This window comes from Amphiura filiformis, chromosome 1 (genome assembly GCF_039555335.1).
Source record: "Amphiura filiformis chromosome 1, Afil_fr2py, whole genome shotgun sequence".
NCBI lineage: Eukaryota > Metazoa > Echinodermata > Ophiuroidea > Amphilepidida > Amphiuridae > Amphiura > Amphiura filiformis.
In genome coordinates this window covers 28,763,538-28,907,716 of record NC_092628.1, presented here as the reverse complement: position 1 = coordinate 28,907,716, position 144,179 = coordinate 28,763,538, and the positions used below count along the sequence as shown (strand labels likewise).

The window sequence follows — 144,179 nt, the reverse complement described above, 5'->3', positions numbered from 1 at the left end:
CGGATTTCATTAAAATTTCAGATACGCATTGCTGACAAGGTAAAAAGTTTCCACGACCAAACTACAGTAATGTTGAAAAATTGCATTTTTCGTCACCTTTACCACCAGCTTAGGTAGTTTTTCATAACTTCACTCTTGTGATTTTGGTACCTATTTAAGATATGTTATTTAAATATAAGAACGTATGTATCCAGTGAAAGACAAACTTGACAAAATATCAAAATTGATCCCTCATTATGATTTCACATATTGTTCAAATTGATGCCTAAATTTGACCTCAATCAGGTGACTTAAAACCTGTGACCGTACACGACGAATGAGCCGTAAATTCCTCTCCGGTCAATTTTGTTTTATTTCGTGTTTATAAAATATATATCATAAGCTTTAAAATGGTATATCATTTGACTTCAAACGATATCCAGAAGCGGGGTTATGGTTTGTTGAACTTTGTTCCTTCAATAAAATAGTACCTTTTTTCGTTTCTACATGTGTCTCTTTTTTTTACATTGCTGGTAATAAATATCAAACAGTCATTTCAAATCATCCCCAAGTCAATGAGGTTCAGGAATGTCCTCTCATTGTTAATTGTTGGTTATACAGGTACATACCTAGACCAAATACAATGCTTTGTAACCCACCACTTGAACAGGAATTAGCCAAAGCAAACAAAGACCAGAGCTTTTAAGAATTCTATAGACATCTAAGATAGAAGTTTATTATCCTCTTCAACAATAGGATTATTGATTGCTTTAAAAGGTGTTTGACTATCAAAATGAGATATATATCGCACCAACTTGAGGTACCGATGAATACGATCTTCATGCACATTTTACACTGTAACTCAGAATACAATTTAGGACATTTACGGCTCATTATGATGACCTATTATAGCCTTAGAAGTCTCTTTTCCAAACAACACATAATAGAAATTACATAGCAGTAAATTTGCTAACATCCATTGTGAAAGAGTTATTTTAGCGTGCCTGACTAAGCACAGTTTGTAACTCTGGTATAACAAAAGATAATTTATTCTATTCAACTTGAATATAATACATTATCTATTGAATTACTATAATTTGCCGTAGAAGTAGTGATGTAACACGATTAAATACCATAGGTCAAATATTTTTTGAATGTATCGCCCCCTCACCATAAAGCAGGCTGCACTCATCACCCGCCATGCTTGTGTATATGTGCAATACCGCTCCTATAGTGCTCAGCACTATGTCGAGTCGTGTGATTTCGGTGTTAAAAGCAAACTTTCATTTGATTTTGTCTCTTGTGGGGGTAAATAATGGGAAAAAAGATGTTTCCATTTTTTTATTTCGTGGGAAGTGGTAAAATCCAAGATGGCCGCCAAAATCCTATAAAACTGACTGACATATGCAAAAAAAACTATTATATCACTCTCAAAATATGCTAAAAATGTAAATTTCAAACACTGGAACTATGTAGGCTTGTGTCAGACACTCAAAGAAAGATTTAATATTTCGGGGTAAGTGGTAAAATCCAAGATGGCCGCCAAAATCCTATAAAACTGACTGACACATGCAAAAAAAAGCTATATATCGCTCTCAAAATATGCTAAAAATGTACATTTCAAACACTGGAACTATGTAGCCTTGTGTCAGACACTCAAAGAAAGATTCGGGGTAAGTGGTAAAATCCAAGATGGCCGCCAAAATCTTATGAAACTGACTGACACATGCAAAAAAAAGCTATATATCGCTCTCAAAGTATGCTCAAAATCTAAATTTCAAACACTGGAACTAGCATTGTGTCATGCACTCAAAGATAATTTTAATATTCTAGAATTATGATTATTATTCAATATGGCGACCAATATGGCTGCTTATATACTGCTTAAATGTATATAAATGCATGAGTTTGTTTTTATGATCACGTTTCCAAGTGATTATGTCTTTAAACCAAAAGCACAATGTTTTACATAACCAGACCCCTTGCCAGGTCCAAGATGGACGACATATCAGATACAGTACCTACTCATGGCACTAGTGCATGGTTATACACCGCTAATAGGCCTGGGCGATGCATGGAAATGATGAACTATTTGTTTGCGTGGCATCTGAAAAGACCGTTTAAAATCACTGTAACTGACCAAGTTATATTGCCAAAAAAGTACATTTTGGGTTTTGATGCTTCGAAATGGTATATTTTTCTCATTATATGACACCTTTTAGCATATATTCGCCCTATCTAATTAATTGCATCTTTCAGCTTCGAGGGCGCAATGCCATTTTGTTTGCGGTTCAGTGCATTTAAACAAGAAAAGTCTAATTTCAACCTATGTTGAGTTTTTGATCATTTTTGATCATTAAATCATCTAGTTTCACCTGATATTGGTGGCGTTTAACTGTATTAAAGCAGGTGAGAGTTCTAAATTTGAGAAAATTTCACCCGAAATCAGCCATTTTGCAATTGACAACAGTGTAATGGGTTTAGGGGCTTAGACTGCGTTATCCCAGATTCACGTCCCTTATCGGGGAGTTAGGGCAACTTATCTGGGGTTTAGACTGCATTATCCTAGATCCACGTTCCTGATCTGGGGTTAGGGCACATTATCTGGGGTTTAGACTGCATTATCCTAGATTCAGGTCCCTTATCTGGGGTTAGGGCACCTTATCTTGGTTTAGATGCCTTATCTGGGATTTAGACTGCCTTATATGGGGTTTGTGTTTCTTATCTAGGGTTTAAGGTGCCGTATTTGGGTTTTTTTAAACTGCCTTATCTGGAGCTTACGTCCCTTATCTGGGGTTTAGATGCCTTATCTGGGGTCTAGACTGTGTTATCCCCAGTTAACATCCCTTATCAGTGGTTAAGGCAGCTTATTTGGGGTTTAGACTGCATTATCCTATATTTACATCTCTTATCTGGGGTTAAGGTGCCTTATCTGGAGTTTAGACTGCCTTATCTGGGGTTTACGTCCCTTATCAGGGGTTAAGGCGCCTTATCTGGATTTAGATGCCTAAAGAATGGATCTGGGATTTAGACTGCCTTATGTATGGTTTACATCCCTTTTTGGGGGTTTTACATCCCTTATTTGGAGCCTTATGGGGTTTAAATGCCTTATCTGGGGTTTAGACTATGTTATCCTAGATTTACGTCCCTCATCTGAAGTTAAGGCGCCTTATCTGGGATTTAGATGCCTTATGTGGGATTTAGATGCCTTATCTGGGGTTTAAATTGCCTTATCTGGGGTTTACGTCTCTTATCTGGGGTTTACGTCTCTTATCTGGGGTTAAGGCGCCCTATCTGGGGTTTAGGTGCCTTATCTGGGGTTTACGACCCTTATCGGGGTTAACGATCCTTATCTAGAGTTAAGGCACCTTACGTGGGGTTTAGATGCCTTATCTGTGGTTTATGTTCCTTATTTAGGGTTAAGGCACCTTATTTGGGGTTTGGACTGCTTTATCTGGAATCTATGTCCCTTAATCTGGGGTTACGGCACCTTATCTGGGGTTTAGATACCTTATCTGGGGTTTAGACTGCGTTATGCTAAGGTTAAGGTATCTTAGCCCCAGGTAAGATCGTAAACCCCGGATAGAAACCGTATAAACCACTGATAAGATAAGATATAGGCTAAATTCTACATTTTAGTGGTGGTTATTTTTAAATTTTGGCGGCCATCTTGGGATTTAAGGTCCTGTGCTGTTTTAGATTATACCAATGGATTTCTAGACCCTGTAAACATGGGTATAGACACCAGCATCATACTTCTAGGACTTTCTGCACCCGAGATATATCCAAATTAATTTTCACTGGCGGCCATTTTGAAATTTTGGCAGCCATCTTGGAATGATAGGTCAAAGACAGTTGTAAATGACTCTATTGGATTCCTTGACCCTGAAAACATGGGTATAGACATCAGAATCGTGCTGCTGGGTGCTTCTCTGACCACCTTATGGCATAGGGCCTGCACTTTGGCTCGACATTTGAAAGGGGCGTGAATTCATTTTTGGATACGCCCCTATTATAATTAGGTAATACTCGACTCACACACATTCCCTATATTAATATGTATACATGTACCACATGTAGTCAATCTGTCTGCTTTATCTGTATTGTGCCGTTCTTAAGCAAATACGGTAGTTAAACACGATTTCATCAAACATTATAACAATAGCTCTTTTACAGTGTGCAATCATCCCGGGCAATAATTGGGCAATAATAGAGGATGTGCGTGAAATTATTGATTGGCTCCATACAAAGGAATTGAACCGGTGTCCTTCACCGTAATCATGGCACAATGCAGTGCATTCAATCAAACGTTGCAACCTATTTGATCGTATTTGTGCATTTGTTATGTGTGTGAGACGAGCTGTTGCGGTAGATTGCAATAGCTTGTAATCATGCTTTTGTTGAATGAATTTGAGTACTCCGCCATATTTACGGTATGATACGTCATAATCTAGGTGATTATTTGCATTGGATGTCTTCAATACGCTGGCGAGGTTGTGTAATAATCGGATTAATGCTATAACAGTAGGTGAATACAAGTTTTGAATATATCGCGTTGCAAAGCCCCATTCAGTGATCCCAGCGAAAGTGAAAAAAAAAATCAAATTGTTACTTTTATAAAAAAATTTAATGAAAAAAATTGGCACAAAACCCAAGAAAACGGCAGTATTGACGAAGTTGAAGCCCCATTCAAATACATGTAGCTAATTTATATATACTGTCAGTATATAAATTACAGATTCACGTAAATGCATTATTTTTGTCTTACATAGGCCTACACGGCTTAGGGCTGAACCACTAGCAGAAGACACCAAGTTGATGTTTTATGACCTTTGACATTCTTTTGTGGCGAGTGACATGGTCAGTTCAATTCACGCCGAGTGTCCTTGACAGGTTTAACTCTGCTTCGGTGGTCATGAAAGAATTCAAAAGATAACCTCTGCCCCAACAATCCCAAGCAATTGTCTGAAACTGCTCTTCGGATGATGTATCATAAGAACTCAGTCATCAAATGATGATAGTCATATAATGACCAAAAGATTATTACTGACTATATCATTGACAGTCCAAGAGAGCGCCAAATATGGATCAGGAGTATTACATAATAATACCCTGCTATGACAATAGCTGCACTAGGTTAATCGTATAATCTCCTTATGTGGTTAGCATGGCTGGGCCAGGAAATCCACAAGGTGAGCCAATGTATGTACATGTATTCGGTACATGTGCCATATCTTTTACAATGGGTGATAAATTTCTGGTTTGTTTTATTTCAAAACGCAACATTCGATATTCTAAAGCTTGGTCCAAATCCAAGAGAAGAACCAACTCTAGTAATTTATGTGGTTTCAAATTATATCGGCCGTTGTTTTTTTGATAGAAATGGTGTTTGTTGATGTGCACAGTTTCCCATTAGATCATAACATGCTGTTGTACATCCAAGGTCAAAGGTCTTTTAATCCATATTTGGCGTTGTTCTGGGACTGATTGAAGACTGAGTTCCGCAGTCTTGTACACAATCTGAATTTTGATGATTTCTACGATCGTCCGGATGAAAAAAAATCACTGAATGGGCCGTTAGTTCCCTCCTCTCCTTACACTGGCAATATGGATCAAAGAAAAATAATTTAAAAAATAAAGAAAACAAGAAAAAAAGACAAAGAAAAGAAACAATAAAAGAAAAACAAATATGAAAAGTTCGAACAATATTTGGTTTATAAAATTAATGTGACCGTGATGAGGCTCGAACTCACCACCTTCCGATTTAAAGTTCGAAGCGCTAGTGTACCAAATTCTGATGCCTTACCAAGTGAGCTGTGCTCCTGAGATACGAAATAAAAATAAAATAATACACTGTATACCTGCTTGTGTCGGTAATTGATTTGCTCAAATTCCATAATGGTACAGTGCAACAGAGCAAAAATGCCCAAAATTTAAAAGCTATATAATTTATGACCACTATACACTACACATAAAAATACTAACACAAGGGAATTTCAACGTAAGAATCCAAACAATTAAGTACCAACATGCACAGCTTTGTCCTTATATCACATTTGGGTTTTTAACAAAATGTTATCAAACCTCTACTGTGATTGGCAGCTGCACAAGGCATCTCTTTGATAACTGATCATGGCCATCCATTCAGCAAGTGGCTACTAACTGACCTTGACAGGCTTGAATGCGCACTGTCATCTGCTACAAAACCATCACACTCTAGGACCTGGTCACTCCATAATGCTACAGCTACAGGGAGCACAGTACTTTGACAATGGAGTGAAAGACTATTATTATTGATTAGGCGCGGATTTTAAAAGTACAGCTCCTATGCGTGTATAGCAAAAAATTGGAATAGAATGTTTGGAATCATGTAACTAAAGTACTAAATGCATTCTGCAAAATGCGCTCTGACCAATTTATAAAGCATTTCATTAGCTTTAATTTGACATATTGTTTGACATATTTGGAATTATGGTAAATCATTAAATAAAATATTTATTAATTAATCAATTATGTCAATTAATTAAAAATTTAATGCAAATATGCATATTTTCTCTGACAGAATTGTAGGATTTGACAAGAGCCATCTTTCTTGTAAGTTTGATTCTTATAACATACCGGTATCGTATTGCGTCCCGTTATAGTTGCAGAAAAAAATACGCGTCAGGACACACATACGCACACACACACCCAGAGGATCGTACCGTTTTAAAATCGTATAACATTCATTCGCGCTAGTAGTATTCAATTTCAATTTTCTTTGCTTTACCTCACTTGTTCTGCTCAAAATTAAAAGGGGACATATCTAGCTGACAGTAAAAGCTTACATTTTATGGAAATTATGTTTAACTAAAACACAAAACAGATAAAGCAGACAAATTTACTATACATAGGCCTATACATGTATGGTATCATGCCAGGGACTGTTTAAGAATATAACATTAGATTTAAGATATTTACTTCGAGGACTGTTATTTATCAAAAATGTGAAAAATATCAAATTTTAATAATTTGTCATAACATTTGTATTATATCGTGAGTTTCAAACAATGAAATTTATTTGATATCAGAAAGACATTCTTCGTATTCAGAATGCAATTCGATATGTCTGATGTGCTCTCATGTCCCACAAAAAATACTATCGAAACGCTCAAAACGCTCATTCCAGATCCCTTAATTTGGTTAATTTTCTTTTCTTGTTTTCTTTCTTTATTTTTCTTTGATTTATATTGCCAGGGTAAGGAGAGGGAACTAAAGGCCCATTCAGTGATTTTTTGATTTTTTTTTTCATCCCGACGATCGTAAAAATCATCAAAATTTTGGACATTATTATGACTATCATTTGAGGACTGAGTTCTTATGATCCGAGGAGCAGTTTCAGACAATTGCTTGGGATTATTGGGGCAGAGGTTATCTTTTGAATTCTTTCATGACCACTGAAGCATATAGTCAAACCTGTCAAGGACACTCGGCGTGAATTGAAAGTCCATGTCACTCGCCACAAAAGAATGTCAAAGGTCATAAAACACCACTTTTGTGTCTTCTGCTATCTAAAGGCCTATGGCTGATTTTGTACCTTTCGTCATTGTCATAGATGTGCTAACATAGCTTGCTAGTGCAGTGGTTCAGCCGAAAACCGTGTGTCTAAGACAAAAAATAATGCATTTACGTGAGTCTGTAATTTATATACCGGTACTGACACCCGGGGGGGCACTCAACACAAATGACCATACGGGTATGCTCCCCGGAAAGACCCCCCCTTTTGGGTTTCGCAGCTCCGAAAGACCCCTATATTTGACCAAAACAAAGCTCCGAAAGACCCTTGATTTTGATAATTTCAGCTCTAAAAGACCCAAAAATTGCTCATTCCTCATATTTCTTGTTTTTTCAGGCGATTTTCAACCAAAAAGCCAAGAAAGACCCATGATTTTGACTTTTCGCAGCTCCAAAAGACCCCATTTTACTTGTTCACAGCCCGGTTCGCAGCTCCGAAAGACCCCTTTTACCGGTACGCCGTCAGCTCCCAAAGACCCACCACCTCAAAATTCCGGGGGAGCATACCCACCAAAATTTTGATGTGCCCCCCCAGGTACTGACAGTATATAAATTAGCTACATGTATTTGAATGGGGCTTCAACAAATAGGCCTACTGTCGTTTTCCTGTTTTGTTTTTTTGCCATTTGTTTTTCATCAAAAAAATTGATAAACGTAACAATTTGATTTTTTTTTCACTTTCGCTGGGATTACTGAATGGGACTTTATAGCGCGGATTATTCAAAACTTGTTTTTACCTACTGCTATATAGTATTAATCCGATTATTACATAACTTTGCCAGCGTATTCAAGACATAGGTTATGTAGGGATAAACTGTACATGGGTATAGAAGCCCTGCATGCTTTTATCGATTGGCTCCAAACAAAGGATTTGAACCGGTGTCCTTCACCGTAATCACGGCGCAGTAGCCTACAGTCCATTCAATCAAATGTTGTCAGTGTGTGAGACGAACGATGTGTAAATCTGGAGGTCACATCATCACTTATCATGCTTATTGTAAAAAGTTTGTCCAATGCATATACTGTGTGTATTGTTCCCGGGTATTGTCAATACAGTCAAGCAAACAAGTATTATATTTTGAAAAGGCCGCTATAGTATATTCACAGGGGTGTCTTGAATGGCCAATCATATGGGACATAATCAAATTGCAGTGACTGCTTCCTTTGTTACCACATGTCAGTCATCTTGTGATTATTGGACCATGTAAACCTGCAAAAACGAGCCAAAGTGCAGGCCCTATGTGATTTTAAGGGATTTTGGCGGCCATTTTGAAAAACGCCCTCTACCAAGAGTTCCCCACACTTTTCGATGGTGCAGACCCCTCTCATTTTATTCAGCGTCCTCAAATCTATAAAGAAACATCTTCAAAACTTCTTTTACTCAACCCTAGAATGGGACTTCCATTCTGTATCCTACTAAAGCGCAATTTATGAGTAAAATATGGCAAATTTTCAATCACGGCGGCCATCTTGGATTTTAGGCACTAAACGGTCTTTAAAAAATGGAAACATGTTTTATTTCAATCTTTACCTTTCAATGTAATGAAATCAATTGAGAAATTGCTTTTAACAAACAAATCGCACGACTTCCCCTTTGTTCAACATAGCGCTGTGCACTACTAAGACACTAATCGTACAGGTGCGAGTGAAACATACATGTACATGGACTCAGCATAATGTGAAATTTCTATAAAATTGTGATTTAGGTCTTTATGCGTATTCTTTGATAATCGATGGTGCGATGCTACTGTGAGGTCAAAACAGATAAATCGGCAGTAATTGGAATTGAAAAATCGGCAAAAATAAAGTATCCCCAAACTATTTCTTATTATTCATAAATCAAAGGCAGTCCTTCTAAGTTTCATTCTGGAAAATATGACGATCAAATCTTGTGAACTTTTACTTTTACATCAATTTCTATAATGCCCATGGGTTTTCTACGGGTAACTTATGTTACTGAGATTTATTAAATATGCTAAATAGTAAACCAGTTAATATTTTCATTGACTTAACTTTTCATTGAGATTATTTTCTGTAATACCCCTTTCCTAATGCATGGTGACACTATAAGAAAACAATCCAGGGGTAATCGGGCGCGGTTTTAGTTATTTTAATAGGGTGTTAAAACTAATGGTAACGTATGTTTCTGTCTCGTAGGTTACATTTTAACTTCAAAGTGCCCGACAAGTATGTTGGCAATGTTAAAAGTACACATGCTGCTATAATTTGCTCAACAGTTTAAAGTCATTTGTTCGTTTTAACCCTTCACTGTATGGTAACGTATGTTACATTTCTTAACCATACGGTCAGAACCTTCGTATTTCCTAGGATTCTTTTCTCAAATATATAAATTAGGTGGACCTAAAAACATAACTATTGTATCACTTGCATGATAAACTGTATATTTAAGGACAATTTGGTTCAATGTAAGTGTTTACATCAACTAAGGTTTCACGAAACATTGCGACATATTTCGATGGTATTTTTAAAAACTCAAAGTAGGCCATGACATAGATCATTACTACAAATACGAGCCAGTTTCGAACTGAATGTACGTTTGGTTAAGAACGAGCAACATTAAATATCAAGAATATTTCATTTGCAACAGAGTGTTTTGGCCATATATCCATCAAAAACATCTTGTGGTTTAAAAAAGGAACTAATCCAAGATTTAAAAACATTACCATTTTGTGCGTGTAATTTGGTTGTTTTATTTTTCAAAAGAAATTCACAATGCGAGCTAAATGTGTGCAACACCATTTTTTCAAGTACTGCCGATTTATCGGTTTTGACCCTTATCAATGGTACGATGCAGAGGTATAGCGTGCGTTTAGTGTAGGGCAATACATTCCAAAATACATATAGTTTTGACACATCGCTATGGTAATTAATCCTCTAACATCACTACTTCTGCAGCTAATTCATTGGTAACCGTAAACAAAAAAATATATAGGGCATTCTTGTGGGACATGAGAGCACATCAGACATATCGAATTGCATTCTGAATACGAGCAATATCCTTCTGATATCAAATATATAATTTTTTTTTTTTTTAATTTTTTTTTGGACATTCGCAATATAATGCAAAGTGTATGGCAATTATTATTAAAAAATGATATTTTTGATAGTTAACAGTCCTCGAAGAAAACTATATAAATCTAATGACATTCAGCAATTTTATCTGATGATCGCCGTTGGGGCATGAAACTCCGAGTAATAAAATGCTGTAATACCATAATTACGCTGTTTGTGTATTTTAAATCTAATGATTATGTTCTTAACGTGTATGCAGCGAAAATTTGGATATTTCGTACTGAAGAAATACATAAAGTTGCTATCCGACCTCTTAAAAGCACTTTGAAGGTAGAGTCCATGAGGTGATGAACATATTTATGTACTTCGTAAATTTGCAAGAAAAAAAAAGAGACGAAAATCATAATATTCCGTAAGCTTAATTATTATATCTATGTCTACATTTATTTTGATACAACTCACCGCGGACAAATTCCTTGTTAGAAGACCATTGATAATGCCGATGCAATCTATCGTATTTTAGTGATCATAAACTGTTGCTAATTATACGGCGATAACTATACCGCTGATGTGCAATCCCGAAACATACCATCTAAAACAATTCATCTTATCTCGAAAAATTCATCTCGATCCACTCTGAGCAACTGCAGACAAAAAAGTAACGATTCCAATAAACCAGGCAAACAAACGTCAGAGTCTACTAACTAAAAGGAGAACGCCCATTGGTTGAACGGAAGAGACCGATTTGGTATTGAAAACAAGGCCATAATAACGTGGTCGAACATTCTCTGCCGAGGTAAATTGGTTCTATTTAAACAAGCTAAATAAACAGTATTAGAGGTAGATTGTCCGCTTTCATAATACATCATGTTGGAGAAATTTTATCAACTTGTATAAATTAATTCGTTATGCTAAAAAATACTCACTTTGTAGAAATAATAACTATATAAATTTCACAAATTCTTTAATTGTGTGTCAAAAATATTCATGTTGGACAAATGGGTGGTCATACATGTAGTACACCAGGCTACTATGATATCATGGTGGGTGTGCTTAAGGGCTCTGAGCATTAAGTAGGCATTCTCCGAAAAGTTTTTCGATAAATTCATTAATTTCTCAAAAAGTAAAAGTAAAATGAAAGCCACTATTTGGGGCCTAATTATCGTATCATTACAAAAGGCCTGACACCAATATAAACATTTGTTTCGGCGTCCCAAGTTCATAGTCATTAATGCTCACGCACTTTTTTACAGATGGCCAGGAATTGCATATTTCAGTTTCAGCGATTGCCCGAAAAAAGTTGGTATGTTTTTGAAAAGCGTTTCCGCTTGGAATGTAGATAGTTATTATTGATATTACTGTTCGCGATTTTAATTTATGTACTCTTTAGCCGACAATTTTCAATGCATTTTACACACTCAAAATGCCACTCCACTCGCGTAAATACTGATATTTTTAACAGTATCCGTTTTTTAACAAAACAACTGTCCACATTAGTTCCCAAGACTTTGATGAAAACTTTGATAGATACCATATCAGACTGCATGTGACGAACAGATTTTAAACTAGAATTGAAAGAACCAGCGTAGGACCTCTGAAAATTCTGTTTTGTTGTGATAAAAAGTTGGAATTTTGGACATCCTTTTCGCTGTTTTTTATAACAAGGAAATGCTTGACCTACCCCAAACTTCTCACGTAGCCTTGACTCAATGTCCGTGGCTGTTTGGTATTATTGTATTTAAACGATTTTAACTATTTATTTACATTTGACCCGATGTTTGCCCAGAGTTATGTTAATTTCTGACATGAAACCTTGAGATGAGAGGTTTGGTGCTAATCTAGACAAAAGAAGAGTCTAAATTTTACGGTCCTAAATTCGCGGTAAATTGTACGGCTTTAATTGACTTGTGTTTGGTGTATATGCACTTACGCCTAGGCGTGAGTGGCTCGTATAAATAGTCTTGCATTGAAATATGTAATAACAATGTTGCCAAGTTATAAGCAACAGTCTTTCATATTGGCGATGAAACGAGCGTCTGAAATAGCCAACTATCTCCCAAATGAGACGCGTACAAGTCGCGATTTGGTAATCATGTTTTATATTGAAATGCAAAATACAAAAGAATTGCATTGGAGCAAAGATAATTTATTCATTCGTCGTAACAATGGCAAGCTATTTTTGCAGAGCTTATTTTCAGTCATATATAGATCATACTAATAAATTTTGCTACCTCTATTGAAATAAGCTGATTGGTATTTCAAAGCTAACAATGAAGTCAGATTACAGTAAACTTACTTAATCCCTTGCGTTTTCGTATCTGAACAATATACTTACGGAAACTGAAAAGATAAAACGACCCTTACTGTCTACTAGCTGTTATGGGAGAGTGGAGGTGGTCACGTGCGTATTTATAAAAGCGCATTTATAAATATAACCGAAGTACACTGATTTACGTGATCTTCGCCATTCATATGAGACGATGACATAAGAATGTCTTGGATTCCTCGTAATGAATGATAACATTGATATTCTGCTTATGGTTGCTTTCTTAGTTGCAATCCCCGGCTTTCTAGGGTGACCACTGACCAAATAAATGATAGTGCCACCAGATATCCAGACAGGTCATTTTGCATGCACGCACACCCACCGGCTCAGGAAGGACACGTGTCACAACAACAAAGAGCAGGTTTCGATCACAAACGTTTTATTATAATTTATAGCGTGTTATATGAGTACAAGTTCAACTTTTAGAAAGTTTCCATTGAGCCTTATCAAATGTTCCCTTCCAAATCATGGCAATTCAGCATACATAACGCCTATTCGCTATCGTAGTCATGACGTCATATTGGTGACTTCGGGGCGTTACCATAGCGACTGGATCACGCTTTCGTGAGAACCGCAATAGCGATATCAATGTATGAAATTTATATATCAAATTTTTTAATTACCAGTCGTATTTAAGACCTGAAACCTCATGACTTCATAAGGAAAACATTTTGCAAAAGCTTACTAGGCAGTGAAACCCATAAGAAATGTCTAAAACTTGTTTTTCAAACAGCAGAACATCGACGTGTACAGTGTAGATCCATCACTACGGAAGTAGTTGTGACCTCGGCAGGAAGTGACGTAGGACTACGACAGCGAATGGTCACTTGTGCCAGTATTTAAGGAAAGGCAGAATGGCCGATATAAAAGTAGATTTCTTTTTCATCATGGTAAACTTTATGTTCGCTGCCTGCAGGATTGGTACACTGGAATCAATGTCTTGAAGAAATCGGTACATGTAGCTGTGGAACCTGAAAATGCTAGAACTTTCAAGTGATCACGGAAAAGGTTTAGCTTTTTTTAAAGTTGCATAGCCCTTACAACACAAATACATACTCTGACCTTTTACGCGGTTCCGAAATGATTACATCAAAATTGGAATTTCTTGCAATCTCAGAGAATCACATAGGGCTACAGTCATAAATGTTTAATCCTGCATGCAGAAATATTTTCCCCACAACTAACACTAGACACAAAATAAGGCCGTAGTGGCGTCAACATAAAATGTACACAATTTTTGACTTCTTAAAATTACTTATGCATACTGTGAGCATGCTTTTTTAAACAAGTACATGATCTTTTTCTAACATACGCGCCTACTTTATACAATAATTACTATGCAAATATACTTGAGTTGCCAATTATCCCATGCTGATCACCTATTATAGAGCTATCAACATGGTGTGAAAAGTGTGCCAGCAGGTTCCATAATAACATATAATAACGTGAGAAGACCGGCTTTTGTTTGGACACAACCAAAATCATCACTACCCCATATGCCGACGATTTCAATCTCATCACCAATAACAAAATTCAACACCAAAAAATAATGAACGAACTTCATACGAAGGCTACCAGCATGGGTCTCACATTAAAACCATCCAAATGTCGTTCACTCTCTTTATGTGGCGGCAAACCAACTCTGATTGATTTCCATATCGGTGAAAATGTCGTGAAAACCGTTAATGAGGACCCACAAAAATTCCTCGGGTCGCTGATAACGTTTCATGGAAAGGAACAAGAAATTTATGATTATGTCTATGCACAGCTCTATAGTAAATTAAATAATATTGACTCCACTTTAATTCGCAATGAGTACAAACTGGCAATATATACCCGTTACTGCCTCCCTCCATGAGATTCTGTCTTACGGTGCATGACCTGACCCATTCTAATCTTGTGCTTTTAGACCGTATGTCCGAGCAGTATGTTAAGAAATGGCTTGGGATTCCAAAACATGGTGCAAATACTGCCCTGGTCCATATGTCCCGAGGGCTTAACATCCAGCGCATTTCTGATGTTTATCGCCAAGCACATTCCGCATCATATAGTAGATCTAGGTGCAAAGCTGATGAAGTTACTAACCTGGCTCTTGACCTCAAGCTCAACAGAGAATCTACGTAGTCTCGTAAAATTTCCATAACCAACCAGTGTGAAAACGTTCATGCACTTGCTATTGGAGACCGGGTCAACCCCCCTTGGAATAAGGTCCAACCTGATGTTAAAAAGATCCTGAAGGAAGAGACGGATAACCACTGGAAATCTGTAGTTGAGCCCCTCTTGAGCCAGGGGGAGTTTCCGAAACTGCTTGAAACATGTAATTCCGATCTGTCTTGGAAATCCATTATGTTTTCATTACCAAAGGGTGTGCTTAAATTTGCAATCAATGCCTCCATAGATTCCTTGCCATCATTCACCAATTTGAAAAGATGGGGAAAAAGGCTTACGGACAGCTGTCCCCTTTGTCAGGGGAAAGGTACTCTCCTGCACATTTTAAATAATTGCCAAAATATGCTGGACAGGTATCTATGGAGACACAACAACCTCATCCGTATTTTTCTTTCCACATTTCAACAGTCGGAGGCATTTCGTAATTCTCATATTAAAATCTATGCCGATCTGGAAAATTATACCATAGGAGGGGGGACCATACCACCCAATATCATTTCCACGTCCCAAAAACCGGACATTGTGTTATACTGGCCTTCTGACAAGCGAGTCATTCTCTTTGAGTTGTCGGTACCATTTGAACCAAACATCAGTAAAGCTCATTACACCAAACTTGATCGCTATTCTTCCCTGGTTGCCGACATCACTAACGCCGGGTACTGTTGCTCACTTGTTGCTGTTGAAGTAGGCTCAAGAGGCTTCATTGACGCCGACAACAAGAATAGTCTGACTCGTCTGTCAAAAGATCTCAATCTTCCCACAAAGTATTCTGATCTCAAGACCCAGTTGATTAAATCGGCGCTAATGTCATCTTATTCCATTTTCATCGCCAGATATGAAACATCTTGGAATGTAAATGAAATTATTTAACTTTTTCTTCCCGCCATGAGTATTTCCAACTTTGTTTATTTATTTAATTGTTTGTATTTTTGTCCTGCCTTGCCTGCAACCGGAACGGGTTGCAGTAGATCTGGGCTTTATATGTGTTTTTCTTTATGTTGAATAAAGATGATTTATATATATGGAATAGTTTGCAATTGGGAATAATTTACAATGATACTGGTGCCTGTCTCTGGTATTAACAATTTATACAGATTAGTCTGGAAGAGGTCTGCATAAACCGCACGGTCTAAATATTAATTGGGGCGTGTCCGGACTCCGGAGATGGTGTAAAATAATTGTTTGATAGAAAATGTGCTTTTCATGAGTTTACATCATGGTGTTCACAATGTAGTGAATTTGAGCTTTGTGAGGGGCACACCCGGGGGACACAATTTGGGACTTTATGCAACATTGTTCTGTTATTATCAAATTTATTGGGGTTTTCAGGTGATATTTCCTAAACTTCGTTAGCAATTGGCATTCGTTACAGCTGAAATACACTTTCAATATACCAAGTTTTAGAAAATGGGAGGAGTTTAAAAATATGGCTCTTAAACGTGATACGTACTCAGAAAGTTTGAAGGCCCCCCTGGGGTCAAATGTTATAAACTTACGGTACAAAAACAACTGCGCGGATTCCTGGTTGTCCGATGAACTCACGATGTTTCTCTGTGTACAGTGATTTTATAACATTTGGCCCGGGGGGGCATTCAAACTTTCTGAGTGCGTACCACCTTTAAGAGACATATTTTTAAAGCTCCTCCCGCTTTCAAAACTGGTAGATTACATGTGCATTTCAGTTCGGACGAACACTTATTAGTATTAAGATTCAGTAAATATAACGTCAAACCTCAATAAATTTGATAATATCACAATAATCTTTGTAAAAATTCTGAAATTTTACCCCCACAAAACTCAAATTTAGTCTCCTTAAATCCGCCATTTTAAGCTAATTCACTACATTATCAATGTAAACTCATGGAAAACGCATTTACTATCAAACAATTATTTAACATCATCTCCCGACACACTCCAACTAATACTTAGCCCGTGCGGTTTATGCAGACTTCTTCCAGACCAGTCTTGGAATTTTGCGAACAAATGTTCCATACTAAATGTCAAGTCTGTATTTTGACAGGATTGGCTTTCAGAGACCACATTGCCCATCGTCGCTTGTTATCAGGTGTTGCTTGAATTTGTTAAATCCCGCCTAAATTCTCTGATGTCCATTTGCGTAACACCCCTGATGATACATTCTATATATGAGGCATTCTTGAGTTCTTGTATGCAGGCCCGTATGCAGAGGGGCGTTTAATATATACAATTTGCAAAAGTATTTTTGAAAAATCCCAATCTTAAAGTAAATAATTACTGATTGGTACATTTATATAGAATAAATAGCGTTTCAAATTACAATCAGTAAGACAAAACAAACATGTAATAGAAATTGTATAAAGCAATAAAGATAATATTAAAAGATAATTTACTACTTTAACACTACGAACTACTAGTATTTCTCGATACACATTAAAATGTGTAGGCACTTTAATACAAACCTTTAAAGTTTATAATAGCGAAACATACGCGAAATTTTAAAAGCCAATATTTTTCCCCAATATTGTACGACGAAATAATATGATCCCCATCCCATGGCCCAGCAAACACATAACGTTTTGGACATCATTCGCAAAAGGTTATAAAAGGTTGTCAGAAAACGTTTAAATGTCGGGTTATATAAAGGGTACATTAATGGTATAAAACGTTTTCATAACATTAAATAACATTTGTTGGTGATTTACTGCACAGCAAACATAAATGTTTTACAGAAAACATTTAAATGTCGGGTTATATAAAGGGTATAAAAACGTTTTATTAACATTACAAAAATATTTTTGAAAACTTGGTACAAATCATTCTAAACAGAATGTTATTTTGGGTTTGAAAGAATATTTTGCAAAAAATGTTTGCCCAAAATATTTACAATAACGTTTTTAAAATGTTTTCACGACCTTTATATAACCCGACATTAAAACGTTTTGTAAAAAACATTTTAAGAACATTTCTGTGTTTGCTGGGTTCAAATATTTTAACATAATGTTATTTAAGTGTTGACAAAATATTTGGCCAAAAATGTTTGCAAAAATAGTTTACAATGCCATTTCGAAAACATTTTAAAAGTATTGTTGTAGTGTGATTTCATACAAAACGTTTCTTTATATAACCCGACATTTTAATGTTATTAAAACGTTTTTACCTAAACGAAAACCCAAAATATAACTTATTTAAAACGTTTTAAAAACGTTTTTGTGTTTGCTGGGTCATCAGTGCCATCAGATTGGGGTACGGTACATGTTATTTAAATCAGAATTAGGGTTAGATTGAAAATACCTAAATATGATGAAGTGTGCTACTTTAAATGCCGGGTGAACTTGTGTCAAATATCTCAGATCTCTGCTACATACCAGGGTTCAAATGAAATAACGCTCCCCTTAAAATTACAAAACATTTCTTTGCATAACTTGACTTGACATATGTTTTGTTGATTTGAAAAATTCAAAAAGCTGTGAATAGAGGAATCGTTTTTCAACCCTCCCAAAGTTATTTCATTTGCAAAAACAATATTTTTGGTCAAAAATAATCACATTTTTCAAATATGATGCTTTCAGAAAAAGTTGCACTTACCACATTATGTACAAAAACGTTCTCAATATTAATGTTAAGGTTGATTTAATTCTTGTTTTTTTCCTTCACCTTTCTGTCTCTGATCCTTCAGGCACCCATGCAACCACCATTCAGTGCAAAACAAAGATTTGTTGGAGTTAATTTTGGCGTAAAATAAGATTTTCTTATTGAAATAATGATGTGGCCACAAGAGATTGGCTGCATGCAGTTTGGCTGGATGCTGACTTCCAACCTCCAATCTTTGTTGGCCATTTCTTCTTTGTTATGTACGCCTTTATTCAAGAGAGCCGTTGCTGTAGATCTTTGCAACTGTTTCAGTCTACCATTTGCAAGTAAATTTTTCATCTCTTCTATATAGCCAACAAAAGAAATAAGCATCACACTACAAACCTTATTTCTACTCCTATAGTGATTTTACCATTTTTTTAAACACCGACTGAAAACCCCATTCATGTCAAAATTCATGTCATTGTTTTATGCTGAAAGATCATTGCATGGGTGACCGAGTAATCGGATACATAAAATTTAAGAAAATTAACTAACAATTAAATCAATCAAACCATTGATCACATTAATATCGAGAACGTTTTTGTACATTACATGTATAGGATGTTGAAAAGGGCAAACTTTTTCTGAAAGCATCATTTTTGGAAAATGTGATATTTTTTACCAACAAAAAATGATTTTCAAAAAGAAGAAAATTGGGAGGGTAGCAAAAAGATTCCTCTATTTTCAAATCAACCTAATGTATGTCAAGTTATGCAAAGAAATGTTTTGTAATTTTAAGGGGGAGTTATTTCTTTTGAACCCTGTATTTAAATAGCGCAATTATATAAGATCATTATGCTTTACAGGTCGCAGCTATTCACTATGACCCACAAATTGCCTTAAGCATCACTCAGACAGTGACATAGCTAGAACTTTTTCGGAGGGGGAGGGGGCCAACAAACATTGACGAAAATGGACAAATATGGGTTTAAAAAGTACTGAAAAGGTCTAAAATCTTAAATATTATGGCGTCAATCATCCAAAATGGGGACAAGACTTCTCACAGGGGAAGCTGTCCCTGGCAACGCCATCGCTCTCAGGATGAAGCTCTTTACACGCAAAGTACTCTAATAGAATAACCATTGCAGCCAGGATTAGCTCACTGAGGGGAGAACATAATTATGACACTGTGGGCTCGAACTTTAACAGTCACGCACCGGAATCTGAACACTTCATGCGACATCATTTGAGCCGACTGTTGAAACAGGATTTTGTAATTTCTGATTACTTGAGATTGTTAACAACTGATGATACATTCTATATATGAGGCATTCTTGAGTTCTTGTATGCAGGCCCGTATGCAGAGGGGCGTTTAATATATACAATTTGCAAAAGTATTTTTGAAAAATCCCAATCTTAAAGTAAATAATTACTGATTGGTACATTTATATAGAATAAATAGCGTTTCAAATTACAATCAGTAAGACAAAACAAACATGTAATAGAAATTGTATAAAGCAATAAAGATAATATTAAAAGATAATTTACTACTTTAACACTACGAACTACTAGTATTTCTCGATACACATTAAAATGTGTAGGCACTTTAATACAAACCTTTAAAGTTTACAATAGCGAAACATACGCGAAATTTTAAAAGCCAATATTTTTCCCCAATATTGTACGACGAAATAATATGATCCCCAGCAAACACATAACGTTTTGGACATCATTCGCAAAAGGTTATAAAAGGTTGTCAGAAAACGTTTAAATGTCGGGTTATATAAAGGGTACATTAATGGTATAAAACGTTTTCATAACATTAAATAACATTTGTTGGTGATTTACTGCACAGCAAACATAAATGTTTTACAGAAAACATTTAAATGTCGGGTTATATAAAGGGTATAAAAACGTTTTAATAACATCACAAAAATATTTTTGAAAACTTGGTACAAATCATTCTAAACAGAATGTTATTTTGGGTTTGAAAGAATATTTTGCAAAAAATGTTTGCCCAAAATATTTACAATAACGTTTTTAAAATGTTTTCACGACCTTTATATAACCCGACATTAAAACGTTTTGTAAAAAACATTTTAAGAACATTTCTGTGTTTGCTGGGTTCAAATATTTTAACATAATGTTATTTAAGTGTTGACAAAATATTTGGCCAAAAATGTTTGCAAAAATAGTTTACAATGCCATTTCGAAAACATTTTAAAAGTATTGTTGTAGTGTGATTTCATACAAAACGTTTCTTTATATAACCCGACATTTTAATGTTATTAAAACGTTTTTACCTAAACGAAAACCCAAAATACAACTTATTTAAAACGTTTTAAAAACGTTTTTGTGTTTGCTGGGTCATCAGTGCCATCAGATTGGGGTACGGTACATGTTATTTAAATCAGAATTAGGGTTAGATTGAAAATACCTAAATATGATGAAGTGTGCTACTTTAAATGCCGGGTGAACTTGTGTCAAATATCTCAGATCTCTGCTACATACCAGGGTTCAAATGAAATAACGCTCACCTTATGATTACAAAACATTTCTTTGCATAACTTGACTTGACATATGTTTTGTTGATTTGAAAAATTCAAAAAGCTGTGAATAGAGGAATCGTTTTTCAACCCTCCCAAAGTTATTTCATTTGCAAAAACAATATTTTTGGTCAAAAATAATCACATTTTTCAAATATGATGCTTTCAGAAAAAGTTGCACTTACCACATTATGTACAAAACGTTCTCAATATTAATGTTAAGGTTGATTTAATTCTTGTTTTTTTCCTTCACCTTTCTGTCTCTGATCCTTCAGGCACCCATGCAACCACCATTCAGTGCAAAACAAAGATTTGTTGGAGTTAATTTTGGCGTAAAATAAGATTTTCTTATTGAAATAATGATGTGTCCACAAGAGATTGGCTGCATGCAGTTTGGCTGGATGCTGACTTCCAACCTCCAATCTTTGTTGGCCATTTCTTCTTTGTTATGTACGCCTTTATTCAAGAGAGCCGTTGCTGTAGATCTTTGCAACTGTTTCAGTCTACCATTTGCAAGTAAATTTTCCATCTCTTCTATATAGCCAACAAAAGAAATAAGCATCACACTACAAACCTTATTTCTACTCCTATAGTGATTTTACCATTTTTTTAAACACCGACTGAAAACCCCATTCATGTCAAAATTCATGTCATTGTTTTATGCTGAAAGATCATTGCATGGGTGACCGAGTAATCGGATACATAAAATTTAAGAAAATTAACTAACAATTAAATCAATCAAACCATTGATCACATTAATATCGAGAACGTTTTTGTACATTACATGTATAGGATGTTGAAAAGGGCAAACTTTTTCTGAAAGCATCATTTTTGGAAAATGTGATATTTTTTACCAACAAAAAATGATTTTCAAAAAGAAGAAAATTGGGAGGGTAGCAAAAAGATTCCTCTATTTTCAAATCAACCTAATGTATGTCAAGTTATGCAAAGAAATGTTTTGTAATTTTAAGGGGGAGTTATTTCTTTTGAACCCTGTATTTAAATAGCGCAATTATATAAGATCATTATGCTTTACAGGTCGCAGCTATTCACTATGACCCACAAATTGCCTTAAGCATCACTCAGACAGTGACATAGCTAGAACTTTTTCGGAGGGGGAGGGGGCCAACAAACATTGACGAAAATGGACAAATATGGGTTTAAAAAGTACTGAAAAGGTCTAAAAATCTTAAATATTATGGCGTCAATCATCCAAAATGGGGACAAGACTTCTCACAGGGGGAAGCTGTCCCTTGGCAACGCCATCGCTCTCAGGATGAAGCTCTTTACACGCAAAGTACTCTAATAGAATAACCATTGCAGCCAGGATTAGCTCACTGAGGGGGAGAACATAATTATGACACTGTGGGCTCGAACTTTAACAGTCACGCACCGGAATCTGAACACTTCATGCGACATCATTTGAGCCGACTGTTGAAACAGGATTTTGTAATTTCTGATTACTTGAGATTGTTAACAACTCCTTGTCCTTTGTGGGTGATTTTGCCTTCGATCGAATGAATGAAGTAGTTGTTTGTCGACTGAGATTTGAGAAAGACCTAGCTTGCTGCTTACGACGATTGCTGATAACGGCGGCAATAGTGTACAAATATGGGTTGATTGCTGAATTAATGGGTAAAATAACTGTGACAGACCATGCGAAAACTGAAGGCGGCAAAGTCAGCACCCCAACTTGCACTAAAATCCCTAGCACGATAACTGGAGCCCAACACAGGAAATCTGTGAGAACTATGGCAGCAACTTTTACGGTCAGTTTCATCTGTTCTTTCATATCCTGATTTAACCCAACACTTTTTGATGACCTGAAAACGCTTCGCACAATCTCGAGTATAACAATATAGCAGATTCCGTTTAGACCTAGGAATAATGCTATTGCGTAATATAAGCCGGGAACTTGGCCCAGAGATTGACTGACATAATATTCAGTCTCAAAACAGTATCTACCGCCGGTGCAAATGAGTCCAGATGATACATTCTTTGAGTACATTTCAATTTTAGCAAGAGGAAGGCCAATACACACGTGAGAGTTATCATAAAATTTATAGTTTGTACCGGCTAAAATAGAGGGAAAAACTGCTAATATAAGCGAGATCACCCAAAGTAATGTAACAATCCTAATAGATGACTTTTTTCTTAACTTGCGACTAGAGTATGGGAATCGAATGTTAATGAATCTGTCAATGCTTATCAATGTTACAAAGAAGACAGATGCTTCACTTGATAGTATTGACATTGCTCCAGCAATTCTACATGTAATACCAGTTCTCCAGGTTTCAGCTTGCATTGGAAAGTAGTCTCCAAAGTAGACATCAGCAGATGCAATAAATATCATGTAGATGCCCATGATTAAATCAGACATTGCTAGATTGCCAAGTAGAATTGTCTGAACTGTGTTCTTTTCATTTTTTGTTTTCTTTCGACATAAGACAAACAAATTTCCACCAATAGCATTCAAACCAATGATCCACATCATAACCACCAACACTTTATCTGACAACAACCTATCGCAAGTCAAATACGGGGATCGCACGTCTGCAGCGACACACTTAACATCACTTGGTACATAACATTCACAAACTTCTGTTTGATTTACAATTAATTCAGTCTGATTTGGTAAACCAAGAAACGTGAATTCATCTATCATAGTTAATCTGTTTTCCTGTAAACCGATGAAGGCGAGATGGGGTAAGTTGTTGATATTAGGAATATTTGTAAACTGGTTACCAGATAATTCAAGTAAACGGAGATTCGTATTATCCTGAAATATGTGAGTATCTAAAGCATAAAGCTTATTAAAATTCAAATACAAAATTTGCAATTTTCCCAGTCCATGGAATACCCTACGATCTAAACTTGTCAAATAATTATAACCCAATTCAAGACTTATCAAATTTTTCATTTTCCAAAAAGATCATACTTTATTTTAGCAAATCCATTTCTTTCCATAAACAGATCCTGCAAATGTGACAATCCTTGAAACCATGACGGTTGAAGTGATTCTAGTTTATTTCCAGAGAGCTCTAGTGAAGTTAGATTATGTAGTTTATGAAACAGTTGTTCTGGTAGATCATGCAACTTATTATCAGTCAGATCCAATATTCTCAGCTGAATGTTCTCACTAAACGAATCTACATGTAACGAATTTAGTAAATTGCTCATGAGCCACACAATTTCAAGGTTTGCCAACCCTTGAAACAATCGTCTGGGCAAAGACCTCAGGTTGTTTCCACCAAAAGATAAAATAGTCAGCTGACTAGTTTCATTGAACAAATCTTCATCGAGAAAAGTAATGTGATTTCCACCAAGATACAAGTTGTTTAGGTTTGCCAATCCTTTAAACAATAATCTTGGTAAAGCTGTTAGGTTGTTACCACCCAGATCAAGGGTAATAAGATTAATGGTCTCGTTGAACAAATCCTCGTCGATCGAAATGATGTGATTATCTTCAAATGACAATACCGCAAGGTTTATCAACCGTTTGAACAACGCTCTTGACAAAATTGTCAGGTTGTTGTTATCCAAGTCTAGCCAAAACAGCTTACTTGTCTCGTCAAACAAATCCTCATCTAAAGAAATTATTTGGTTTTCCTGAAGCTCCAATAGTTTAAGATTCGTCAAACCTTTGAACAACCTCCTTGGCAAAACTGTTAGCTTGTTGTTTGACAGAGACAGATTAACAAGTTTACCATTTTCACTGAACAAGTCCGCATCTAGGGAAGTGATAAGATTGCCATTGAGAAACAACTCTTCAAGATTTGTTAAATTTTTGAACAATGCATTTGGCAAAATGTTCAAGTTATTGTTCGTGAGCCATACTGACCTCAGAGCATCCAGATCATCGAACACACGCGCATCTAATGTATTCAGTTGATTACCAGCCAGAGACAATCTTTTAAGGGTTGCCAGATTTTGGAAAACTTGAGGATGAAGTCCAGATAATCTGTTATAACTTAAATCAAGCTTCTCTAAACGTTTTAAATTGATAAAGGCATTTTCAGATATATTTTCTATATTCTGCCCTGATAGGTCTAGTGAGAGGATCTCATTTGGATAAATTAATAGCGCTGCATGGCTTGAGTGAAAATTAACACACATGAATTCAACATATCTGTTACCAAGAGTAGCATAACAATTTGGTGGAAATTCAAAAGAACAAATATGACCAGAGAGAGGAATACAGAAAATAGTATGATTGAATTCTTTTGTGAGGCAAGCTTTTGCCGCATATGCGCCAGAAAGAGGTTGCTGTAGTTCTATGTTCATAGATAGAGACTCGTTAATTGGTATAACACTGATTAAGACACTGGTATTACCGTGCAGGAAAAGCTGGAGCTTTGTGTGGGAAAATTCAATGAAACATGGAGCGTCTCCTGTAATAACCACGTATCTATTTTGCCAATTCTCAAAATCATCTTCTTTTTCTACATACAGAAATGTGTCAAGAGGCGTTTGATTAGGGATTTCTAACGACAGTATTGAATTCACTGGATTTTCCAATTGCACACTGCAGCTTGTAACTGGATTCCCAGTAAGAATAGCCGTATTTTGTCCATTTGTGGTATTCGTCGTCAGAAGGCATGAGTCAGAGCTGTTCTGGACATTCCAGAGAGGAATGATGTTGACATCTACATAAGCATGGTATTGTCTATTGCAAAGGACAAGTGAAAATATTATAGCGATAATGATGGATGCCAGATGGATACGGAAACCAGTCTGTAGTTCCATACTTTTTCTTTCGACGTGTAGATAATTGAGAAATAAAAGATATTCCACGTTTGTTACAAAGTTACAATATTTCAGTTGACATACCTTTTCATAGTTTCACCAAAGCTATAGGCATGTATCAAAATCAGAATGAAAAAGCACATTTTGTGATATCTCAAAGGTGCAGATATAATATTATTGCTAGAAAGCGCCAAGCGTATGTTTTAAACACTTAGACCTTTTTTTTATCTATGATGGCAAACAGGTATATAGGTTATCTGAGTAACAAATGTCTATGTCCTTACAAAGTCTGCCTCCTTGCAAAGGATATTGATGCTAACCAAAGGCTTCTGAATATTCGTCCTCGGTTAATTTGCCATCAACGCATCCCGAACGAGCAATACCACTAAAAGCTGATTAAGACAAAACTGCTCTCGGAAACCACAGCTCACATCCTGTGTTGAAAACAAAATGGAAACAGGAAAATAAGATCATAGAAAATACGATACCTACACAGAGTGTATCCACTCCGTGCATCCTCTTTTTGCTCAAAAAGCGCAGCGTTTGGCGGCCAAAATATGGTGAAATTGCACAATTTCGTCGTTTGGATTGGCCCATCAAATACCAAAATTCACCTTTATTTGGGACAAAAATAATCCGAAATTGTAAATATCCCACAAAACTGGCACAAAACAGTTCGCCGCCACTGGCCGAGTACAAAACGTTTATTGCTACCATTTTCAAAGAAGAGTGGCTTGCATCTAGCCACAAAATACATGGAAAACTGCCCAGCGCTATAAACATTGTAATCATGTGGTTATACGATGTACCCAGTTCAACCTTATTTCAAGGTCGCTAATTTGTCATGCAATAAATCAAATTTGCTATCAGTTAGCAGCCTGCACAACCGATTCTTTTGTTTGGCAAGGCTCACTCAGTCATTTAATGAGGCAATACAAACGATCGAATTTGGTGTTGAAATGAGCTAAATTTTTAGTTACACCTTTTCGATGTAAAATTAATTTTCTCGGTCAAATGAAAAGCAATCATTTTCATTTTTCAGTAAATGTCAGGAAAAATTGTAGTGCTTGATACTGTATTTTTTTTCAAATTCTAGTGTTAAACTTAGGCGTGAAATTTAGTCATTTAGTGTAAGATTTTCGATTTTGATAGGCTTAAACTCTGTCCGCGAGCATTTTTTTGGATCAACCTTTTAGCTTTTCAAAGTAAGATAGTTCGCTAATGAAGGATTTTTCCCAACTTTCTAACGCACATCACCGTGAGCGATATATCATAGTTTTGTCAGAATTTGCGTTTTCATTTCACTATTTTAACTGCCGGCTGACCATTTTTCAAAATCAACGAGTGAAATCTAAGGCTAATACTAGCATTGTGGATCGATATCCCTGGGTTTAATAGGGATACCGGCATGGCTACAGTGTTGCTAGAACTTCAATATAGCAAAGAAATTCCCAGGCCTATAGCGCTCCTACTGATCATGTTTAACCAGAACACTCAATTGGGGATTTGGGCTACCAAATCGCTGGTCGGGCAATTTGCTTTCAATGGAAAATTGACCTGGATAAACAACAAAGGAAATATCGACTATTTCTGTTGGTTGCTCTCGAGATAAAAGTACTGAGTTAGACATTTTCGGAGTATGAAGGGAAAAGGGTAAAATAAAAACGGAAATTCTAACAAAACTATAATATATAGACCCACACGATGTGCTTTACAGAGGTGGGAAATATCTTTCTTTAGCAAACTATATTAGTTTGAGACGCTAAAAATGAATTCCGTAAAAAGCTCGCGTGCGAACTGAAGGCCTATAAAAATCAAAATATCACACTAAAAGACACAATTTGATGCTTAATTTTAACACCAGGATTTGTAAAAAATGTATATCCAAGCACCAAGTTTTTAACTGACATTACTGAAGAAAAAAAATATTGCTTTATATTTGACCGAGAAAATTAATTTCATAGCAAAAAGGTGTATCTCGGAAGTGTGCGGATATTAACATGTATCGATCGACTTTCAGCGCGACTAAGCAGTTCTAAAGAATCGGTTGTCCAGGCTGCTAACTGCTATGCCTTTAAGTGATACCGGTTTCTGAGATGTAGTCCATTAATTAGATTAGTTCATCGCCTTTCAGACGCCTGATAACCATAATAACAGACAGGGGTGTTTATCAACATCAGTATTCTATTACGACTATCATTTTACACGTAATCATGTCCATTACGCTGATTTGATATAAGCCTATTTAAGGTTGTGGAAAGCATGATATCTCCCTTCTTTTTGCAAATTTATGAAGTACATACATACATGTTTATCCCCTCATGGGCTCAAATTACAAAATTCTACCTACAAAGACCTTTAAGATGTACTATCAATTTTCTTCCTACGATATTTATTTTCCGAAAAAAATATTTTGAATGACGCTTGCTGCATCAAATTGGAGAAGAGATTTTGTCAAAATATAGCGTAACATTTAAAGTATCAATTGATTTATTACAGTAATTTAATACATTAACCTGGTAGGATTTCTTTGAACTTGCAGGATTTTCATTTTAGATGGCTAATTCATTGCAAATCCTTCATGTCAATAAAAAAAATTCCTTTAAAAAGAGAAGTACCGGCAAATAATAAACACTTGATCAAGAATAGTTATTTTTGAAACGTGTAAACACCCATGGATGAATGAATTTGCAAGCCACAATATCGATTCGTTCTGTTGGTTATATTAGAAATGAAGTACTGAGTTGGACACTTTGGTAGTCGCAAGTAAAAAAGGTGACACCAAAACGGATATTCTGACGAAACTATGATATATAGACCCACACGATGTGCCTTACAGAGGTGGGAAATATCTTTCTTTAGCAAACTATATTAGTTTGAAACGCTAAAATATGAATTCCGAAAAAAGCTCGCAGGCAAAGTTAAGGCCTATAAAAATCAAAAATCTTACACTAAAAGGCACAATTTCATGCCTAATTTTAACACCAGGATTTTTTAAACGTTTATCCAAGCACTGTATTTTTAACTGACATTTCTGAAGAAAATAATATTGCTTTATATTTGACCGAGAAAATTAATTTCATAGCAAAAAGGTGTATCTCTGATATTGTGCTGATTTCAACATGTATCGATCGACTTTTAGCGAGACTATGCATAACAAAAGAAGCTGGTGACTGCCTGGAAAGAAAATGTAAAAATGATACACCAAATGGCCTCATTTTGACCTTCATTTTGCAAAATGATGTATGGATAAACAAATCCCCCTTTTCTCTTCTGCTTTGGGCACTCAAACACTATCTGTTTAAACAACAATTTAAACAATAATAGTGAAAACTTTTCCACGAATGGCTTCAACTTGGGCCTTCATTTACCCCATTTTCGGATTTTTCAAAGTAAAATTTTACAAAATAATGGTGACAAAATAGTCCACCATCTGGCTTCACTTGGGCCTTCAGTTACAACGGTTTCTCACTTCTGAGGGGGAACATCCTTTTAATAGATACCGTACCCCCCCCTTCGCTTCTATATAGTGAAATATATGTTCGCACCCATGCACCAGTTGCAATATCATAGGCCTATGTTTTATTTCTCACTGACTCAAATTCCACGTTCACCTCAAATATACCCCGATTAGAAGATTGCTTGTTTGCAGACACTTTGCGAGCCACTGGAGGGTATAGTATAAATAGTTGCGCATCTTATTTAGCAAGGATCACCGCGAACCCCTGACCTACACACACAACAGAATCCCCCGGGCTGAATCCCTCAGAAGTCTATATACATGGAGATTTTGAGGTCTAATACACATAGTTTGTATACTATTGAATGTATACTGCCAGCTTGTATTTATGATGTAATAGAAAAACTCACCTTATATCTTCTTCCAGATAGGCCAACACTGAATTTGTATGTCACTGCTCTGTTTAGTTCCTCAGGGCAAAAATATAATAATTTCATGATTAGCTTATATCGCTTCTATTTGTTTCGTTTGTGATGCCCGTTGTGGTGTCAGTTTCTCCTACCATATGTCTACTTGTTTCCTTTCACTGTTCCGGCTTGAACTTCCCATGATATTCACTGTAATTGTAGCTCCAATTCGTTGCACACCACTCAACAATAATCAGAAGACATGATACATTACTATGAATACGTGATAGTTAGGCATACTGCCACTGATTAACTCTTGGATTTACTGCTACATGATAATCCAGTGGCTGTGACAAAGTAGTGGTTCTTCTCGATTTGGCCGTGACAGATTCGTGGTAATCGTTTCGCTACGTAGTACGTAGCCTACGGTGTACTATGACCGACAATTTCTCCAATGTTTTATACACTGTAAATAAAAATTACTCAATGTTGAGTAAAAAGGGAACAGAGAAACAAAATGAGTCACATTGACCTCAATATTGATTAAGTACCATTTGACTCATTTTTGTTGCTCTGTTCCCATTTTACTCAACATTGAGTGATTTTTACTATTTTCGGTGTCAGTTTCTCCTACCATATGTCTACTTGTTTCCTTTCACTGTTCCGGCTTGAACTTCCCATGATATTCACTGTAATTGTAGCTCCAATTCGTTGCACACCACTCAACAATAATCAGAAGACATGATACATTACTATGAATACGTGATAGTTAGGCATACTGCCACTGATTAACTCTTGGATTTACTGCTACATGATAATCCAGTGGCTGTGACAAAGTAGTGGTTCTTCTCGATTTGGCCGTGACAGATTCGTGGTAATCGTTTCGCTACGTAGTACGTAGCCTACGGTGTACTATGACCGACAATTTCTCCAATGTTTTATACACTGTAAATAAAAATTACTCAATGTTGAGTAAAAAGGGAACAGAGAAACAAAATGAGTCACATTGACCTCAATATTGATTAAGTACCATTTGACTCATTTGTTGCTCTGTTCCCATTTTACTCAACATTGAGTGATTTTTACTATTTTCGGCACTATATTAACTCCTAGACAGAAAATCACCAAACTTGAGACTAAAATGTAATTATCTGTTTGCCCTCAGAGATGATCAATTTACACATTATACCAATAATAGTTTCTACATAAATACAATAGTTTGAATTACTGATCGTTTATGTCATGCCTCAGTGGCATTTGAGATTGTATTTCCTTTCTGTTGACCCAGAGACTGGGTAGAAATAAAGTTGATATGTAAAATTGGAAAAGTAGTTTCTGATTTCATTTATGACTTCATGAGCTTGGTGATTTTCAGTGCTTTTATACCTATTTCTATAGAATAGTTCTTGTCTTTGTTTGCTTTGGCTAAATCCTGTTCAAGTGGTAGATAACAAAGCATTGTATTTTGTCTAGGTATGTATAATCAACAATGAACAATGAGAGGATATTTCTGAACCTCGTTGACTTGGGGATGATTTGAAATGACCGCCAATTATGACTGTTGGATATTTATTACCAGAAATGTAGAAAAGAGACACATGTAGAACCGATAAAAATACAATTTTGTCGAAGGAACAGAGTTCAACAAATCATAACCCCGCTTTTGGATATCGTTTGAAGTCAAATGATATACCATTTTAAAGCTTATGGTATATATTTTCTAAACACGAAATAAAACAAAATTGACTGGGCCGACTTTACGGCTGATTCGCCGCGTCCAGTCACATTTTGTGACTAGGGGCTATTTCCAGTTTTTTTAAATAAACATTGCCCTGTATCTCTCTATCTATCTATTTTAAATTAGTTTACACTTATTTATGTATTATTTATTTATTTATCATTAAAAGCTGCCAACATCATGTATCGCTATGAGGTACATAACGACCGTAAACTATATTGTAGCAGAGACTATCGGTAATAAATCATAGTGCAGTTATGTCCTAGGCAAATTCACCGTGACCTTTCCAGCCATAAACCCGCTTAGTGAAGATAAACCAGAGATATGCAGTACTAAACCATTATAGTAATCGATTGTCCAATGTAAATTTATTACCACGTGATAATATTAATCCAATGAGCGATCGAATTGTCCGCTACGGTCGACTAATCCAGTCGATAATGACGCTATTGACATGTGTATTACCAACTTTACTCTAACTCTGATCGCTCAAGGAAGATTAACAACAAAAATCCACTAACCGCCCGTCCCAAAAAAAGAAAACAAATTCGGACGGCGCGGTCACTGGACTTTCGCGATTCGTCTTTCTTGCGCCATGTGAGATAGTGATTATAGTGTGAAATGAGTAACTTAGAAAAAAGGTCCTACTCGTCGGACTAGGCAAAAATGATATATTAAAATAGTTTAAAAGTTATTTGTAGGTTGAGATATTTTATAATTTGAGTCCATGAGGTGATGAACATATTTATGTTATTAATGATATATAATATTTATGATATTAATTCTATAACCTTAATTATTATGTTTATATCTACATTTATGTTTATACCTACATGATGAAAATCATGATTCTGATATCTACATTTATTTTGAAACGAGTAACCGCGGAAAAATTGGAAGACCATTGATAAAGTCGTTGCAATCAATCGTATTTTAGTGATCATAAACTTTTGCTAATTACACTGGATAACAAATGAAAACGTTGTATTCATGCCTATTGCCTAAATCAGGACTGCTGATTTCAAATATGAAGTCAAAAACCTAGTTGCCCGAGTAGTTTCCATCACTGAAATGTCTTGATGGAACCTGTCACCATGCATGCTCATCACTTGCATCACCTGATTAGATATGAAGTTGAGACTACAAGAAGTCCATTTTAGACTCACTTTTAAGCCAATTTGCTGATAGGCCTTACATATTTATCTTACAATGCTGACGTGATGGGCAGATTCTGACTTCAGATTCGAAATCAGCATGCTTGAGTTAGTCTAGAACACATACTTTTTACCCCAGTAGCAAAATCTTTTTTTTGTTCATGCGCGTATTTGGGGGGCCTTTGGGGGCGCGAGCCCCCCGGGGTAAAAGCAGGGGCAACTCGTTACAGGCGACCAAAACGAAGGGCGGCAAAAAGAATTAGTAAGGAAACAAGGGTGGAAAAAATTTGAAAAAGTATAACAAATAGTGAAAAAAATGGTAATATACATCAAAATGTGTTGCTTTTAGGGCGCTAGCGCCTATAATTTTTTTTTTTTTGGCTCTTCACTTTTTCAAACCACCGAAAAAAAAATTAGGTCAACCTTTTCGGGCTGTTGAGGAAGGGGCGGCATTGCATTTTCTTCAGCCCCCCGGGGCAGGAGCGGCCACGGTGCGCCACTGTTGTTGTCTAGTGTTATACGACGATAACTACCGTTGATATAATGCGAAATCCGTAAACAATTCATCTAAAAAGTTCAACCCTAAAAATTCATCTCGATCCACTCTGAGCAACTGCAGGCAAAAAGTAATGAACCAGGCAAGCAAACGTTACAGTGACCAAATAAAAGGAGAACACCCATTGGTTGAACGGAAGAGACCGATTTGGTATTGAATAAAACACCATAACAACGGGGTCGACCATTCTCTGCTGAGGTAATCGTTCTATTTATAGACAAGATAAATAAAACCTGAAGTGACGGAGAAATCAATAGATTACGTTAAAGATATATATTTAGCGCCATGGATAAATTAATCGTGTTGGAGAAATTTTATGAAATTGGATAAAAAAATTCATCGTGCCAAAAAATACTCAATTTGTAGAAATTACTTTATATAGATATATAAATTACAGAAATTATTTAATCATGTATCACAAATATTCAGGTTAGACAAATAGGCGGTCACAGTACACCATGATACTATGATATCACGGTGGCGTGCTCACCACTACTCCATCATGCGAAGCCGGTCTACCATGAGCCCCTTGCCTCCCTCTCTCGGCCTGCCAAAATATCTCCACCCCCCCTTGCACACATTTTGAGGGACCCAATTTGTCAATATTATGGTCAAGATATACACGTAGTCGTGTAAAGACTTATAGAGTGTTTTATTTAAAAGGTACCCTATGAATGTGTGCCAAAAATCTCTTGCTCCTTTTAAACAACATTGAGTTCCGTTTGATCCGTTTGACCCCTTTTCACTGAGTATTAAATGTAATTGCTTTATAAACATCTCAAAAAAAGTAACTAACCCCCTTAAATAATGACCATTATTCAAAAACGGATGATTGTATTACAAATCTGTAAAATGCGTTGGAAGCAGAATTTATTTCTGCACATTTTGACATCTTATTTGCAGCAATTGACTAAATATTGACGTCACAGCGTACATTTAAATCAATGTAACCCAAGATTTGAAAGTTGCAGTAAATTGTATTGATTTTGCATTCAGTGTAATGGAAGGAAATCTGTGTAATGATATCTGAGTGTTTTTGTATTGTAACAATTTGTATGTAAGTGCAACTTTCAAATCTGGACCTCGCTACATTAAATTGACCGGTGTTTTATTGTTTTCTAGGCTATTGTATCAAATGAGGTATCAAAATGCGCAGAAATAAATTCTGCTTCCAACGCATTTTACGGATTTGTAATACAATAGCCCCTTTCTGAATAATGGCCATTATTTAAGGGGGGTTAGTTACTTTTTTTGAGATGTTTATTTAGAGTGTCACACATTGAGTATGTATTAGGCAATGGAGCCAAATTCTTTCAATCTTTCGATCAACCATCGATGCTAGGTTGACCCTTATTATTTATGACATGTTAATTATTTGACTGTTGTTAATTGTCTTAGTATATAATGTATTTAGAGAATAAAGGTATTGTTTTTAGCCGCTGGATTGCATCTATCGTCTCATATAACACGGGCGACATCATTATTTTAAGTAAAACAACAAGGCGAAGTCGAGTTGTTTTACGCCAAAAATAATGATGTTGCGAGTTATATGAGACGATATTCTCATTCTTTTAAGAATGAAAACACTTCAAAAACACTTAAATTCCAAAACACTTCAATTTGTATAAAAACACTTCAATTCAAATAAATACGAATATATTAATCATAAGTGTAATAGTCTTAATAAATTTTATTCAAATTAAATCCTACATTTTACAAGGAATTACCTAGGGCTTAGAATCGATCAGTCCCGTTGTTGCTATGCACCTCCGATTGGTTCAAATAGCTGGTACGAGTATCGCGTTGACCCGCACTCGCTAAAGTGTGTGATATCGTGTCATATCGCACGGGTAAGAACCAATAAGATTGCAAAAACATTCTCAAGTGTTTAAGAATGACCAACAACACACAATTGATCCTGATTGATAAGTTTATAATTCATTTTTCGTTTTTGAAAAATCGCACAATTTTTATCTAAAATTCATTATTATATACACTAACTGTACAAGTCATGCTTCTATAGGCAACATACTACATTTAAATGTTAATTTTGATGTAGGGGTAGTCCTAAAAATAGATTATGTAGATTAAAGGCCCTTGAACTGATAGAACAACCTTCAGATATGCGACCCTTACCTTTTTTGTTCCTTTTGATTAGAGGAAGAATTAGAGGTATACGCCGTAGAAGTGACGTCATAATCGGATTAACTACCATAACAATAGATGAATACAATTTTTGAATAGATCGCTCTGCACTACAAGCAGATTGCACTAATCACCTGTGTATGTCAGCAAACATAGATTGAATACAATAACGCTCTTTTCAAAGATAATTATCTTACAGGTGCGAGTGATCATGCTTTCTTTGACATCTATGGTTCAATGCATCTGTAATGCGTGATCGTTGTAGTGCAGGTCGGTATAGTCAAAATTGTATTCATCTATTGCTATGGTAATTAATCCGATTAACTACGTCACTTCTACGGCGTATTGCACAGCTTGATCGGACAATTTTAATTATTTAATTAGACCGCCATCTTGGATTTGACCCTATTAACCCCATCAGAATAATGGGCAGCATGCCGGTTCATTTGATTCAATGGTTCGTGTAGGTTTGATTTCAGTTAAAAAACCGAAATGAATCAGCAAGTCCCGCGGCATGCGTTTTTGTGACGTAAGGCCGTGGACTATTCACTAGATAGACATAAAAGGTAGTGAGACAATTGACAGGATTAGTTTTTCGTACGGGGATGTGGTACGTAAACGCGTGACATCAACCTGCTCATTCAAGAGATCCGATTGGGTAATGGTACAACGTTGAAGTGACATCACGCGTACGACGTACCCGCGTGCACGGACGAAAACTCAATCCTCCTGCAACGTCAAAATTACAAAGTGGTTTTCCGTTATTTACTCACCTATAATGACTTTACGCGCAAACAATTATTGCAACAATTATCGTAAAATAATTGAAATTATTATCTAAAACATGGCTAGGCTATTATTATGGAAGATGCAAATTGCACATTTTGTCCCGGTATTTCGATCTAGGAGGAACTTCCCCCTGCCCTTTGTTGGAACGCTTTTGCTCTATACCCCTTCCCTTTGTGCACACCTATGTGTATAGACGAATCCAACGAGCCAAGTCACGGCCATTGACTGGGTCCGTGCCCAATTGGGTGGATTAAAATTCGATGTTAGATTCTTTTTTGGTTGTAAACTGTCATCATTCTTTTGTCTACGTGTAACACGGGTGATAGAATGCAGTTTAAAATACCCTCCAAGGCCGCATCATTTCACATTTTAGGTGAGATGGAGCCGACGGGACCCAAATATGGCTGCCATTGTGGTGTAGGAATGCGTCTATAGTCAATTGTTCACTCTTTCAAACTTAACAGATGCGACATTATCATTAAACATGGCAAATATAACCAACACATAGTAAAGAAGATCATAAATATAATAATAATATTCGCGTAACAAAACTAGTTGCTGAGTGTTTACATCCTTTGATCACATAATTGTTTGTAATACTCTGCTCCATTATACTCCCCAATCAGTTTCCTTAGAAGAGCTTCTTTCTGTAATATGCAATAAAAAGGAAGATTGTAAGTATTTCACACAAAAAAACCTGGATACTTGTGTCAACATAACAGAAACTGAAGCTTGTGAGAAAAACTGACTAGTCATTTTAAGTAAAAAATGGGTACACCTGGAAAACATAGGAACACCAATGTTTTTGCTTGCTAGTCCCTACACCCTCCTGAAAAACATATCCAAAAAAGGACAAAAAAGGAAGTAGGGGGAAATGCTAATTTGCATTTACTGCAAGCGAGCTAATGACGGATTCATTTAAAATTAAAAGGGGACATAATGAGATCAGTGAAGACTAACATTTTGTGTAAAATAAATAAGAATCGATTCTTTTAATATGGAAAGCTTTAACATATCCATTCAAATTGTAATAATTAGATACAATTTCGGGAACAAGTTACTTAAATTGAATTATGTAATAAGCTTAGAGATGAAATCAAAACTCGACCGGCCGTTACCGATGGTTGAATCGCGTTCCATTGTTTAGAACAATAGAAACCGGCTCCAACCGGACGAAACCGCCAGGAACCGGCGGTCAACCGCCGGTCGAGTTTTGATTTCATCCCTAATAATAGTAAATTATGTAGATAACTAGAAAAACTAAGTAGCGCTGACAAAACTGATACAAGTAATGACAATTAGTAATACAGGTTTGAGTACACTGGATTCAATACTAGGAAACACATTTTTAGTCTCCTTGTTTTAGCATACCTGGTGCAATTCCAGTCTGAGTTTACTGATTCTATCCTGCGGTGAAACACGTGCTCCTCGGGTTGTCTTCGGCATCAAAGAAATGTGGAATTCGGATTCTTTGGTCATACACAACTGGAATATCTAATTGGATGCGATATAAATGAAAATAGATAGACATTGAATTATTTGGGGGAGGGGTTGGGCATTACATCCCAAGCGTTAAATGGAACATTCTACTTCAATTATTTGAGGTTACCTATGTCAAAGATCGGTTCAACATTTGCGATGCGAGGAGTGGTACTCATTACAAATAGGCCCCCTCGGCTGGTAATGTAGACAATACCATTACTAATCAACCATGAAACTTTTGTACGTCAAATTTTAGCATCTAAAGTGCCAAGCTCGGGTGAAATTTATCTAAATCTAGTTGTGTAAAATGCTGCTGGCTGGCCCATGTGCTTTTCAACCTCAGACACGTCACTGCAACCTCAGCGTGACCTCAGTCAGACTTTTGTTGGTTCATTTCAACATTTGTGCTTTACTCTATCACCTGGTCACTATTGTCTGCTTTTCTGTACCTACTTTTAAAATCAATAATTCTTCCCGGGATGAGTCAAATACCATTATATCTGATTAATGACTTTTTTTCACAGGACAATGAGGATGACACGATTACGAACAAATAGACAAAATAATACGGCACCACGATGCAAGGTCACGTGAAGTATCCTATGTTTTGTGACTTCAAATACTCGCTTGCATTCATATTTTATATACCTAATACCTGTCATGCATTTCCTTCGTATGTTTGACAGCAAGTCCTAATTTCGACATTACTATAGAAAAAAAGATATTCGCTTATCAAATTAGCAGACTTTATTGGAAAAATAAATCATGCTGCCTGATGGGATTATAGTAATTGACTCGCTTCCGCCCGGTCTGACCGTGCTAAAGAGCGTTTTTACTCTCTGCAGCAGGTTCGATTCACTAAACTTACGACATCTTTATGGTAACCTCAATCACATGGACCGAGTAAGAGTCGATGTGAATTATTCATGACCGATCGATACCTTGCCTTAATTTGTTAAGGGATGGGGTATGAACGTTTGGACAGTATTTATTTTGGGACATTAGAGCACATCAGACATATCGAATTGCATTCTGAATACGAAGAATGTCATTCTGATATCAAATATTTTGATTTTTTGAAATTCGCAATTTAATACATATTTTATGGCAAATCATTAAAAATTGATATTTTTGATATTTAACAGTACTTGTAGTAAACTTTATAAATCTGATGAGTTATACTAAAAGTGTACGTAGGTGGGATGAAAAGCCGACGATCAATTGAAAATTTTGACTTTTCGTATTGAAGATATGGATTTTTTTCCCAAAACACCAACAAAATTATGTCTTTTGGGGAAAAAATCCATATCTTCAATATGAAAGGTCAAAATTTTCAATTGACCGTCGGCTTTTCCTCCCTGCTACATACACTTTAAGAATATATCATTAAATTTATATAATTTGCTTCGAGGACTGTTATATATCAAAAAATTGAAAAATATCAAATTTTTATAATTTGTCATAAAATTTGTATTATATTGTGATTTTCAACAAATGAAAATTATTTGATATAAAAAGACATGCTTCGTATTCAGAATGCAATTCGATAGGTCTGAGGTGCTCTCATGTCCCACAAAAAATACTGTCGAAACGCAATAAACGCTCATTTTAGATCCCTTAAGAGCGAGCCAACAAAATTCGTCATAGGTTTGCGTTGCTAATATAAAACCCGCGAATATAGTGTCACTCTCTGTCCGTGCTCTCACTGCCTTGCCGTTTGTGTATGACGCGACCTATAGCAGAGAGTTGATATTCTTGAGAGGGCACTCTATTCACGTGGTTTCTTTTCCAACGCTAAAAGATCACGAATTTTGGTGGTTTGCAAATGAAAAGTGTCCGCACTATCGATTGATTACGTAACTGTTATGAATAATTTATTAGGTTTTTCAATGCAATCGCCTCGACCCATTAATACATATTATCTGTATTATCAAAGTACTTGGAATAGCAATCCGGTGAGTTCACTGAACTACGCCCTAATACTGATGGCGTTTTAATGGCGTTTAATGGCGCTAATCCTCTCCATACACAGATGAACAAATACAATAGATGAAGGTCAACACGTATGACCTCCTATGTGACATGTTATATGTGATGTACAAAACCTGAATATCATAAAGATCAGTATTCGTTTGTGCATATGAACTGCACATTTACGTTGCTAGATATTACTCATTATATAGGCCTATAATGACAAATATTGGTATTATGACAATGCGGTATATACATTGTATATAAAACGACTAATAGATCCTACTATCATGGCGTCAGGTCAATGTTCATCATACCCCGTATGTTTCTTAAAATTCATTCATATTTGAGACAAATTGCTGTGCCAATTTTATTGGTGCACAAGTAGATCCGTGTTTTTTTAATTTTCATTTCCTTTTAATGAAAGAATTAAGGTTTTCCACTGCACGGGGCCACAAGGGTGATACTAATTTTAATGCTATATTTTCAAAACGAATACGTGCTCCCGGTTGGCTCTATAGCGATTTCACAGAAAAGGTATTTCTAGTGCAATGCAGCGTCGGACTCTAGCTGAGAGCGTAGCCTAAGTCATTCCGGACTCCAAAAGGGCTCTCCATACACAAATGAACAAACACAAAGGAGGGTAGTCTCCTCCGTGACCAGCTTGATTTCGATGGAGCGGAACCAAATTGGCTGCGGAGGAGACGGGTCATTTTTCCATGCAAATTTTTCAGTGTCAGCCGCCTGCCTATAGCCTCAACGCCCTGCAGGGTTTATTGTTCTATTGTGACTGATTAGAGCGCTGACATATTGGAAAATGTTGCCAATCATGAGAGTGTACATTCAACGTCCAGTTTTCAAAATTGGGTGACGTGTGTTTGGCAGGTGTGAAATACATCTTACTGGGTGTTTTAATTATGTAACACATAAAGGTTTTGGCATCATTGAATGGCTGCCTAGTGCTGTTATGTGTTAAGTTTTCATTATTTTCTTTATTTATACTTTTCTTTTCCTTTCTCTGCACATATTCTTTTTTATACCTACACTTTAGGGGCTTATCACTCACTCGCTCTCCTTCTCCCCCTCTCTCCTTGCAATGGGTTGTGATGCTATAAGTATAGTAATTTCAGTTGGATGCACCATTACAAAGCTATCAGTAGATGGATGCATAGTAACAATACTGTGTGAGGCCTTTGTTTTCCGAATGATAACAATAGTCTGCATTGTTAAACAGCATTGTTGTGGTAAATAATGGCTTGTTGATGGTACATCTCATTGTTGCTAATGTCAAACTTGTCAAAGTGATAATTGTGATTGTATCACACGTCCAAGTAAATGAGAAACATATTGCTGTGGACTTAACATGGTTTGGAAACAAGTTCTTCATATACAGATATTGGCCAAATATACGTAATACCATTTAACTATAGTGTGTCTCTTCTCAAGTTTACAGTAACTCCTTGTTGACTTTAGTTGTAACAGGTTCAAATCAGTGCGATTATGCGGTTGCGTCGCCAGCGTACGGACATATCGCCCTTCTACTCGCGTGTATATGCCCCGCGGGATTAGGTTATCGCGCGCGATTCGAATCTGTCACTGCAAAATCCAACAACATGGCGTTACTCTCAACTTGAGATGAGACAGACTGTAGAATGTGAATGGTATGTAGCCAATATACAAACCTTGGGTAAGAATACAAGGCAAAGCACTGTCGTATTAGCCGCAATGGTACAGAATCCAATAACAGCCACCTTCAATTCCAGGTTTGTCCCATTCAGGTTGGATATAGGTACTACAAATACGCAAGTTAACGCTACGACATATACACACATGGCGATGTTTCTGCCTGGAAATTGAAAATAATGAATACTTGTGTAGTTTTTAGGTTATAATATTTTGCTATGCTGGTATCATAAATGACGAGGACTCTTCATAAAAAGCAAATTACGATTGTTTACAGTCAACAATTTTTGCACAACGATAATGCAAGAATTGGAACATTATTCACATGGTCTTGGTACAAGCTGAGCATTGTTGCTTCGTGTACACACCGCCATCTGGAGTTCGTACTTTTTATTTTTAATGCACTCGGTTTTGTTACCTCCTCCACAGCGCGGCGTGAAAAGATACTAAATGTTTTTGTATACAACTAAACTCGTTGGACACAGATTGAAAAAAATCTGTGTTGTGCTCCGTCCCCGACCGTATGACTTGGCGGGCCACCGTTTCAATTCCTCAATATTTGCACAAACCTCTGTTGTGCACAGAGCGATTTTATAAAATGCACTTAGTTAGGTAAATCTGCAATCCTGTACGGAGCAGCATTAGCGCAAATCCGGCTTGAAATGTGTGAGTGTGGGGGACAATCGGCATGAATTGTCAAAAAATGGCTGAAAAAAAAAACAAAACATGGGTCATCATCACCGAAAAGTGGCAATCACAGCATGTATAAACGTTTATGGAATACTCAATGTCTAGTAATTCTAGTAAAACAGCGTTCACGAAATATGTTAGATCTCAGTAATGGAACACTTTCTTTCCTAAAGGCGCAATGTCAATAATGCCTAGAAAAGGTGCTTTTTGCCCGAGTAAAAGTACTCATTTTCTGCTATTCGTTTTCTCCGATGAATCAACCTTCCCTTTACGCGTTACTAACCAATCAAGGGTCGTGGGGGTTGATTGACACTCATGTCAGACGCAGATTAGTCTTTTTTACGGTGTACCATGAGGGACATGCAAACTTAAAATAATATTTCTCGGTATTTCGAAATAAATTGCGCCATCTATCGACTAAGCGATATCGGTCTGAAAGGACCACTTCTGTCGACATCTTCTGTTGGTCCCCGTGCGATCGCTGTAGTAACCTACATGTGATAGCAGTGGTACATCTTGGTTGCACCAGCTTCCCCCAGTGATTCCAAGTAAAATACTTGCAATGTTTATCACCCTCGTCATTGACTACAACATAATATACATTTAAAATAGATTCGAGTGTGGCAATCTTGCGTGGGGAAGTAGTCAAAATACCGTAATCGGACGCTGTCGTTATTAACCAATAAGATTTCTGGATTACCTAATAAATATTTATGAGGTAGTATTTGTATATAAGACGTCGCTTTTCTCATAAATATTACTCTGTATTAGTAAACTTACTATCATTTAATTCAGCAATAGAAATGCTCCTTGTCTCCCAAGCAAGGAACACACCAGCAGCCAATAACAGTCCTTTCATGAGATATAAACAAGTCACGTAAACCTTCTCGGAGTCCGCTGAACAGTATCGAATGATGGGAACTACTAACACCTCACGACCGTCGACTACCAGAATCGTAGAATTTTCAGGCTGAAAGAAAAGCCGATTGTAATGAAGGCGTATATAGGTTGGGTGGTTTCCATGGAAGTTCAAACAATTCTAACTTGAGAACTAGATTACACAAATATGTTTTCTATTGTTTATAATAATATTCGAAAGCCACAAAGGCTGGTTCAAAGCCTGAAATTTAAAAGAAATCATCATTAATTTTATTACTATTGATTACCAAAACTAAACTAATATACCAACATAACATTGGCTATAATTAACCCTGTTTTTTTTCTAAAAATAAAATGTTTCATAACCAATGATATTTATTGCAGAAACATTGTATTCATTCTGCTCTTATTTAATTGTACTATTTATTTCTATATTTTAACATCGTTGCCTAATTAAGGTTATTAATGTTTATACGTTGATAAGGCCATAAGATTTTAATGAGCGCAAAAACATTACGATTTACGTATGTTTACCTATAGCTAACGAGGCTAGCTGTTATTGTTTTAATATACGAGTAAAGGTTGCATAAAAAGAAACAATCTGTAAAGTTTAAAGTAACTGTGAAGGTAAATTACTAATTTCATTCTTTCAAATTGTGAATCTAATAAAACGTTTATAACTCGATCATATTATAGATAAATGACGTCAGACGCAAACTAGTCTCCGATTATACTGTCTTGGACAAAAGTTTGGAATATTTTATATTTTTGTGCGCAGTTCTGTTTTTTAGTGCAGATTTCTTACCATCAATGACCCGTTAGCCATGCAAAATGGATCACGGGTATCTGGTAAGGTCTTAGGTACCATTCCATATCACATGCACACAATACGTAATGTAGGACAATGGCTTCTTATGCCTGACCAATGAACCATCGGGCATCCTTTTCACAGTTATTTTTGCGATATGAGACGTCGAGAGACCGGAACTACTGAAACTAGACTTTGCCGCAATGGCCGCACGAAGCCTGGATCTCGGCTACAAGCAGAATGGCTGAGGTCCATAAACGCGTCTGTTACCAGGAAACTTGCGATTGCGAAAAATAGACTTGTTAGTGCAGGTTTTCGCACAAGACGACCAATAAGAAAGCCAATACTTCTGAAAAGTGCAGATTTCTTACCATCAATGACCCGTTAGCCATGCAAAATGGATCACGGGTATCTGGTAAGGTCTTAGGTACCATTCCATATCACACAATACGTAATGTAGGACAATGGCTTCTTATGCCTAACCAATGAAACATCGGGCATCCTTTTCACAGTTATTTTAGCGATATGATTCATAAAGTTACATTGGCTTTTGCATTACCGTGTGAAAAAAACAGCTTTACTTTGTTGCATCTGTCTGTTGTATACGATATTTCTGATCATGGGGTGCGAGTTGAGTGCAGACTTATTCGCCCGCGTCATTGACTTACGTAATCACGGCTACAAACAGAAGGATATTGGTGTCGCTTTAGGAATTACATAAGGTGCAGTTTCTAAAATTTTGAAGAGACGTCGAGAGACCGGAACTACTGAAACTAGACCAAGGTCAGGTCGGTCCCGAAAGACAACCGCCAGGGATGACCGATCTCTCCTTAGACTTTGCCACAATGGCCGCAAGAAGCCTGGATCTCGGCTACAAGCAGAATGGCTGAGGTCCATAAACGCGTCTGTTACCAGGAAACTTGCGAAAAATAGACTGGTTAGTGCAGGTTTTCGCACAAGACGACCAATAAGAAAGCCAATACTTCTGAAAAGACATCGGCATGCGCGCCTACTTTGATCACAGAGACATAGGGTGATGGTGGTGGAATCAAGAGCTGTAGGCATTCTTGTATTGTTTGTAAAATGTTTTGTCAAATAAAATACATCTTTAAAATATTATGTGTTCATTTATCTTATTTTTGTCTCTTTCTGTTTGTTACAAGTAATCAGAAAATATCATAAAAAAAATATTCAATAAAGATCGAATCATCGTATCGTGTCCCTGCTGGTTTGATTAATTATTAATATAGCGCCACCACTTTTCCCGATCGAACCTTTCATAAATCACTATATACTTGACATGATCAAGATGAAAGATGGCCGAACTTCATTAAGTATGCATGATATCTACTTAATATTCATATTGACATTTCGCGATAAATATTCATATTCACATTGCGGACCAATCAGAATACTTCGGTGTAAATCAGTCTTGCCGGTTCTGAATGCATAATTAAAATGCGGAAATAAATACTATCTATGAATAATTCATCATTCATCGGTCATGAATATGCATGTTATCGTCACGTTAAAATCATCCGATCGAATCGTATCATGTTTATGGCGCTTACTACGTGTATATAATGTAGACTTGATCCACCAGTCCTTCAACTGCTTACGCACGGTTATCGGGTTGTGCTTTTCTCAGGGGGAGAGGGGCAAGTAAATGAATACCATTTAAAATGATCATTTACTGTGTGGAATGAACAATATTTTGTGATATCTTCTAATTATAAATTTATTAAAACATCAGAAAGGGTAAAAAATCAGACAGATTCACACTATATATTTGTTAAAAACGTATTTTATTTCACACATTGTACAAATATCACAAACAATACAAGAATGCCTACAGCTCTTGGTGGAATCACAGTATGGAGAGCATTTCACAGTAGTTCGAAATCACATGCTAGAAGGACACATGAACCAGGACCAATACCTGCATGTTCTTGGTACAGTTATGCTTCCGTTTGCGTGAGGAGACTTCGGGAACAATTTCGTGATCCAAGATAACAGCACTACGGCGGACATAGCCCTACCTGCGAAGGAATTCCTTGAAAATGAGAATATAGGACACCTGGACTGGTCACCTTTGAGCCCGGATATGAACCCTATGGGCAGAAGTATCCCGCAGGTTAGGTAACATGGACAACCAACCAATCACCCTGCAGGAACTTAGATACGCCCTCAATGCTTGCTGGCGAGATATTCCACAAGGAACCTTGGAAAACCTGATCGAAGGAATGTCACGTCGCGTACATGACCTTGAGCTGGCAAGGGGTAGACACACCAAATATTGAGTTGTGTTTTCTCAAGCAAGAGACTTATCTGAACAAGTCATAGTGAGAGTTTAAATTTTTGTCTAAACAATAAAGTTTGCTAGTGTCTTTAATCTCATTTTGTGATACAAAGAGACCGCCAAAAAGTGTTGCGATTGTGTTATCCTTCCATTGTAATGCGCTTCCTCAGGTAATTCTTTGTTTAATTGACAAACTGTGTGATGTAAACATCAAAGGACATCTGTACCTTTCAATTAAATTCAACTGAGCACTACTCCAGAACAATAAACCTGTTCCTAATATGATTAAAAACGGCATTTGATACAAAAATAAAAATATTCCAAACTTTTGTCCATGACTGTATAACTCGATCATATTATAGATAAATGACACCAGACGCAAACTAGTCTCTGATCATAGAAATAATTCACTAATCTTTACAGCAATTTAATCAGCATTGCTATAAAAAAAAATCTATATAATTATACTGCGCACAAAAATCATCTGAATACTTAAAAGGCCATTTCTTAAAGACACTAAAACTAGTAGTTGATAGATAGAGTTTTGTTCTGTGTATTTTGACACCTCGTTCGGTACGATACGACTTTATTTTACTAACTTAGCAATTTGAATTTTTTTAAATGAGTCAATTCAAATTTTAAAAATTAACACACAAATTTGAATTGACTTTTCCCTCGAAGTGCGAAGATATTGAACACAGCGGAGGGAGTGTTCATCCGTCAAGCTTTATTGAACACGTAACAAAAGGTAGCAGAAATCGCCTTAAAGGAGGAAGTATCTAAATTTGTCACATTTGAAACTCGAACATTTGTCATTCAAATGAGTATAGCTTGGTGGAATAAAATTACAAAAGTACGCAGAACAAAAGTCTATGTAATTTAGATTTAGATCTTTAAGAAATGACCTTTGTTTTAAGTGTTCGGATACTTGTGTGCGCAGTATATTTTTAGTACCTGTAATTCCTTAATAACTGAGTTTGGATCACCAAGAATATACCATGTCCATACTACAAGGGTATCTAACACAACCAGTGCAAGGACGTACGTAATTAAACGTGAATCGGACATTTTCTGTGGAGAAAATAGAAGCAAACTATTAATTTTATGTATAGCGCTGGGTCGTGGGCGGGGTGCGTTTGTGTGGTGGGTTAGTGGCTAGGCAGAGGATGATTTAAGGAAGCCCCATCATGCACTGCAAACGTGTTATCACCAGAGTTTCAACTGCCACTTTACTTTTCAAATCCCATTGAATTCTGTGCAAAAGATGTTGTTTAAGAATTGTGCGTGTGTCATTATTACTTAGTCGATTTCAGATCTGAAGTGATGTATACATGAAGGATAATTCACACCTTCTGTAGGTAACATAAAATGTGAAATCGACCAGCATTGTGAATGCGTTTTTATTGTAAATATATCAGTCCAAATTCAAATTTTAACCATGCCCGTCAGTGCAATGTGCGTGCAGTGGTGTCATGTTCACTCACACAGCTAGCTGTGCTAACCGCAAGTCAACACAGTGGCGTGGTGGGAAGTGCTTAAATCATCCTCTGGTGGCTAGGTATGTCGGTGTATTGTGGGTGTGAGAGGAGGGGTAGACGAAGATAAGAAATGGAGAGGAATACATGTATTATGTGTTTATATTTCGTTTCACGGTATAGGTATTTTGAGTTTTGCGTTTTTTATGACCCCATCTAATCCACTCAGGTCAAAGTCGGACATTTTGAAAATTGAGTTACTACCATTACTAACTTGCTCAATACCTACAATTACTGATGTTGAATCTCCTGGTCTCTTGAATACTTGTAAAATTGTAAAATGTCCATTTTCTTATGTTAATATTGGGGTGTTGTTTTTTTGTGTGTGTTAATATTGCTTGATTTCTGGGCCGCAACACCCCTAAATCCTTAGGGATAGAGTAAGGGTTAGAGGATAAGGTTTAGCGAATTGCGGCCCACTATGTTTGCAAAAATAATACGCTTCCGAGATACAATTACAGTCGCACGTGTCCGTGTCAGATTAGGATAAAATATAGACTGGAAAGTTTTTCTGGATTTTCAGAAATAAGGGTCCGTTTGTACAGGAAAAACTTTTTTCCCATTTTTCGAAATTAGGGTCGTTCGATTGAGATCAAACTTTTTTTGGCTTTATCTACATGCTTGCAACGACCAAATCATAAACTGCTCACACATTTCACAAATCATATGAACCATTAATTACTAAAATGAAACCAACCCAAACCAAAGCCTATGAAATAAATAAATAACGTTTACTATTTTACGAAGTTTCGTCACAGCATCCACAAAGATCGCCCGTATGCGATAGGTCTTCATGAAAAGTGACCCAAAGGCTAATGAGATTCCTACACATATGAACCACATTCGACCCTGAAAAAAAAAAAAAAAAGAAAAAACCGAAGCGATTAAAGAATGTATTAAAATCTAAAGATACATGGACCTAATTACTGTTAATGATTAAAAATGATATTAAAAAATGGAATCATTAACTTGTACAACTATAATACTGCTTGCAATGAGTGCATGATTAAAAGCTCAAACTTAAAAAATGCTCTTTCAAGTTCAACAATGAGAAATCTATTATGCAAATGTTAATTTAGCCCCATATTACAAGTTCTAGGTTGTTTTAATTAAGGCATAAATGAAACGAATCAATAATAGTATTACAATCATATGATTTAAAGAGCCGTCAGGATGTCATTTATGCATATTAAGTTATTTGCAGTTCTTCTCACATCCTCAGCCCACAGCTTCTATTTAACAGAGTGCCGTGGAAAATATAAATTATTTGATCATTTCATTAATTTCAATTACTTTTTGGTAATAAATATGTCAAATTACGAGTGAATTAGTAGTAATATTATGTGTCAAAGAAGGCAAACAATAACAACTACAGCAGCAAAACACTTACGCCACACATTGTAACAAACAATTTTTCCCGTAGTTCTGACGTATCTACTGCAATGAGGAATACACCCATATACAAACAAACACATCCGCCAATAATCAGGTTGTTCAGATGCGGGCTGGTTACTTTGATCACCCTATATAGAACAAAGAATAAAATAACAAAACAATTAATTGCAAAATGTTGAATGATAATTTAAAAATACCTTGAAGGTTTAGCTTATCAGAATATTTATCAAGACAAAATATCATTATCCATGATGGCCTCTAGCGAAAGTGATATTGGAAGACGCAGAGCTCTTGCATGGGTTTGTTTAGTGACGAAGGAGCACAAATCGGCTGGGACCGAGACTAGCATTTAGCATGAGAAGATGAAATAAACATATAATATGCAATAAAGAGATGAAAGGTTTTTACTTATTCCAATGTTCATACACTATTGATTGCAATTCCATAAATGGTTGTAATTATTAATAGGTCGCGATAAAACAGTTGTCCACTTACCATATGCATTAAGAGAATTCTGGTAAAGGTGAACATGCAAGGCTGTTAACCTTAATTTTTATATAATGCTTTTATCAGGAAAGAATTAATTCAATGTTATTGATACGGGGAAGTAAAAAGAACTAATGCAAAAGGAAAGTCTCGTATTTGTGGCACAATTAATGAATTGTCAATTAATGAATGGTTAAATCATTGTTAAACCACAAGGGAAATAATGATTTCTTATTGCATACATTTTATACAATTTTCTTTTTGTACCCAATCATTTGTATTAGAAATAGTTATAGAATAAAAGAGAGAAGGAAAACGTTTGTTGTTTTGAGATGGTGACCAGATCGTCAGCCTCATCTTATTTCATTATCCCAGTGAAATTTAAGCCTGAAGAAATGTTTCGTTTAGATGTTATAGATGAAAAAGTGATAGTCCCATCCCTCGTTGTGGTTACTCCTCCTACTACTATTGGTGAAACACAGTGTTTGCTTTTGATATCAAAACCACCAGTGCGATTTAACTCAAAACTTGGGAATAAGATTATTTTGGTACATGCTTGCGAGGTACAAAACATAATATGAAGATGAAACGAGAAGAATAGATGTTCTAACATTACTTTTTGTGTCTGAATTTGATGTTGACGAATAAGAAGCCGACAGCCAATACAAGTCCTAGCACAGCCAATGTGAACAGTGATATGCGAAGTTTGGAACTAACGACCTTGTGTTGTAGTTCTCTTGTAACGCCATCCACCGGTGTATATGGACCTGGAATTTGAAGACAAGCATAGATGTCTTATATTTTTAACAGCTAATACGATATATTTAAAGATTTTGAAAATTCAACTACACTACAAAGCTCCAGTTATATTTAATTAATTAGACTATTACTATATAATATATTTTACCTTGCCACTGAAATGACCTGTTTTGAATGACTTCAAATTCACCTGTTCCATTTATATACTCCAGAACCCTAACCCTTCTGCCGCCTGTAAAAAGAATAGAATATACAACATATATTTTCCATAACAGGTCAATTTGAACCATTGCATACCCATTAGAGAATGAATTTGGAGAAAACCTTCTGATAATTACAAACACTCGCTGAGCAGCAAGACCTTCCCTCTAAGCTTTTAATCCGATAAGCTGATTATCTATTTGTTTTCATGAATTGGAAGACATTCTTTGATGTATGAAGCAGTATTCAGACTTTTTATTGTACGTACCATGGAGCTATTAAATAGATGGAGAAGAAATAGATTACGTAACGCATTGAAACCTTGTGCCGATTTGAAATCTGACAAGCTATTCATCGAAAGGTACCTTTTGTTTGGGACAAAGGGCTTCCGCCATTAAATCGGTAAGCTGACCCGACAGTGTATTAACGCTTTACCTAGCAGGCTACTGTCAATAAGTGATCAAACGAAAGGCGCGTGAAAGCGACGTCTGGAACGAAAAGTACCTTTTGTTATAATAACACACAAGGATGTGATTGAGTAGCCGTAAGCACAAAAAGCACACATTCGCCGCTGAGTACAGTTCGTGATCACCCCACTGACTTCAGGTGCTTCATTTAAATAAATTGAATGCGCTTGCTGAATGATTACACATCAATCATTCAAGGCTGCCATTTATGTCTATAGTACTGTATAATGGTAATAGCTATACGTATACATGTAACAAATATTAAGTATACCGGTATAGGCCTATATAAAAGTTGTTTCACAAATTGACATTTTATTTTATTTTAAGAAGGAGAATGTCATAAACAGTGGCGTACTGAAGGGGGCAGCTCTTCTGTGAGGGGTCTTGGGAGGGGATGAGGGAGGAAGAGGTGGAGGAGGGGACATGAAGAATGAGAGGGGGCTGGAGGAAGAGAGAAAGAGGGGCAACAAGTATGAGGGGATGGAGAAGGGAAGGGAGATAAGAAGAGGGAGTGATACTTTAGCAAGGAAAAAATAAGTACAGAGAAAAAAAAAGGAATGACAAAATGTAGGCCTTATAATAATTATTATAGAAACTAAACACAGCCCCTCCCCCACATAGGCCTAACGCTAACAGCACTATAGGCAGCCATTCGATGATGTCAATGCCTTTATGCGTTACGAATTTAAAACGCCCAGTCAGATGTATTTTACACCTGCCAGGCACAAGTCACCCAATTTCGAAAATTGGACGTTGAATGTACACTCTCATGAATATTGATTGGCAACATTTTCCAATATGTCAGCGCTCAAATCGGACACAATAGAACAATAGACCATTCAGTAAGTTGGTACGTACAATATTGTATGCAACATATCTACGTTATTTAATCTATTGCCATTATATTTCCAGTAATGTTTAAGTTCTAACGAATGTTTCATGACGTAAAATCGATAATATATTTCTACTAGATATAACATGTAACATATTATCGATTTTTCGTCATCAAACATTCGTTAGAACTTAAACATTACTGGAAATAGAATGGCAATAGATTAAATAACGTAGATATGTTGCATACAATATTGTACGTACAATACTCGGAGTCTGTGGAGCGCTTTACTGAGCTCAATCATCTGAAATTACTGGAGCGCGAGCCACCCAGGCTGGTGGCTCAGCATAGTATTTTATTAACAGAAGGTTTTCTCCAAATTCGTTTCCTAATGCGTACCAGACTATAGAATTGAACAGGTTTTCGTTTTTTAACTTCTGCGTCTTTTACATAATTTATTGTACTGTACAAGACACAGAAGTGCTCATAAAATATAATTCCGAAAAGTTTGAATTTATCAAATTCACAATGTTGCAAAATTCCGTACTGACATTCCTATTACAATATGGTGTTTCTGAATTAAACTTTATTATTAAATAAATATCTAATTTAATTATTTTCATTGCATAATTGAATGTAATTTGGTTCCGAAATTGAATATCAAACTGAATATAAATGATCGCCAGTGCGAGAAATTCCTAAAATGTTATCAAACTTTGTAATAGCCATGGCGACACAGATTTAAACCAATTTTGTCTTTCTTATTTCTATAGATATTGCATTATTAGTATTCTGTATTATTACTAATTTCCACAGGTCAAGCGAACAACATTTTTTTTTTATTAAATGAATCAAGATTCTGGTTCTCCACAGCGAAATCCTTTCAAGAAAAGACGTCATACCGATGGAAACTTGAATACAATTTATGTGGATGTTGAATTTGATAATCGTAATTTGATAATTGTAATTAATGTACGTCAGTAATGTATGACAATAAAGCTGTACAATTTAGATATCACAATAATAATAATAAAATAATAAAACGGCATTTATCCACGCTTTCTGAATACTCAGATTCCTCAAAGCGCGCCACGGGTCGATATGCTGCCAAGCCCCAAAGGGCAGAGCAAGTTGACCTCAATGCTGAGTGTGCCAGACAACAGGTCCGGGCTGATATCCTGCTCTTTACGAAAAGGCCTGCAACTATTACATGTCCAGATATTGCTCTTCTAATACATGGGACCACCATTTTACGTGACTCTCCGAACCACGGCACGCTACGCACCCACTGTGGTGTCTGCACGTTTAGGGCAACAATGAGTGGGATAGAGGATAAATGAGAAAGCTCGTGATCTTACAACCTTCCAACAATTGAAAACTAAGAATTCTATACAAGCATTACCCAACTCAGATTTAAAAGGTAACAAAAGTACTTTGGATGTATTGAAGGCATCTTAGCTTGCATCAAATTATTAAGTTTTGAAAAGAATGCCATTATGTAAGGACCACTTCCTGAAAAGGACTGAAAGGACCACTTCCGTGAAGTTCAGTCGACATATTCTGTTGGTCCCCGTGCGATCGCTGTAGTGCATGTGATGGCAGAGGTACATCTTGGTTTCACCGACTTCCCCCGGTGATTCCAGCAAAGTACTCACAATCTTTATTAGCCTAGTCATTGACTGAAAAATAGTATACATTTAAAATAGATTCGAGTCTGGCTATCTTGGCTAAAGCAATTATCAGATTACCAATTGCAATTGTTACGACAATGAATAGAATCAATTAGCTTCGCTTGAACGTAATAGAGGCCCTGCATCATTTTATCGATTGGCTCCAAACAAAGGATTTGAACCGGTGTCATTCACCGTAGTTATGGCGGAGTGCAGTCCATTCAATCAAATGTTATCATCAACCTATTTGATCGTAGTGCAGGGTTATGTTTGTGAGACGAACTGTCACGGTAGATTGCAATCATGCTTTTGTTGAATGCATTTGTGACGTGTCATGTCAAAAGGAGACACTTTTGGGCAGGTTATGAATTTTGAGGTTTTTACATATCTTAAATATAGAGATATTTTGCTCCACAACGCCGTTTTCCCAAATGAATTTGGACATTCCTAAGCAAAGATATTGAGTTCGGAAGTTATGGTATTATAAAATTGGAAATTGAGATATCGGCCTTTAAAAATATTATTGACAATGTTAAGAGTGGGAATTAACTTGAAAAATGTCTCAAAAAATACAAGATGCCAGTTACATTCCGGTCTGAAACTATCAGACAATATTTTTAACATTAATAACATCACAAATTAGCAGCAAACCCAAATTGTGAAAAAATCACCCACCAGCAGATTTTTGGCTATTTCTCCATTTACGATCCTGCCCAAAAGTGTCTCCTTTTGACATGACACGTCACATTTGAGTAGTCCGCCATATTTACGGGATGATACGTCACATGCAAGGCCTCTATTCTTTTTAAGCTCATTCGTATGAGAATAACACTCGGCCGCCTCACTCGTATTGACCATGGTTAAAAATGAAATAAGAGTCGAAGAAATATATCGCTAAAATTTGACAATTCCGATCAATTTACCAACGTTTACTTGTAATTCGCGTAGCAACGCGGGTACTTCCAGGTTTGGATGTTGACAAATACCCATGATGCATTGCGATCTTCGGTCGATTTCGATTAGGGTCAGTCCATGTTGAAACAGATTGAGTGTACACCCACCCTCTTGGATTTTGCTCTCCTTTGGCTCAGGGGTACCTTTCATGGATCCCTAGGTGAGGGCACAAGAAAAAACTTCAAATTCCATTTCGTTTGCGAATGGCGGGCAATCAAAGTTTGGCGACCTCGACCAAAATTGTGAATTTAAGGGTCCAAATGACAAAGTGCTCTCTTTGAGGGGCACTTTCTTCTTAATTGAATCAGTTGTGATCCTCTTTTTGAATGTGGTCACTCACTGGCTGTGTCTGAAATACCTAATGCCAAAAAAGATAGATTTCGGAATTTTGTTGGGATTTCAGAGGGGTCAAAATCAGCACTTCGTACTGTTCAATCAAATTATATTGATTTTGAAGGACCCATGATAATGTCATAACAGTGCACTTATAGGTCCTAATTATGTTTAGAATGGATTAACCATATGCCAATGTCTATGAGCAATTAAAAAAAAGAGAAATTTCTAGACCCCTACAGAATTTTAGGCCACCCCTAAAGTGGTTCAGCCACAAATGGCACTTAAAGTCGGCAAATGTTGACCCCTAATAACTTTAGGTGTACACCAGATATGAATTTCTAGTCTTTTGCATCTGAAAGAATGTAGTTTAATGTTACTAGGAACATAAGATTTGTTTTGTATTTTTGTGTTTTAGTATTAAGTTGACGCTTTCAAAAATAGTCATGTTAGGATACGGTACAAAATGCCAATTTTAGTATGATATTTTTTTTTTTTTTTTTATCACTTTATAGCCATTTGTATTATTTATCCTGATATTTCAAGTTGCTCTTGAGTCAAGTAATAAGAAAAAACTACTTTCTAATCCTCTGTATGGATTTTTAAGGGGGTCAAAAATGCACTTCCTGGCAACAATGCACATGCAAAGTACAGGTTATGGGGGTCAAATTTTCAGAATGCTCCCAATTATGTCAAGTAATATATCACATTACTCGTATGGTCATGAGGATTCCAAAAATGTATAGTTTGTTATGTGTCAGACCTTTCAGGAGGGCGCTATGACGAAAAATGTTCATAGGTCAACGACCTTTTTTGAAAGTATCAAAACACAAAGAATACAAAACAAATCTTATGTTCCTAGTAACATTAGACTACATTCTTTCAGATGCAAAAGACTAGAAATTCATATCTGGTGTACACCTAAAGTTATTAGGTGTCAAAATTTGCCAATTTTAAGCGCCATTTGTGGCTGAACCACTTTAGGGGGCCTAAAATTCTGTAGGGGGTCTAGAAATTTCTCTTTTTTTGAATTGCTCATAGACATTGGCACATGGTTAATCCATTCTGAACATAATTAGGACCTATAAGTGCACTGTGGCATTATCATGGGTCCTTCAAAATCAAGATAATTTGATTGAACAGTACGAAGTGCTGATTTTGACCCCCTCTGAAATCCCAACGAAATTCCGAAATCAATCTTTTTTGGCATTAGGCATTTCAGACACAGCCAGTGAGTGACCACATTCAAAAAGAGGGTCACAACTGATTTAATTAAGAAGAAAATGCCTCTCAAAGAGAGCGCTTTGTCATTTGGACACCTTAAATTCCCAATTTTGGTCAAGGTCGCCAAACTTAGATGGCCCGCCATTCGGAAACGAAATTGAATTTGAATTTTTTCTTGTGAGACCTCACCTAGGGGTCCATGAAAGGTACCCCTGAGCCAAAGGAGAGCATAATCCAAGAGGGTGGGTGTACACTCAGTCTGTTTTGACATGGACTGACCCATTAGTCGATAGATGTCGCAACGAATTATGAATACCGAGACTTATATGATAAAAAAAAAACCACGTGCCTTACACTGGGTATAGATTTATTAAGGGAATTGGAATGAGCGTTTTGGGCGTTTCGACAGTATTTTTTGTTTGACATGAGAGCACATCAGACCTATCAAATTGCATTCTGAATACGAAGAATGTCTTTCTGATATCAAATAATTTTCATTTTATGAAATTCACGATATAATACAAATTTTATGACAAATTATTAAAATTTGATATTTTTCACATTTTTGAGATACAGGGTGAGTAAAAAAAAGTGCAATAGAGAAAAGAATCCATTTTTATTTAAGAACCGAGTCGAACCTTTAAGGTTTTAAAACATTTTAAAAATAACATATGCATTAGTGATCTGGTGTGAAAAAATTAAGAATCTAGCATTTTCCGGTTTGTTTTTATGATACGTTTTTTAGCGATACCCAATTTTAACGTTTGTCCAGGAGACATCTAAAATTTGAAAGTCAGTCCACTCTGTGTAAGGTTGATTTGGAACAACTCCATTTTCCTAACCTCATTGCCATTGAAAAAAAATGGAGCACCCAAAATGTTATTGCCCTTGGTCTTGTTTAAGGAGAAGAAACATTATTTGTTGTTATTTTCATTTTGCCTTTACTTTAAAGATGTTTATTTTCTATCAAAAACATATAAATTTGTAGGCAGGTTTTTCAAATGTCGAAATGAAATGCGCGCAAATTGAAGTGGAGTGAATTACAAAATATTCAGTAAGTTGGACATATTGGGATTTAAAAAAGGAAGGAAGGACTTAAAGTAATGTTAGAAATGTGTTTGAACAGAAACAAATTAAAATAACGCAAAAATCAACCTTATTGAAGTTAAAGTCAGTTTCAGATCTGGTGCCTTTATCGTGCATTGTGTGCTCTCATTCAAAATACATGATACCTCGTGGACAAAAAATGAAATTGGGTATCGCAGCAAAAGGACTCATAAAAATTAAACGGTAGTAGCGAGTCACTTCATTTTGTCACAGAAGGTGACTGTTGAGTGTAGCGTTTATAGAAATTTTTAATAATGGGAAAGTTCAACTTGGTTCTAATATCGATTCTTTGTTCTATTGCACTTTTTTTGACTCACCCTGTATAACAGTCCTCGAAGTAAATTTTATAAATGTAATGATATAGTCTTAAAGTGTATGTAGCTGGGAGGAAAAGCCGACGATCAAGTGAAAATTTTGACCTTTCATATTGAAGATATGGATTTTTTTTCCCAAAATGACCTTATTTTTTTGGTGTTTTGGGAAAAAAAATCCATATCTTCAATACGAAAGGTGAAAATTTTCAATTGATCGGCGGCTTTTCATCCCACCTACATACACTTCAAATATAAATCATCAGATTTATAAAGTTTACTTCGAGTACTGTTAAATATCAAAAATATCCATTTTTAATGATTTGCCATAAAATGTGTATTGTATTGCGAATTTCAAAAAATCAAAATTATTTGATATCAAATTTGATTCTACAAATGTGTGCTTACACACATTTTGTCTAAGATATAAGTGTCATGGTGTTAAAACAGATCAGAGTCCAAAGGTTGATAACTCTGTGCAATTCATTAATCATTTTAATAACAATGTACACGAGGTGAATAGACTCCAGCGAGATTCACTGTGCAAGTGAATCAACTACCCAACCACTTCAAATACTGAATACAGATTTCAATTGAGATCAATTCTGTATTGATTGATTAAATCACTTGTATTTGTCACTAGATAGACTCGAACACAGGACACATGGGAAGAATATTATTCGATATTTTTATGACAATGCATTAACATCATGAAAGTGGCATCTTGTAGAGACTGCTGACAGGTTTGCGCCCTATTAGCTATCATATCAACCTTCTTGCTGAAGCTGGCCCGAGGGCTAATAGACTGGATATGGGCAAGGAAGGCATTCCATATGAGCTGTAGATGGTACAAAATATATTTGATCATGTTCATGGCTAACAATGGTAGTATCTAGACTGCAAGAGATGTCATGGGATGTCTGTGATCTGGGGTTTTGGTAGTTGGCATCAGTTGGCAGCTCCAACTACCCTGTGATGGCTTAGCGGCTGAGCAGCATCTTGATGCGCTGAGCTCTGCCATGCAGTGCTGCCATACTCCATCTTACTGTTTCTTATGATGAATACCTAAAAACAACCTTACACCCTTTTAGCAGATTGCATTAAACTAATAATAAACAATCTCCTTCCACCACACTAATTTAATTGGATTGTTAAACTTCAACAATGAACGTAATTAAGCAGTTTTAAATGCTAAGGCCGTCCATTTACGGTAATGGATCTTTCAATAATACTTGAAACAAATAGCTTTTACACTGAAACGTTCAAGGCCGTGCATTGAAGTCTTCGCCGCATCTAAATTATTACACTTGCAAGCTGGAATTAGCGTAGCATTAAAAATCCTGATATAACTGTAATTGCTAACTGATGATTCTTTTAATCATTGCATCTACAAATTTCATTCATTTGCAAAGTGATGTTTTGATGAGCTAAGTTCTTTCAAGGCAACGTCATCGCCAGTACTAGCCCCAAGTAGAAGACAATTATTGTCTTGACGTTGGTAAAAGAATAGCTCATCCGACTGAAATGTTTGCTTAACAACAATTGACTGATCAGTGCCAGAAGTGGATAAGTGCAATAGCTGCCATGTGTACATGAGTACAATATACTATGTTTAAATTGCCAAATGTTCACAGGGCAGCTATTGCACTTAGCCTTTTCAGGCACTGGGCAGTCGAAATGCGCTGTTATTAATCTTCATAAACATTTCAAATATTCATAAAATGTACACTACGAATGAGCCGTTAAGTCGGCAAATTGTATTCCGAGTTACAGTGTAATACATGCGTGAAGGTCGTGTTCATAGGAACCTCAATTTGGAGCGACAAGTATCTCATTTGAACACCGTTTAAACCAATCAATAATCATATTGCTGAAGAGGAATAAGCTTCTAACTATTTCTATAGAATCCTTAAATAACTGTAGTCTTTGTTTGCTTTGGCTAAATCCTGTTCAAGTGGTGGGCTACAAGGCATTGTATTTTGTCTAGGTATGTATTACCAACAATTAACAATGAGAGGACATTGGGGATAATTTGAAATGACCGCCAATTATGACTGTTTGATTTTATTACCAAGCAATGTGGAAAAAGAGACACCTGTATAGAACTGAAAAAGGTACCATTTTGTTGAAGGAACAGAGTTCAACACACCATAACTCCGCTTTTGGATATCGTTTGAAGTCAAATGATATGCCATTTTAAAGATTGTGACATATATTTTCTAAACACGGAATAAAACAAAATTGACCGGGCCGACTTTACGGCTGATTCGTCGTGTCCGGTCACATATTAGCATAGTTGTGTACTTTATTTCAAGCACATATATTTGAACATACTATAGATATAACTGCTGTGTCTTTCCGATTATGTTTTGATAAGAAAAGCGTAAAAATGTTCTATTATTAACCTTCATAATTATACAATTTGTCCAATTCAATTATTGAATTGACAGAATTAGTTGATTTTTTATGTGTTCAGATTGGACGTGAAAATTGCCCACTCACAAATAATAAGTCCAATTGATTAGATTGTAGTTCAAATATTAATATTGATTTTTTTTTATTACTATTATTTTACTGTTCATTGGACACAGGGATTTATTTAATCTAATTTGAACATCCAAGGTATGTTGCCGTGGTGCCCCGCTGTATTTCACGCACTTGTCAACATACATTGTAATAAAGAAACGATGTGATTGTCAATGCTTAGTGAATACTTATTTGCTTATTCATATAGCTTTCAAAAGTTAAAATCCGTGTAAATATCATTTTTGGCCTATTTACACTGTACATTGACTACTTTGACGGTTCGGTTCGTGGAGATTACTCTCTCGTAAATTCACATGATTGCAGAAAATCATCAAAATTGTGTCTGTCAAATATAACGTACGCAAGGGCTAGAAAATTAAATTTGTGAAGTAAATGGTCTATAACTTATCTTTCTTTTAGTGTATTATGAACGATATATGTGCATACTATAATTTAAACCTGGTTGGAGACCAAAAGAAAAGAGCTGGAAAAATAATTGTGTGTTACACTTTTATGACACCTTAGCTTATTTTGAGCCAAATATAGAGTACCACTAGGGCTATCAGTGTACCAACTCAGGGCTTTGTATTTTCACATTTGGGCCCCTGGGGCCCGTGACCTTTGACCTCTGGGGCCAAGATGGGCAAAAGGCACTTCTACGGGGTAGGGCCCATAAGTGTACCACATATGGGTCCTGGGGCCCTTGTAGTTTTAGCGCTAGCCTTGACAGAATGATGTGTTTGATGGAAGGAGAAGGAGGAGGAGGAGGAGAAGGAAAGGAAACCACAGGATGGCAATATACCCGTCCATGCTTCGCATGCGGGTATAACTCTCACTATGGTTACATCGAAATATACTACTTTTCCCATCATTACATGGGCAGATGATATCAATATTATCAAATTGTTTACTAAGTTCTTCACCAACTGAGGTGAAGAATTGATTAAATGAGTCAGCAGTATCTTTACTGCTGCCCATTTTGGCTTATAATGTTAGGCACATTTGGCTTACCTTTTTTACTTGGAATTACTTTTTTAAGTGTTTTCCATAACTTTTTGCTATCATGTACATTATCATTAATTGCCCTTTCAAAGTGCTTCTTCTTCAAATAAAATTTCATATTATTAACTCTATTTCTAACTGACTTAGCCTTTTCCCAATCATCAGGGTCATTGGTTTTATGAGCCTTGGCATAAAAATAATCCCTATCCTTACACAATTTAAGAAAATTACTGTCTACCCATTCAGCACGGCCCTGCACTTCTTAGATCGCCTTGATAAGAGTTCGAAGCCCTGTCGTCAACAGAGGGCAGTAAACTCGAGGTAAAGAATATCCCATATCGCGCTAATGAGCCGGGCAGTAACCTTAGGAAAAAGATCGTTTCTGGCGAAAATTGACAAGTAACTTGCACAAATTTCTAGATAAAGTTACTATAAGGTCGTGCGATGTATTCAAACCATTTGTTAACCATTTCTTTTTTTGGGCGCAATAATTATTTATCATGAATATAATGGTCATGTTGATGACATCATAGTTACTCGCATTTTGTTCATTTTTAAATTTTGAAACATTTAACGCTCAAAAGTCACACAAAATCAATCACATATATTTTTCTTTATTTCACCAGAGTGTCCTTGCCAAGATGCTAGCACCAGACCATGCGCGTTCTCAAGATACAGCCTTCATAAGTGTTAGGTCACTTCTGTACAATTCTTATAATTTGTTTCATGCATACAAATAGCGATGCACGTTTTTGTTGTGTTTTTGATAGGTTTTCATGTCCGATTTTAACGATAAAACATTAAAAAAATAGAAAAACAATATGGCAAAACAATCAACAGTTTGTAACATTCTCCATGAACTTAACCATCTATGTTTGGATTGTGATGTAATTAACGTGTGTAATGAGATTTTCTCTTTCTGAATCTGACTTGTAAAATATTATTTTTCATCACAATTTCTCATCAAATTCATACATTTCTGGGTCAAAAGTCAGGTAAAACACTTTGTGGTTTTGAAATTTGGTTTAGAAATAACGCTAATAAAATCATTTGGGTTGATCAAGCAGTTGCTTTTTATGATTTTCAAGGCAATATGCATAAATGATGAATCTGCATGTACATAATTTATCACTTCAGTAAGCTCGTCTTTTGACCAACGTTCATTATTGATCACGGGTTATATTGTATGCGATTGACATCAAAGAACCACATGTGTATGAGCTTGTCCATTGAATTGAATTACACAATGGTTATTCAGGTTATTGATCGCTAGATGGAAGCGAACATGATACATATTACGTAGGATTCCATGCCTGTTCGGGGATTTGAACCCTAGCGACCACAACTATGAACACTTTGAAGTGTTAGCACCGTGCAGGGCCGTGTCAGGGAGATGCCCCTTTATACGCTTAGTTTTAAAAGGTGCATGTTCATCGCATGCTTCATTAAACAATGATTGCCACTTAGATAGAGCGTCATCAACATCATCAATACAGTTTACTTGTTCCCAATCAATATTCTGAATTGTGTTCACAAAGAGTTACTATCTCCAAGTTACTGTTTCAGACCCCGAGTTACTAAGTAATTAAGGGCCCAGGGTGTAGACATCACCCTGGGTGTAGACATAATTATTGCACAGTCCCTATATAGTATTGTGTTGTCGTGGATACATGTAGTTGATAAATTACTCAATCAAATCATTTGGATAACGGGGTACTACACCCCTGCCCAATTTTGTGCCTATTTTTACATTTTTCTCAAAAATTATAGAGCATTGGTGACAAGTAAGATATGTATATTATAGGGGCAAGGACTACAACTGCTACACTGGAAATTTTATTTCAGCACAGACAGCAGTTGTGGAGTTACAGTCAAAAATTAGGGAAAACCAATATTTGATCAATAAATCAATAACTACTTGCCTTGAGTTGCTGAATTTTCAGTGCAGTAGTTATAGTCCTTGTCTCTATAATATACATATCTAGGCCCTATATCTTACTTGTCACCAATGCACTATGATTTTTGAGAAAAACACAAAAATAAGCAAAAAATTGGCTAGGGGTGTAGATAATAGATCCCACACAATTTAAAACCAACATAACCCAACATCTACAAGAAATCTATAGACTAAAATTTGCATGCATGCGCATATCAACCTAACCGTTTTACTCCTCTAGGACTGTTGGGCAGTATCAAGATCAAGATGATGTGCAAATTCCAAGTTAGACTTCATCATGTTCTTGCTGTCATTGACATATTTGTAGAGACGACTAGAGTCCCCGCTATATGTCGAATGTATGGACTAGGGTAGCCCGAAACATCATGGCCCTGTTCCTTCCTCACTAGGGCCATGAATACCCTACGTACGTAAAAACGGGGCACCGTGAACTCACGTCGCGGTGATGACGTCACACTGACGGCATCTATTTATAGAAAGAATTCAAAACATTTTCCATCCTCAAATGTGCTCAAAATTTACGAACATGCACCAAATATGTTTTGTTTAAGTCTTATCTTCACGTGAGGAATGGTAGGAAGTGGTATTTATGAGAAAACGTGGTATTTTATGTGTACCCTGGACCAGATATGCTCAGGTCAGTGGAAGGACAGTGGAAATCAGGGGTACAGCATTAAGGCCCAAAATTCGGGGGTTGTTTTCCTGTGTTTTTCACTCCAGAGCTTGCAGAAAATCCAAATACATGGGGTGAAAATTAAATCTTGGGGTGAAAAATATTTTGCAGTGTAGTCAGGGGTAGGAGTACGGTCCAAAAGTAGCTAGAGGGTCAGTTTTCACCCCCGAGCTTGCACATATTCCCAATAGAGGGTGAAAAATTAATATTTTTTAAATTTAGGGGGTCATTCACCCCCGCTACCCCTGGTGGAAATCGTAGTGACGGACGTGTGAGTACCTCGGGCTAGGACTAGGGAGCCAATTGTCAAAAGCCGTAACTCACACATATTATACGATACACCCATCGAATGTGTGTCATCGGTCCAGTCATCGGCCTTGTAGGAACCCATGGATTAGGTCCATGTACACATACGATGGGTGTACCCCGCTAGAGTCCCGGACTAGAGTTTTAAATTATACTATGTAGTATGTACAGTACTCGGAGAACGTGGTTGTGTATATTTTTTCTGTATACATTTATAGAAAGGATAAATCAACTTGAGAAAATATTGTGACTTGCTCAAGTTGTTATACTCGCGTACATACATACTCACACTGTACAGAGTTGTACAGTATGTACAGTGCAGAAACTATCACAGCTTTTGGTATTAATATTGGTAAGCTTACACTACCATAATTCATTGACCTCATGAAATAACTGGTAAGAAACTGGACGAAATGTACACTTACTGTTGTTTAAAATGCTTGAATTCCGAAATTACTGGTTAGAAACTGGAACAAAAGTACACTTTTCTATAATACTGTGGTTTAAAATTCAACCGCCGTGTGTGTGTTAATTAATTTCACTGTGGTGACCAACGCTCTGCAGGGTCTATTGTTCTATTGTTTCCTATTAGAACGCTGACATATTGGAAAATGTTGCCAATCAATATTCATGAGAGTGTACATTCGACGTCCAGTTTGCGAAATTGGGTGAGTTGTGTTTGGTAGGTGTGAAATACAGCTGACTGGGCGTTTTAATTACGTAACGAATAAATAGGCATTGACATCGTCGAATGGCTGCCCAGTGCTGTTATGCGTTTAGTTATTATATAGGCCTAATAATTATTATTAAATGTATTCATCATTCCTTTCTTTTTCCTTCTCTGTACTTATTCTTTCCTAGACCTACACTGTCTTTATCACTCCCTCGCTCTCATTGTCCCCTCTCACCCTCCCTCTCTCATTCCCATCATTTTTCATATATTTCTATTTATCTACTTTATTATATCTTTTTATTTCTGCCTTCCTCCAGCCCTCTCCCATTCTCCATATCCCTCCTCCTTCTTCCTCCCTCCTCCCTCCCAAGACTTCTTACAGAGGTGAATCTGCCCCTCCCCAACCCCCTCCCCTCTTTGGGCACGCCACTATGTCTATACCAATCTCCTTCTTAAAATAGAATTAAATGGAAATTTCTTAAAAACAACCTTTATAGGCCTATACTTATACTTACATATAGGCCCTATACGTATAGCGATTACCATTATAGTGTAATATAGATATATGGACTGGACATGGCAGCCTTCATACATTCTAATGTGTAATCGATCACCAAGAGCATTCAATTTATTTAAATGAAACGCCTATCGTCAGGTGGGTGGTAAAGATGATTGCATCGACAGCTAAAGCCTCCTTATAGTCTTCAGACCCACACAAGCACACATTTGTGATACATGAGTACAATGGTACCACTTTACACATGACTGCCCTTACACATGACTGTAGTGTGGTCACTTATTGATACCCGCCTGTTGTGTAGAGCGTTAATATGATGCCGGATCAGTGACCAATTTAATGGCGGAACCCCTTTCTTCGAAACAATGGTACCACTTTTATGAATAGCCTGTCGCAACTTCTAATCGGCATCAAAAGAACAAAAGATTATATAATCTATTGCGACTCTATTTCTATTAAAAGCTCTTTGGTGGTGACGAGCTAGATCTATTAATACCATCATTCATGATCTGTACGAGTCGATTATTAAAAAAATGTATGACGCGGATGACGTAGAGTTCATTAATATTCATATATACTACTACGATTTCTTCATGAGAGGGGTCTGGCACACGACACCGGTGAACCAGTCACGAATTACGCAACCCACATCTATCGTAAGGCTGCACCTAGCACTAACTGCGTGCACACAATTCCAATACACGAAGTTGTGCATTTTTATCGCCAATTATAGGTCGAACAGAAAACCAACGAAGATCATTTGGAAAAGGCAAAGGAACATGACAAACATCTTGTTATTGGTCACTAGTAGTTTGTTTGCAGTTGTAGTTGCCTGCTCCCCAGTTGAATGAAATGAAGATACCTACACTTGTGTAAAACAAAATCAGCATGATCAATGCTAGAATTGGCCAGAACAGTCACTCAAAGGCAACAAAAGACACGCTATTTGATTTGTATACAGAAGTTGTTGGGAGATACCAACAACGACGTACAACTAAATGTTATTGTCTCGCTAGCTACGGATAGTTGTGCCTTTTGTAGTCGCCTGCTCCGCAGCCGAATGAAGTGAAGATACCTACACTTGTGTAAAACGTAATCAGCATGATCGAGCAATTAACTATTGAATAAAATTTAGTGCGATTCGGAAAGTTGCAGTGTCATAGTGGGGAATTTCATTTCCGTTTTGATGTGTGCATTTGATGAAATTTCAGTGGAATAATTCATGAAGTACATACTTTATCTTTTCTATTGCTTCCACCATTTTATTTTTGTTTTGTATCTTATCGTAGACAAAATTTCGCTGAATAATTCCATTTCCGTCCTTGTGCTTTGAATTACACCGACTGAAATCCGCTGTTTGTTATGACTTGAGATTTCAATTTGACTGGTTCATTAAGAAGCAAATGAGCATGCAGTCACGAAGATTAAATCAATCTTATTAATAAGATAATAATCACAAAACGCCAATGCAATGGAACCCAATTAAGAATAGACAGTTAAAAGCTTCTGATAAAACATCATTTGAGCGTTGTTGTTCACAACTAAATAAAATTGACTGCACATTGGATTATATTCCAATATATTCTGTGTATTTATCATATTGACAAGATGAAGTAAAAATGGAAAGTCCAATTATCAGAGTTGGGGAAAAGGAAAAAAATACCGGGAAAGTATCAAATGGTCTCGCACTGTGATTGGTCATAATTTGTCTTCGCAGTGTCTTTACAATTCATTGTCCCGCCCACATACACACACTCGCCAAGGTCACGGTCACTTCGTAAATTGTATGCAATAAATCACAATTTGTCATTCTTCTCTTTGCTTCAAGCTAAGCACCTTTGTCGGAACCTTTTCGATTTTCAATGCAAAACAATGTTATATCTTTGATCATTTTGCGCCGTAGCAATAGTACATAAGGCTGGTGTGAAATACATAACAATTGACGTATTGTTGTCAAATCTTTCGCTTCTTTCCGACAATTGAAATCGAGTTGAAATCTGTTGCCGATTGTTTGTATTTTTTATTCTGCCTGCCTTTTTGTTTCCTTCATCTGATGATGTTTTCTGACACATCTAGCGCACAAACCATTTGGGATGATCTTCCATCCATCTGTAATGAAGATAATACTCAATTTTTTCAAAATGCCACAGAAGAGGAAATTGGACCGTGGTTGCGAACTAGAGCTGATCGTCTTATTGTACTCATCACCTTTCCTATTATTCTTGCTTTTGGTATTATGACAAATGCATTGTTTCTACTTGTCGTACTGCGAATAAGACAAATGCGTACAGTAACCAACTATTACCTGGCGCATCTGGCGTGTTGTGATATTGCCTTCATTTGCTTGTTAACGGGAGAAACTATTTACGATCATGCTTATTCTCCGATCAAATATATCTTGTACAGAACACGCGAGGCTTGTACATTTGTAACATTCCTACAGCATGTTACACTCTTCGCTTCTATCAATCTGGTTACATTAGTCAGTTTTGAGCGATTCATGGCTATCTGCTATCCCATTCAACATCGCCTTGTCAGCGGCATGCAACGCACTAAATACTTTGTAATAACGGCATGGACAGTTTCAACTATCCTGGGTGCGGTGTCAGCTCCATTATTCGGTACAATGCGACAATATTGCGTGTTATGGCCGGAAAAAGATCCTTACCGTACATTTCCGCTTATCATACATCGATGCGAGTCGGTTCATCCCATTTTTCAAGGATTCACTCGCGGTCTGCGACTCTGCTACACTCTGCTGGCAGTTGTAGTCAGCACATATATGTACTATAGAATAATAGCAAAATTAAACAATCGTGTACACCCCGGAAGCGATAGCACTGAAAACAACCAACAAGCGAAGAAAAGTCCAATAACCGGATCGCGGCGATGCTTATCGCTAATGGAGTAGTATTCTTTGTGTGTCTCGCGCCTTACAGAGTGGTAGAAATCTACGTGTTGTTGCTCATACGCGGTAGGGTTGGCCATCTGCATTGGATCGATCCATTGGCGGCTGTAGGTCTCTGGTCATGGTGTGTTAACAGTGCAGTTAATCCGGTCATATATGGATTAACTAATCCGAGGTATCGTAAAGCGTTTTGGAAAGTCATGACATGTAGCAGTAAAGCTGAGATTGACATGAGTGTGTCTCAGGCAACACAATCGGTTAGGCTCCAATCTGTGGTGGGATGACGAAATTTCGGTCTTTTATTTTTTGGTGGATGACTAGATTTCAGTCTTTTTGGTAAATTATTGTGTGTGCTCTTGTTATATGACTATGAGCTTTTAGCTTTTCTGTATTCATGGATCTATTAACATTATTACGAAAATAGACAACTATGGAAGGTTACCAAGTGTGACGTGTCATGTCAAAAAGAGACACTTTTGGGCAGGTTATCAATTTGGAGGTTTTTACATATCTTAAATATAGAGATATTTTCTGCACAACGCCATTTTCCCCAATGAAATCGGACATTCCTAAGCGAAGACATTGAGTTCGTAAGTTATAGTATTATAAAATTGGAAATTGAGATATCGGCCTTTAAAAATACTATTGACAATGTTGAGAGTAGGAATTACCTTGAAAAATATCTCAAAAAATACAAGATGCCAGTTATATTCCGGTGTGAAACTATCAGACAATATTTTTAACATTAATAACATCACAAATTCGCAACAAACCCAAATTGTGAAGAAAATCACCCCGGGCAGATTTTTGGCTATTTCTCCATTTATGATCCTGCCCAAAAGTGTCTCCTTTCGATATGACACGTCACAAGTTTGAAACGCTTTTGAATACAAGTGGTAAGTAGAAATTGAGTATACGATGATCAGAATCCTCTACAATTCCACAATGAGTTCACCCACTAACTGGTGCGTGGAGCCTCCGCGATGCATTCGGATCCAAAAGTGATTTCTAGGCTGCAGAAACCTTTTTGCGCTAGCCGAAACTTAAATTCTTGGCACAGAGTGGGCTTATAAGGTTGAACATGAGATTTCAAACTAGTCATAAGTGGAAGGGAGAGGCGTGTTTACAATTAAATATAAATAGATTACGAATGGTCAATTCAGAGTTGATGGTACAGCTTTTTTTATTTACCGAGTCGTACGTGAACTTCACTAAGTTAAAAGTAGCTGTACGCAGAAAATCAGATCTTAAATGTAAGCCGGGAATGTAAGACACTTCAATGTTGTCAGCAATCTTTGTTTGTTTTTCTGTAATGCATAATAATACTTTCAGTTTTAGTTTCCTGATCACCTATTTTTACTTCTTACGTTTGGTCAGCTAGTGCCATTGGCTAGTCATATTCGTCGTAGACGTAGTGATGTAAAACAATTTTTGAATGTATTGCCCTGCACTATAGTAGGCTGTACTCATCACCACACCACTCCACGCCATACATAAATTCTGCCAGTCACATTTCCCCAATATGAAATTTTTTTAAAGTAAAATTTCAATTTTAATTTGACTTCATTAAAGTTTGGCGGAGGCGAGATTCGAACTCACGGCGGCGGACTGCTTTGGACACACTATAAACCCATCAGCGCCTTAGACCACTCGGCTACTTGTCTTGTTGGAATTCATTTGGAACTTATTCGAAGATATAATCGCAACTTCAACATAGGCCTACCACGTGACAAGCAAAGGCAGAAAACGTACCATATTTTGGAATTATATTTCAAATAAAAACATTTATGTGTATTATTAGGGCTCAATTGTGGTTAACTGCGTGTTTTATACAAAAAAAATCAACGATAAGCATGATAACTGGGCGTCTATATGGACAATACATTATATCGATTTTGACACGTGCTTGTGTCTCAGTACATTTCCATGGTCAGTAAAATACTATAGAGAAAAACCTACCATTTTTCTTGTATACACGTTCGATGTTTTTATCAATTACATAAAAATCCATTTTAGACCCCAAATGTTTCTTCGGGAAATAAAAGATTAGAATACCATAAAAACGAAACAGTAATCTTTTGCCGGGTCTAATGTTATTTATACATAGATTTTTTAACGTTTTTTCTATCCTTATTCTTGCTCAATTAAAAAATATTTTGGCGTATATAAAATTTAAATAAAATTCTCTGCTTCATAAACGACCTCAAATATGCCACAATTGGGTATCATGAATAGTTATATATGATGTGCAGTTAATATTCATATTTTCTTTTATACAGAGGATGCTTCAGTTTTGACAGGAAAAATATTTTCTTGAAAACCCTCTCACTCGGTTATTTCAAAACAGTAACCACGCTTCCCTAGAATGTGCAATAATTTAGCATTAAAATTTTTCTTATTCTAACAGCAAGCGTTTCTAGAATGAATTATGGCGAAATGTGGTGTAACTCATCACCTGCCATATCTGTGTGTGTGTGCAAGCATAGATTGAATACAATACCGCTCTTTTCAAATACACTAGAACAGGTGCGAGTGAAATGTGCATGGATTCTACATAATGTGAAATATCCATATAGTTACAATCCAGGTATTTATGCCTATTCTTTGAAAATCAATGGTGCAATGCAGAGTAACGCTGCTGTGTCCCATCCCAACTTACGGTTAATTGCAATCAAAATTCGTTGCTTGTAGAAAAACATCAATTTTGAACTATTATTAGAATTCAGATAACAGATCTAGAGCCACGTCCAAGATAATCCGTGTGGTTTCGACTTCAAATTCTCTTGGTCGGGCTGACGTCACACAGGGGGGAAGCCTTGTAAAACCGGTGTGATATGAACATGTGCAGTTCCCCACTGTCGAGCTGGTTTCTATGGGCGAGCTTGTGCAAAGGGGACAATGTTCCACGATGTCCGACCAAGTTAATGAAAAGAAAACTTTCCTAAACGTTATTATATGTTACGAGCCGCAATGACTCAAGACTAAAATCACCTTTTACCCAAATTTACACGAATGCCCAACACTAATACACTATTTGATTAAGTTAACAAAGTCTTTAATTGAAAGTAAAATATGCTTGATACATGACAAAAAATGCACATACAATATAATCTAATAATCACTCTTTTAAGTAATTATAATAGCCAGCAGCCTTCATCTTGGGGACCATAGAGTTATATTGAATTGTTCTGGATGGCAGATGTGTATCCCTTATTCACTTGTCCTGCAAAAATCACTGTTCAACGAAGTCCACTGTACACATTTATAATCCTTTGCGTATAAAGTCCTCGCACAGAAATGGTGCTGCTTTCTCCAAATACTTAACTCCTTGCGCAGTTCTCCAAATACTTAACTCCCTCCACACTTAACTCCTTTAGGCAGTTCTCCAAACACTTAAAGCCATATTATAACATTTTCAAACAAAATAGATTAGCATTTCTTTGCCATTAAAATGTTAGCTTTTACTGTCAGATATATCTCCTTTTATTTTTGAGCCGAACAACTACGGCAAAGCAAAGAAAATTGGAATTTACTACCAGCGCACATGTCGCCAATACGTACCATTCCTTCGGTCATGTGTAGATCACCGTCCCGCACGCATGTACGTACTGTGTGTTATCAGAGGAGGCTTAAAGGCATTCCTACAATGCACTATGATTGGGAAATTTGATCAATATAACCTAATTTTAAAGGCAAAGTCCCCATTGCCACACACACAAAATGGTAATTTTAAAACTGCAGCCAACGAGCTAATAGTTGAGACTTATGACTGATATTTGATTTTCTTACAGGAAACATTCATAATTGGGATGAAAACACCAGATATTTGCACACAATCCCAATGCAAGGTATGATCAACTGTACCACATGTGTACAAAAGCCATACATACAAGGTCAGAAACCCCATTGGGTTGTGGGAATGTCTTTAAACATCCTCTGGTGTGTTATGAACATCGTGTATGCGTTCGACTAATAATTCCATCGTAATAATAAAACGCCGGTTCCATCGTTTTGACAAAACTACAGCACCTAGAGTCTTGATTTTTGCAGGGTATATTAGTTTAATAAAGTACAATATAATCGTGTAAAAAAAAAGAATTTTAAAAATTCAGTGAGGGCGTCCTCCTCAGCAAATGTTATAATATGGCTTTAACGCCTTGCGCAGATGACAATCTCCAAAAATGGTGTTTCTTTGTCCAGGAAACAGGCTTCTTTCTGCACTGCTTCACTTTATTGACAGATGTGTTGTTTTATAAACCAGTATCCAGCAAGTCGTTCATACACGCAAAATCTCCTTAGTTGTTGTGTTAACACATTATTAGCTATGCAAACTGGTTCAAATCAATCAAATGTACCTCCCTTTGAAGCACAACGACGAACAACACATTATAAAGTGTTATTCAGATTCCCTTTACAAATTAAGCGTACTGCTAGCCGTCCAGCGCGTATTATTTTGCACAAGGTCCAATGCACGCGCTTGACGTCGCGCGCGTATACGCGATGGTTATGCTGTCAAAGGAAATCTGAATATTACTTTAGAGAGTTTACAATCTCTCTTCATTTTCTACCAAGAGCACACTAAAATGCTTTCACCTTTATACTCACAATCTATTAATAGACCATTCTGTCACATTCACTTCCTGGGGGATTCCCAAAATTATGTCATATTTACTTTGAAATCTTGGGGATTTCCCAAATTGTGCAACACACTGAACATTCTGGAATAGTGGGGATTTTCCAAGATTATTAATAACTCTGATTGAGTCAGTTTACTGTAACCAAAGGGGTTTCCCTAAAACATGTCATAACACACAAACTCTTGGTTTTCCCCTATTGTATTATTTCTAATGACATAGCTTTAAGTTGTAAAGAAATATAAATAATCAAATTAAATTACTCAGGGCACATCACACTAAGTAATATCATGTTATCATTTTTGTAAAGAAGAACGGAATTAAAATTTGACGAATATCGGACATCTGCACACACCTTTATAGTGATTGTAGTACGTCAAGCCCAACCATGAAGTGTCTGACTACTGCCTTATTATAAACCATGGTATTAATTGTTATTTATTAAACGACGATGCAATATTTATGTTAGCACTCACCTATGAAGGGAACTTTAATTGGCTCATATTTTATTGGATGTTTTAATGCTATCGTGATTGTTCTTTTAATGAACGCGACCCATCAAAAACAACTGATGGCAAAATTTCCAATTTATCAACTTCTTTGAATCAGATAAGGAGAGGCGGTAATATTTCAGACATCTAACGCACTCAAGATACAGAAATAAGACCGCATGCTATTGTATTTACATTATATGAATCTGATTTCATGATATTTAAAAAAAAAAATTTAATATTTCGTGAAGTCTATAGCGACCTTTTCAGGTTTGTCCCTGTTGAAAAGTAAACATAAGAACATAACCTACACCAAGTTACTATGTGTGAGAAATGACATGGGTCAGTACATGTCATTATATGTTATTTGTTTATTGAATTTAATATCTGATAGTGAGCCCATAACCGGTGACATAACGTGACAAATTGCAGCTTGGGAAAATGATGCTTTTTGTTAATGTGAGTACTTGTGAGTACGATTGTTTCGGAAATTTTATTTGCAATGCAAAATGTGCAAAATACCGATTTTCACCAATTTTACACAAATATCTTACCCGATATAGCATTTCGTAAACAAATAACTATTATGACATGTACCTTTTTTAGTATAGCCACTGTTTCTCATGTGTTACATGAGAAACAGTGGCTAAACTTAAAAAAGGTAGCTATCAGACCCCTTAAATCTGAAAAAGAGTAAAGGCAGCCAGATATCCAACGAATCCAAGATGCTTAAATAAAAAGACTGCAACAATATTGGCCATTGAATGTACATCATAATTATTCATTAGACTTGTAAAGAGAAATAAATTTGCTATGACATTAAATTCGTTTAAAAGGGTAATAATTGGCTAAAATGTCACTAACTGCTTGCACCAGAAACTAAAAGAAATGAAATGATTTTCAAACACCCGAAGGTCAAGTGATGATCAATAATATGATAATAAATATTTTCTTAACTTATAACTGTCACATTATGCAAGAAAAATTAAATGTATTTTGATACAATTGACAAATTATTGCAATTTAAATGAGTTTCGGCTATTAAAGAAAAAAATTATTTCACGCTTCGGGCTATGTTCAGGTCAAGGACTCAGCGAACCTGAATGGCTGTAAAATGTTAAAAGGAGCAGTACGGTAAGAAAATATTCAGATCATTTCAGGAAAGTACTCAATTGGGACTCAATTCAACCTAATCCAAAGGCCTAACAAGTAACAATGAATCGGAAGTATCGATTTCCTACACTTTTGGCAAAATTCTAAATTTATACACATTTTAGCTGATACAACACACTGAAGTACTAAGTACTAAGTAGCCTACTGAAGTACTAAGACGACGACTAGTTTGTTCCTGTGGCGCTATCGGCTCCACGATAGGTACCGATGACCTTTTCTATCGTAGATCTGTAGACCCGAATTTGTCAAACATAATAATGAACATTTTCTCGAAGGAAAACAACACCCACATTTCGACTCTACAGGTATACCTCACCGTGACGGTTGTTTAATGTGATCATTTATTAATTTCTCTAATAAAAAACATTATATAATGTTCAATTCTAGACCTGCAACAGCTATCACACTAATACTCATATATTTCAAACATATTTTTAAGATTTTTTTTTTATATCAAATTATTCATTTTTTCTGCTTTTTGTGGTAATATTTATTCTATAAATTGTACAGTTGTGTGTAAATTGAGGGCGCTATTTACATATATTTTAATTTTACATTAGCCAAATGATAAAAAGTTTTAGAAGAATTCCTTGCTATATGTCAGTATTTTTCTGATGTTCTAATACCATTATACAAGTGTCTACCCCTTGTAAAGATGCAAACAAGGTTTAAGATCAATAGCGCCATCATTGTTCAACTACACAGTTTTACATTACATCAAACAACCGTGACCTACATTAGTAAAAAAAAGTACATTGTTGTCGATTTTAGTCTACGGCTTGGTAGAACAGATATATCAAAATAACTAACCTTGATTCTGATAAACGTAAATAATCAAATCATCTTGGCATCGGAATCCAGATTCATTGATGTACAAATGGCCCTGCAAAAATGGAATACTCTACGTAATTTAACACAGAACATACAAAAGGTAGGTATAGTAGTTTGTACGGTGCGATGGGTGAACGTTTGTTTGCTTTTACTATACGGTTAGTATTGTATGTCCTTCATTCTTTTTCCATATTTGCTTGCTTGTTTGTTTGCTCTAAATTTACATCATGTATAAATGTTGACTTTGCCAATTTCGTATCTCCGCATAAAAAGCGTTTCTTAAAACTTTACTAGTTTTCTGCGATACAAGTTTACATTGATTTTGCATTTGTGATCATAACGTTGACTTCCCCCAATTTGGACCTTCGTATGGCAATAATTTCCTGATATACATTTTTATTCTGTAAACTGATGATTTTCGTCGTTTCTGGATCTCCGTAATTTTATACAGCTCTTTCTGAAATACAAATCCAAATGTTATCTTGTATCTGATTAAAATGTCGATTTACCCGGTTCTGGATCTTCATATAAAAATAGGTTCTTAAAACTTTGAAAGAGTTAAAGTTTTCTTGATGTGCACAGGTGCACATCGGTGTGCGGGGTGGGGGTGGGTGTGTTGTGTGTAAGTGTGGGGGGGTGTGTGGGTAAGGGCTTTGTGTGTGTATCGGCCAATGCATCTTGAAACTTCTGAAAACATTCTTTAACATAAACGAACTTTGGCAAATTAAATTAAGACATGCAATTATTCATAATTTCATGCGACATTTTCCTCTTCATTTTTACGTGTCTTTCTTTCATATTGAATCAATGCAAAGAACTCTGCAGGGACACTTCAATTCTTTAAGCAAATTGCATTACCATATTTATCACTTAAAACCATCAGTAATAACTGTAAAAAAGGCACATAAGTTATTGTGATTGAATTATAAATCAAGAAAATAACATTCCCCCATTTTGTTTAATGTCTTTATATAATGCACCATTTATTAATTTTCATGTATCGCTTTGGACTTCTATCGCCATCAGCATTCATTACGCGTTGTATGTTACGTTCGCTGTAAGTGAGTGAATATTCAATTCATAGATTATACGTGCTAGATTTTGCAAAGAATTTCTTACCGTCAAACCGATAAAATCAGTATTGATGGCGTTGTTCCAAAGTAACGATGCTGTTTCATTGGTGGCGTGTATCTGGTTAGCACTGACATTAGATGTGTACATCGTACCCAGAGATTCATTAAGAGCTAGAGCCATCAGGATGATCGAATCATAGGCTTCACTGTGGTGGCGTATTTTCAGTTCTGAATCATCGTTTAGGATTGCGTTTATAAATGGCATATGATGAGGATGAGGTTTCTATTATAGGAAGAAAAGCTTACAGTGAATGTTCAAATTGAAATGTTGGAAACAAATTGCGTTTATGACTTGCGTCAAAGCAACAACCGAACCTCCATACACACACTCCATACACCCCAACACACCCCACAACCTCTCCACACAGACACCCCCACACACCCCCACACGCGCCCACATACCCCTGCGCCCCCACCTCTCCACACATACATACACCCCCACCCATGCGCACATCCATCCCGATTTAACCAAAGGACAAGTTTGATACCAATGTACACTTTCCACTCCCTGGGTTTCCACAGAGAAATATCTACCTGACAAGTTCGATACTAATGTACACTTTCCAATTCCTGGGTTTCCACAGAGAAATATCTACCTGACAAGTTTGATACTAATGTACACTTTCCAATTCCTGTGTTTCCACAGAGAAATATCTACCTGACAAGTTCGATACTAATGTACACTTTCCAATTCCTGTGTTTCCACAGAGAAATATCTACCTGACAAGTTCGATACTAATGTACACTTTCCAATTCCTGGGTTTCCACAGAGAAATATCTACCTGACAAGTTCGATACTAATGTACACTTTCCAATTCCTGTGTTTCCACAGAGAAATATCTACCTGACAAGTTCGATACTAATATACACTTTCCAATTCCTGGGTTTCCACAGAGAAATATCTACCTGACAAGTTCGATACTAATGTACACTTCCCAATTCCTGTGTTTCCACAGATAAATAACTACCAGTATTATTACTACATAACACTAATAATAATAATAATAATAATAATAATAATAATAATAATAATAATAATAATAATAATAATAATAATAATAAATAACAGATTAAAAGAGAAAGTCGTATACTTACAACGCCTCCAAAATTAAGTTTAGTAGCATTATCCACTCTGTTCATCCAAGATATGCTGATATGACCACCAAGTACTTCATATAACTTGTGGACGTCACAGATGACATCAGGTACAGCAGATCGCCACCAATGATCTTGAAACCAGCCAGGTAATATCCAAACGTGCCGACTTCCAAAGAAATTATTGGTCTTATTTACTAGCTGCGAAAGAAAACGTCACAAATTTGATGAATAAGTAAATAAATAATTATCCTACATTAAGTTTATCTATGCAGAAAAAATGGACAAATCTGTATTAACATTTTGAATTTAATGATACTTTGATTTTGCAAATCACTAATAGCCACTTTAAGAATGTGGGTGAATGTGGGTAAATGTTCGTATTCGGTTGGCGTCGCTAGGCGGGAAAATCCTCATGTAATTCCAAAGCTAAAGCATCTAAACATAAAACCTCATTATGGGCCCAGTACATAAAGCTTATAATGTGCAATTTTTGTGAAATTCTTTTAAATTCCCGACACAGCTTCCAACAAGTCCTTTTTAAATGTAAACTGCTTAAATGTCTGTAAATAATCAACACCATTTTTATGTGAATACTGTTCATTTCGAACTGTTTTCCATCTCTCTCAAAATGTACGTATCGTTTTATTTCTGGATATTTTGATGGGTTTGTATCTTATCCTGCCTAGCGATGATGATGATAATAGTGGTACAAGCAAAGTGGAAGTGCATAATAGTTTGATATAAAGCATCCACTAGGATCCAAAACATGCTCATCTATCAGGGGAACAGTTCTTAAACCCCAATACATTTGTACATTCATTGAATGACCTTTGAATATTTGGGTACAAAAACGCATACTCTGCAACTTGAGGTCAAATTTTGCACTATGATTATGTAATTGAGGTTAAAAAATTCTTATTTCCCCTGTAATTGAGGTTATTGGACTATGCCATTGGGATGAGGCTCTTGTGGTCCATAGTGATCAGTATTGTTTTTCCTTTTCGCTTACATTAAGTTGCCATGGTTACACGTACCCGCATCACTCTCCTCTATATCACTGAACGCAAAGATAAGTTTCATAATCTCAAGTTCTACACCAGCTCACACATTATTTATAATTTCAGCAAATGGTTCCTAATTTCAGTGTTTTGCTTTGGTCATTGACCAAATTACAACGCGTTGAATATAAACTCGATAAACAACAAATACACTTAGTCTTCATTTAAAAAATGGACTTTTGATCTTAAACTATGCACTTATTTCCCCTTTTAATTCGCATTGCATAATATTTGGTTGATATGGTAATATAAGTGTGAGTGTGATTGAGTTGCTTTGAGGGTGTTTGTTTCGTACTGGCTTGTGTCTTGTCCTTTTCGTTTTATTGTTGGAAGTTTTTAATAAAGGCTGAATAAAATACCGTACTGTAGGCCTATATGAACGCAGAAAAAAGTTGCATAAACTCGACGCGTTGTCTGACACGATAACACTGATTCATCATGTTCAGCATTGCGTGCTTATATGTTTACAGAATACTAAATACTTTAATAGGAAAAGTAACAGCATAATGTAATGGCGACGTTATATTTGAGAATCGTTCAATCAATGCTAAGTATATATTTTAGTTGTTGCATGGACAGCTAAAAATAGGTTGATTTACATAATTTTCTAGTAAAACGGAGAGGGTTGAATCCCCACACTATATACACCTTCCATTGGCGATTTTGAGTTCAAACTTGATGTCCAAAGGTTTGGGATACATAAAACTCAGTTTTCAATTTGTTTTAAAATTAGCACATTTATTAAATTCAATACAAAAAATGTAGCAAATTATCACCGAGTTCTTCATCCATGGATAAAAAAATAAATTTTGAATTTAATTGCGTCTTTGAAGCGCTAAATCAAAAAATATCGAATATATTATTTGAATTTCCGTAATGCATTGTGGGATACCATGTTTCCGGATCACACAACATGCTGCTCTCTATTAATATTTCCCATCAGGCAGTTGGCCTGGACTGCTTACCTCGCAGAAGAATTTCACTGCTGAGTCAACGTAGAAACCGGCAAATATGATTCTCGCGTCGTGACGCTGTTAACAAACGAATATATATGTAGCATATATCTGTACATTAAAATGTTTTGTCATGTCTTCTATTTAGTCTATTTTGTTTTAAATTCATAATTTAATAATATGTGACGTGTCATGTCAAAAGGAGACACTTTTGGGCAGGATCGTAAATGGAGAAATAGCCAAAAATCTGCCGGTGGGTGATTTTTTCACAATTTGGGTTTGTTGCGAATTTGTGATGGTAGTAATGGTAAAAAGATTGGCTGATAGTATCAGGCCCGAGTATAACTGGCGTCTGTATTTTTTGAGACATTTTTCAAGTTAATTCCTACTCTCAACATTGTCAATAATATTTTTAAAGGCCGATATCTCAATTTCCAATTTTATAATACTATAACTTCCGAACTCAATATCTTCGCTTAGGAATGTCCGATTTCATTGGGGAAAACGGCGTTGTAGAGCAAAATATCTCTATTAAAAACCTCAAAATTCATAACCTGCCCAAAAGTGTCTCCTTTTGACATGACACGTCACATATGTTTAACAATATTTCTCGGAAAACGATCTTAAGGTGGTACTACACCCCTGATAAATTGTGTTACTAATTTTGCATTTTTCTCAAAATATAGCTACACACTGGTAAAAGTTACGTATAGGAGCAAGGAATCCAATTACTTCACTGAAATTTCAGTGATTCAAGACAAGTGATTCATTATATATGTTAAGAAATGAGGTACATACTACCGGTACCTCTTTTCTTATCATAAATAACGTACCGCTTGTCTTGAGTTACTGGAATTTCCAGTGTAGTAACTGGATTCCTTGCTCCTATAATATACATAACTTTTGTTACCAGTGTGTTATTATTTTTTGAGAGAAAATGCAAAAATAGTCACAAATTTATCAAGGGGTGTAGTACAACCTTAATTGTATATATAAAGCTGCAGGGAATTTAATATTTTAACAACAAATGAAAAGGTTTTCTGGCCCCAGCTTCTTGGCATGCAAATGACCAGAGTTTGCAGCACTTAAGAGATCAAAGCATTTCTTCTCAGTATTATTGACAGGACAAAATGAACAAAATACCGTAGAGAAACACATAAGTAAAGATAGGTTTATTTGCTTTGCTTTACGAAAAGCCAACATTAATAAGTGGCTATCAAGACATCGGATCACGAATTGCTGGGTCGCCAAGATTTTAACTCGTAATTTGAGCAAATAGTAGGAGATGGAGACGCTGAGATTAGAATGAGTGATTAAGAGCGATGTGCTAATATTTCTTCCTCTTTGTCTCATCCGTGTTTTAAAGTATTAGCTATTTGAATAATATGTGTTGAATTGTGAATCCATCACGATTTAAGAGTATACGATGTATTGTTGGTCGAAGCAGCAACAAAAAAATGTAGTTCACAGCATCTTGCGAATGGTAGTGAGCTTTAGCAAAAATTGCATTGCTCAATTCATAACGAGCGTGTAGAAGAATTCAAATATCACAGATATACTTTTGTAGGTCCTGTGGTTCTTGAGTTATGTTGTAAAGAGGGCTGAAACAACAAAACTTTTGTAAAACGTGCATAACTCATTAACAACAATAGATTAAGCAAGCTTTCAAAGTATATGATTTGTAGAATGAACTTTTGCAAAACACCAAAGTGTTATTTTTCAATAATATATTGATTCAGATAATGAAAATCGATTTTTTTTTGGCTGCTTCGACCAACAATACCTCGTATACCCTTAAAGAAATACATTGCTCAAATATATAAGGTAAACAGTTTCAGTACTAGACCATTATACAATTGAGAAATTGTTTAATGAAACTGATAACGAAATCTTCAGATTTTCCCCAAAAACCACTTTCATGGAATTACTAAATGAAGATTTCAGGAGCTGCTTAGCGCAGTGGTTCTGTCCTCGGTATGCACCACCGAGATCCCAGGTTCGAGCCCAGGCCGTTCCCAAAACTTAGGGGTCTATTGATAATCAATAATATTGATAAGCGTTTATAGGTCACCCTGGTACTTTTTTCTGCCAGACTCACAACGCCTTGAGTTGCATGTTATACGCTAATACCGTAAAACCTCGTCTACAAGCATATATAGTGTTTTTTCATGAAAGCTGAATTAATACGAACCAAGCGTAATTATACCAATAGAATAGATTGGTCTTACAATAATACTTGTTTGTATATGCTTGGATCTGTAATTTATTTGCTCAAATTCCATAATGGAGCCTGGAATAATTTAAGTTTCGTCAGAAGCACTCTATATGCTTGTAGACGAGGTTTTACGGTATGCGGTATTCACAACAACACATTATTTAGATAGACTAAACCTACCATTAGATTATGAATTTGAACAATTGGTTCATCTACGTTGTTGACAACTTCGACCGCAATGACCGTGATACCGGACTTCTGTAGTGTGATAGCCAGGCTCTCCATATTCTGTAGAAAAAGTAACATACGTTATTTAATATAATATTTAAACATAGAAAGTGTAAACATTTTTAAATTAAAAAAAACACTGATTATAAGGGACCTACTTTTATCTTTTTTCAGTCGTTATCAATAATGGACTTCAATCATTTCCCCCTTTAATGGACTTCAATTATTTCCCCTTTAAGCCTATTACACACATCAAGAGTTGTGTTATTCAGGAATGGTAGCGCTTCAAGATGCTCAGTAAGTCCCTGGTTCAAGGAAGGCTATAGTTCGATGACTTGGCGCGAGTTTTCTTTGACATCAAACGCTGCAAGTTCCATTTTCCGCTGCGTCCCTCCGTTCAGCTTTGTTCGGGTTTTTGCTCTTCTTCATACGTTTTGTCGCCACATCACACGTCAAAATTGTTGCTGCATTTGGGTTACGCAACGGCAAAACGCACGTGAAATATCAAACTAACACATCGCAAATATTGGATGCTCTCCGTTTGATCGGTATACTCCACATGGTAAATCCTAAAGCTAACCCTAGCTCTAATCCTACCTCTGACCTTACTGCCCTAACCCTATTGAAAAATAGGGCAAAAACTGGCAAAACTCTATGTTTGTCTGGTTTAAAACTGGCAAAAACTCATAGTCAGTCAAAATTAAAAATTAAAACAGAAAACTCATAAACAGAAACACACAACATAAATGAACCATTCAACATATTTTTTTTTGTCTCATCAAGTCCTTGGAAACGTTTACAATTTAATATGACACATTTAAGTGCACTAGTGAGCAAGGAAACTCAGTATCTTTAATTTCTTAATAATTATGTTACTTATAATTACCAAATCTTACCTTATTGCAGAAAATTATTTTTAATTAATTTTTAAGTTGTTTTGAGATGGCAAAAGTGAAATATTTATCACTTTTTTTGGTGTTTGCCATTCTTGCCGGCAAAAAATGTTTTGCCAAGTGAAAAAAAAAACGTGGTTAAAACCATGTTTTTTTTCTCCTGTAGCAAACCCTGTTCAAGTAATCCGGTCTTTTGTATTGATTGTATGTAGTAGCCTATATGAAAACATTACCTCACGGAAGTATTCGATGTCTTCATAGACGATAGCTACTTTCTTCCATCCCATATGTCTGACGAATGCTGCCCTTGCTGGGTTCAAAAGATCTTCATCTAATGACATCCTGATGGTAAGAGGGAATCGGACTCTGTTCTTTAGATTTGGAGAATTGGCGCCTGTCACCTGATAGAAAGGCGGAATTAATAATGCATTTGAATGAGGGTTTTACTCAAGGTCATTGGGTAATATTGCTCTTGAACATACCCCAAGTAGGCCTGTGAAAATTTAGTATTGACCTCTTCGTGGGTCTTCCAAGTATAAGTAAAATGAAACTATTGCATAGTGTGTAGTTAATAAGTCCCTTAATTGACAATGACACTGCAAAATACACTCAAATTCCTTTACATCATTTGAGTCCGATTGAAACAAATAGGGCCACACAAAAGCGCTCTTATACCATACAAAGGCAACCCACATACGCGCACGTATAGCGAAGCACCGGGGTTGGGTAAGTCGACATTGTTACCTACGTTGTTATACATGTATGTTAGATTTCTTAAGCAAATATTAAGGGCATGCTTATGGACTTTTGTTATTTTGGGTCGTATCCTTTTACAAGCATTTGTTATGTTTCGAGTCATTTTATCTTTAAACGAAGTGTTAATGACGAAAAGTATTATATTCGGTAACGGATATCACTGTACCAAATATTGGGTGAAGAACATTTCTTAGATGGACACATATCTGACCTTCAAAGAACACAACTATTTTACTGCTAGTCTCCCTCTCTGACCCAACAGTGATACCATATCACTCCTGTTCTTCATGACCTTCAGTGGTTAACCAATTCACATTTTCAAACCATTTCTACTGTTACAATTCTCAACGACATAACACAGGATCATTTTTAAATGATCCTGAATGTCTCACACTTTACCACCCAACCAGATCACTACGAGCTGCGTTCATCGTGAATTTAGCGTTAGCGACTGATGTAATAAATCGCAATTTCTCAACTAATACTTTTACGGATACGTGGTCAGGTCACTCAGGTGTTTAATTAAGTTAGAGAAAGCTCACCTGAATTATGTTGTACACAGGCGCGACCTCATTAACAACTTCAGCTTCTTTCGAAAATAGCGGTCCCCACGCCATAAGAATATCAGGCGATGTGTAGATGAACTCATGGAGGAGGCATAGGGCAGAGGCCGGGTTGACGCCCTGAGAATTAAAACATAGCATTAGCTAGCATTGATCCATCACACAAAGATAGAATGTATACTTGTTAATACCAATTAATTAGATGTTATTACATTTATTTCGTTCATTAGTTCATAGCACTTCTCACAATCCCGGCTCACAATACAAACAAAGACATTTTCATTATGGGTACAAAATAATTGGCGGTGGCCTAGCGGAACGGGCACTGACTCATAATCAAAAGGTTGCGGGTTCGAGCCCCGGCGACGCCATCGTGTTGTGCCCTTGAGTAAGGCACTTTATCTCGATTACTCCTCCCACCAAGGTGTTTAAATGGGTACCGGCATTCTTAAATGCTGGGAAGGTAACATACTCGCTGTAGAGGAGGTGTAGTGATCCCCCTATAGCATCATTATATGGAGGAGCCTGACCCAATCGCCAATGAAAGAGAGATGGGCACTCCGATCACTGTTTATACAGGATCGTCTCCTTTACCTTTTACAAAATAATATAGTTGTATCCGTGTTTTGAGCATTAGGCTATATTTGAAGAGCTTGTTTCCAAACCATGTTAATGTCCACATGACCACGTGTTTCTCATTTACTTGTGCGATACAATCACAATTACTTTGACAAGTTTGACATAAGCAACAACAGTATTGTTACTGTGTATCCATCCACTGTTTGCTTTGTACTGGTTCATTCAATTGAAATTACTGTACCTATAGCATCACAGCCCATTGCAATATCGCACAGGTAAATCAGAAACATGTGTTTGTGGACTTCATATGGTTTGGAACAAATCAATAATTAACAGATATGAATTGTATAAGTTTTAACAGATATGAACTGTATAAGTTTTGGGCTCCCATACTAAACATCAAACATACTCATACTTTTTATAGGAAATATTTAGTCATAAACATGTATTAAAAGTATATATTGTATCGTCGTACATGTAAGGAAATGCGACAAACATATTGGATTTAGACCAGCAAGTAATTATAGCCCATTTAAATTGATTTTTATATATACTAGTATGCCGTCGGCTATGTTTACCATTGACTGGATATAGACCAGAAAATAATAGCCCATTTAATATAGATGGTAAACAGTGTACGATAGAACAAATAAGGAAAAAAATTAATTTCTTATAATGAAACACATTCCGTCAGTAAGTAAATGTGTATTCGAAAAACACCAAAACAAAAAAACATTTTTCAGTGCTGGGCAAGTTGCAAAATGCTTGGAGTTTAACAGACAAGAAAAAAAAAACCTCGCAATTTTAACAACAAATCATAAAAGCAGATATGAGAATACAAACATTAACAGTCTAATTTCATTCATTTGCGTATCCTTCGTGTAAGAGAGCACCAAACAAATCCTACCTCTAATCATAACCCTAACCCTAACATTTATCCTAACCCTAACCCTAACCCTTACCCTAACTCTAACCCTAAATCCTAACCATAACCCTAACCTAAACCCTAACTCTAATGCTATTAGTATTTCGTGCACTAAGGATAAACCCGGTTTTTTTTGGTTGTCAACAAGTATAATTTTCTTTTCATTTCCAATAACTTTAATATACTTACCACTCTGGGTCCGCTTCGAAGACGCAACTCATAACCATCCAGAATTCCAGTGAGATTATTCACATGATCAACGGCAGTTTGCACAATGGTAGGAATACTCGTATATACCTCGGTGTCGGGGATACCGAAAAATCCCCCGATGTGAAGCGGAATCTTCGAGTCATCCTTGTGATGGGTGTTATAAACACAAGTGGTTGCTTTAATTTGGAGAACAACAATGGCGATTAGCAGTTCTTGTTTGTAGCTTGATGTCCAGTGTGACTGAGATGATTTTACTACCAATACCTTACTCAATATAGAGAGCAGAAGGAATGCGGAAACCATACTCCTTACAGGCAAGTGTAATTAAGTACCGTCAACTTGTTGTGCATAGTACGCGATACATATAGGTTGTCATTCCGCACGCATGTTTGACCGCCTTATACCCAAATCAAATAAACGGAATTACCAAAATTCAATAATGCGTCTGTTCCGTTTTACCAAATGAATTTTCTGTTCCGAAATCGATATGTTGTAAGAAAGAGTAGACATACAAGAAAGACGGTTTGTTCATTTTTGATCCGTAGTGGTTGTGTACGGGAATGCTACAAGTGGTTCTAATTCAAGTTGGAAAAAATTGTCGAGAGTAAATGTCTCCATACGAATTAAAATATCACTTTCCACTTTGTACTTGATATTTATGGGCACCAATTTCAATTATCTATCATCAACCTATTTGGCAAATTCGTGTCGTGTACCGTATCAGTTTTGCTTAGCGTCTTGGCCCATGCGTTTCTTGATTAATTATTATTATTATAAAGAACATACGGTACCAATAAAGTTGGTAACCGGTTATATTTGGTTTCTAAACATTAAGAGTGTTTTCATTCAAAATAAAGTTAGATCTTAATAATGTGAATAATTGTCATCATACTGCATGATGTAATTAGTAGATTCAATAAAGAATAAATTCAATAAAGACCATCTTCCATATTATTTAAATAACCTAATATTTACAGCAATCCATTTATTAAGGGATGGGGTATGAACATTTGGACAGTATTTATTGTGCGACATTAGAGCACATCAGACATATCGAATTGCATTCTGAATACGAAGAATGTCCTTCTGATATCAAATAATTTTTATTTTTGAAATTCGCAACGTAATACACATTTTATGGCAAATCATTAAAAATTGATATTTTTGATATTTAACAGTACTCGAAGTAAACTTTATAAATCTGATGATTTATACTTGAAGTGTATGTAGGTGGGATGAAAAGCTGACAATCAATTGAAAATTATGACCTTTCGTATTGAAGATATGGATTTTTTCCCAAAACACCAACAAAAATTAGGTCTTTGGGGGAAAAATCCATATCTTCTATATGAAAGGTCAAAATTTTCAATTGATCGTCGGCTTTTCCTCCCAGCTACATACACTTTAAGAATATATCATTAGGTTTATAAAATTTACTTCGAGGACTGTTATATAATTATCAAAAATGTGAAAAATATCAAATTTTAATAATTTGTCATAAAATGTGCATTATATCGTGAATTTCAAAAAATGAAAATTATTTGATATCAGAAAGACATTCTGCGTATTCAGAATGCAATTCGATATGTCTGATGTGCTCTCATGTCTCACAAAAAATACTGTCGAAACGCTCAAAACGCTCATTCCAGATCCCTTAAATAAGACACGAGAATAGTAGAAATAGCAGAGCTACCAAGGAGTTCCAAGAACATACAAATCAATGTTACAAGATGCAGTTGCTGCCAGCTCAGGAGATTTCAAGATATAATTATAGTGAATATATAAAGCATATACGCACAAATACATACGAAAAGGGCCATGACAAAAGGAAGTATATGATCTTTTTTTCAAAATGCATTTTATTGCTTATATTACACATATACACAAGTATCTTCCTCCTAAATAAAAGTATAGCTTAGTTATGTCTCTAAAAAGTTGAAAATCTCATGTTGAATACTTGCTTCCTTAAAAAAAAACCACGACAAAAGGAAGCAATGGCCAGATAATTGCCTATTGTTTTGACAATTTTAGGCAAATTAGTCATCATCTTAAATTAATGTTGTTGGCATTTGATAAATTACAGCTAATAAACTTACTAAACCTTCAAATAATCTTAGTATTTTCTTCAATATTAAACAAATTTAAAAAAATTATGTTTTTGGCCTATATCTCAATAGTAAAGTTTTTTTTTTAATGGTTCCTTTTGTTATGGTAGGGCAGCTTCAGTATATGGGGTGTGTATGTAGGGGTGGTTGTGGGGGGGGTGTATGGAGGAGACGTGTGGGGAGGGGTTGTTTGTGATTTTTATGTTGATGATGTGCATATCTGTTTGGGTGTGCGTGTGACGTTCACTCATCCAAAGCAAGTTTGATAGCAATGTACTCTTTCCGTTACCGGGTACGCCATGCATCATAGAACTTTTTAAGTGTAGGGTATGCGCATTGTGGTGGGATTAATGTATACGGGTATTTGGGGGGTTGTGTTTACGGGCAGGGGTGCGTGTACTGGAGGGGTGGGTGGAGGGTATTGGTGGGGTGAGTGGGTATAAGTTTTGTTTAAAATAACAATACCCACTGATGACGGTATAATTATGCGTAAATCGCAAATTCAATATCTGAATTAACTGAAATTTGGGTAATAAGTGTTTCTCGTGTATATCTATACAGTAAAAAGAGGATGATAAAAATACAAAATGTCCCTTTAAAAGCATCGCCAGTATCGGTTGACGTATATGAATAATGATTATGCTAAAATACCAATGTGGTTTCCGTTCTCTTGTATTTGACCAAGATTTATCATTTAGTCACAGACGTCACAGACTGTATTTTTGTCAATTCTGTCATTACATAATTTATTGAGAAAAACACTGTTTTCATTATTGATCTACAACTGTCTTTAAGTAAACATGTTACTATTATTTTAGACCGTCTATTCCGTCTTTATATTCCTCAAAGGTAGTCTTCCATTCAGCTAAATCTTCCTGTCGCCATTGATGTATTTCTGCTTCCCACTCGTGTTGAAGATCATCAAGATCATCTGTCAGGAAAATAATATCAGCATTTATGTTTACTGAGACAACAAAAACGTACTGGATTTTGATCATATTTAAAAGAAAGTAAAATCTTTGTCTCTATTATTTTAGAACTAACTTCCTTTCTTTTTTTTTATAAACTAACCATTCAATTTGTGATATGATCACTTAAGTTGAGTGAAAGTAAACTATTTTTTTGAACAATTACAGCCCAAACATTTTCTCTCAGAGTATTTAGTTTTACTCTTGAAAATGTTCCCGCATCTTTACTGTTTTATGTCACTATTCCTTCAAAAGAATTAGTTTTTGCTAACATTCTTGTTGCGCATTACAAGGCCATCTTAATTGAATAGTTCGTCTCAAAGAACTTCCCAAGTTGAAAACCTAAATGCGGAATGGTTTATGGAATGATGTGGTCAGCGACAACCTGTAAAGTGTGCTGAGGCTTGTGGATCAACGTCAAGGCCTGTGCGTAGCGCACTACATGTATAAATCACTGCACTTTTTTGACATCTGACCATCCGTGATATTTTTGTGTGGTGGGTTTGGAAAAAAAATAAAACAGTGGAAAAAACTGAAATTTACTCAACCAGCGGGAATAACACACAAAAAGAGGGCGAGTTTACAAATGCGCGCGGGGGCTTTGAGATGAACTATTAGTATTAAATTAAGATAGCCTAACCAATTTTTACACACAGGAAATTTAATATATACTATTATTAAATTTTCTATGAGCAGTGGAAGTGGATGCGGTGAATTTCTTTCTTGCTCTGTTACTCTACTAACGAAGCCTCTATACAATGCAAATTATTCCTTATTTGGAATATTTTATATACCAGCAAAATTGATACCAATTTTGTTAAAATCGGAATATATTTCATTTTCTGGCCAAATGTATACCGCATCCACAACCAATACATACAGAAAACATAGCCTCGATAATACTAGTAGTTATTTGGGTGTATTACCTGTAAACGTAGAAACCCTTGCAATATATTTGTTCCAAAATCGACACTGATCAGCTTTAAGGGCTCGTGAGTTATTCATGTCGACAGATATTATTTTGTATTCTAATTCTGGCAGTGTGTACGAAGGCCATGGAATAAACGTAGATATAGCCGGTAAATTTGGATCTCTAAAATAAAATTAATACAAAGAACTGTTTATTTTTATCAAGCGTCAAATGCTGGTAGCTCAGAATTGTCAATGGCATAGAATATGTTTTCTTCTTCTTCTTCATGTTCTTTGTCTTCCTCGTCTCTTCCTCCTCCTCTTCCTTTTCCTCCTCCTTCTTCTTTTTCTTCTTCTTCTTCTTCTTCTTCTTCTTCTTCGCTTTCGCCTCTTCTTCCTATTCTTCTTCCTCTTCCTTTTCTCTTCCTCTTTCTTTTCCTCTTCCCTTCCTCTTCTTCTTTCTCTTCCCGTCTTCTTCTTCCGTTCTTCCCTTCTTCTTCGTCTTCTTCGTCTTCTTTCCTTATTTCGTTACTTCTTTCTTCTTTCTTTTCTTCTTTCTTCTTTCTTCTTTCTTTTCCTTTTTCTTCTTTCTTTTTTTCTTTCTTCTCTCTTTTCTTATTTCTTCCTCGTCACCTTCATCTTCGTCCTCTTCAGTGTATTCATCTTTTTTATCTTCTTCTTTGTCTCCTCTCCGTCCTCTCATAAGTCAGAATAAGATATAGGGTGTCTCAAATGTGATGCGATCAAGCAAAATCAGTCGGAACTCGGAAATATTGATTTTGAGATATAGCCAAACAAAGGAAGTATTTCCTTTTGTTTCCTATTATTTTGCAAACACTTTAATTGCTCGTATCTTTAGAACTGGTTGTTCAATTTCAATGGGGTTTTCTGCAAAATGTAGCTTTGAAAATGTTTTTTACTATACTACAAGAAACTGATAATTCAATATTGGTTCCGACTGATTTTGCTTGATCGCATCACAAATGATTAGTACCGGTACATGCCACAATGTTTTGATATTCAAATACATCCTGGTACCAATACAACGTATAAGTTCGCGTACAATGTTTGCAATTACATGTTTATAGCAAATACCGTATTGCATCTAGCGAATAGTGCTAGTTGCGGAAAAGATAATGTTACCCTAATGTTGTGAGGTCAAGTAAAACTTAGCAATAATAACAACTGTCACATGGGTAGTAATTATGAGACACCCTGTTCAATAAGCAAAGTGTTCAATCTCACCCTGAAACTACAAAATTTGTCCAATACTTCATAAATTGTTTAGACAGTTCAATTTCCTCCGGCGTGTGATCAACTTTATCTGAAATCGCTGGATTAAACTCCCAACCGAATAAGAACTGCAAGTCTTCCGCGTGAGTGCATCCCATCCAACCAGGACCAATGCCAATAACATTGTAAAGAGATGTAGTTGGCACATGTGTCATCTGGTAGTAATAAACATTAGTACCCATTGACAAATATGCTCTAGCGGTCATATCGACTGGACATGCGAATGCTTGATCAGTTGTGAAGGCGGAGAATGTTGTCAGATAATCTGCTCTTCGATCATGAATTCTACTCCAATCTATATACTCTTGTTCAATGGCATTCATTTCCATCTGGCTATTGTAGTCATAGGCAAAGAGTGGTGCCTGTTCACGAAAATCTGACAGAGACATCGGAGGTGGACTATCACGAATGAAGTATGAAGGATAGGCAACCAAAGCAAAGAGATTTCCTTCATCTTTGTTACTGCCAAGCAGTACATTGATCGGTGCGAATTCCTTGCGTCGTATTATATTGATAGGTTTATCGGGTAAGAAGTAGCCATCAACAACAGGAGTCCACGGCAACATATTTGTGATTCCAGTTAGAAGATACTAGATGACAATAGATGATTTAAAAGAAAACAAATCAATTCTATGAGTTTCTATGCAAGACCAATTTTCACTACTTATAGATGTTTAGAAGAACAAACACACTCACTGCAAAAACTGCAGAACATTGTGAATGACACATCCTAGATCACTGCAGAACGTATGACCTTTGATGTGACAAAAATCTTGCATGTAGAACACTATCAGAACCCACTAAGAACACACCAAGAACACACTAAGAACACACTCAGAACATGTCAAGAACACACTAAGAACACATCAAGAACACACTAAGAACACATCAAGAACACACTAAGAACACATCAAGAACACACTAAGAACACATCAAGAACACACTAAGAACACATCAAGAACACACTCAGAACATGTCAAGAACACACTAAGAACACATCAAGAACACACTAAGAACACATCAAGAACACACCAAGAACACACTAAGAACACATCAAGAACACACTAAGAACACATCAAGAACACACTAAGAACACATCAAGAACACACTAAGAACACATCAAGAACACACTAAGAACACATCAAGAACACTCGAAGAACACATCAAGAACACGCGCAGAATATATCAAGAACACACTAAGAACACATCAAGAACACACTAAGAACACATCAAGAACACACTACGATCAGTTCAAGAACACACTAAGAACATATCAAGAACACTCTATGAACACATCAAGAACACGTTCAGAACACATCAAGAACACTCTAAGAACACATCAAGAACACACTAAGAACACACTAAAAACACATCAAGAACACACTAAGAACACATCAAGAACACACTTAGAACACATCAAGAACACTCTATGAACACATCAAGAACACGTTCAGAACACATCAAGAACACTCTAAGAATATATCAAGAACACTCTATGAACACATCAAGAACACGTTCAGAACACATCAAGAACACTCTAAGAACACATCAAGAACACGCTCAGAATATATCAAGAACACACTAAGAACACATCAAGAACACACTAAGAACACACTAAAAACACATCAAGAACACACTAAGAACACATCAAGAACACACTTAGAACACATCAAGAACACACTTAGAACACATCAAGAACACACTAAGATCAGTTCAAGAACACACTAATAACACATCAAGAACACACTTAGAACACTTCAAGAACACACCTGAAACACACCAAGAACGTGTTCTATATCTGTTATATTTTGAACACCTTAAATGTGTTCTGCATGTGTTCTTTTTTGCGTCTGATGTGTTCTGCAGTTTTATAGTGTGTTATGAAAGACTGCATTCAATGTTTCTATGTTTCAGAGATGTGCTGACAGTGCTGCTCCATCAGCCTCCTTTTTTCTTCTTATATTTTAGTAACATAAATGACTTTAAGACCTTTCTCTAAACCAGTTAATACTTCCAAAATTGACCACTTACACTCATCGTTGCAGTGGTGACATTTCTAGCAGGTACACCCCTCAAACATGCCACAACTGCTGCAGTAGACACCTCTTCTGTTGGGCAGTTTAAGATGTCTGCAATACCATACGCTGCTGCTATTGCCTTCTCTTCTTCCAACTCAACTGCCCATGGACACAGTGCACTACCACTCTATGATTTAAGACGTAGAACAACAAGTTCACAACGAAAGGTTGTTTAATATTTGTCAAAACAAGCAAGCAATAATTATAAAGCATCAAAAGCAATCTAACAAAATGAAAAATTTATCGAGGTCAAAATAAACGACCTACACAATATTGCAAACAAACAAACGAACAAACAAACGAAGTGACAACAACGCAAAAACAAAAACAAATGAGCAGCAGAAGATGGAGTTACCTTGGTGATCCGATTTTCAAAGATTTTTTTCTATTGGGACTTTTTATTTTAAGAAAAGAAAATGTCATTTCTGAAAATTAAACTTATCATATCATTGTTAATTGAATTTAAACTCATGGAGAAATCATCAAAATTTTCCCGACGATTGTACAAAAACTTTAAATAGTTCTTTCAAAGTATGGGGTATCTAAGACAATTTGTCGACTCCGCGCAATTCATAAAAATGAATTGGAACGTATTTGTTGTAAATGTACATATTGATCTTGATCATATTGATTGCAAGTTTATAAATACCGGTACCCAATTACACGCATACACACAAAATCACAGAACTGACAAGTTTGATACTAATGTACGCTTTCCACTCCCTGGGTTTCCACAGAGAAATATATACAGTAGGATAGAGTTGGAGTGTATATACCACACCACTTCTTTTTCTAATACATTGAGTATATTGATTATGTACACTTCTGTTTGAATATTGATCTTGATATTGATTGCAAATTAATAAGTCCCCCCATTTAATTTGTTCACACAAAATCACAGAATTGTCAAGTTCGATACTAATGTACACTTTCCAATTCCTGGGTTTCCACAGAGAAATAATGTCCTTCAGTGCTTAGACTTGTACCAAGTCTTTGAATTATGTGACTTGAATGTAAGAAAACATGCAAAATTGCATCTTTTGGCCGATATCCCTCAAATTGCACAATATTAAAATATGAATTTGATTGGCAGTTAGTGCTAACTAAAAGATTAGGGTTTAATCCAAAAAAATTAGTGCTGTATTTTTTTGGAATCGGGTGTAGATACAGTGATTTACGCTTGCAGTATCTGCTCTATGATTGATAGAATTGTACCTGCAGGTAGGCTTGTTGAAATAAGTCTTTGCTGAGTGGTGACATTGATAACAAATGCGTGCTTGCTGCTCCGGCACTCTCTCCGCCAACTGTCACTCTGTTTGGGTCTCCCCCAAATGCTGTGTATTTGCAAAACAAAAACAAAAACAAAAAAAAAAAAAACATGTTTGTTTTAATTTTGTTTTTCAAAATATATAGACCAATCCACATCTTCCATGGTATGTTGCATTGCACATTTGGTTTACAGACTCTTTCTATAACTTCAAAATCCAAATGAACATTAACGGTACGTTACTTTTGAATATTCTTGGAGTTTGTTTCAAAAACGAAAAATATGATTATGCTTCTTGCTTTGCGTTGTCGTTTGTGTTTTAAAATAAAGCAATATTAAAGGTACTGCCTAAATACCGCTAAGTATATCCACGTATAGCCTGGCTATTACATTTTTCATTAAACTATTACACAATTTAGTGAATACTTTACTTCTTTCGAGTTCAACTGAATGCGCTCATCATGATTAATAACATATTTTTTTTATTTATCACAAATCGACTATGGCATAGTCTATATAATTATAAGATATTGAATATTTACCTTCTATGTTATTGTGAACCCATTTCAAAGCTTCAACTTGATCAAGCATTCCATAGTTTCCAGGAGCAGAATCATCACCTAAAATGCATCCATCAAATAAAAAAATTAATTATTGTAAATCTAAACACTTTCTTATTTTCGTAAGTTTATCTGTCATAATCTAGTCACAGGTTTATCGAAATGTTTTGTTTGATTCATGTTCTGAGCCTGTTGCGATTTGGTAGTTCACAGCATCTTGCGAATGGTAGTGAGCTTTTGCAAAAATCGATCATTTCATAGCGAGCGTGTAGAAGAATTCAAATACCACAGATATACTTTTGTAGGTCATGTGGTTCTTGAGTTATGTAAAGAGGGCTGAAATAACAACAGTTTTGTAAAACGTACATAGCTCATTAATAATAATAAATCAAGCAAGTTTTCAAAGTATATGATTTGTAGAATGAACTTTTGCAAAACATCAAAGTGTAATTTTTCAATAATATATTAACTTGAATAATAAAAATTAAAAAATTGTTTGGCTGCTTCGACCAACAATACGTCGTATACCCTTAAGCCTTAAGGTGGGGACAAGACCTATAGCGGTGTTTGTACTCAGATATTGAGAAAAACCTGTCAGAAAAAACAATGGTATATGTTCTATAAAGGAGATCACCAGGCTTGATTTGTGTTATTTCCATCCATAACGATCAAAACTTTCATTTTGATGTATTTATTAGCCTTATTAGCTCAAGAACCGTAAGTACTGCGGAAATGCAATAATTGGCTGCCTTGATACATTTACCATAAGATCAATGTATTAATATTTAAAAATTCACTGCAATTATTTAGTTTTATGGTTAAAAGTGAAAAATGTCTTATGACATCCACTCGCTTTAAAGCAAGACAATTTTACATGATGTTCGTAAGCTATATTTTAAACTTATATGGGACGTATAGCCCAAATCATATAACACCGAACCACAGCAGAAAAACGTACCTTCCCATGCAGCCTATGTGTGTGGATCCCTCATGGAACCCACTATTGACGACCTACGCAAATCGGCCATGTTTAGTGGCAGCGTACTTCGTCCCGTAAGGTGCTCACTTAGTTTTCTTTTCATATTATTGATCCTCATATTAAACTGGGTACCATAACGCTTTTCAATGTAAGAGAGCACCTTTTTTAGCATTACTGGACCAAAAAAACTAAACGGATACCAGCTAGATATTTCTGCAGTTTTTCGTAAGAACGCATGCGCACGAGATATGACATCATCTCAAAAGTTCATAGTTCGAAATTTTGACGTATTTTTCCGGAAGTTCCGATCAGCTGTCAAGTGCTGCATGCTGTCAGTGACAGTGAGTGAATTCTTCGAATGCAGAGCTGTGATTTAGCCGAGATTTTGATTATTCAGGACTGCAGTTTTCTTACAAATTTGTCATATTTGCTTCCAGATAGGAATACGAAGCGTATAAAGTAAGTATTTGGTGTCAATTTATTTTGTTAAAATTTATTCGATTGTTTTTTATTTTCATGATTTTTGCATGCACGAGCACATTTTTATATGATTATCATCATCGACATCGTATTAAATTCATGAATTTTGCAATTTTATATTATTATTTAATATCGGTAAACTGTAGTTTCATGCGTATTTGCTGTGTGGAACCAGACATATTTTGACTGTGATGATCATCTATTTCAACTTCGTGGCCAAATCTTATCTTACATCATTAAAAAGGAAGCTTAAATTTATTTGGCCAACTCTTGACTCTGTCAAGAAAGTGTCACGCATGCATGTCGCTCAGTTGTGCCACTTGTGGTATAAATTTCGAACATTTGAGGGTTTTTTCAAGTTGTAGAACCTTCTCTGTTGCAGAAACTTTTCAATGCAACTGACTCTGTGGATTATTATTGCATTTGTATTTCTAGTGAAATTTTTTTTTTTGGAAAGTATTATTATTCCGAATAATCAGACCCAGAACAAAATATTAATTTCTGACATGATCGTGTTCTGGGTCTGAACTGTTTTCATGGCATTGAACGGAAAAATGTGTAGACGCTGAAGATGATACGAGATATTGGAACCCTTAGCCAGGTACGAGTAGACAGTACAGTGTGAAACATTCAGGAAATGGTATTTTACAACATTTCTTTTACATGTTTATCTTCAGTTTTTTAGATGAAAAAGTTCATGACTTTATCATGCGCATATTATGGGGGTAAAAGCATGGCAGGGTCAGAAATTCGCAACCAAGTGTGAGAATCCTTTTGAATTCTCCCGGTGGAATTTTGCAAGAATCAATGGATTCTCGCCAATTTACTTTGTATGATAAATTGAAATATTCAGGAGAATCCATTTAGATTCTTGCAATTTTGTTGACGAGAATCTTTGCGAGAATGGATTCTCGGATTCTCGCCGAATTTCTGACCCTGCAGGGGGGCGGCCAAAATGAAGGGGCTGAAAGAAGGAGGGCCGGCAAAAATGAAGGGGCGAATTAGTAAAATAAAAAGTATTAAAATAAAAAGAATTAGTAAAATAAAAAGGCGGACAAATTTGATAAAGCAAAAAAAAAATTGAAAAAATGGTACTATATACATCAAAATGTGTTGCTTTTAGGGCGATACGCCTGAAATCCTTTTTTTTTTATTCTTCACTTTTTCAAACAAAAATTGGGTCAACCTTTTCGGGTTGTTGAGGAAGGGGCGGCAAAATTGAATTTTCTTCAGCCCCCCGGGGTTGGGGCGGCCATGGTACGCCACTGCTTTATGGGGAAATTATGGGTTGATCAGTTGTGAAAATTAGGTCAGAAAAGGGCAATATTTTTCTCTTTTTGCCATACATGTATTTTGTTTGGTCATTGTTAGGAGTGTGATTTTCGGGTATTTTTGTGCCCGGGTACCCGGCACATTTTTTCGGGCGGATAACCGGGTACCAGAAATTGAAACAAAAAAAAATTCTTTTTTTTTTTTTTTAAAAGTTTTTTTTTCGGTTTTGTGGTGTCTCTGGACCTAGACCTAAATGCTAGTATCATTCATGGTTGACCTAAAAAAAATAGAATTTTGCACATTGTTTTTTGTTTTTAATATGAAAATTGATACATAGTTTTCATGTCATAGTCATGTATTTTTTTTTTAGGTCAAGCATGAATGAGGCACTACAAAACCAAAAAAAAAACCTTCGAAAAAAAAAAAATAAATAAATAAATTCACTCACACCCTTAGTCATTGTTCCAACTTAAATGAAGTTATATTTTTTTATCTTTTGGTAGGTAAAGGTCACTTATTGCTACATACTTACCACAAACCTCCCTGCTGCAAAGATGGAAGAGGATACGCCACCGAAAGCCCGAACCAAACTCTCATTTAGCCCAAGTGGAATGCATGATGAGGTAAATTTCTTATTTCATATAAAATGGGCATAGCAATATAGAAAATTGTACAAATGTATCGTATTGCAAAACTGATTTTTTTTTTGCTATAGAATTAGTATTATATTAATTAGACATAGGCATAGACAGGATTTTAGTGGCACTTTACTCTTTGTCATCCTCATTTTATCCCTGAATAATATCGTGGGGCCTCTGGTTCCATCCTGGCTATGCTACTGGTTGCAACATTGAATTTGACCCACAAATTAAAATATATATCTTTTATTTTGCACTTTAAATTTAAATTTGTAAATCATTCTGCTGATTCCTCATGGTGTCCATATGGCATGGTGTATCAACAGTCGTGTCATGTATGTGAGATCTTTGCCATCTGAAGTATCTGCCTAAAATTAATGTAGTGAATGAATAATTAATTTGATCATGCATTTTTGCCTCCACTGGGGATCATCAAACCCATGACATGCATGTACACATATTTTGCTGTGTCACCTGACCTGATTTAAATGCTTTGCCAATTTGAAGTGTGTTCCATTTATGTTCCTTGTATGTTTATGGCTTTGTTTTATGTTTGCATTTTTTAATCACATTTTAGTTACACTTAGCGCAAGATTTAGTCAGGAAGGCCAGAAATTTTCAAGGTGGTTGGTCATCACCAGGCAAAACCCGTCATCACCAGCCAAAACCGGTTTCGTCCAGGTCTCCTGTGGCTAAGCCTAAGTCTACACCAAAGCGTGAACAGCAGTCCTGGAGTAGACATGAGATGAGAGCCCTTGTGGAATTTATTGCTCTGCCATCAAGTGACTGGGACAAAGAATCCAGCAAAAGCGGATGGCCCTCATTTGGCGCAAAACACAAATACTGGGCCGAAGCTGCAAAGCATGTCTCAGACCAATCGGGGAAAAACATTAGGAAAGGTAAATATATTTCCTTCTAGCATGTTTCATGATATGCTATGCTGAATTTCACTATTATATACTCGAATGTAAGTTCATACATGTATGTGCTGGTAATAAACAAGTCAGTTTAAAATTTGGAAACTATTATTCTTTGTAAGGGGTGCACCATTTGATTTTTAGGAGGGTAGGCATGGAAGGTTTTTTTTTAATTAAAGAAAAACAAACCCCCCCCCCCCAAAAAAAAGAAAGAACAATCCCCCCCCAAAAAAACAATTGCCCCACTGTGTAAACAAATTCCCCTACCCAACTCTTTTTTAAAGGTAAATTGGAACAGAAAAAATAGTTCCGCCTAACCCAAACTCCCTTGCACCCCCATGAGGATCAAATTGTGCATTCCTAAGCATATCTGATGTCTAAATTATCTTGCTGCCGTAAAGCGATATCCAAAAGTATAGTTAGGTAAGGGATAAAATTAATGCTTGGTTTTGCTTACCCTCAACCACTTTATCAATAGGGCCTGTCTGTCAATATTTTATTAATTTGTTATTTTGTTTATAGGTATTAAACAACTGTGCGATAGTACGAAACAGCTGTATAATTGAAATTTTAGATAAAAAATGTCAATATTTTATTTAGAAGTGAAAAGAATCTGTCAAACAAAAAATTGTGGAATTTGGCAGGATGAAAGTCAACAGTAAAAAAGCATGTGTGTTTTGTCAAGCCTCTGTTTCCCTCTGGAGACATAAAACAGTAAAAAACATCGCCATGAATAAATTTCTCTCGTACGATCCATGTATACATTACAGTTTGTGCACACTTTGGAATTGTTTTAGCCATTCTTCCCCTCATACATGTAAATATACGTACATGTAAGTAGCCTTTAGTATGGGAAACTGGACAATGTTGAATGACTCCTGAAGTTATATGGGGTTGGAAGGTCATGCACTCCAATTAATGTATAAAAATTGAAAAAGTCCATCCTATATGTACTTGCATCTGGCAAGGAGTTACTATATTCACAAGAATAACCTCTATACCTGTGTACGTGCCTCCCCTAATTTTTAGCAACCACCATCAGGACCAGAGTGACAAGCAAACTAGCAAAAGAGTTTCCAAGAAATATTGGGGGCGTTTATGCAGCTGAAAAAGCATATAGCTTAGATATTGACAGCTTCCAGTTTGGGTCTGCATCTCAGTTCTTACCTGATTCATCTCCCCCGTTGGTGCCAGTGGAGTTAGCTCCCCCATATGATTTGATTTCGACTTCATATGCCCTCGCAAGTGCGATGCCTGATACACCAGAACTCCAAAAGCGTGGAAGACAATTGCACCCACATGACACGGAAACCCCAAGTTCCAGTACACCTGCATGTACTAAAATCATGTCTGATGAAGATTGGATAGATGATGTAGTGAAGTCTTTCAAGTCCATGGGCATAACAAGCCAAAGTCAGTTTATGAAGAAACTCAATGATGCTCTAGAGCCTGATACAATTCAGACGTTGTTGGATGGTCTGTATTATGACCTCCATTTGAAGAAAGGACTGGGCACATACCCAGAGAACTTTGTAACATTGTCTTTAAATGCAATGGAGCGCCTTGAAAAGGCCGGCAAGCCAAACTTAATTTACCACTTCACAAGGTGTATAGCAGAGGACAGGCCTGGAACTAAGACACCACTTCTACCATTTGACCACATGCCTTTTGGACTGATAGAGCATCAAATACAGTTCTTCTCTCACACAAACCAGGCTCAGGTATTTTATGTGTACAGTGCATATTGTACACAAGTTATTCACATTTTGGATGGATAACAGCTAACACTCATACATGTTCTTGTTCAATTAATATCATTATCAACCATATTTGTAATAATATGTGAAAAAAAAATTATGCATGCTTTTCATTCATTTTCAGAGTAAAACCATAATTATTAAGAACACAACAACAATGAAATGCTTTTCTGTTTGTTTGGGTTTTTTTCTCACTAAAAGTTATTTAAAGATTTGACCAATATACCAAGCAAACACAAAACCTTTCATAAACATTTTACACAATTATATGGGGTTTTGGTTTTGGTTGGGGTAAAAATGTTTAAATATCATGAAAACGTTTCAGAAATATTTTTTTATAAAAACCCACTGAAAAAAATGTTCTTGAATAATTTTATGAAGACATTTTATACCCTCAAAATCCCCTTAATATACCACGTCATGTAAATGCATTCTGGCAACCTTTTCTACCTTTGGCGAATAATGTGGAAGCATTTTGCGTTTGCTGGGATGTCATTTGATCATGAACAACCCTCTCTGAATATTTGACATTTTATGTATACTATGTATGTATTAATTTATTTCATTTGCATGTTTGTTTGTTTATTAATTTTATTTATTTATTTATTTGAAAGTTTTACTTTTTCTTTATCTATTGCATTCAAGAGATTGATATCAGAAATTCCAAACATATAGGGGAATCTGACAATCCACCAAGCCAATAACTTCTGTTCAGATTCCTTGTGCAATACTGTAACACTGTATGAATGAATATCTAGTTCAACCATGGTTCAACGGTGTAGATGCATCATGCTACTTACCTTGCCAAAAACGTGATCTGTATGGCTCACATTTGTCTATTGTACTTCATTAGGCGGTGATGCCTGATTCAATGTTAGCTTTGGACATTTAATTATTTTATTGATTTTTCACCTGGGTAAGTTGAGTGGAAAATAAAGAAAGTAATTAAGTACCGGTACCCAAAGCTAACGCTAAATAGGGCATCTCCGCCTAAATGTCCCTTCAAATTAAATTTGAGGCTGTTAATTTCCCTGTTAATGACCATTGACCTCAAGCAGCCCTTTGAAACCACCACTTCAGCAGCGCACACCTACCTAAAATATCAGAATGTGTTGAAGTGTGGTGGAATGTGTGGACGGACAGACAGAAGCCATGATTTTAGTGTAGATACATGTTTTGATATAAATGCACTTTACTGATTCATCTGTACTGTAAATATTTAACCTCATTGTCAGGTGACTGGAAGAAGATTTTAGCTGGGAGCTTAAATTACTTAAATTACAGAAAACCCATGTACATTAATTGTGTGATCTATCGTCATATCTAACCCATTTTTTAAATTGAATATGCTGTAACAACCACATGAATTGCAGATTGTCAATGTGTCCTGTTTTAATGTTGTCATGTTAAAATCCAGAAATTGATAGTTATAGTTTTCTCCCATTTATTGCTTACAAGTGTTTATAACTTTCAGACAATTTCATTTCATACAATACTGTTAATCAGTATAAATTTGGATACTTCGGACTTAATTATATGCACTGTTCTTGCAGTCACCATCTTCACCTCACACATCATTTTGTTATAAGAATTTTTCATAAATGTTTGAGCTACTGTACATGTATGTCATGTCATGTAATGTTATTTTACTTTCTTATAAATTGTGTTACTTCTTATTTTCCGCAATAACAGCATGCATTCCATGTTCCGTAACCAATTAAAAGCTTTCTCAACTGCCTTTGATTGTCACAATAGCAAAATGCACATGTATAAATGTCAAACTATATTCTGGGTCTTTTTCCTTTTATTAAAATTTATACCGGCATGCCGCATCCTTGACCAAAATGTTGTGTACTTGCAACACTTCAATAATGATATTATATTGAGATCTGTAAATGGCTGGAATGCATAGTCTAGCTGATGGAGGTATACGTGTAGCCACTTGTCACATAGCTCCTTCTGAAAAACAAATAGTAAGCAAATGAAAAGATACAAGCAAAGGCAGGCCTACATGTAAATATATTCTCTAAAAGGGAATTATATATCACACTGATTTTGTGCCATTTTATGTTTTGTTGTTAAGATGAATTTGAAATAACATTTTCTTTAATATCTTAATATCATATTATTTTTCATTTACTCAATGTTTAATAGATCAAAATACCACATGACTACAGACAGTGGCAGGTTATGATGGAAATAGAGTTTGGATTAAGATTCAATAGGCTTTTCCGTGGTCCAGGATGGAGTGGTAATAATGAAGAACGAGGCTACCCATATGAGGTATTGTAATTTTGATTTAAAACTTGTGACACGATCTGGTCCACAAGGGCCACAGTCTGCAAATTTGAAATTGAGATAAAGGCAAAAATATGTAGTAAAAAACAATAAAATACATAAGAAAATAGAAATCACAAAACTTCATAACTGAAGACCCAAGTATGCTAGACCTTTTCAGTATATTGTTTATACTGTTTTCAGTACATATGATAGCCTAATGTATATATAAGGTAATTGTAACTCGATTTTCAAAAATGCCTCCTTTGGCCCCCATGGACCAGATCGTGTCACAATTAAGCTTAGCGACTGAATCCTAAAGTTGATTATTGTAATCTTATTTGGTTAAATGCAGGTCTAACTCTCCTGAACAGGTTGGATCACCATCAAAAACGTAGACCTTGTTAGAGCAATCATGGGTGTCCCAATGCGCACTTCAACTCATTTTGTTTTTTATTCAACTGGAACTTTTTCTGATCGTCGCAGATATCAAATCCGTCTCAATGTTTTTAATGTACCCCCAACCTGTGCAATATTTTCACTAAGTGCACTCATGCTTATAGTAATTACACTGTCAGATCATCAACCTCTGGGAATTTTGTTATTCATAAGATGCGCACTGAGACTGGCAAGAGAACTTTCCTGTTAGGGGGCCTAAACATTAAAATCCCTACCTGCCAACACAAGTGTTTTCAAGAACATATAATAACATGTAATTTTATTTCTTCATCTTCCTGTTACACCTAGTGGTGTATGTGGGCTTTCCTTGCCAATCAGGGTATTGGGTGCAGGTTGGTGGTGCCATCCCATGGAGGTCACACCAGCGGTTGAGGTTTCACACCTCAATTCTTGTTGGGTTTTCGGGGGCCTTTCTGTCTGTGCGTGATTTCCTCTTCTTGGCGAGGAACCTATGTGCACCACTGGGTGAGTCTATGCAGGTTTTTTTGGACAAATGCCCTTTCTTAATTATGTGTAATAATTTTTGAACATTTTCTTACTCTTTTATGCATCATTTTGTAAATGTAATTATCATATGTATTTGAATTTCTTGTAGCTAGTAAGTATGTGTATGGTATTATTTTCATGACTTCTTTGTGTATTTTAAATATATTTTTGTGCTGCATCCTGGGCAGCAAGGGAGAACAGTGCTGGTCACTGATTGCTTGTCCCAGGTTAAATAAGAAATAAATAAATAAATAAATCATATAAGAAAATGTGCTACAAATTTTAAGTTGCTATCAGTGTAGTCATTCATTTTTTGACTTTCTTAAGTTATAAAATTAAATTTCAGCACCTCTGTTCTTATTGGATTTGGTATATAAAGGCCACAGGGGCTACTCAAATATGACCAGTGACAGTGTAATGGTGTATGCATGCTTGACCAAATTTGTTTCAAAAACCCTCTAAACAAGTTTTACAATACTAGCAAATTTATCCCCTTAATAAGGTAATTTGATATAGAATTCACCCCCTTATAAGTTTTTGGCTAGTAAAAATGCAACTAATGTACCCTTTATGGACTTGTAATTTACCAAAAATTTGAAAAGGTACCCTAAACAAGTTGTTCAGGGGTCAGAAAACTACCATTATTCTTGTAAATCAGTGTTTTTTAGACCATAAATGCATACATTTTTGCCTAAAAACACCCATTTTTACTTGATTTGTTGCTCACACATGTGTTCAGACCATTTAACTCTCACCTGCATGCACCCTTGATGTCACTCCCTCCAAACTTCAAATCATTCAGCCATTGCAGTACATAGAATACATGTTGAACACAGAATAAGTAAAATGCATTTTTTTTTCTTAGGGGCGTTTAATGTGGCTGCACTAGGGCGTACAGCTGCTATGGAGGACGTGACAAAATGTGGCTTTACAGACACAAGTGATATCCAGGTTAGCAGCTTTTGCTACATGTCTCATTTAAGACGGACCATCATGATATGTTCATTAGGGTCAGGGGTTACCGGTGTTAAGGTTAGAGTTAGGGTTAGTAACCGAATTAGCATATCTTGATGGTCTGTCTTAAATGAGACATTTATCCATTTTATCTAAATGTTTTCCATAGAATTTATTATGTTTTCTGATACCAACATATTCATTGTATGTTTCCATCACTGCATTTGATATGAACATGCTTTGGTATTTTCTTTGTGCAAGGATAAGGCGACAAAAAAAGAAAACCCTGTTCTATGGGCCCGACCGACACAGCGTTTGAATAAATTGGGAAAAAAATTTTCCCTGTACAAATAAATGCCGACCCAAATTTCAGAAACAAACTTGTTTCATTGTATATTCTAAAATTGCAAATTATTTAGAAATTTTGGTGATTTTTTTGGGTCAAAAAAGAAGAAGAAAAAGGCCGACCGACCGAACCTACTTGAAAGGTTCGTCTGCCCGTAGAACAGAGTTTCTTTTTTCGTTGCCTAACAGGGTTTTTTTTTTTTTTTTGTAGGAAGCTGCATTGAAAACATTGAAAGCAACTAATCCTGATGGACGTTACTGGATCAAAATGGACGGTACAGACATCAAGTCCGCTATACAACAGTCCATGATTGGAGAATGGAACGGTGACGTGGATATGAAAGATGGGGAGCTGAAAAGATTGCGAGAGGAGTTTGACAAAAGGGTTGAAACACTAAATCATCTTAAAAATAGGCCCACCAAGCCCATGCTTGACAGAGCAAAAGAAATCATCAAAGAAGACATAGACTTGTTAAATTGCAAGTTGAAAGCAGCAGTTGACTTGTGCAAGAACTTGACGAAAAAGAAAACGACTTCTGAAGAAAAACTGAAGAACATAAACTGGGAGATACTGGAAATCAGCACACTGCTGAAAAAAGCGCAAGAGATAGTCAGCGACTATACACAACTTAAGACCCGGACCAATAATGACATCAAGAAGGTCCATGCAGTGAAATGGGACGAGTACACGCGTTACCTAAGAGATATATATAAAAAAAAGCGGACACCAGCAACACATGTCCTTGTCCTGATGGTGTCGGACGAAGAGAGGAAAAAGAAGCCATATGCTGTACCGGTGCAGTATGTGCCCTACAAATCCATTACTGATGCCGAAGCCAAAAAAATAGCAGATGGGGTGAAGGAGAAGATGGTGGAGCATGGGCTGAAAGTTGTTGGTGAGTTGGATTCCTAATAAGGCGTACAGAAATTGTTTGATTGGCGTAACCCAACCGACCCTAAAAATAGACTTTTTTTGCAAAAAAAAATCAAAAAATTAAAATAAAAAAACAACTTTTTAGCTTATTTAATTACAGCTTAAAATGTTTGTGTGTGTGTTTGTAAAAAATAATAATAACAATAACAAAAAATGCTGACCGACCTACCCTATTTTTTTTATGTTACGTCTATCAAACAATTTTCAGGTCCAATTAAGTTTCCTATGCACTATGTATACAGGTTCATATGGTAACAGAACAGTAAATATGAACAGGGTTGCTTGATTTAAATCATGATGCTAGTATTTAAATTACATGATTTAAGGTGGTAATTTTTGTGAATAATTTTGCATTTTCGCAAAAAATAACTACACACTGGTAACAAACGTTATATAGGGATAATGAATCCAATTGCTCCACTGAAATTTCAGTGGTTCATTATATATGTTAAGAAATGAGGTACATTCTAGTGATACCTCTTTTCTTATCAAATAATGTACCGCTTGTCTTGAGTCAGGGAGAAACAAATAGTCACAAATTTATTAAGGGGTGAAGTACCACCTTAAGCACTTAGTTGATTTATTATGTGGAAGATTCAATATTGTTTTGGTTCAATAATCATATGCATTTAAAACTTAATACAAATGTTGTTATTACTGGTTTTCATTTCATTTTTTTCTTTTCTGAGTTTTATGCTTTGTTTCACATCAATTGTAAATGGTTATTTTGAGTGTATGTTTGTGTATACATGCACTATGGTGTTGGCATGCATGCACGTGTAAAAATTCAATGATTCTCAGCATACTATACAAAAGAATGTACTGAAAAAAATGTTTGCATGCTCTTTTTGTCTTAGTCATGTAATGTTCATTATGTTTTTGCTTTTTAATTATTACAGGTATTGTTACTGATGGAGAATTTTCCTCCCTAAGAACCAAAGGCGAGACCAGACCACTCCACATTTGGCAGATAATCCATGACATTCGCGCTGCAGTGAACAGAATGAGTAAGAATCAGTTACAGAAAATGTTTGCAAGATCAACAGGTAAGATATTTGAGTGGATTCTAATGTTGCCCAATCACAAATGTCTTAATGTGTTAGTTTTGAGAACAGTCACATATAATGTCAGCAATATTCAAGATACAGCACTGCTTGCAGTAAATTTCAGAGAAATTTAACAAACAACTATCATGTACACAGTGCTCAGTTTCACTGCAGTAATTAAATTCCACCGACTGATATTGTATGTAATTCATGGCATTTAATGAAGTATTTGTGTATCTGCCTGTATATGCTTTGCTAAATGTTAGTTGTCAGAGTGTCGAGGTCATATAATTGCATACTTGTTCCCAGTAGCATAATCAGGATTTTAGTGTGAGGGGGCAAAGCCAAATTGTTGTTCCCATTTGTCATTTTGTCCCATTTTGAGTCTTTTTTTAAGGACTTTGCTCTTCGCCTCCCCATTTTAGCCCGGAAAATATTCTGGGGAAAAGTGCCCTCCTCCACCTCCTCATAGCTACGCCCTGCTTGCTCCATATAATGTGAACATTATGCGTTTATTTTAAAGTTTGTGGTGAAATATGACTTTGTGCAGGTTGTTATAAACATTGATGATACACAGGCAATTTGTTTCTAAAAGTCTTAATGTTGCGATCTCCCATCTCTTTTCTTTTCTTCGTATTATTTTTGATGCAATGTTTTTTATTCAATCTTGCTATTTACATCAGGCAGTGGCGTGGAGAAGCATGTGCCCCCCAATTGATTTGAGAATGTAGGAAAATGACTTGTGCCCCCCACCATCACGCCTGGTTTCACCAATTATGGTTGGTGTCCACCCCCCCCCCACCCCCACTGGCATCTGTTGAATCGGTAGCAGTATTGTTCAAATGAATATTGTTTTATATTTTCAGATTCTGTACTACCTGATCATGTACATGACAAAATGGAAAGGCTGCAGGAAGAGGGAACAGCTTTCAAGATGCTGCGGCCCTGGTGCGAGAGGACCTTGTCCCCCCAGGGTACAAATATCACACATGGAGGGATCATGTCCCAGAAAACCACACAGAACAACTGAAGTCAATCGTAGCAACCTACAAATACAGAAAAACTCTCAACAACATAAAATCCGAACATGGGGTTGACTTTACCAAGCATGTACATATACCAGAAGTAGACGCAGTCACCGGGGAAGTCTTACACCACCGTGAAGACCATAACCACATTGAGAAGCGGATTGGCAAGCATACTAGAGAAGGTGGACCACCAGAGGTTAAAGTCCAGAGATTTGCAGAGGCTTGCGACTCAGAGACCACAGACCTGACTGTAGCTGCTCTGTTGGGGAAGCGGAAGCAGTCCGTAGCCGATGCAGAGAGCCTCTTGTCACCTGCTGTTGCCAAATTCTTTGAGACTAAGAATTACACAAATGAAGCAGCCTATGTGAATATTGTTAGCAGGTGGCATGAGGCCTCTGATGGACGTGGGCTGAGTCAAGCCGAAAGAGAGGCAGCCAACTGGGACATGTTCCACTATGTAATGGAAGACTGGATCCCTTGGCATGACAGGGATAATCCTGATTATTCTACTCTGGACATTAACAGGTAAGAATGTGAGATACATGACAGAGTCTTTCTCTACCCATTCAGCATTGATCCATTCATTTCAATTGAAGAACATTGTAAATTGTCTGATGAATGATGCCATGTGTGTTGTCAATATTAATTGCAGATTTTAAAGGAGCATTTTATGATTCTAGCACCCTCTTCTGATTTTTTCAGTATTTCAACTTTTTTTGAGAAGAACAAGGAGATGAGGCTGTGGATCACAAACAGCCCCTTTTATAATATAAAAATTGAAAAAAACAAACAAACAAAAAACAACCAGGAATTAGAAGTGAATTCTGACTGACTGAGACATGTCAAAGTCTTAATAACTGTCAAAAATATTTATTTTACTCTCTTCAATGCATCAATTATCACATGAAATCAATATTCGATTTCTGATAAATGTATCCGATGGTATTTTAAAGCAAAACCAGAGCATCCGTATCACTTTGTTAACTGTTGTGTTTTGATGTGATGGTCAGAATCATACTGAAATCAAAAATTCCACTTGTTAAAATATAGCTAAATTATAAACCTTTTGGAATTTTATTATATTTTATATAATATACAGACGACTTCAAGGTGTTCGGGTTTTAGCAGGAAACTGTGATTGCAGTGACAACAAACATTGAAAGCCAGGAGTACCGGAGGGCGGAGAATGACAACCTGGGCTACCCTGAGCACCCAAGAAGTGGTACTACTGATGATGTTGAATGCTTCTTCAGCATGCTCCATAACAAGATCAAGGGCCAGAATGTCACTCTTCAGGACTTCAAGAAGTGGTGGCGGAAGTTGGTTATGTAAGTATTATTAACATACAAAGTGTCCCGATTCAGAATGGCCCCATGTGTAACACTATATAGAGTACCAAAGTGTGACGTCATAATTCAGCATTTTCATGACCATATTTCAGTAGAACATGATGAAAAACATCCACAGTCCAAATTTGGTGGGAATTGGATCATGAGGGCCTGAGATATGGCCGCATGAATACATAATTAGCCCATTGAAATTGGTGTAATTTGGCCTGGTTCATAACTGTTTGGAACCAGGCCAATTTACACTGATTTCAATGGGGCTAATTAGGTATTCATGCTGCCATATCTTGGGCCCTCGTGAATTTTGACTGTGGATGTTTTTCATCATGCTCCACCGATACATGGTATTCAAAACGCTGAGATGCAAAAAAAGTTTTCTGTGACTTCATCACTTCGGTACTCTATAATTATGGTAAATCAGCCATTTTCAATTGTCATGCATTGAGACCAAAATAGTAAACCGTTGGCATTTATCATTAAAAGGCTCTACACATTAGGCATAGAATCAATGGAACGCAAACGCACATATTGTAAATCAAAGTTCGCCAGGTATGTGGGGAAACAATCTGGAGGTATACTACCATCACAGGCACATGTACATGGAGGAGTCCTGAGCCTTTGGCATCATCCATAGTTAATTTGGCTTATAATTAATTAGTGAAAAAATTTCCCATAACACTCAAAATGTCATGCATGCAGTTACGCTAGTTGCATAATGCATTACAGACTGGCACACATTACTGGAAATCAATGGATGATTGAAATGTTACTTTATTACATGCAGTTTTCAAAATTCCTTCTCTCTACCTTATGTTATTGTCTTCAAGATAAATGCATGGAAATGTTGTGTTTGTTTTACCTTCGCAGAGAATTCAATCTCCGTGTCGATGAGTCCCTACCTTTCTACTTTTGGACACTTAATGATCGATTCAGTACTGAAGACCTTCCATCTTTTGATGAGCAGCAGCCAGGGAAGAAGAAGAGATTGTATACTCTCAAGCGGCGGTCAAGAGAGGACAGTTCCATTGTGTGTGTGGGTAGGCTATCATTGCCTGCCAAAGGTCAGCAGAGAACGAGGCAGTTGTATCACAACACCAATGTAGGTGTGCCTCCTGTCACCGGACAATTCTTAGCTCAAGTTCAGGATGAATTAAATCAGTGAAATGGCATTTCACAAGGAAAAAAAAAAGAAGATATTTGCTTATACTCAACTTTTTCAGAATTGGGTTGGTTGGTTGGGATATTTCTCTACTGTATACAGTTTAGAAAAGTGTAGAAACTGAAAAAAAAATCAATTTTTCAGGGTGTCAAAAATGTTGAAAGAAAAAACCAAATTCTGGAATTTCCAAAATTAGGATTGGTTTTTTTCCAGATTACTGAAGAGTACAAGCAAACAACTTTTTTTTTGGTTCTTCTTGCCCAATGGTGTTACAATTTTGACCCCCACACAAATGTGTGTTATCATGACAAATGCTTATGTTATCATCTAAATGTCATCTGTTTTGCTTGCTGTTTGGCTGCCTGGTTGTCCAGAAGCAAATTCATTAATACACTCTGCAGCTCCAACACAGTAACCAATCAATTTCAATCTTGGTATGTTGATAGTATATGGTGGCCTGATGTGCTGTATAGTTTTGTGGCATTTAATTTGCATATTTATGAACATTAATGACTTATTTGCATATGTTGCCTCATTTTCATTACTTAAACGCACTATAGCCAAAATATTAAATTCTCGATCATGAGAGCCAACTTGGTAATGCGCACAGTTATTTGCGTCAAGCATACTACGCAAATACCGGCGCTTATGGTGCAAACACCGCTTTTGAGCATGTTGAGAATTGACCAATCACAGGGTCGCTAGGCAAGGTCAAGGGTCGGTCATGCAGGTCGCGATCGTGTTATTCTATGAAAAGTCCGCTGACGCAGAAGGTACATCCTCTCATGATCGAGAAATTGTTATTTTGGCTATAGCCGATGGTATGGTGATAGTATACTGTAAAGATTGGCCCAATGGCACACTTGGGTTCCTTTGCATTGGGGTTAATTTCATGTCCAGACAGAGAGCTCCCTCCTCTGCAATCCCAATGCAAATTAAGGTTTTGTGTATTTGCTGGTGGGGATTTTATGAAGGGCACTCTAAGGTTGTGCCTAAAATGTCAAGTGAGCCCATAGCGCCATTAGGCGAATCTTTACGGTATGATGGCCTGATGACCTTAGCATGTTTATGAATATAATGAACTTATTTGAAAAATAAGGGAAAGTGAGTGTCATAAAAAACATATGTGCCTTTTTTTCCAAATAATCACTATACCCCACTATGAAATGCAGCTGACGAATTCTGAAATTTGAAACTGTTTGCATGGAGAAGGAGTGCTTTAAGAATGTAAATTTAGGTACATAAAAGGCCATTTGTAACAAAATGAAAATGGCAAGAACCCGTAATGCCAACGCCGTGCCTTTTTTTTTTTTGTTGGCGCACAATTGGGCTGCTTTGCAATCACTTGTCAGGTAGCGGCTTTAGTTTGATGTACCATATTTTACTTCAATTTAGCCAATTTATAAGGTTTTGAATCTCTGAAGTTCTGAATTTCAATGACAAAGAGTTTTGTGACCATTTATTGATCGGTCCGTAACTTACCATTACCTACCGGAAATTTGTAAGTCAATTGATTTTCTGGCCAATTTCCAGTATTGGGCGCTTTTTTTGGAAGCTTAATAAATGGACTACTTTAGACTCCTTTACCGCGGACTGGCGATCCAATGTGCCGCGCCTTGACGGTGAAAGATTTGGCAGCACTGGCAAGAACCAATAGCAATTTTTTCATTTGGGATCATACCATGCTCAGCTATTGCAATAGGGGGGTGGTACTCATTTGAAATTTTCGTAGGGGTGTGCAGAGCGGACTTTGGGAACAAAGAACTGATTTTGAGGAAAGCACACATTTTTGATGGGTCTTGAGAACTAAAACTGGGCCAAATCATATGCTTTGGAGCTTACAAATTCCAAATTTTCCAAATATGAGTCGCCATTAATCCACAATGTTATGAGTCCCATCCAGGGATAGCGCTTTTGGGGTCCCGGACCCACCAAAATAGAGTTCGGACCCCCTGTTTTTAAATTTTCTGCAAGTTCAGGGGTCCCTGCAGACCCCTACATGTAGTTTTTCAATCTAGCCCTATTGCAGACATACTATTTATGCTGCATTTGTGCAACTCGGACTCACCAAACTCTACTCCGTCCTCCGGACCCCTACTTTTGATTTTCTGCAAGTTCAGGGTCCCTGGGGACACTGGAGTGTTTAGTTCTAGCGCTACCCCTGGTCCCATCTAGTACAAGCTGATCATGCTTTCAGAGTGCCCTACTCATTAGGGTACTTATACATAATGTCAATGTAATTGTGAAAACAGAGCAGTAAAGCATTTTGTATTTGCTGCATTTGTACATTAGACGACAAAAAAAAACAACACCCTGTTTTAAGAATGGACAGATTTGGGGTCGGTTAGTCTGGATTTTTTTTTGCCCAATTTATTTTCCTGGTCCAGGCTAAAATATCACCACAATCTTGAAAGATCTGGCAAAAATTTTGGTGTTTATTTTTGCAAACATATTTTAAGAAATGTTGTGATTTTTTTCCCAAAAAATATCAGTCAAAATCAATCAATTTTAGTTTGTTAAAAAGCAGCTATTTTACATAATTTTGGCAAAACTTTAAAAAAAAACCCAAAATGCAAAATCTGGATCGGTCGGGCCCGTAAAACAGGGTGTGTTTTTTCTGTCGTAAGTGATATTTGAATAATTATGTGTACATACATGTTTTACAGGAAATGTATGTAACTCCTGAACTTCCAGAAATGTTCATAATGAAACATGAACTACATAAAATAAATTATCAATACAAGTAAGCTTTTTGGATGATTTAGCATTTATTAATAATTATTACTACTAAATTACAAGAAGCATAAATGTTCTACATCATACCCACAGTAATGAGAACCTTCTCAGAGAAAATATAAATTTATATAATACACAACAATTTAAATTAAAAAGAAAACTGTCAAGAGTGCACACAGAAATGATGCACGTTTGTATCACTCCTTCAAAGCAAGTACTGAATATTAGGCTCATACAGTGTACTTGGACAAAACACATGTACATGTATAAATTTTCATTCAAGTGTATGTAAAAAAAACTGAATTGAGTGCTGATTCTCCTTCCTTTACACCCTTGCTATAAATACATGTAAAACAACTTTTTAGAAACATGAGACCTTGTTAATACTAGATGTCTGATTCCAAATAAAAACAACTAAACTTTATGGATAAACAAATAATACTTTGCCGAATAAAACATACTTATACTGAATCATTTTTACTGGCAATTGAAAAGGCACATTTTAATAGCTTTGCAATTTGAGGAAAATGAGCCAAAAACATACAATTTTCCATGATTTCTTCTTACAATTGTAGTCACAAAATTCAAAGAATTGCCGCAAGTCTAAGCATTCCAAATTGGTTTTTTTATGTTATGTTAATTTTGATACTTGGTTATATAAAAGTTCCAAGAAAATGCATTTTCCAAAAATTAGAATCCATAACGTGAATTAGTACAAGTCTTTGTGAAAACAAAAACTAATAAAGGTAAAAACGCATGTTTTAGCACTTTTCCAAAAATTGGCCAAATATTAAAATTTGACTTTTTTTAGGAACAAACTAAATGATTAGGATTTAGCTGTTTCAAAATAGGACAATATGTTTTGAATCCAAAAATATTATTGCTTATTTTTCTGGATTTTAATTTAACTGTACTGATGAGCACTGCAAAATATTAGATAGATAAATTTAAATTGTACCTTAGGGAACAAACCAAAAGATCGATGACGTCCTATATAACGAAACTAGTTTCGTTTAGGGGCGGGAGTAAAAATACTTTCGATTACGTTGTTTGTACAAAAACATCGGTCTGAAGAATGTGTCATTATTATTATTATGAGAAACTAAACTAGTTACGTTATAGGACATCATTGATCATTTGGTTTGTTCACTTACAGAGGTTGCTATAGGCTTTATTTATGTATGGAGTCCAACATTTGAAATACTGTGTTAGTTTGCTACAATTGTATAATTATTTTGGTATTTTGCAAAACATGGATTGTTTGCTGAACAACATTTAGTGTTAAAATAAATGTTATCTAGGCTGATGATGTACATGTAAGTGTAATTAATGAGCAAATTAAAACATTAACCTATATGTACAGACTTGTACAAGAACTAATAAAGTGTACAAAATGTTTGATCATTTTTATCTGCTTCTATCAAACTTAAAAGGGCATTTAGTGATCTACAGCATCATCCCCCACTATTTCTAAAAAAAGTGGAGATTTTTATACAAACATAATGTTTATGTACAAAAAAATTCTTGCAGATTAATTCGTTTAGCAAAGATATCGTGAAATTTGAATTTCGTTCTGAACGAAATTACAGATTGTCTATGGAGCAGTGTAATAAACATAATCATGCATAACTCGCAAACTCAAAATCAGAATAAACTGACATTTTGGGAATAAGCTTTTTTCGTGGATAGCTACTGAAAAATGTCATAAAAAGTAGATGCTAGGATCACAAAATCCTCCTTTAAATGTCCAGTATAATTTTTAAGATTTTACAAAAGCAATATGGCTAAATTTTGTGAATTTTAGAATTTCTTGAATATTTCACAACATGCTCATAACGACCTCGGAATGGTTAAAAAATGACAAGTGCATACATATCGAGGGTAGGCCTACAGAACCCGAAAGCTGTAACTCGCCATGATCAGCTCTGAGCTCTCACAAAATGAGCATAAAGTTGGTTCCTTGCTTTGGTTTTCAAAAATAAATATTTCCTCCACAATGTCTTATGTTTTCTATTGAATCCCGGATTGAATCTTGTCACGATTAATGGACTGTCCCTTCTATAGTGCCTGGTGACTTAATGCTCATTTTGTGGGAGCAAGTGATTGTGAGTCGAGGCTTTCTGGCTCTCCACCCTCGACATTATAATGTGATTTATTATTCTGGGTTTAAAATCGGCAAATTATATTTTAAAGATATTGAAGAGATCTATGATTGGAAACATAATTTAATCTAAAAGATATGCCCAGCAACCAGCATTTGGGTTACCATTACTTTCAATTCTACAGCAACAAATTTGAAAAGAAATTAAACAAACTCGAGTCTTTCCAATGTTCATGGAATATATTTCAAGTTTCAACATTACAAATTTCCCATTTAACATCAAGCTGGCATCAGATTTAAAGCCATAATCATAATGTGCGATTTGCAAAATGAAGAAAATTGCTATTTCATTACTCTCTATTCCAGAAAAATACAGAACTATTTATTATCACTGTTTTGCCAAATGAAACATAGCTATATCCTAATCCTTTAGTGCTAACTAGCAATAAAAGTTTTTGATATTTGGCCAATGTTTGGAAGGGCCAAAACCATGCAATTTTAGTGAGTTTTTCGTATTATGTACTAAGACTAATTACAGTCTATGCATTCTAATTTTTGAAAAAGACATGCACTGCATTCTTATAACCAACCATTTAATAAAAAGTAACACAAAAGAGTGAAAATTAGAGCAAAATTTCGGCATATACTCAAGATTTTGAATGCTTAGACTTGTTACAAGTCTTTGATTTTTTTGTGACTCGATTAAATACATGCTGAAAATGAATGTTTTTGACCCTGTTTTCAAGAAATTGGTAAAATAGTGAACTTTTTCTTTTATCTACAGTTAGGATTAAATGAATGATTAGGATTGAGCTATGCTTCATTCAAAAACGGCAGAACTTGATAATACTTCTTTAATCCCCAAAAATTAGTTCTGTATTTTTTTTTTTTTTTGTGGGTGGTAGCTCACTGATCGTTGATATCATTGGTGTAGCTTCACACAGCTAGGACGAACAAAAATATAAAAAAAGCATAAATTTTTACAAAATTCGCCGATGCATAAAATAAAGGAGATACGTATAGTCCGTTTCTAATACCTTCACCGAGTCAGTAAAAAAATCACGAATTTTGAGATTTTCTCAGATTTTTATAGAAATCTGATAGTAATGTGGAATGGAATCCTGAATGGAATCCTTTCATCAAATCTTTTCTAAAAAAGTATACTTTTATATACTTCTCATCCTTACATTTAAAGATATGTCCCGTACAATAAAAAACAAATTTCTTAATACCGTACTGACTCGAGAAAGGTATACATACAGACTATAGAAAAAGAGATCCCACCTGTGAATCAAACCCAGGATCTCAGGTTTGCGAGACCTGTGCCTAATCCACTCGGCTTTTGGAGCTTTATGAGTCTGGTTGTCTAGCTCTTTTATCATTTACGACAACGAACCTGGTGAAAAATTATATTTGTTATGTAATTCCTGCCGATCTTGCCACTGTTTTTCCATGTAACATGGATGAAAGTTAACAAACTTATCAAAAACAAAGTTGTCAAAAATTTGGTAAAATGTCATTATACTCGTAGGCGTAGTCATTTGGCAGCCATTTTTTTTTTTTTAATACCACAATTATTGGAAAGAGTCCATTTCTTACAGGGTGGTACAAGAACACAACACGTAATAATTTTGATGAAACAATTTCAGACCTGTCCATGGCACTTTTAAATTTCCTGATCATTTGCCTAGGTATGTAGCCGATGATCTTCCATTGGTTGTCAATTTGTGCATCTACTCTGTATGCATTGACGTCAACTGGATTGTCAGGTTCTGCAAGTATCCGTACTGGTACCGGTATGTTATCATCCAATTTGAGCTCAACTTCATTCAAGACAACTTGATACCTCTCCTCCATGGTTGATCCCCTAAGTTTTACCACAAAGGAAACAGTTTTTCTTCATCTTCATCTTCGACTTCATGTTCATTTTCTGATTCACTTGTGCCGGTGCTGTCTAGTTCTTGTTCATCAATATCATCGTCGGAGTCATCATCTTCTTCTTTTGTTGTTGTCTCGACGTCATCATCTTCCTCCTCTTCTTCTTCTTCCGCTTCGGCTACACTGCTGTCATTACTGCTGTCATTGCTGCTGTCATTGCTGCTGTCATCGCTTGAATCAACCACAGTCTCTTTACTATCACAACAATACTGGCAATCGCCATCTTTCACTGGCTGCAGTAGTCCCAGAGATGACCTGGAGCAAGACTTGGCTTGGACACCAGCTGGAAAGTCCCCCATTTCATCCCATCTCCAGACACAAACTCCTTGGAACTGCTGGCCACTGTCGCCTGCCCACTGTAATGATAAAAGTAGATAGAGACATAATTAGAAACGGGCGTGCATGCCAACATGATTTTGAGCTTTAATGCACCCAAAGAATTATTTGAATAAGTCAGTGACATGCCACAAATAAGGCCATGAAAAATAAATAACATGCATTGCATATCGTCCCTGACCTCACTGATTTTCAAATATTTTAAATTGTTATGTTTCTTTTTTGCTTCCTCATTTTGTTTCTAAAATTGTTGTGATGAAAAAATCATTTATAAACACATTTATTGCAAACACTTTCTTCATGCTAGTGGTACGGCTTTGGGGAAATAAAAGAAAATATTAGTGGCCTCACCGATTTTATAATGTTTTGAGAAACACTTTGCAAAATTTTGCAATTTTACCAAGAAATGAATGGTAAAAAAATAACATAATAAACAAATAATAGGACCTGCCTCACCGATTTTTTGCACCCAAAGAATTATTTGAATAAGTCAGTGACATGCCACAAATAAGGCCATGAAAAATAAATAACATGCATTGCATATCGTCCCTGACCTCACTGATTTTCAAATATTTAAAATTGTTATGTTTCTTTTTTGCTTCCTCATTTTGTTTCTAAAATTGTTGTGATGAAAAAATCATTTATAAACACATTTATTGCAAACACTTTCTTCATGCTAGTGGTACGGCTTTGGGGAAATAAAAGAAAATATTAGTGGCCTCACCGATTTTATAATGTTTTGAGAAACACTTTGCAAAATTTTGCAATTTTACCAAGAAATGAATGGTAAAAAAATAACATAATAAACAAATAATAGGACCTGCCTCACCGATTTTTTGGGAAGAAAAATGTCCGGATGATATACATTGAACATGTTATTTATTTATTTTACTTGGCCTATGTACGGTAAATAATTAAATACGGTAAATAAATAAAATAAATAATTTTACATACACTACAGACTACAGTGTATGGGTACACAATTATATGCAAAAGTGCATGACCAGTGCCTAAAAAATCAATAAATTTACTATTCATTTCTGCACCAAGCCAAGTATATCAAATTTATCAAGTGTATTGTTTATATTTTTGTATTGTCTTGATGAAATTCTTTAAAATACCGAACTTGAAATGCATGAATGTCAATCACTTTCAAGTGAGAGAGTGCAGTGATGAGAGAATTTTGGATAATTTCTATCTTTCTATGGCTTGTGGCTACTGATAATTAAAATGCCAAAGCACCATTTTTTACGATCTTTTTATCTTTCTATATGTCTTTTGACTCCCGATTGACGTTGACTATGCCTATGGTTTAGTTTTGTAAAGGTGCAGAATTCGGAACAACATGCAATTCGCGTCATACTGGGTCAAGTACATCGATCTTTTTCATGGTGGAATAATTATATTTTACTGCTTTAACTCGCTGGAAAAAAGATGTGCATGCGATATGGCACATGTTTAATCTATCAGAAACATAATATTTATTTGAATCAAAATCAAAATCATACCTCAACTTCGCAACTGCTCCTCAGTTCGAGCAGTTTTGGTACGGGGAAATTGACATGGCCATCTCCCCATGTATCGGCAATCACTGCAGATCGTATGATTGGCATATTTGGAAACGAAATATGACACAATCTCACTCGAGCAACTATAGCAGGAAAGTTCGTCATTCGTATCAATATCTGTCCATCTTCAACGCAGTGAATGTAAATAAACTTCGTATGTTTCAGATCATTCGCAACATACTGGTGATCCGTCGCCAAAGTCGCCATCGCTCAAATGATAATAGTCACGTGACCGTGTCTAGTTTTTATACTCGATCAGATCACGATCTAGAAACACTGTTTCGCGCAAAGCATCATGAATTGAGCGTTCGTCTGCTGTGACACCGAACAGCATAATTACGCAGTTCAACAACTGTCTTTTATCAGTTCAACAACTGACTTTTACTGCAATGTGTCAGTGAATGGCGTTTTTAATAAATGTTCTTTGGACGGGAGCTCTAATACTCAAGAAGGGGAGGGAGAAATTGTGATAGATCTAGATTTTGCAAAAGGACTTTATTTACCCGGGATTTATTAGTAGAACGACAGTGACAACTCGGTAAATATTATTTATTTGTTCTCAACTAAAATAGATATACAGGTACGCTCGTGTAGGACATTAGCTCGCTCCAAAAGTGTCACCTGAGGAGCTTAATGACGAGATGCAACCTTCAGGCCATCACCGTATAACGACACAATATTATTCAAGTTCATCTTCTCACTTTTTCAAAATATAAAATATTTGAATCAGTTAAAAAGAAGTATTGGTGCACCTGCATTCCATTGTTAAATAATTATTCATTATGTCTTAAGGTTAGCAACTATTTGAAACTTTTGCGATTTGGTAGTGCACAGCATCTTGCGAATGGTATAGTGAGCCTGAGCAAAAATTGCATTGATCATTTCGAGCGTGTAGAAGAATTCAAATATCACAGATATACTTTTGTAGGTCCTGTGGTTCTTGAGTTATGTTGTAAAGAAGGCTGAAATAACAACACTTTTGTAAAACGTACATAAATCAAACAAGTTTTCAAAGTATATGATTTGCAGAATGAACTTTTGCAAAACATCAAAGGGTTATTTTTCAATAATATATTGATTTAGATAATGAAAATCGAGTTTTTGGCTGCTTCGACCAACAATACATCATGTACAATAACTCACCAGTAAATAGGAATCCAAAAGCACCTAATCGATAATTTATCGATACGAAAATGAAATCATTGACTGCCAGTAATGGATATGGTTCAAAACTTGGTGAAGACGCCGTTCCACCAAAATATCCTCCTCCATGAATCCAAACCATCACTGCAGCTGGATTTGACTGTAACCATGGTGACGTAGTGATTAGAAAACAACAAAAAAGTTATTTTATTCAACATTCAAAGAAATTTAATAATACTGGTAAAATATATGCTGTTAAATTATAACACACAAAAAATGTACTTGACGTTGATTTTTATTTTCCAAAGGTTTTTGTTTTTGATCGTTTAGATCAATTAGGTCTGAACCCTGGAATTATGGAAACTTTCGGGCCTCATAACTGCTAAATTGTTGGTCTAAAGTATAAAAGTATATACATATTTAGAATGGCAAAGACTTGATAAGTTCATCTGTGAGGTCAAATTTGGGCAAAACTGTTTTTTGGCCCACTTCTTTTCGTACATCCTACCAAAAAAATTCTTGGGCCAAAAATTTTTTTTATTAATTTTTAAAAACTAGATAAAAATGCTGATTTTTCAAAAAAATCCGAACAAAAAGCCTGATTTTCGCCCAAATTTCAAATATTTTTGGTGAAGTTGGTCAAAATTAAAAAAAATTTAAAAAACCGGCTCCTAGATATTTTTATCAGTTTTAAAAAATTAATACAAACATTTTTTTGGCCCAAGAATGTTTTTGGTAGGATGTACGAAAAAGAAGTGGGCCAAAAAACAGTTTTTTTGGGATTTGGGGCCAAAAATGAGCATGTTGGCCCAAATTTGACCTCACAGATGAACTTATCAAGTCTTTGCCATTCTATATATGTATAAATTTATATACTTTAGACCAACAATTTAGCAGTTATGAGGCCCGAAAGTTTATATAATTCCAGGGTTCAGACCAACCTTAAAGTGGGCAGATCCTTATACAAACAAGATGTGGCATGGCGGATGGACAAGATACGGAATCCATTAACAAGGTTATCTTCGTGACAAATTAAACAGGTAACATGTTATCATTTCGTATCATTGTTGTCCATCGTGTTCTTAATCTTGTTAATCGTTTATCTATCAGTTTATCTTAATACTTCATATATACGGTAGCCTACCATTGACACATAAATTACAACAACAAAAAAACCTATCATACAATGGGGTGTTTCCATAACCTGACCACCTTTTCTGACTACCTTTTCTGACTACCTTTTCTGACCAGCTTTTACAGTGAGCCCTGTGATATTTGATTCTCACCACAATGGCCTTATCCCAATGCCATAGTCCAATAACATTAACCAAACAATCATAGTGCAAAATTTGACCTCAAGTTGCAGAGTATGAGGTTTTTGTACCCCAATTTCCACAGGTCATTCAATGAATGTACAAATGTATTGGAGTTAAAGAACTGTGCACTAGATGAGAATGTTTTGGATCCTAGTGTTTTACCCATAATCATAGACGGTCATGCTGGGTGATAATTAGCAAGGTTTTCTCTGGGACTTGTTAATAGATAAACAACATTTTTAAGGGTACATGGTTGTTATTTCTTTCTCACTTTAGATTATTTATTTGTACCTTTTGCTTGTCGAGTATTTTGTTTTGTTTAATACAGTTTTGTTTGTATATTTAATGTCTTGGATGCACCATCGGATCGAGTGACACTGATGTAAAAACAATTTTCAAATAAAAACTTGAAACTTAAAAACTACAACACTTTCATGGTAAATGAAATTATTTAAAACAAATAAAATAAAATTTTGCACACACATCCAATTTTCCTGACTTCATTCGAACGAGTGCTCCCTAGTGTTTACCCTCAGCACTTCCCTGTTCTGACTTTGTCTGATGGACAATTAAGGGTATACGATGTATTGTTGGTCGAAGCAGCAGAAAACAAAGTAGTTCACAGCACCTTGCAAATGGTAGTGAGTTTTAGCAAAATTGCATTGCTCAATAAGCCCAATCGGCATTGGAAGTTTGCAATGCATTTGCAGTTTTGGGACACTTTGTCCTTTGACCTATCGGGAAAATTCAGAAAAATTGGGGTTTTGAGCGTACAAAATATAACTTAAAACGTGTTACTAGAATAAAAACAAACCAAAAAATTTGATTATTGTATAAATTAATTATTTTATTATTTATAATGATAACATATTACAATAATAAATTAATGATTACAGCAATTTTCCAGATATGTCAGAGGTCAAAGTGTCCCAAAAACCTGAAAGTTATGGCGATTGGGCTTATTCATAGCAAGCGTGTAGAATAATTCAAATATCACAGATATACTTTTGTAGGTCCTGTGGTTCTTGAGTTATGTTGTAGAGAGGGCTGAAACAACAACACTTTTGTAAAACGTACATAACTCATTAACAATAAATTAAGCAAGTTTTCCAAAGTATATGATTTGTATAATGAACTTCTGCAAAACACCAATGTGTTATTTTTCAATAATATATTGATTCAGATAAATGAAAATCTGCTTCGACCAACAATACCTCGTATACCCTTAAACCCATATTCACATTCATGCTGCACCCTTAATATAATCAGGGCATGTTTGACCATAGGCCTGAATGTGACCTTGTGAAGTGGTAATAGTGTTTACTCTATTGATTATTGACCCAGCACCTGAAATGATAGCTGTCTCCTCTCTAAACTGAGAAGTTAACTGCCCTGTGAAAAACCATGGAAGTATGGAAAAACAAAACAAATTTCACTTAATAATTTCAATTTTATGTCACTTAACATCCAGAATGGTACAACATTATTGTGCAAAGTGTAAAGATAATAACAATATAGCAAACATCAAAATAATGTCAAATAAGATTGTCAAAAAAAGGTGGTCAGAAAAGGTAGTCAGAAAAGGTAGTCAGAAAAGGTGGTCAGGTTATGGAAACACCCCATACAATGTGTATGTCCTATTTTACTTTCAAGTTTTATGCTTGCTCAAGCCCACCACATAACAGAAAATGTAGCGATGTGTAAAAATATTTAGTATATCATAAAAATATATAGCGATGTAAATAAAGATAAAATTGTAATGTTTCTGTTGAGCAAGAATACAATGTTTATCGTTTCTTTATTTATTTACAATTTATTTCAAATCAAAAATCAACGGGAAAGGGGGGCAACAGCAGTGTTGAGTAAAACTTAGACTACCCCGTAGTCCACTTGCCCATTGTGCATACTCTGGATATTGTATTTAAGCTTAAAACTCTGATTTAATTAATGTGTGCATAATTGATAGATTTTCACATCTGATCAGTCACCCTACTCCCTCTGTTTGTTAGCTTGAAATTTCGGGGTTCGCTATCAATAAACTGGTAGATTCCAAAATCAGAATTGTTCAGTATTAAAGTGAGCCGTTATAATTATGCAAGATAATGTTGCATTCAATTACTTTTATTGTCACTAGTAATCGTCTGATATTTTTTAACTCTTTATGACCATTTTACAATTGAATACTTTAATTTTAATAAACATCAGTATAATTTTGAGTTCAACGAAATGGGTTCATCATGACTAATAATAACATATTTTTAATAAAATTCGACTATGGCATAGTCTAAGTAAAACTATAAAGTAGTAAAGTTGCCTGTTGCAGCGAATGTCAAATTCAGTATCATTATAGGTTGATATCAAAATTAACAGTACTTGCATTTTAAGTTATAGCACGTCTATAATGCAAAATGTTTTGACGAAATGACTCCGTTCATTACCTGAGCTTACCTGCACATTAACAGGAACATAAACATTCAAATAAAGACAATCTTCACTAAATGTCTCCACATCCAGAGCTGGAATCAACGGATTGGTCTGCTCACAACCACTCATAGATATGTCGCATTCCACAATCCATCCCAAGAACTCTTTGGTAAAGGGGATTTGAAGCGTAGATCTCCCACTGGTGGTTCTGCAAATGGAATGCCCCGATAGACATGGAAATCTTTGACAACATTTAGATGGACATTGTCTTCGTACGTGACGTATTCTCCCAAGATTTGCCCTTGTGGAAGAGTTATAATCGGAACTGATTGCAATTGAGCCGATGTGAAAGACACAAGTAGGCCTATCGTTATTATGACAGTTATATGGGTATGAAGATCATCAAACAAAGCCATCGTCATTTGAACTTTTGAATTTTGTCAGCTGAAATATTGAACTTTTTGGATCCTTTCAAGCTGCGTTTTGCAGTCCCAGCTGGGCTGCAGCCGTGTCCGAATGATTAAACGAGGTATTATCTTATCGAATGCACTGCAGCTTTTGCATGGTAGCTCATGGTATAAAGAGCTTCATGGCTATGTAGGCCTATCATAGGTTCTTATCATAGTATAAATGGACATTCTGTGATATCTGTCTTAGATACATGTCATAATGCCTGTTACCCGTCGGGATATGTACATTGATAGATAATAAAGAGTTAATCGATGTCAAAATAAATTGAAGTTTGGTGGTTTGTTGATATATTCATCGGATACCTTGAGGCACAGCAGACCCGTCGGAAATAATAAGAAAAACAGAGAACAGAGACTAGAGAACTGAGTGGTTGAAAAAGAGCAACACCGGTGCAAGAGAGCTCAAGAGAGGCAGAGCCAACTAAAAGTAAAACCATAGTATGGTATGGTTACAGAAAATGAAAGCGGTACAGTGATAGGGGAGACTTTTTTTAGCACTGTAGAATGATGACGCTCATACCGCCCAAACGACTCCCGGATGTACTGATTGATTTTTGAAAGCGGGGGTGGGGGGCTGGGGGCATATCAGGGGCTATTTTAGGCGGAAAAAGTCACTGCACGTTGGCAAGACAGTGCAGTTACACTGGTCGCAGTGGGCATTAGAGAGGGGGTGGTAGCCACCCCCCCGAGTTCTGAGATTTTTTTTAAAAACCACGCGTTCTAAGCACTTATTTTGATGATACATGTGTGACCTCACGTAGACTTCTTTTAAACATGGGAGATATAGGCTGAACAGGCAGATGAGGCAAGGGAAAATTTTCAAATGGTCTCACTAATTGACTACTATAATTACTTCACCGGAACAAATTTGCAATCTTAATGCTAAAATGGCCCAAAAGAGGACAATCATGGTCTTAAGGCCCGGTCACACTATGACGACCGATAACCAACGAAAGGTGACGGACGTGAAAATCACAAAATGTTGACGGCAAAGCGACGGCAAAAAGAGGAAAAACAAGATTCGCTGACGAGTGGGAACGACCTTCAGCGACAACACGGCGGCAAGGGACGAATGGCTGCGGCAGGAAACGGAGACTAGCGACCAAAACCGGACGTTGTCTGGGCGGCGAGTGACGATGTCTCGACGGAGCCCGACAATAAGCAACGAGGTCAGACGGCTAGCAGCGGATTTGCTTGCGGCAAGGAACGGCAGCTGACGGTGGATTGCGGCGATGATGACGTGACTCAGCGGCCGACATCAAAGCATGTGTGTGTGCAGGTCGTATAGTCCACTTTGAGGTTCCCACTCTCCACAACGTTCTGGTCATCCACTCAAAAATATCAATATCAATAATAATCAAAAATATTAACATCAATATCAATAATAATCAAAAATATTAACATCAATATCAACAATAATCAAAAATGTTAAAAGCAATATCAATAATAATCCAAACTATTAAAGGGGATAACCCTAGTGGTTTTGGATATGGATTGTCTTTAAAATTACATAATAATATCAAATATCAGCTGAAATATCGCCTTCTTTATGCTGCTTTGTGAAAAAACGAGAGCATTTTCAGCGTAAATGTGAATAAATAGCCAAATTTGCAATCCAATACCTTGGTATGCGTGAATTGCATTCTGGGCAGGCAAGCAACAAGACCTGACGACAATGTTGCAATGCCCGGCCCGTATTGAACGGAAAATATTTGTTTTTCTACTATGGTGGGATAATTCTGAATTGACACTTAATTTGGGTGCACTTTGTCTTGGGTCCAATCTCTATCATGGAAAGTTTGCTATATCTTTCTAAATATATGATTGTTTGTTCTAGATTTGGGTTTTAGCGTTTCATATTTGAAAGAACTAATGTTTAATTGCAACATTTTGAAACCACAAACCAAAACTGGGTGCTATGATGTACAAAATTGGGCTACGAGTATGCATTTTATCAAGTTAGCAATAGGTAATTGTTTCATTTTGCATATGCATGACTTTCTTTATTATACTCAAAATCAGATTTTATTATACATGTTATAAGGAAGTTTACGTGCATGCATTAGGCTCCTTCACTGCCGGTTTCTGTCGTGTATGTTTGCGAGTGAGCCACAAGGAGACTGGGTTGCCAGGGACTACAGGACAAAATACCTGTTTCTGACTATAACTATTAGCTGAGACTAGTATTGGCACCCTACTGATAATGGTTAATTGGAAATCTGAAAATAAACACTTATTTTGTAAACAGATGATACTCTGTGATTATTTATGGATGGAAACTTAGGAAATTGCTGTTAATGGAAAAATTGATATATTAAACATACATTTTGTTTTCTCAACTATAAAAATCCATTCACAAATAAGGTTTTAAGGTACCATTTGACATTAAATATTTTGAACAATTGCTCTATGAAAAATGATATAAATGCACCCCTGCTGATCCAGGCTACTGATAAGCTGTCAACAAGTGACCACTAATTCAACAATTATAATGAGCACCAGACAGGAACCAAGCTGGGTATAAGGTGCCCAGGCACCTGCACCTGGTCTGTTAACTAGGGTTAGTTTATACCATCACTAATTGATGTTGGGAGTGACACTAGTGGGGGGGGGGGTGGGTGTTAAATACCAGTAATTGGGGTAGATAGTTGCTTTGGTTTCATACATTTTGGGAGAGCAACTGGGCAGTTAGTAGTAACAATTATAATCAACACATTCAGAAAATAAAGATTGAATTGAGCCAGGGAACCCCTGGGATTGAGTAATCAGTCTTTTTGATTATAATTGTTAAAAGGTCATCTGAGCCTGAGGTGGAATAAGTATATATTGTTGGATTGTCAGAATGTTCAAAGTCATGTCATAAAACGTAATCACAAAGTCGTCTGAATATAGATGGTTGGATTGATGCGAAACTCGGTGGATGTGATTTCCATTGATCCCTTTGTTTGTACAAGTATAAATTAAGTATAAATTAAATGTAGACCTATTTAACACACATTTTTCAATTTAGCTTATAGTATCTTATTGGTGGTATTCGTGGTAACAACATTTCCAACCCGGTTAGTTGTGCATGTGCTACACACAAAAAATTACTAGCATTCCAAGTACTTGTCAATGTAAAATTATGAAACATGAATTTCATCCATGGTGTTGTCTTTTTAAAGACATTTCTTGTTTAATTTCATGCATTTATACACAGTTAGGTGGGGGAGTTTTTTTATTTATTTTTATTTTTTAGTGTTGGTGGGGAAAGTTTTTTTTCCTCATGCAGTGGGTGAAGTTTTTTTTCTTCAAAATCTTCCTACCCCACCCTGAGAACCTAATGGTGCATCCCTAAATGGTGTATGTAATGCTGTGGGGCGTAGTGGTCAGCGACAACATGTAAAATGTGCTGAGGCCTGCGGATCAACGTCTGGGCGTTGTGCCTTTGCGTAGCGCACTACAGTATAAACCACTGGGTTTTTTTTTAATAATAAAGGAGCTAATCCGTGTACCCAATCGAGACTGACTACAATTTAGGGAAGGCGATAATATTTTGTGCCGGTCTTATTATAGTATGAATACATTCCTCGACTGTTTGTTTACTGAATCTCTAAATGTAATTATGAGAAATATATAAAAGTATACAATTTTAGAAAGGAACTGATGCAAGGAATCCACCTAGCATAACAGAATGAGCAGTTTATGAGAAAATCTCAAAATTTGATTTTACTTGACTGACTCGATCGAGGAAGGTATAGGCCTACGGATATTACTGATATCAAGTTAACCAAACGGTATTATGCTTAAAAATTTACAGCTCGATAAAACTGTAAACATGCACACGTCACAGGTGTATACAATGTCATAAAATTAAAATCTCTGTAAAATGTTTATCAGAAATGTTTTTTAATACCTAGCTGCAGCTCGATAAAGTACACAGCTGATTTACTGATATCAAGTTAACCAAACGGTATTATGCTGAAAAATTTACAGCTCGATAAAAGTAATATGCACACATGCGTATACAACGTCATAAAATTACAATCTCTGTAAAATGCATAAATGTTTATCAGATTTTTTTAAATACCTAGCTGCAGCTCGATAAAGTACACAGCTGGTTTACTGATATCAAGTTAACCAAACGGTATTATGCTTAAAAATGTTAATTATAATACAAAAACACACACACAAACCCTGCATAGTTGCCCGGGGCAAGAAATAAAATTGGCCCCCCCCCACCACCACCACCCGAGAATATCTTAGTACGCGGTCTGTTGCTCTTTCGTCTGTGCTCTCGCCCCAGTGGGTGTATTAGGGGTGGGCAGCGTTTTGGCCCGTTCTACTGGGACAATTGTGCGCGGAGCACGATAAAACTTCTCATTTTAACCCCAAATCAAGGTGATTATGTTGTGTAAAGACGGAAAATTTGAAATATATAAAAGTCTATTTTGCCCCTAAATCATGATATACAATAATAATATTCTATTATATTCTATTATAATTGTCGCCTATATTGCGCATCTGATCTTACCGAGGTTTTCACCCACGAGTGGCCGAAAAATTGGGGAGAAATTGGGGCATTGCCAGATGTGTTGTAAGGAGATACTTGCTTGAATTGTTTCTCAAAATGAATGTTTGGTTGATTGCCACAAACTTGTTTTGCAGAGAATTATAATATCTCCATCAGTCTTACTTTGTAAGGAGCTAAATTTCCTGGTCATTGGTCGGGTTGAAACTTGAAAATTATAGACATATTTTAAGCACGGATCACTGCACGGATTTTTATTCTCACTGCACGAACATGCCAGGAGGCACGTTAAAATAGTCCCTGGGGCATATCGAAAGGTTTGGCTACAAAACGATTCGCTTATAAACGCTTCTATGCCCAGTTTCGACCTCGATATACCTGAGCACACAAATTTGTCCAAGCACAGTTAGCCTCCCATAGCAAAAAGAAAAGTTTCCCGGTGACCACCCGATGGCCATTCGGTGGCCATCAGAAACCTTTCGGGTACCTTTTCCAGAGTTATCCGAAAGTGCCCGCTAGCGGATACCTTGCGGATACCTAATTAAGTTATCCAAAAGTTTTCGGGTAGACATCCGGAAGTCTCCCAAAAACTCAAATATTTCAAATGAGTTACCCAGAAGGTTCCTAGAAACTTAGATTCTTTGCAGGAGTTACGGGGAGTTACCCGTTGGTTATCCGCTTTTAATTTGACCTTGAAAATAGCATTAAGCATCTTAAGAATGCATTGTGGGTGGGTATATGGTCAAAGGTCACTGAATGAATTCAAAATGGAGTAGCTACTAGCAATGCCTTCTCTCTTCTGTGTTTACACTACACGGAACACGGTTGAGTGCATAGCATCATATTCGCTGACGGTGAGCTTCTAGGTACATGGTGGACACACAAGTATGTCCACCAGCTAGAAAGCTCTAGAAGCTCACACATTGGGTCATGATGAGACCAGGGTCACAGGTTCAAGTAAAATAAATAAGACTACTTTAAATAACCTTAAGGTTCTTAACCTGAATTTTCAAAGTATTAAAAAGAAAATCGCAGACTTCCAGGTGTTACTTGAAACTGAAAAGCCAGACATTGTTATTGGAACAGAAACATGGTTAAACGACTCCATTAAATCATGTGAATTTTTCCCTGAGAATTATACAGTCTTCAGAAAGGACCGTCTAGACAGCCACGGTGGTGTTCTGATTGCCATAAAAGCTCTTCCTGCCCTGCGACTTGATGATTTGGAAGTTGACGCAGAATTACTGTGGGTTCGAGTTGAGATGACAAACAGTAAGCCCCTTTTTTTGGTGCGTACTACAACCCCAACACTTCGCGTGACTCCTTCGTTGCTATTGATCAATCGTTAGCAAAAATTAACAATCTCCGCATTAAGCCATCTACGATCTGGTTATCTGGTGACTTTAATCTCAGAGACATAATGTGGTCCACTCTCACCGTGAAAACTGGTAGCCCAATTGCCTCTCAATGTAAACTGTTCCTTGACATTTGTACAAGCTACCATCTACAACAGATGGTCCTCGTCCCCACAAGAGGTAAAAATACCCTTGATCTGTTCCTCACAACAAATCCTGCGCAGATTTGTGAAGTTGACACTCTCCCAGGCCTGGGATCAAGTGATCATGACATTGTAAGGATTACAAGCAGCCTTCAGCCAGTTCGTAAAAAACAGCCAAAAAGAGAAATCTTTTTGTACTCTAAGGCAAATATGGAATCCTTAAAGGAGGAGCTGATGGTTTTCAGCTCTGACTTCGTCTGTAACATCAATGCTCATCCTGTCCAGGAAAACTGGGACACATTTAAACATGTCCTTTCCGACCTCATGATTAAACATATTCCTAAAAAGAAAGTCACCACAAGACACAATTTGCCTTGGTATGACAACAAATTGAGACGTATGCAGCGCAAATTAAAAAGGCTTTACAAAAAACAAAGAAAGACAAATTCGCCTGAGGACGAAGAAATTTTCAAAAAACAAAGATCCAAATACAAGAAAGAACTGAGAAAAACTCATATGAATTACATTCATGATACAATGGATGGAAATTTTTATAACAACACAAAAGCCTTCTGGAAAATTGTGAAATCAAAGAGAGTTGATAACTCTGGTATCCCCCCATTGAAGCATCAAGAAATGACTACGGATGACAGCTTAGAAAAAGCAAACATTCTGAACAGTTATTTTAAGTCGGTGTATACAAAAGAGGATACCAACAACATCCCTGATCCTACTGGCAAAAGAGTTGAAGATATTCCACCTCTTCATATCAGTGTGAACGGCGTCCAGAAATTACTGGAGGAGTTAAATTCCAACAAAGCGTCTGGACCGGACCAGATACCTTCCAGAATCTTGAAGGAGTGTTCCACAGAGCTAGCGCCAATTTTGACTGCCATCTTTACTCAGAGCCTCCAAACAGGTGATCTTCCGCTTGATTGGCTAACATCCCATATTACACCAGTCTTCAAAAAGGGAGACCGTAGTTCACCATCAAATTACAGACCAATCTCCTTGACGTCAATCTGTTGTAAAACAATGGAACACATTTTAATCAGTCATATTATGAAACATTTTGATCGTCATCAAGTTCTCACTGAATCACAACATGGGTTCAGAAAAAGGAGAGGATGTGATACGCAACTTGTCCTTACTACGACAGATATTGCTGAATCCATGGATAGGGGTCGTCAGGTCGATGCCATATTATTGGATTTCTCCAAGGCATTCGACCGAGTTCCACATAAGCGCCTTTTAAAAAAAATCCATCATTATGGAGTCACCGGGAATATACTCAAGTGGATTGAGATCTTCCTAACCAAGAGGAAACAGTGTGTCGTCCTCGATGGTATTCAGTCTACTGCAGCAGAGGTAGATTCCAGCGTGCCACAGGGCACTGTTATTGGGCCGATGAGCTTCCTAGTTTTCATCAATGACTTGCCTAGCTGTGTGAGTGCTGGTACAAAGACCAGACTTTTGCCGATGATGCATTCATCTATCGAGAGATCAACTCTGTAGAAGACCAGATCATCCTTCAAACAGATCTTGACGCAATATCTCGTTGGAGTCAAGACTGGCAGATGACGTTCAATACCGATAAATGTTTCAAAATGAACTTCACAACCAAGAAAACCATCAAAATTTCCCCATACACATTGTGCCAAAAACTCTTGAGGCAACACATTCTCATCCGTACCTTGGTCTGAAGTTTTGTGACAATCTACGTTGGAAAGAGCATATCTCTGAAGTCACAAACAGCTGTAAGAAGATCCTGGGTGTCATCAGAAGGAACTTCAAAGCCTGTCCTACATACATCAAGTCTCGCCTCTATTTGTCGCTCATTCAACCCAAACTGACTTATGGGTCGACAGCTTGGATCCCTTCCACAAATGAAGAGAGACACCAGCTAGACATGATACAGAGGTCAGCTGCTAGGTTGTGCTACAACAACTACTCCAGAGAAGCAAGTGTTACGCAGATGCTCAACCAACTTGAATGGCCAAGTTTGGATACCTGTCGCCTTATTACCAGACTTAGCTTGATGTACAGAATTACACACAATCTCGTCGACATAGACTGGCAGGACCACCTCACCCGACCAACACGAATGACCAGACGACACCACCCATCTTCATACATGCAAATTAGAGTCAACTCAGCGACCTACGCAAACAGCTTTTTCCATGGACAATACCACACTGGAACGGACTGCCCCGACATATTAGACATACCAGACTACAAAAACTTCAAGACCGCCGTTAGGGACTACCTCAACTAAATTTCGCCATATCCAGTCATAGGTCATTGGTTTGTACCAACTCTGATGCGATGCGGGTACCCGTTTATTCAGAGGATAATGTCCAGATCCAGATCCAGAAAATGCTCAAGCCAAGCTTAAAATTTCATATGAGCATGGTGACCTGTGGCTGTGTGAGAAAACTAAATCAATTTGTAGGCTTACAATACGGTAGCCCTTGGGTCGAGAAATGAGAAATTGGGCATTCTTATATGATGAGAACCTAATTTGCAAACCTTAGGCCTAATGTGTGCAAATGTGTCTTTACCCCTATTTACTGAAAAAATCTCCCCCGGCCCCGCCATAGACAATTGCACAGCACAGCCACTCCCCCACTCACAATCAAACCAAATACCGGCGGTAGGCATATCATGGGTACCATTAGAAGGAAACTTGCCGTGCAAAACAAGAGCGACGAGTTTCCCTTTAAAAATGTTATTCGCAGCTGTATGACAATCAATCACGTTGTACCAGCAGCGCAACGTTGCGACAGGTGGATATTGTTGTAGTGCAAAAATCACCGTCAGAAGTCAGGTAGGAATCGATTTCTATTTTTACTTTGAACTTCCTATGATGCATATGATGTTTGATCCTTATGTCTAACGTCTTCTCTGTTGTCAGCTGGTTGTGGAAATCAAGCTACATCTTTACCAGTGTTTTGATCTCAGGTTTTGATCGTTGGTTTATTTTTCACGTTTTTATTTTTAATTTTAAGCTTACTGACACTGTCTACTGAACAGGCATTCCTTTACTTAAGGTTATTAACTATTTTAAACTGTTGTGATTTGGTAGTTCACAACATCTTACGAATGGTAGTGAGCTTTGGCAAAAACTGCATTGCTCAATTCATAGCGAGCGTGTAGAAGAATTAAAATATCACAGATATACTTTTATTTAGCGAGATCAGCGCATACGATGATTTACGCATTTGTATCTGTTTGTGTGTGAAACCATGGTAGGTATTAATAGAAGGAGAATTCACGAACCCAGTTCCCTTTGTACTATGATCGTTATGAGTCGATACTGAGCAATCAGGTATGAATGGCGCACTATCGATTTGCTAAGCTTCTTATCTATTGAGCGTGGCCGGTTATGAACCACCGTTATCGTGACTTCTAAACTAAGCAGAATGACGTCATTTTTACCCACAAAGCATTGTGGCCGTGACCATAAACAAAGGAAAACGATTTACTTCCGGTAATTTTATAACGCCAATATTTCGTATGGCCAAGCTTGGCGGATCATCGAAACAGCATTGCCAGTCTTGGAAAACCTTTCCAAATCATTTCCACTGGTTTAAAAGTCCCGCAGACACCCGCCAGTATTACTAATCATGATCAGAAAAAATACATAAATTCACCGTAACTTTGGAAGGAAATGATGGAATTAGATCAGGTTTTCGCTAGTAAATCAACTTGAACTCGGAAACACAATGACGCAATCAAAGATCATGTGACCGATGCAAAAGGGCACTAATACCATCCATTTCGGTAGGGGTCACCTGGGGGTCTGTTTAAATTGAATTTTAAGATAGATGATCGATATTGTCGCATAACGATCATAAACATCAAAGGCCGTGTTTGAGGGACTGCACTGATTAAATTCATTCAAGTGATGACTATGAGGATTTTTCTGTGGAACCTCCTTCTATAATACCTACCATGGTACAATGGTAGGCGTTATTATGTGGATACTAAAAAAATAGTAATTCATGAAACACCATCAAACCTCAGTTTTGATTAACGTCCAGGTATTTTGCTTGTTGTATGTCAGTGTTTATGTACATGTAATATATAAACCTTTTTGTCATAGCACTTTCCGTATAGCAAAGTTACATCTTGTCAAAGATTGACTTTCATCAAAAAGATTCAGCTGAACAAAACAGCTTTTCGGTGGTGTTTCTAGATCGTAGTCTCATGATGATAGCAGCTTTTCTATGTGGAATTGCTATCAAAATCCCTCCAAAATTCCATGTGCGAGTGTCTCATCACCATATAAAAAAATCATATATTTGGCCCAAATTTTGGGTCAAGTGAAGTATAGACAACATATTTATGTAGGTTTCCTTTACCTAGCTGTTCTTTTAATTTCTATGTAAATATGTATTGTGTTTGGGCCCCGGTTTAGGCAAATTTGGCTGACTAGCAATTGTGTTAACTAAGGTTTGCCTCACAGTCTTCAATGATAGTCATCGGTCCAGGGAAGTGCCACTACCTAGTGGCACTTCCCTGGTCAGTCATTTATATTTTGGTCGTTATATGACTATCATTTGAAGACTGAGTTTTATGATACATCCTCTGAGGAGCAGTTTCAGACACTAACTTGGGATTATAATTGGGGCAGAGCTCAGAGACCTTTTACACAACCACTGCCTAAAGCATCTAGTCAAGGACACTCGCGCAAAATGAAAGACCACTTCGCTCTCCACAAAAGAATGTCAAAGATCATAAAACACTAATTTGGTGTTTTCTGCTCCTCATAATATAATTCTTACGAACAACGGCTGGTGCATTGGTGGTTGTAATAAAATCAGTGCCAAAAATTGCTTGCCCTCCCTCCCCCTCTCAGTCTCAGCTGGTAAAAAAATGCTTGCCCCCCCCCCTCTCTCAGCCGGCCAAAAAATTGTTGCCCCCCCCCCACAATTTTACCCTCCCCCAGGGCTCATAGTTATTGCACAGCCCTTAAGTTCCATGGAAATTGTTAGCCCGAAGTACTCCCGGGAAGTACTCTCACAGCTCTGAAAGATTTATAATTGGGTCGGGGGCATCAATATGAGGCTTTCTCAGGTGTGCAAAATGCTGAGGGTGGGTGCGGGAGGGGCACGGAAGCTTTTGAAATGCATGCATTTGACATGAATAAGTGCTCATCATCCCCCATTTTCCACAAAAAAAGTTGAGATTTTTATACTACAGAAAAGCTCTGGCTACATAATCAGGGGTTCAAATTCGCAATCAATTGCGGGAACCAGTTTAGGTTCTCGCAAATGGCTTTTGCGAGAACCTTTGGTTCTCATCAGAACCAGGCTTTCGATTCCCCCTAATATTGAGAAAAAAAAACCTGTGAAATCATAATACCCTATAAATAGGTGGGAATTTGTTTGCAACTTACTATAACATTATTAATAACAAAACCATGTTGGTTATCTTTTTTTTTTGTTAAAAGCAGCTGTTTCAACTTTGAATCCTGAAAGTATTTTTAATAATATTGTAGTTTACCGAACGTAAAATACTGACTACACAGCAAGCTCAGCAACTTTCTTTAAGCTTATTAAACTTCGACTATCGCTGTAACTTACCTATCATGCATTAATGAGACCATAACATAACATTTATGTATTAAATATAGTGCAGTTTAAAAGGTTTTACACCCGTATGAGTTAGTTTTGGAGAATCTGAGGCCGCGAATGACCCATCTCCTACTGCTAGCTACGCGATGAAGAGATGTCAAAACATGAAAATATACCATATACACGCAATACCCTAATTTCACTTGATATCTATTTACATTTTATTCATAAATTTATTACAAATTTCCTTAAATGTTCGCTGAAAATTGCTTAAAATAGCTTTTGTATGTACTGTTATATGATTTGCAATTTTAAACCATATATTTTCAAATGAAATGCAAATTAAATTAAATTAAATTTATTCCACATATTATTTTGTACATCGGGTAAAGGGTGAGCACGTGTGTAATAAATGACGACGTCATTTGAGGGTTCATACCACTAAATCCGCATGTGAAGCGGTTTCCGGTAAAAGTTTATCACGACTATAGTCCCAACTTTGCATGAAAAATGTGCAAAATCGGTACAATATTAACAATTTTAGTATTGCAAATCGTGTTTTGCTCGAACTTGTGAATGTGATCTCTACTAATTTGAACAGAAAACGCGAAAATTTGAGTGATGTTTACGATGATGAGCGCATGAACACACGAGGTCAAAACGCGGTTAGCAGTCGGCCGTAAACACGGGAAAATCGGGTCTTTTATATAGCGCTATTTTTCTCAAAAAGTAGACCTAAAATATGGTGTCATTTTCAGATATGTTATGCAGAATTTTGTTCTGATTAAGATGATATCAAATATATATTTCAAAGTAAGACCTAACTCGACTTATAGCCTAAAACGTGACCCCTATTTTGCACGTAAAGTCTATGGAGAGCTATTTGGTGGCATGTACCCTTTAAGGAGCAATTCCATGCGTTTTCAGCGTCTTTGTCTATTTAAAATGCACGCGAATAAAAGAGGAGGACATCAACAAGCGCGTTCATGGACGCCGCATGTTTTTTCGCTGTATGTGCGTTTGCCGCGAATAGGCCTGCTTTTATTTCCAATTTAATAAAAGTTCCGATTTTGGTAGAAGTTTGAAACCTTTTGATATGAATAAAGAAGAGTTTCAAAATATTGAAAACATTTTTTATTGGTATTTAAATTACAAAGAAGTTTATCAATATCATTGTTATTTTTTAACCAATTTTTTTTTGTCATTTAAACTCAAGTTTTGGCCTTCAATTTTAATAAAATTACATAAAATATTAGATTTAAGATATTTAAGTTTCTAGTTTGTTTTATTTATACCACTGTCCAGTATTTTAAATTGTTATAACATTCAAAGTTTAATTTATATTAATATTTAATTTCAAATAGCCATTCATTACATCGCTTTTTGGACAAAAGGGGTTATAAATGACGCTGGAGGGGGGGTAGGCCTACTTGATTGACATTTCTTGTCTTTTTAAATATTCTGCAGGTACTGAGAATGTTTTAATTTTGAAGTTATGCACTTGTAAAAGATGTTCAAAGAACGTTTACTCTTAACATCAATTAATATCTTCATGAAAATAGCAAATCAGCAACCATTGTGCATTCATGTGCATCAAAATGACGAAAAATGGCAATTGTCGGCTATCATGCTTGTGCTTGAAATCGACATCCTGTCTAAAGTATGAAAGAAAATAACCCAAAATTTCTTACAATTAATTCAAAATGTAGTGAAAAAGATAACGAAATCATTTTCAAGGCCTAAAAACGATGTTTTAGCCTCTTCAAGGGTTCATACCACTAAATCCGCATGTGAAGCGGTTTCCGGTAAAAGTTTATCACGACTATAGTCCCAACTTTGCATGAAAAATGTGCAAAATCGGTACAATATTAACAATTTTAGTATTGCAAATCGTGTTTTGCTAGAACTTGTGAATGTGATCTCTACTAATTTGAACAGAAAACGCGAAAATTTGAGTGATGTTTACGATGATGAGCGCATGAACACACGAGGTCAAAACGCGGTTAGCAGTCGGCCGTAAACACGGGAAAATCGGGTCTTTTTATATAGCGCTATTTTTCTCAAAAAGTAGACCTAAAATATGGTGTCATTTTCAGATATGTTATGCAGAATTTTGTTCTGATTAAGATGATATCAAATATATATTTCAAAGTAAGACCTAACTCGACTTATAGCCTAAAACGTGACCCCTATTTTGCACGTAAAGTCTATGGAGAGCTATTTGGTGGCATGTACCCTTGACGATTAATTATTCATGTCATGATTAATTATTCATATGACCCGACTCTTTGGTAAGAAAGAGTTGCCGTGATTGGTGGAAATACGTGAGATGAATGTGATTTAACCAATGACATAGACGCTTTTATTTACTAGCGAGGTCATATCTATTATTATGGGATGGTGGGTTGTAAACACAGGCCAGGGCGAAACTTTCACGCTCTGTACGAGATGGACAGCTAAAATGATGAAAACTTTGCCTTTTTTCCTCAACATTTCAGAATTATATTCATGGATTAATGAGATTATTAAATCACATTTCCGTTGCAGTAAAAAAGGGTAAAAATAACACAAAATGTGATCTTAGACTTCCAAGCTTGTGCGCGAACCAATTTTGGTTGCAACCCGGCGAGAACCTTCACGCGAACCGGTTCGCGGGTTCGCGTCGGATTTGAAGCCCTGAATAATGTACATGTATGTACCGGTACACAAATTTTCTTGCAGATAAATTCTTTTGGCAAAAATATCGTAAAATTTGAATTACGTTCTGGTGTACCAGAAGTTAAAGAACAAATATGTAAGGGTTAAAGAACAAATAATGTTTATAAACCTATGCTACAAAATACATGTATTAAGAAAAGTGAAAAATAAGCCAAAAATTGCTGGATAAAACACAAGTCAATGAAGGTCTCAAATATTAAAGTGTAATATGCATACTGAAAAGAAGGGCAGGTAGAAAAACAGTAAAATTAGCAGTTTGTTAGCAGGTTTTGGTCTTTTCCATTAGTGCTCAAGGAAAATGAGGGATAAAGTGTGATAACCCCATTAGAGTACTGTCAGTTACAAAAATACTTGAAAGTGATCCTTGTTTTCTACTTATTTACTTATCTGTCTATCTTGAAGAAATTTTGAAAGTTGAAATAAGAAAAAAAAGCGGGTATAGGATGGAGTTGGAGTACACCTCTAATCTAAACCTGGCCACTCTGCTAGTGACCAGACGATGAACATTATCTATATATTGTCTCTTTTTATGTATAACAGATTAATGTGATTGTCAGAATTATTTTGAAAATCATAAAATATCAGCCAATATATTGGGGGTACAGACTGTAGTTTTTCCAAAATCAAATGAACTTTAATTTTTTTTAAATGGCAAGTTGGCAAATTTTTCTCAACTTGGAAGAACTTCAGATTATAATGTAGAAATCTACACTCTACCTCATCCCCTACTGAAATGAAACCTAATGTGGAATGTGATTTTTTAATTTAATTTTTTTTTTAAATATGGAATCTTGAAATGCTTGTTAAAGGAGTTTTTCATGATCCTAGCATCCTCTTTTTATATCATATCAGTAGATATCAACGAAAAAAAGCTTATTCCCAAAATTTCAGTTGATTCGGATTTTGCGTTTGAGAGTTATGCATGATTATGTGTATTACACTCAGCGTTCGAAATAGGGCCGGTCAGCCGGCCATTGGCCAGTAACTTTTTTGGCTTGGCCTGTAACTTTTCTGACTAGCAGTGTAGTTGCAGGCCCGGCTGGCCGGTAACTTTTTCCTGCCCGGCTGGCCTGTAACTTTTTGAGGCATATTTCTAACACTGATTACACTGCTCCATAGACAATTTCGTTCTGGTATACCAGAACGAAATTCAAATTTCACGATATCTTTGCTTTAAACGAATTAATCTGCAAGAAATTTTTTGTACATAAACATTATGTAGCCGGAGGTTTCCAGTGACATATAAAAATCTCAACTTTTTTTGAGAAAAGTGGGGGGATGATGCTGTGGATCACGAAATGCCCTTTTAAGAAGATGACCGTTATGCATTTTGGGCATTTTGGTACTGTGATATTCATATACAATGTGCTGTACAACTGTTTAAAGAAATAAATCACAAATACAGACTATATCTTGAGTTGCGTTATTTTTTATTTATGTAAAACTCGGAATCTCAAAATAAAAAACAAGAACCTTGAGTTTTATTTTTTGGCTTTTTGTTGAAAATAAAGGGAAATATATGATATATGGGAATATGCATCAACTGAAATAAAATTATCCCCAGACTACCTTTCATGTAGCCTATGAAAAGTCATTTGCCCAATTGTAATTTACACTCCAATGAAAGCTTCTATTCACTCAAATTATTCCAGCAAAATGGAACATTTTATCAAACAAGACTCTATAAAAGGTCATCAGACATCTTGCAAGCATAAACCTCTATTTTATTTATTGGACAACTCCCAGCGACAAGTGTATGGGTTCAACCAACTTGTGTGAGTGATTGGTTAAAACGTTTTTCAACCTCAGGCTGTGAAGGAACTGACAGAACTTGTGTGAACTTATTCCTGTATTCGATGTACCTTTCTGAAGGAGCTACAGTATTATTGATTGATTTACTGAGTGTTGTTGTTTTCTGGTGTGGGGGTGTGTTGGGGCAGGATTACATTGTAGATGTGGTGGACACCGGGTGGTTATGTGTATGGGGTGTGCTCTTGTGTGTATGGGGTCGAGTTTGTAAACCCAAGGATTTGAGACATTTTGCTCATTTTCTCCACAACCTGTATAACTTGTGTATGGTACACACCTGATGCTAAAGATAACTGTAAGGATGATTAAAAATAAAATGGCAAGACACCGATAACCAATGAGTAGTCTACAAGAAAACAGATGCAATGGGTTATTCCATTTAAAATTCACACTACCCATGTGGAAGATTTAGCTTAAGTCTTCCACAGAGGGAATATAAGTTTTGAATAGAATGGAAAATTGGGTAACCTCCATTTGAAATACTCACTCCATTTGTAGAAGATATAGGTAAAGCCATATTACAGGGGGAGTATGAGTTTCAAAATGATTAACCCTGACCAATTGCATTTGAAAAACAACCTCCCACTATGGAACATATTTCCAAAATCTTCCACAGGGGTAGTGTGACTTTCATCTGGAATAGCCCAATCAGATACAAAGGGGGACAAGAGAGTTTTTGGTACACATTCATGGGGTGCCCTTTAAATATGCTTGATCTTAAAATAAAAGGCTTAGGAAAACAGACTACAGAAACATTTTAATATGCAAAATTCTGAGAGGGGGATACGCAGTTTCTGGCATGCTGAGAGGGGGGAAAGGTTTTTGGTATGCTGAGAGGAAGGGGCAATCATTTTTGGCAGACCATTTTGAAATTTGCTCAACCAGGGGACAGATCATAATTATTACACAGTCCCTTATTGATTGAGCCATCAAGTGCTTGCACTTGATTTATGTAAGCCCAATTAGGGCTGTAAAATATAACCATAGATCCTGCAAATAAATTTGGGGATAGATGGTTTTACCCCCCAGCTTTCAGGAAGTAAATTTTTTAAGGGCAGAGTAATGGGAGAGAGCACGGACCTTTTCGAGCATCATTATTTTTTAATCGTATGTCCAAAGTATATAAAACTATACATTTTTGTAAATGAAATGAGTCCAGGAATCCCATGGTGACGTCAGATTTGTTAAAAAATCTTGAGTTTTTGAAAAAATCACAAAAATGCACTTTTTTACCACAATTTTTTTGTAACAACTTAAAAAAAAATCCGTTCGAGTAAAAAAAATTAGTTACTTTTTCATGGAGAAGAGACATGAACTTAGGGAAGGTTTTTTATTTTTTGAAATTAAGTCTTATTTTTAGAAATATTGCAAAAAACATGTGAAAAAAGCAATTTTGTCACTCTATTAAGCTAAAAATTGCACATGATGGTGTATATTTTTGTTCAAAACAAATATTTTGAAAAAATGAGAAAACCTTCCCTAGACTTTGATGTGCTCTAAACGATAGTGCAAAAGGTTTACCTTTTGCTTGCATATTTTTCGAGTTATCTTGTCACAAAAATCGTACAATATTGATAAAAATGAACTCTGAGAAATCGACGTTTTAGTAAAAAAATGTCAAAATTATGCACAAAACGTCCTTATATTTTAAAACGGCAAGACTATCACGCTTGTAAAAAGCTGTATCTGGTGCATGGTCTAAATATGCATCTTTTTGCACCAATGAATCTATAATGTCTGCTTTTAGTGCGCCTAAATCCAAAATAATTAAGAAATCTAAGTGGCTTTTTCACTGCAAATTTTTGTTTTGTTTACATCACATTTGCTTGCGTTAACAACATACAGAATGCGCCTTGACTGCGTTGGACATACGTGCAGAGTTGCGACGCGACTCGCGCGCGTAATCACAATATTTCACATTCGCGCATTGTCGACTCATTATTTCCCGCCAATTTACTAAGCTGTCTTGAGCCATGTGACTTTTTAGAGTTGAAAAGAGTAAAATAAATCAAGCAAAAATACAAGTAAATATTAGGAAGTTGTATTTTTATCAGTTTCAAGTGAAAGAATACATCTTAGTGTTGATAAATATCAAGAAATCTCAAATTCGGGTGTGGACGAATGTGTCTCCCCTTACTCTGGCCTTAAGGGCTGGCTGACCAAAATTGCTTGTCCATTTTTGGATGCCAAAAATTGGTTTCTCCGATTACCCTGTGGGTATATAGTATATACAGGGTAGTTTTTAAAAAAAAGAAACACACATTTGACAGCAATTTTTACATACCTTTAGGTGGATCATGCTCAGGCATTTTGAACCTTCCCATTATAATAGGATTATAATGATTTTGACTTCAGATGCAGTTTATTTTCAATTTTTTTAGTTATGTATATTATAGGGGCAACAAATCCAATTACTTCACTGAAATTTCAGTGATTCAAGACATTGGTGGTTCATTATGTATGTTAAAGGAAATCTGTACCATAAACTAATAAATGGCTATATAGTTGCAGTAATAATAAAAACAACAAACAGTAAAAGTCCCACGCTTATATACGTCCAAATAAAGGAGAAATTCTTAATTCCTTACGACAATCAGCCGTCAGTTTGCAATCCATGGTGGCTGCCATATTGCTACCCGATGTATTTTATTACGCTGTAACGGTACCCCGATTTTGAAACCAGCGAAATCCGTGCCACAAGCCTCGTCCCTCATGAACTTTGGTGACACGGCGAATACTACCAAAGTTCAGATTCAACATTCGTTCAAAAGAAAACGCGAACATTTTTACCCATAAAACTACAGAAGAACATAAAAAAATGTATTTTAAGTAATATTTATGATCAATAATGTCTTTTGAGAACGAAAAATGTAAAACAGCACTAAAAAACAAAATTCGCTGTGGGGGTCGCGAATGCCATAAAGCAACACACGCTCACCGAAGGTAGCCGAGGGTCTGTGTGAAAGGTTACACTACCGCTTGTGGCAGAAAGGATTCGCAAGCAGCTATCATGGCGGCTTCCATGAATCGCAGAAACGAAGGATTAAAAGTGCTTTTTCTTTGTTAGGAATATTCCGAAATTCATATAGACCGTCTGGTATGTTTAATTTAGGGGTCTATAACTATTTTAGCCATTGATTAGTTTATGGTACAGATTTCCTTTAAGAGATGAGGTACATTCTAGTGGTACCTTTTTTCTTACCATAAATAACGTACCGCTTGTTTTGAGTCACT

General features: G+C 36.2%; 6 protein-coding genes and 1 long non-coding RNA gene across 8 annotated transcripts; 4 read left to right on the top strand and 3 right to left on the bottom strand.

Moving 5' to 3' along the window:
• Positions 1 to 36,699: 36,699 nt before the first annotated feature.
• On the bottom strand, positions 36,700 to 85,845 carry LOC140157941 (gamma-aminobutyric acid type B receptor subunit 2-like). The gene is made up of 17 exons (XM_072181192.1): positions 85,522 to 85,845; positions 83,808 to 83,948; positions 82,743 to 82,910; positions 81,569 to 81,676; positions 79,186 to 79,251; positions 77,160 to 77,360; positions 76,051 to 76,287; positions 74,911 to 74,983; positions 50,290 to 50,373; positions 49,999 to 50,149; positions 48,892 to 49,024; positions 48,237 to 48,350; positions 46,921 to 47,037; positions 42,761 to 42,950; positions 41,290 to 41,453; positions 37,526 to 37,648; positions 36,700 to 36,801 (listed from the first exon to the last, which is right to left on the bottom strand). Exons 1-17 carry the CDS (start codon positions 85,843 to 85,845, stop codon positions 36,721 to 36,723), a joined length of 2,475 nt encoding a protein of 824 aa, XP_072037293.1. The 3' UTR covers positions 36,700 to 36,720.
• Positions 85,846 to 88,158: 2,313 nt separating this feature from the next.
• On the bottom strand, positions 88,159 to 124,594 carry LOC140157923 (cholinesterase 1-like). Its single transcript, XM_072181175.1, has 8 exons — positions 124,376 to 124,594; positions 120,622 to 120,789; positions 94,705 to 94,782; positions 94,111 to 94,229; positions 92,849 to 93,022; positions 90,770 to 91,407; positions 89,542 to 89,708; positions 88,159 to 88,578 (listed from the first exon to the last, which is right to left on the bottom strand). Exons 1-8 carry the CDS (start codon positions 124,488 to 124,490, stop codon positions 88,457 to 88,459), a joined length of 1,581 nt encoding a protein of 526 aa, XP_072037276.1. The 5' UTR covers positions 124,491 to 124,594; the 3' UTR covers positions 88,159 to 88,456.
• Positions 95,961 to 98,728, top strand: LOC140140137 (uncharacterized). Its single transcript, XR_011857221.1, has 3 exons — positions 95,961 to 96,160; positions 97,957 to 98,076; positions 98,669 to 98,728. It is a non-coding gene; the product is annotated as an uncharacterized lncRNA (long non-coding RNA).
• LOC140140018 (uncharacterized) lies at positions 98,808 to 103,071 on the top strand. 2 transcript variants are annotated; one of them, XR_011857214.1, is made up of 2 exons: positions 98,808 to 98,990; positions 102,920 to 103,071. XR_011857214.1 is itself a non-coding variant. In XM_072161865.1 (2 exons), the coding sequence occupies exons 1-2, from the start codon at positions 100,259 to 100,261 to the stop codon at positions 103,055 to 103,057; spliced, it is 609 nt and encodes a 202-aa protein (XP_072017966.1). In that variant the 5' UTR covers positions 100,008 to 100,258; the 3' UTR covers positions 103,058 to 103,071. The 2 variants fall into 2 exon arrangements, 1 of the variants encoding a protein (XP_072017966.1); XM_072161865.1 differs by lacking the exon at positions 98,808 to 98,990 and adding an exon at positions 100,008 to 100,729.
• On the top strand, positions 104,858 to 109,413 carry LOC140139846 (uncharacterized). Its single transcript, XM_072161636.1, has 5 exons — positions 104,858 to 104,938; positions 105,498 to 106,182; positions 107,120 to 107,266; positions 108,133 to 108,819; positions 109,394 to 109,413. The coding sequence occupies exons 1-4, from the start codon at positions 104,891 to 104,893 to the stop codon at positions 108,294 to 108,296; spliced, it is 1,044 nt and encodes a 347-aa protein (XP_072017737.1). The 5' UTR covers positions 104,858 to 104,890; the 3' UTR covers positions 108,297 to 108,819; positions 109,394 to 109,413.
• LOC140168060 (uncharacterized) lies at positions 108,354 to 111,201 on the top strand. Its single transcript, XM_072191367.1, has 4 exons — positions 108,354 to 108,376; positions 108,472 to 108,751; positions 109,423 to 109,622; positions 110,508 to 111,201. The coding sequence occupies exons 1-4, from the start codon at positions 108,354 to 108,356 to the stop codon at positions 110,800 to 110,802; spliced, it is 798 nt and encodes a 265-aa protein (XP_072047468.1). The 3' UTR covers positions 110,803 to 111,201.
• LOC140139933 (uncharacterized) lies at positions 114,622 to 119,706 on the bottom strand. The gene is made up of 2 exons (XM_072161752.1): positions 119,419 to 119,706; positions 114,622 to 117,930 (listed from the first exon to the last, which is right to left on the bottom strand). The coding sequence occupies exons 1-2, from the start codon at positions 119,683 to 119,685 to the stop codon at positions 117,511 to 117,513; spliced, it is 687 nt and encodes a 228-aa protein (XP_072017853.1). The 5' UTR covers positions 119,686 to 119,706; the 3' UTR covers positions 114,622 to 117,510.
• Positions 124,595 to 144,179: the final 19,585 nt, after the last annotated feature.

Excerpts from the sequence above, each read along its gene's own strand:
- LOC140157941 (XM_072181192.1), bottom strand. The coding sequence starts at position 85,845 with ATGGTTTCCGCATTCCTTCTGCTCTCTATATTGAGTAAGGTATTGGTA. Across the intron at positions 74,984-76,050 it reads CTGATTTTATCGGTTTGACG|GGCCATTTGTACATCAATGA; the intron begins GTAAGAAATTCT and ends CCATTTTTGCAG. Across the intron at positions 36,802-37,525 it reads TCAGACTGGAATTGCACCAG|AAAGAAGCTCTTCTAAGGAA; the intron begins GTATGCTAAAAC and ends TGCATATTACAG.
- LOC140140018 (XM_072161865.1), top strand. The coding sequence starts at position 100,259 with ATGCCTGATACACCAGAACTCCAAAAGCGTGGAAGACAATTGCACCCA. Across the intron at positions 100,730-102,919 it reads CTCACACAAACCAGGCTCAG|ATCAAAATACCACATGACTA; the intron begins GTATTTTATGTG and ends AATGTTTAATAG.
- LOC140139846 (XM_072161636.1), top strand. The coding sequence starts at position 104,891 with ATGGAGGACGTGACAAAATGTGGCTTTACAGACACAAGTGATATCCAG. Across the intron at positions 104,939-105,497 it reads CAGACACAAGTGATATCCAG|GAAGCTGCATTGAAAACATT; the intron begins GTTAGCAGCTTT and ends TTTTTTTTGTAG. Across the intron at positions 107,267-108,132 it reads AATGTTTGCAAGATCAACAG|ATTCTGTACTACCTGATCAT; the intron begins GTAAGATATTTG and ends TTATATTTTCAG.
- LOC140168060 (XM_072191367.1), top strand. The coding sequence starts at position 108,354 with ATGGGGTTGACTTTACCAAGCAT. Across the intron at positions 108,377-108,471 it reads GGGTTGACTTTACCAAGCAT|AGAAGGTGGACCACCAGAGG; the intron begins GTACATATACCA and ends CAAGCATACTAG. Across the intron at positions 108,752-109,422 it reads ACTGGGACATGTTCCACTAT|GAAACTGTGATTGCAGTGAC; the intron begins GTAATGGAAGAC and ends GGGTTTTAGCAG.
- LOC140139933 (XM_072161752.1), bottom strand. The coding sequence starts at position 119,685 with ATGGCGACTTTGGCGACGGATCACCAGTATGTTGCGAATGATCTGAAA. Across the intron at positions 117,931-119,418 it reads GGAGCAGTTGCGAAGTTGAG|TGGGCAGGCGACAGTGGCCA; the intron begins GTATGATTTTGA and ends TTATCATTACAG.
- LOC140157923 (XM_072181175.1), bottom strand. The coding sequence starts at position 124,490 with ATGAGTGGTTGTGAGCAGACCAATCCGTTGATTCCAGCTCTGGATGTG. Across the intron at positions 120,790-124,375 it reads TAATGTGCAGGTAAGCTCAG|GGTTACAGTCAAATCCAGCT; the intron begins GTAATGAACGGA and ends CTACGTCACCAT. Across the intron at positions 91,408-92,848 it reads TCACCACTGCAACGATGAGT|TATCTTCTAACTGGAATCAC; the intron begins GTAAGTGGTCAA and ends ATTGTCATCTAG.